This window comes from Narcine bancroftii, chromosome 9 (genome assembly GCF_036971445.1).
Source record: "Narcine bancroftii isolate sNarBan1 chromosome 9, sNarBan1.hap1, whole genome shotgun sequence".
Lineage (NCBI taxonomy): Eukaryota > Metazoa > Chordata > Chondrichthyes > Torpediniformes > Narcinidae > Narcine > Narcine bancroftii.
Genome location: NC_091477.1, coordinates 83,870,344 through 84,014,522, shown reverse-complemented (window position 1 = coordinate 84,014,522; position 144,179 = coordinate 83,870,344). Strand labels below are relative to the sequence as shown.

Below are 144,179 nucleotides of genomic sequence, written 5' to 3'. Positions count from 1 at the left end.
TTCTTGTGCTCCAATTCAGTTAAGTGTGTTTCTTGGACAAATGCTATATCTATTTTTTCCTTTTTCAGTAAATTTAGTAGTTTCTTCCTTTTAATTTGGTTATGTATTCCATTAATATTTAGAGTCATATAGTTCAGCGTAGCCATTTTATATTTTGTTTATCTTCTCTTTCCGTTTTTCCATCATTACCTTTCCTCCTTTTCCATTTCTGTTTTCTTATTTTCAACTCTTTACCAGACAACATTCCTACAACATCCAACATTTTCCTTATTCTCCTATTTCTATCTTCTTTATCCCCAATCTCCCCTTCCCCTCCTGAGTTGCCCTTTATCCCTTGTCGGACAACCACATCTCCCCTCTCCATTTGGATTTGCGAATCCACTCGCAAGCGTCAACTGATTTTGCAGTGACCGCTATTTCCCCCCACCCAGCCCCCCCCAGAAAAGATTTCGCTTTTTATATGTCACAAAGGTCACTCTTTTAATTCCCTCTTTATTCTCTCTATTCCATTACCTTCCCTTATTAATTCTTGTCTATACTCTCTATGTTTTCCTCTAATTACAGATACTTTCACATATGCCCATTGTCTCTATTCACTCTTATACCTCTTTACCCGCATACATATCAATCGTGGTCATTTTTACCCTCCTTACCCGTCTTCATCCCTCAGTCTATTTTTGTCTTTACCCACATACATATCAATCGTGATGATTTTTGCTCTCATTACCCGTCTTCATCCCTCAGTCTATTTTTGTAATTGTTCTGCAAATTTTCGTGCTTCTTCTGGATCCGAGAATAGTCTGTTTTGTTGTCCTGGAATAAATATTTTCAATACCGCAGGATGCTTCAGTGTAAATTTATATCCTTTCTTCCATAAAATCGCTTTTGCTGCATTGAACTCTTTTCTCTTCTTTAGGAGTTCAAAGCTTATATCTGGATAAATGAAGATTTTTTGCCCTTTATACTCCAGTGGTTTGTTGCCCTCTCTTACTTTTTCCATTGTCTTCTCCAGTACCTTTTCTCTTGTAGTATATCTTAGGAATTTTACTACAATAGATCTTGGTTTTTGTTGTGGTTGTGGTTTAGGGGCCAATGCTCTATGTGCCCTTTCTATTTCCATTTCTTGCTGTAGTTCTGGACATCCTAGGGCCTTAGGGATCCATTCTTTTATAAACTCCCTCATATTCTTGCCTTCTACATCCTCCTTAAGGCCCACTATCTTTATGTTATTTCTTCTGTTATAATTTTCCATTATATCTATTTTTTGGGCTAGTAATTCTTGTGTCTCTTTAGTTTTTTTATTAGATTCCTCCAATTTCTTTTTTAAGTCTTCTACCTCCATTTCTGCTGCTATTGCCCGTTCTTCCATCTTGTCCATTTTTTTCCCCATTTCTGTTAAGGTCATATCCATTTTATTTATTTTCTTTTCTGTGTTGTTTATTCTTCTTCTTAAATCATTGAATTCCTGTGTTTGCCATTCTTTAAATGACTCCATGTATCCTCTAACAAGAGCAAGTATATCCTTTACCTTGCCTTTCCCTTTATCTATTTCACTGTATTCTTCCTCTTCTTCTTCCTCTAGGTTGACCATCTGTTGTTTCTTTGCTGCCCTTTCCTCCTCTTCTTTCTTGTTTCCATTGTCTTCTGTGGTCTCTTCTTGCTGCAGGTGTTCTGCAGCTGTCGTTGCCGGCTGTGGAGATCGACTCCCCAGCTGGTCCCCCCTCCCGCCGGTGTGTTTTTTTTCATGCGCATCGCGCATGCGCGAGGAGTCGCGCATGCGCGGTTGCGCACTTTTACTCGGCTCTGTGAGCCATTGTTGTAGTTCTCTTTCTACCGACCTGAGGTAGTGGGGTCCTCTCTCCACAGCGGGCCTCTTCGGACAGGTAAGGCCTTCACCTTTTTCCTCCGTTGTCTTCTCTTCCTCTCTTCTTTCCGTTGATTTTGATTTTTCTCCTTTTGTCTCCATCTTCTTTCCACCTTTATACTCACTTTTCTTTAACTTGTATTTCTGTGCCTTTGTATTTTCTCTTGTTTTTCCCGACTTTTCTGGAGAGGGCTGGAGTTCACCGTCCGGCCACTACTCCATCACGTGACTCCCCTAATCGTTTGATGTATATGCACAAAGGTCTTTAGTGAATCATGTACTCAAGCACCAAGTTCTGCCTGCACTTCAGCACTCCGTAATCTCTCACTATTTATAGATAACATGATCATTGTCTATTTTTCTTGCTAAATGGAAAACTGACCATTTCATCTATTTTACACATCTTTGTTCATTCCCTTCTCTTTGTAACTACTTGTATCTTCTTCACAACTGACCTTTATGTCATTAGTAAATATTGCATCCATACTTTAATCCTCCATCCAATTTATATGTACTGTAAAATGTTTCTTTTTGTTTTTTTTAATTTTTTTTATTTTTCACACCATAAACCACATTAACCATGATACATACTTTTTCCTTTTCAAATATATACAGTGCCATTTTCTCCCCCCCCCTCCCTCCTCCCATCCCACCCTCCCTACCTCCCCCCTCCCGTCCATTTAAAGTACAAAATCTAGGATACATTAAACCAGTTAAACAATGTTGTCATACAATAAAAATAAACAAGAAATTCCACTGAGTCAATTCTTTTCATTTCCTCCTCCTTTCGTTAATTTAGGTAGTGAATGTCATGTACTGTAAAATGTTGATGTACAAGCACTGATCTCTATGGCATACCACTTGTAATCTTGCCAATCAGTAAAGGCTCATTCTGCCTACCCTGTTTCCTAGGTAATCTTACAAGCAAACCAATCTGTTGCCTTCTCACCATGAGCTTTGATATGGCACCTTTTCAAATACTTACTGCTTTCAAGGATCCCCAAATGATGCTAATTCTACATGATGGAAGAATAAATTGTGACTTTTTATATTAATGACCTTATTGCATTCAGCTGAGTCACATCCACCTGTTCCCCTTCATCCACATTTATTAAGTTTTTAAACAACTCAAATAAATCATATGAACACAAGAACATGAACACAAGAAATAGAAGCAAGAGTAGACCATTTGGCCCATTGAGCCATAATTTCCATGCTGATTTCGCAGCAGAATTTATTGTAGTAGTAGTGGAAGGAAAGAATTCTGCCTGGAGACCAGTGACCATTGGAGTGCCACATGGGTCTGTTCTGAGACCCCTGCTCTTTGTGAATTTTAAAAATGACCTGAATGAAGGATGAGTGAGTAAGTTTGCAGATGACATGAATGTTAGAGAGCTGTGAATGGAGGTGAAGATTGTCAAAGGTTAGAAGAGGATGTAGACAGGTGGGAGAGTTGAGCAGAAAAGTGGCAGGTGGAGTTCAATCCGGGTAAATGTGAGGTGATGTATTTTGGAAGAACAAAGCAAAAGGATGAGAACAGGGTTAATGGTCAGTTACTTAAGAATGTGAATAGAAGGACCTTGGGGTTCAAATCCATACATCCCTCAAGATCGTCACACAGGTTGATAGGATAGTAAAGAAGGCCTATGGGATGCTGGGTTTCATTAATAGGGGAATTGACTTCATGACTAGAGAGATCATGTTGCAACTCTACAAATCGCTGGTAAGACATTGTATTGTGTTCAGTTCTGCTCACCTCATTATAGGAAGGATGTGGAAGCTATAGAGAGGATGCAAAGGAGATTGATGATGATGTTGCCTGGATTGGAAAACAAGTCTCATGAGGCAAGGTTAGCAGAGCATAGAAGGATTAGAAGAGACTTGATAGAGGTCTACAAGATTATGAGAGGCATAGATAGGATGGACAGCCAGCATATGTTTCCCAGAAGTCGATGGTAATTCCATCTTCCAGGAGAGGCAATATTAGTTATCGCTTCTCCAATTTACAGGTGGGCTCAGCTTGGCAGTGCATGAGGCCATGGACTCAGTGTAGCAGTGGGGCAAGGTATTGAAATAGTTGGCTACGACTGCAGGAGACAGAATGAAGATGATGAACCTCACAATTTGCCACACTGCGTAAAGAGACTTCCCTAAAGCTTGAGAGCAGGAAGGATTGCAGATAATAATATGCCAACATAAGGCTTATTACAGGAAAAGGGATGGAAGAAATTCAGGCCAATGCATCAAAAGCAATTTAAAGGTCAGCATGAGAAGATGCAGTGGAATAATTCAAATGCTTCATATGAGATTTCTGTAAAGAGATAACAATGAATGGGTCTACACAGGAAAGTCTGCAGACTTTTTTTGGAGAGGGAATGGGAAAGGGAGCTGAAGGAAAGCAGAAAGAGGTGTAGAGGAAGAGGGGGAGACAAAGAGAGGGGAGAGAGAGAGGTTTTCATTTTAGAGAGGAAGAGAGTGAGGAGCTGGAAAGGAACGTGTGAGGTTATGAGGTCAGTAATGATCTAGAAAAATAAGCTCTACAGGGCACACCAATGGCCAAAATTGGGATTTTTTTTTTGGCAAGACAGAATCTTATTTTCAAAAATGATGGGGAGCCACTGGTTGACAAGTCCAAGATAAATTACTAACTAATGAGTGGTCATAATCCACAGAATAAGGAAGATATTGAAAAATGCAGCATACAAACATTGTAACTATTATCAGGTTAGTTCTATGAATTAAAGCCATAGAAGGATAGAACATTACAGCACAGAAACGGGTCCTTGGCCATTCTTGCCTAATTATTTTTCACCTTAGGCCCACTGACCTGCACCCAGGCCATAGCCCTCTATAGCCCTCCCATCCATGTACCTGTCAAAATTCTTCTTAAATGTTAACATTGAGCCTGCATTTACCACTTCAGCTGGAAGCTCATTCCAAACTCCCAACATTCTCCCTAATGTTCCCCTTTCACCCTTAACCCATGTCCTCTGGTTTATATCTCACATACCCTCAGTGGGGAAAAAAAAGCCTACCTACATTTACTGTCTATGCCTTTCATAATCTTAATTCTTCCATGGTCCAGGGAAAATATCCTAACCTGTTTAATCTTTCCCTGTAACTCAGTTCCTGAACTCCATGCAACATCCTTATAAATCTTCTCTGCACTCTTTCAATCTTATTGATATCTTTCCTGTAGTTAGGTGTCCAAAATTACACACAATACTCCAAATTTGGCCTCACCATTGTGTTATAGAATTTTACTATAATATCCCAGCTCCTGTACTCAATACTTTGATTTATGAAGGCCAATATGCCAAAAATCTCTCTTTACAACCCTATCCAACTGTGATGCCATTTTCAGGGAATTATGCATCTATATTCCCAGATCCTTCTGTCCACTACTTTCTTCAATGCCCTATCATTTACTTGATGATATGTTCTTTCTTGAGTTCTCCCTCCAAAATGCAATGCCTCACATTTGCCTGAATTAAATTCCATCTGCCATTTTTCAGCCCATTTTGCCAGGTTTGAAAACCTTACTCACTGTCTACAACACCTCCAATCTCCATGATGCTCTAAGTGTCATCTGAAAACTTGCTGATCCGTTATTATCTAGAGGCTTGATATAGAATGGAGGACCATCGCCTTCCCAAGATCGTGTTATATGGCGAGCTCTCCACTGGCCACCATGACAGAGGTGCACCAAAGAAAAGGTACAAGGACTGCCTAAAGAAATCTCTTGGTGCCTGCCACATTGACCACCGCCAGTGGGCTGATATCGCCTCAAACCGTGCATCTTGGCGCCTCACAGTTTGGCGGGCAGCAACCTCCTTTGAAGAAGACCGCAGAGCCCACCTCACTGACAAAAGGCAAAGGAAGAAAAACCCAACACCCAACCCCAACCAACCAATTTTCCCCTGCAGCCGCTGCAACCGTGTCTGCCTGTCCCGCATCGGACTTGTCAGCCACAAACGAGCCTGCAGCTGACGTGGACTTTTACCCCCTCCATAAATCTTCGTCCGCGAAGCCAAGCCAAAGATATAGATGACAAACAACAATGCTCCCAGCACCAGTCCCTGAGGCATACTAGTCAAAGACCTTCAGTTTGTGAAGTAATAATCCACCACCACTCTCTGGCTTCTCCCATACAGCCAATGTCAAATCTAGTTCACTACCTTACCATGTACACCAAGCATCTGAACCTTCCTGACTAGCCTCCCATGTGGCACCTTGTCAAAGGCCTTACTGAAGTCCATGCAAACAACATCCACAGCCTTTCCTTCATCAACTTTCCTGATAATTTTCTTGAAAATCTATCAAAATGGTTAAAAATGACCTACCATACATAAAACCATATTGACTATTCTTAATCACTTAATGGCTATCTAAATAATTGTACATCCGATCTCTTAGACCACCTTCCAATAATTTATCTACTACTGATGTCACTGGCCTATACTTCCCAGGGTTACTTTTGGAGCCTTTTTTTAAATAATGGAACAACATGACCTACCCTCCACTCTGCAACAAACCCATGTTAAGGACATGTTAAATAATTTGGCCAGAGCTCCTGCAATTTCTACACTAGCCTCTATTGTCAGGCCTTGGAGATTTATCGATTCTTATATTCCTTAAAACAGCAAGCACCTTCTTTTCTTTAATCTGTATCACTACCATTACCTCACTGCTTGTTTTCCTTACTTCTCTAGACTCTCTACCAGTTTCCTGAGTAAATACTGATGCAAACAACCCATTTAAGATCTCCCCCATCTCTTTTGGCTCCATACATAGCTGACCATGCTGATCTTCAAGGGATCAATTTTATCCCTTTTGCTCTTAATACACAGTATAACTCCAATTATCTGAAATGGTCAGAACTGGGCCTAATTCAGGTGAACATTTTTTTTTCCGAGAATTGGTCATTTTTTTTAAAAACAGCCCAGTAGTAACAGCAAATCACTTGTAACAGTATTTGAACAACAACAAACAACAAGGCAAGGGTTTTTAAGCATTAAAATAATGTTTAATTCTCACCCAAAAAAATGCTGGCCTCCACTGATCATTGTCACTTGTCACAACATATTGTGACTGGCCCCACCCATATTGGGAGCCATAAGGGTCCCGCTCCTGTCTGGGTGTTTGAGGTCTGCTGTTGCTGCCAGGAGCCCGAGGTCCCCAGTCAGTTCGGATCTGAAAGAAATTACAGATAAATAAGGATTTCTGATTTGTTTCGGATATCCTCGTTTATGAAATTTTTTAAAAAAATTGGACAGCTGAGGATTTCAGAGAATCCAATCTCGGATAATTGGCATTGTACTGTGCCTTTAGAAACACTTAGGACTTTCCTTCACATGGTCTGCTAAAGAAACCTCATGTCTTCTTTTGCCTTCCTGATTTCTTTTTTGAGTTTCTTCTTCATTTTTTCTACTACTCAAGCTCCTCAGTTTTTTTCCACTTTGCCTACACTTGCTATACACCTCTCCCAAACCAGATCCCCGATATCCCTCAAAAACCATGGTTCCCTATGCCTGTTAACTTTGCTTTTAATCCTGACAGGAACATACAAACTCTCTACTCTCAAAATTTCACCTTTAAAGGTCTTCCACTTACTTCACTTACTTACAAGTTATCTGAATCCAAGCATTCTGGATCCTTTCTCATTTCCTCAAAATTGGCCTTTCTCCAATTAAGAACCTCAAGTTGAGGACCACACTTATGCAATTGCTGGAAAATTTTGTGTTTATTCAACTTTTTTAACTTGAACAGTCTCTCTAATGTACATTGTAACAGGACCAGAGTAAACATGCTGTCTGGGAACCTCATCACTGTTGTGTGAGTTACTTTTCAATATTTCATTTTGTTCTGAGCCATAATTCAAAGGGAAATTGGTCCCCACATGAAAGCCAGAACTTTAGTGCAGGTAAACATTTAAAATCCTTCCAACAGTTACCCTGAAATTAAGACGGATCAAGGAAAAGAAGAAAAAGAATTCAGTGCATTTGAATTGAATTGAATTGTTTATTTTCATGTGTACCAAGATATAGTGAAATGCTTTGTTTTGCATGGTATTCAAGCAAGTCAACCCATAATGAAGTATAGTAGACAAGATAATAATAAAACAAAAATACAGGGTATTGAATTATAGAAGGAGTGCAGATATAGTGTTACTGGGACAAAGTGTAGATTACAAAGTAAACTATAATTACGACAGTGGAAGGGCATAATCTTTTGACAATGAGAGGTCCATTATAGACCTGATAACAGTAAAAAATAAACTATCCATGAATCTGGAGGATGGTGCTTTCATGTTATATGCGTTCAGCCGGACAGAAGGCAGGTAAAGAGAATATGACCAGGATGGGATGTTCTTCCTGGAAATTAATTGAGTCTGCAAAAGGAACAACAAATATTTGATACATCTGCTGCTGATGGTTAGATAAATGAAAAGATATTAGGCTGGGAAATAAAAGAAGTTCAAAACGTTAAAGGCTCCCACTGTTTTCAGTATTATAGTCCATCGGCAGCAATGCTTCCATTGGACAATAAGTAAGATCTCTTCTTCACACACAATATTTCTACAGTAGGATTTGAACTGCAAGTTGTTTCTCTTGCTCTGAAACTTCAAGGCAAGAAAAATCTAAATGTCTCTTGGACTGTGAAATTTGGGACCAGGAGATTTTATGCCATTCTTTTCAATCATTTAACTGTCAGACTTTGAAAGAAAAAAAAAACATTGAAGGATTTAAAAGCGAGGCTGCTGATCGGTGGAATGAAAAGTAACATCTTTTTTACACATCATATTTCCAATCTAAATGACGGAATGTTTTACATTTTGAATTACTCCCCTTTCTTTGTGCTGTGACAGATTATAGATATGATTTTGGGAGATAAATTGGGGAAGATTTTTTTTAGTGTAGGTCACATACAAACATTTCAAAACAGATCTCATTTAAAATGCTGGAGCAAAGCTAGACAGGCTGGCTCCAAGAGCCTTTGCAAAAACTTTGAGGAGTGCCCAAGAGACTTCACTAATGGATTATTGTTTTGAAAAGCAACAGAAGAAAGAACTGAGGAGTAGGTTCAGAGCTGCAAGCTGTCTGGGAGTGCTGTTTGCTATTCTAAGAGGGTCATGTGGTTTTGCAAGCAGAGAGAGAAAGCAGGCTTTTCTCTGAGAGAGAGAGAGAGAGGGAGAGAGAGAGAGAAACATCAGTTCTGCAGTTTTACAGTTAGCAGCAACAGCTGGGACTGAAACAGGACAAGCTGGCAAGCTTGTGGGAAAACCCCATTTGGAAGACGAGTTGTGAGTGCTTAGTTCAGCCTGGTCAAAGCCCTTGTGGTTCATACAACAGGAGAGGAATGACTGCCTAATATTTCACTTGAAATAAGGGAAACCAAAAGGAACTCTGTGGTGACCTGAAAGAAAGAGGTTATCATCTGGAAAACCCTGGTGGGGCAAGTTTCTTCAGCAAGACACTGAAGTGGCTGGTTACAATGAATCAGTTGTGAGTGTCCAGCAAACAACTAATCTCTCTCTGAAAACTGACAAGGAACTTAGTGAGTGGTAACCATTTACCTTACTAGCACCAAAGCCTGGCAAACTTCATAAATGTTAAATTCCATGCACAGAATAAGAATTGCCAGCAACCAGTGAACTTGGAGGAAGGGAAGTGAGATTGGACTGTGAACCAAAGAACTTTTCTGAACTTGCATACACATTACATACACATGCGCTTAGAATTAGAAGGGGGTTAAGTTAGGTTAGTTACGTTAATAGTGATAAGATAAAGTTTGATCCTGTTTTCATGTTTAAAAATAATTAAAAGCAACTTTTGTTTAAGTAACCATTTGTCTTGGTGACTATCTATTGCTGCTGGGTTTTGGGGTCCTCTGGGCTCATAACAATGGAAGTTTTCAAGAATTTCAAATGCATTAATTCACTGACACTAATGCTATACAATAGTAGAATAAATCATGACTGTATAAAAGTTATTTTTTATGCATTCAGGGGAGTCACAGGCATTTTAAGATGTGCTATAGCAGCAATGATATTTAATTATTTGATCCCCCTGACTATTTACTTTAATTGCACCTTGATTCTGTTATTGTTCTTTAATATAATAAAGGGTGAATTCAACCTCTTACTTTTCACCTTAAATCTATACCCTCTCATCCTGTATACCTCCATGATGAGAAAAGTATTTCTTACTATGTCTCCATTCATGCTTCTTATAATTAAAAAAAGATTCTTTCAGGACCCCCTCAGCATTCTATGTTCCATGTAAAACAAAGCTGGTTTCTCCAGTGTCTCTTTATCTCTAATATTTTCCTCCTGGTGAATTTTTTCTGGACCCTCTCCAATCCAGTCAATTTCTTTCTATTGTGTGACAACCAGAATTGCACACTTTATTTTGGCTGTGGCCTAATCCTTGGTACCCTAAGGATGCCTGCTTAGCCCACTGCTCATTATACACCCATGACTGTGTGGCCAAGCACAATTCCAATGTCATTTACAACTTTGCTGATGACACCACTGTTGTCGGTAGAATAACAAATGGCAATGAGGAACCGTATAGGAGGGACGTAGATCAGCTCGTTGAATGGTGTAATGACAACAACCTTGTGCTCAACATCAGAAAAACCAAGGAGATGACTGTGGACATCAGAAAAAAGTCAGGGGAACATGGCCTAGACCTCATCAAGTGCTCAGTAGTGGAGAAGGTCAAGAACTTCAAATCTCTGATGTCCTAGAGCATCCATGTTGAGCAATTATAAAGAAGGCTCACCAGCAGCTATGCTTTATGAGGTGTCTGAGGAGATCCAGTATGTCATCGAAGACTCTCATAAACTTCTACAGCTGTACCGTGGAGAGCATTCTGGCTGGTTGCATCACTGCCTGGTGTAGAGGCATCAACTCAGGATAAGAATAAACTCCAGAGGGTTGTTAACTCTGCCTGTGACATCACAGGCACCAGACTTCACTCCATCAAGGAAATCTACACGAGGCTGTGTCTTAAGAAAAGCAGCTTCTCTCCTCAAGGACCCCCCACCACCCAGGCCGTGCCCTCTTCATTCTGCTGCCATCAGGAAAAAGGTATAGGAGCTAAACATCAGCACTCAACGGCACAAGGACAGCTTCTTCCCCGCTGCCATCAAATTCCTGAATAATTAATGAACAAAAGGCATTGCCTTACTTTTTGTGCGCTATTAATTTTATATTTTTATAGTAATATTATAAGATGGTTAAAATATGAATGTTTGCACTAAGATGACAATAAAGTCTGATACTGGTTCAATATTTTATGAAACGGAACCAAGACTTCTCTGTTCTTATTTTCCACTCTTGGCTTGCTACTTATCTATCTGTTCTTTCATCTGCAAAGATATTTGGACATACACCTATTATTCTTCAATACTCCCTTGGGCTCTACCATTTATGGAATACGTCTTATCATTACTTTTTTGAAAAATCACACTTGTCAGGATAAAAAGTGGCTCAGGTGCCAAAGGCTCTTTTTGAATGACAGAAGTTTAAAGGAAATTTAAAATGTCTTAAATATCCCTTATCATTTTTTTTTTAAATTTAAACAGCTGCACCATAGTAAGTATCCTGTCCAAATACATTACAGTTTGGTTCAGGGGCTGTCAATTGAATTCAGCAAAAAATTGCAGAGAGTTGTGAATGCAGGTAAGCTCCTCATGCAAACCAACCTCTCCTTCATTGACTGTCTATATTTCCTAGTCTCTCAAGAAAGTTGCCAACATATTAAGGGTCTCATCCCACCCCAATCATGCTTCTTGCCTCCCTATACTCAGGCACAAAACATTCATCTCTAGATTCAACAACAATTTCAACAACTGTGATGAGATTTTTAAACAAACCTCTGATTGGTTAAAAAGTGATGAGGTTGCACTATTTCAATTGTACTTTATCGAAACCCTCCAGTTTGTCTTGTAACACAAACCCTGCAATCTTGACATTGCAACACCACATCCCCTGTATTTTTGCTTTATTGTACATACGTATGAATTGTCTGACTTGTCTAGCAGTACGATCCCCAGCGTCTGCAGATGCTGGCGTTGCAATCAGGCAAGTGTGAAACAGGTAATTGCATTGTGGGATTGAAATGACCCAAGTTTTTGCGTGATCATGAGGGAAGAAAAGATCAAAATGAAAGTATAAACTTTGCCATGGGAAAGTCGCAGTGGGGGGAGAGAAAGAGAGGAAATAAATAGCAATAGTGGGAAAAAGTAATGGCAGACCTGACTTCCCAGAATGCTGTGCGACAGAGAAGCCCCTCTATGAATGCTCCATGCATGCAGCTAGACATACAGCCCTTTCTCTGCTGCATAGAATTCGGGGAGGGCAGGTATGCCATTGCTTTTTTCCACACTATGTATAAATTGTATGTGATGGTGTTACTAACTTTACGACGCTGTATAAATTGTGCACGATAATGCTACCAACTTTCCCACCCTGTTTAAAAATTGTCCTCTATTGCTGTTTATTGCTAGCACTTTCCCAAGGTCCCTTATAAAGATTTATATAGGTCGGCACAACAACAACGTGTTGAAGGGCTCATACAGTGCTGTACATATTATATTATAATTAGGCATGATTAACTTCGTTCAAATATAAGATCTTAATACATTGATCAGAATTTAGGGCAGGTCCACCTTTGCTCGATGTGTCATGACATCACCAGTTGAAGGTGGAACAGTCCTAACCCGGCGATGGCTCCTTGAAAGTACGAAGTGTTCAGTGTCCCAGTTAGGAATGGTCAAGTGTGAAAAGCCAAACCCCCATTCCTATCCCAGGACACTGAACAGTGTATTTAATGGGATGCAAGAGTGAAATGGGCTCATGTCTAGTCAGTCTACACCTCCATCCACCACAAGAAAGGCTCAAAGCTGTATCGTTCCTCCAGAAACCACGTTCTTATCAGTTTCCCTCCCCTAACACTGGCAGAATCTGTTCTCACCCTGAATAGGTTCCCTTTCATTGCCTCTCATTTCCTTCTAATCAAAGGTGCTGCCCACGTGCACTTGCATGCGTCCCAGCTATTCATGTCTTTTCCTTGGCTATGTGGAACTGCCCTTTATCTATAATTATTTCTGCACCACCTCCCACCCCTCCCTGCCCCCAACTCTACCTCTGTTGCATCAATTGAGACTGTGCAGAACTCATTAATTAATCAACTTTGTTACTAATCTCCTCTCTGAAATTTACTTAAATCTTTTCTGGCACTCTTCTCCCCTTTCTAGATTTCATGAGGCAAACTTAATGCTAACATTTACTACAAACACATCGACTTTAACAGTTACAACTACACCTCCTCCCACCTGGTTTCTCCACCTTTGACACATTAAAACTTTAAAATTAAGTGTTTTTTTTACTAAAAAATGGATAAATCAACTTAAAAATGAAGGCAGCCGAGGAAAAAAAAAGTGAAGAAGTTTCTACATCATGAAGAAAGCCTCTACTTTCTCAGGAGTTTGCGGAGGAGCTAGTGGAGTTGTTCAAGTGAACCGGTACGGACTTGAAGGGCCGACATGGCCTGTTTCCATGCTGTAAACGGTTATATGGTTATATGGAAAATGAAGCTATTCACTGTATCCTGATCCACGTGAATATAATCAACCAACTTTAAACTGAATACCTTACTCCTCCCAATCCCAATACCTTAGGTTATTACCAGTCTCCTCCCCATCTTGCTCTACACTTAACATTTCTTGTACTTGAAAACTGTTTTGGCCTCAGTGAAGTGCCTGGGGATATTTTGATATATTAAAGGCAGTGTATGGCTCATCTACTGAATGCAAACGTGGTACTTTGAAAGGTATCAACCGCTCCATATTATTGCCTTGAAAATTGATAAATAGCTTTATGGATTTATATTAAAGTACTTCTTGGAATCTTTTAATGGAATATGTTAAATCAGTTCCATGTGAAGAAGCATACTGCTGATCAACTGTCAATATCCTTACCTGGAACAGTAGCTAGATATTTTAAGAGAAGAGTTTGCAAAGGTGTGATAAAAAAAAAATGTACAGCCTTTCACAGTAATGTTGACACTGAAAGCCTAATGATTACAGAAACAGGCACTTCAGGTGTTGAAAAGGGTTCATTTGGTGTAAGCTTCAGTGATCCCTACAGGTTTCCAGTTAACAAATAAGTTATTTATTAGTGCTCTTCCCTTGATGGTTGCCCTCGATCACAATCAAAACAGAGATGTTTTATAACATTCAAATAATATTATAAAATATCAACATTTTATCATTGTGCATTTTAATAAAAAATAAATAATGATTAATATACCCATCAATTTTCCACAAGTGCAAAGGAGAATTTTATGTTCACTTGAAGCTAATTAAAGTGGGTATGTGCTGGAATATCCACTTTTGGTGGCTATAAGCAGAATGTTGCACTGCATTGAACAACAGAGAGATTAATCACTGTATATTTTTAAAGAACATCTACAAATCTCAATGACAAGCCTCATATGTTTCAACCTTCTCATTTACCACATCTCTATTGTGTTCTATTTGCTGACAAAAGCCCAGAATTCTAGTGGATATATAAAGTGCAAATTCTGTGATTCTATTGGGAGATTCTGAACTTAGGAATCATGGAAAATGTATGCTTTGTGTCTTGCTTGAGCTCTGATCTTGGTAGATAAATCTGTTCATGAAAGAAGGAGCAATGAGTTAAAGAGAGGTTTGCTTCATGTCACCAATTCATCAGAGTGGTAGCCTTGGATCTGTTTATCTCAGATATGACCCTATGAACATCGAGTATCTTAAAATATTAGGTAATATTTACCATTATGTAACAAAATGATTAAGGTGATGTAATTATATTTCTGTTGCTTCTATCTTTCTTTGGATGCCTTCTGGTCTCTCTCCCACCTGCTCCTCAGTTAGGAAGCTCACTATATTTATTCTCCTATTGATGTAGTTATTAGAATAGAAAAGTAAACAGGAAGAGTGAAGAACCTGAGAAGCTAGAATCATATGGCAGCAATCTTGATCCTTTTTATCAATATCTAACCATCAAATGCTTCAATATAGCAATGGCATTTAGTCCTGTCACCAACCCTGCTGCCTGTTGATCATCGCGAGAGAGATTTTACAATGACTTCATATGATTCAACTCCTGTGCAATCATTTCTCTTTACTTGACAGGAGCCTTGAAATCTTTGTCCCAGTGCTAACAATCTATCTTCATGTACTCTTTATAGTTGAGTTATTCTTCAACCCCAGTAAAAATCTCTTGCACTGTAACCTTTTGCACAAGACTTTGTACTCCTTGCTTTGCACAGCTAAAACAGATATGAAGATTGTAATCGGATGCTAATTTCATGAACTCTGACAAGTTATTGAGAATGGCATGAAGCAAGCATTAAATAGTTTATTTAAGATAACAGGCAGTATGACAGATTTCCTGTGAACATGTCTGTATTATAAAACAGGAAATTCAATAAACGTCAAAAATTTTATCACTTTATCACTAAACACTAAAATGAGAGAAGTTAATTATCTGAAATGCCCTCATTGAATACTACGAGTGCTTTGGTCTCCATCTTTCAATAAAACTATCGAGGCACTCGAGAAGATAAAGTAAGGATTTAAAATGGTGATACCAGAACTGAGAGAATACAACTATCAGCAAAGATGGAGAATTCTAGGACTATTTATTTAAAGGGACAGAAAGTTGAAAGGTGACATTAATGACGCAGTAAGATGGGATATTTCCAGGGAAAATGTTTCTGTTTGATAAATTCTTGAAATCTAAGACTAATAATATATCTAATGAAGAATTTTTAAAAATATTTAATCCAGAAAGTGATCAGAATTCTCTCTTTATTGATTCATTTTTCAGAATCTGGGTGTCTCTAGGAAAACCGCCATTACTGCACAACCTGATTATCCTTGAGAAAAAGATGATGAGACACCTTCTTGAACTGCTGCAAAATCTGAAATCTGAATCCAGATCAGTGGTACTGTTTATTGACAGTGCAAAATGACTGGATCACCATTAGATTTGACTGAAATCAAGCAGTAACAAATGTGGGACTAAACAGAATGTATTTGATTGTAGAAAGCATTGCAAAAGAAAAAAAAAGAACTGCTGCAATAATTCCAATATATGTGATAGGGGGCTATTCTGGGTAAGGAGCATATGTGACTTAGATGGGAATCTGCAGTGGGATGATATTCCCACATGCCTGCCGCCTTTGTCCTCCTTGAGCAGAGGTCACAGTTTTTGAAAGTACTATCTAAATAGAATGGGTGTTGAACTCCAGAGGATTTTGTAGATGATACACATTGCAATCTCTAAAGAATTAAATTTTAATTTAGTGGAGTTAGTTCAATCAAGGAACTGCTTTGTTCTGGATAGAGTTGAGTTTTTTGAATGTTGTTGGATTGTAGACGATGGAAAGATTATGGAGTGTGAAAGTGAAATGCTGTTCCACGTGAAAAAAAATATTCATACAAGGTAAAAATTAAATCAGTACATTTGGGTTAAGAAGGAAATGTTCAGGAGTGAAAATAAATGGATTGGAAGAAGGTTCATGCGGAACTCATTATTAATCAGCTAGCTTGGATAAATTAAGTCAAATGTCCTGTTTCCGTGTGATAACTATTTTATCATTCAGGATGAGATTCAGCAATGCCTCCTTCCTCAATGAGCTGAAATGTACTAGTTGAGATAGTTCTACGAAGAACTCTTCCCAAATTCTTCCCCTTTATGTTTATTGGCCCAACAATACCTTTATCAACACTGGTGTAATCGAAGTTCCAGCTTTCTGATTTTAAGAAATGACTATCAATATATTGAAATATATATTGAAATAAAACTGGTCAAAGGAGCAAATTCTCCTTTGGTTGAGAATGTGTTTCGCAGGGAAGGGAACATTTTCACTCTTGCCCCTGCCACTATTCACCACATTACTATGTCACCTACTCTCATGCAAAGTAAATGAACCCTTAGTGCATTTATGAACAATGTATATCAATTCTAATCAAATCACCGTCAATCATGATTGGATTGGCCTGCTCCTCAGATTAAAATAGCACAAGGTTGTGAACCTGATGATGCAACTCTACACATACACTTTATTGATGGGAAGCATTCAGAATTTATCAGCTTCAGGATAGGCTTGAGGTGAAGCTATTTCATTGCTCTGAATTTATGAAGGTTTTTGATTAAATTCCTCAGATGAAATTTTCAGTTAAAATTGTTCATAAAACTGAAGAGAAATTACTGACACCATCAGAAAGTTGACTGTGTGGGGGGAAAATAAGTTAATTGGCATTTACTTTATTATCAGAATACTCCCAATGAAACCTGTGATGTGGTCAAGCCCCCAATCATCATGTTCATTAATGACTTAGAAGACAAATTTCTTAACTGGAGAAGGTCCAGCTTTAAAAAAAAAGCATAAGCAAGTTCTCTAATATATGATAGATATGCCAATTAAAACACAAATATACAGAGAAATATAATGAGATAATGAGTGAGGAAACAGGTATGGTAGGTCTCAAAGGCAAGGGCAGTTTTGATGGGGAAGCACTTTATTTAGAGAAGACAATTGTGGGAAATGGTAACAGACTCAGTACACACACACACTTTACAGCAGCCATGGGAAAGATATAGCAGATAATTAATAATGAACATGAAGAAAACAGCATGGGAACAATATATATATATATATATATATATATATATATATACACACACACACACACACACACACACACACACACACACACAATGAACTGGTACATACAATGATCAAGGAAAAATCACTACAAATGCCCTACCACCCCTTGATTCAGTGCAGACACAGCTCATTTGCTACAAGGGACACTAATTAAACACCCCAACTCTGTTAAACACTGCACATCTTACCAACAGTTTCTTCAGCACCCTTCCATGTTTCTAGGCCTGGATTGAAGCAGGGTTGTCCCAAGCTGGCAAAGAGAGAAAACAAAGAACACATAGTACCTTTATTGTGCTGGAGGGTAAGTGGCTCAGTGCTAGGAGGGTTAATCCAATTTCAACAGCCAATGGCTCAAGGCCAAGAATAGGCAGGCTGGAGAGTCCAGACCAGGTAATTTACATGGTACCAACAGCAAAGTATACACTAATGGATGGGGTGAAACCAAACCTTGATTGGCAGCTGGTATGTCCTCCAATTAGATATGGGGCAGTGCTGTCATGTGACAGCCACAACCCTTCCCAATACACTCCTCCTTAATTTTTTCTCATTTGTTTGTTGTCTCTCCTATGCTGTTTTCTTCTGAGATATTGAGAGGATCCTCTTTGTTGGTAAAGACTGATACAGAGTACCAAAAATATTTCAGCCTTTGGCTCCATGCAGAGATTATTTTGTTGGTTCCATTTTAACTTCTCCATTGCACTATCCACTTAATATTTACATGGCCATAGAATGCTTTTGGGTCCTGTGTTTATGTTAACCTTGCTTCTTTTCACACATTCACTCTTCAACCACCAATTTCTCTGTCTCCCTTTGCTTCCAGCTTACCATTCTTTTCCGAATTATTTGTGTGACATACATTGAACACATTCATTTCTTTGTTTCATCATATTTTCTCTCTCCTTTATCATTCATGGAACCTTGGTTTTGGTTTCCAAGTTTACCCCAGGCTTATGCACTCTCAGCTCATCGAAGCTGGACCTTCTCCAATTAAGAAATTCATCTTCAGATTGTTTCACTCTTTTCTATTAGAATCTGAGCCTTTCTCTACGAAGATCTTTGTTCCTCAAACGTTCCCCAACTGACATTTGGTCAGTTGGGCAACCTCAGTTTTCAGGATGAGATTCAGCAATGCCTCCTTCCTCAATGAGCTGAAATGTACTAGTTGAGATAGTTCTACGAAGAACTCTTCCCAAATTCTTCCCCTTTATGTTTATTGGCCCAACAATACCTTTATCAACACTGGTGTAATCGAAGTTCCAGCTTTCTGATTTCCCAGCAGATATGTCTCGTGTTCTGATCGGCTTCAGAATACACTTAGTCATGTGCTTTCAACTGTTTGCTTCTTAATCTCAATAAAGTTTATTCTGTTCTTTTCCTTTATGGAGTTACTTATTACTAATTTTATAGGTGCCATACCTCTTCACCTTTATGCTCTCCCGGTCTTTTCTGAACAACACACATCCGGTATTATCAGTGGTTATTCCTTGCAGTTTTTTAACCATGTTCCAGTTACATTCCAGTCGAATTTGTAGGGTACCTTGAGGTGTAGATGTTCAGTCACATATTCCACAGATTCCCATGCGTAAGTTCCTGGCCACATTAACTGAATGGAAAGTTGCTGAAGATCAAAAGGGGAGAACTCACTGGGTGCAATTCTTTTTGAAATTTTCCTGTTCTGTTTACTATGCGAATCAGTAATCCTCCCAATCCGGGGTGAGTGCAGTGTTGGTGAATGAATCGCTTTCAATGTCTGTGAGCAGTCAATAGATATAGGTAAGCTGTGAGATTCATTCACTGAAGTGAATGGCTGAATGAACAAGATCATTTCAATTTAGATTGAGAGAAATCTAATTATTAGTCATTAACTTAACATATTGCACATTTTGTAAATTTTACATTATCAAGTGGACATGGACGTCTCATTATAATCCCTTCCGTTATTGACAGAAAAAAATAACTCAATCATTGTCCATGATATAAATTTTCAGCATTATTACTCCTTTTCCTCTTCTTTAACAAGATGTACTACTGAATCTTACTTGCATCCATTATGCTGCATTGGGAACAAATTACTGCCTTTCATTATTTCATCCACATCATTTAAGGTAAAAGAATCATTCATTCACATGAGGACACATTACCAATGAAATTCTCTTTGTAGGTAGGGCTTTAAATCTGTGTTTCCAGATAAATTATAAACTATTCCTCTGCTATCATTGTGAACTTAAATCAATATGAGCCAACTCACAACCATCTTGTCCCATTATCGTCCTTATATTCTGCTGTTGTAATTTGCTATGTTTTCCTCTTGATGGTTGACTTAATGTAAAAGGAACCAGTGATACACAGTATGAACTGCTAAGCAAATAAATCAAAACTTCTGATTTTTTTTATCAGTTTCCAATATTTGAATAAAATCCATCCACCATTAGATTATGAATGACAGGTTGTGCTATGAGCAAGAAGAAGTGAACAATTCACCCCATTAAGCAACTCTATTCATATTTGTTCAATGTGGCAGGCCCATATACTATCCTGTAGAATGGTTTGGAGGATTTATTGAATCACATAATTTTTTGAAGGCAGGAGGCTTTCATTTTGTAAGAGATATCCTGTGAAATTAAGCTCCAATAATTGTTTTCTTCTGAACTCTGATTGTGTCAGACCAGAAAAACTTCCAGACCATTTGATATGACTCTATTAATACTTAATTAACACATTTTTAGTTTACCTATTTTAGATTTTGTTCAGTAAATTTATTTTACTTTACATTTAAAGTTTTGAAATTTAAATATACAGCAAAGTAACAAGTACTTCCAGCCCACAAGTCCGTTCCACCACAAATGCCCAATTAACCTACAACCCTCATAGGGTAGGAGGAAACCCACGCAAACACGGGGAGAAAGTGCGAACCCCTTACAGACAGCACCAGACTTGAACCTGTGTCACTGGCGCAGTGATAGCATTGCACTAAGTGCTATGCTAACCATGCCACCCAAAATAATATAAAGCATTTTCTGGTGAACCTGGTTAATTTAAATGTAGGCCAGGAAACAAGGCCCTACTTAAAGCAATGGGAACAAAGCCCTGATGAACCACAAGCCAAATCATTGTAATTTCTAAACAAATAATGGATTATTGTAGTTGCTACGGATTCATTCTCTGGCTTTTTCCCCATTCCCCTGCACATTTTCTTCAGGTATTAATAATGTTAAATATTAGAGGTGCTTGGAGCCATGTCCATATCCCAAAACAGCCATCCCACCTCTACACCTTCACCCCAAGGCCCCAGTGCTCAAGGAAAATCTTCCACTAGTAGTTTAAGAAAATCTTCTTGATAGGAATTAATGCTGTAGAATTCCTGTGACATGGGAGGTGGCAAAGAAAAGGTTTTAGCTTACTGTATGATTTGTGCACACAATATTCAGCACTTTGCACTGATGGCTCAGAGAAGTCCATTCTGTGCAGTTCTAGTTGCCACATGATGAGATGAATGTGGAGGTTTTGAAGAGAGCGTAGAAGAGGTTCACCAGGATCTTGCTTAGATTAGAGGGTATTGTCTATTAGGAGAGGTTAGACAAACTTGGACTGTTTTTTCCAGATTATCAGGGGCTGGAGTAAATCTGAATCAAGTTTATGAAATAATGAGGGACACAGATAGGGTACACATTTAGAATCTTTTACCCAGGGTAAAAAAAAAATGTCAAATGTTAGAGAAGTGGCTTCAAGTTGAGAGGGGGAAATTTTGAAGGGGATATGAGAGGCAATCTTTTTACACAGAGGGTGGTAGGAGCCTGGACTGCACTGATGGGGATGTGAGAAGGCGGTGTGGGTGATAGTGGGGGAGGGGTGAGCTTTGGTGGAAACAGAAGCAGATATAACTGAGACATGTAAGAGGCATTTAGCCAGGCCCATGAACATGCAGGGAATGGAATGGCACAGATCAAGTGCTGTCAGGTGGGATTACCAATAGTTTAATTTGGTGTAATGGTTGGCACAGACGTCATGGGTTGGAGGATATGTTCCAGTTCTCTACTTCTTTATGATCTATGCTCTAATTGTGCAGTAAATTCAGCATGGACTGCTATTTCAATGCATATTTTCACATGTTGAAAAAAAACCGAAGCCTGATTTTGGCAGAAATAAGATACATAATAATTTAGAGATTTATTTGCACAAATGTTAACATTCCTAAATTTGGAAATATTATTAATTCATGGAGGCAATAGTAATCAAATATTTTATTTTGTGCGGTAAAGATGTGATATATGCATATATACAGTATATGAGCTTTAACACAGATGTACATCATTTACTCAATATTCTCAATTATGCTATCAGTATAAAGTTAAGGTATCGACTAAATTAATTTAATATTTTCGCAACTCCAGACTATTCCAGCTAATTGTTATCTTCTGGTCTTTCAAAGTTTTGCCCACAAATTTGGTTTTGAACTAAACTGAGCACAACAGATTGAGGAAGTATTTAAATAGGATTCCTGTAAAAAAGAGGCATAAGGAGAATGCAGGGAAGTTAAGTTAAAATTCTAAAAACCCTGAAGTTAAGAACTGAGAATTTCTTGAAATACTGTGCAGTGAGAAAAAGCAAGTTACAGATTGCTGGGTATTTCAAGTACAGTAAAATCCAGGGTATCTGGAATTCAAGCAACTGGCAAAAACCTAAATGAAAATAAATAAAAACAATTAAAACAAATAAGAATAAAAAAATAAGTAAAAATACATTTAAAATTTGAGGTAACATATAAACCTTTAGTGCAGATGAGAGCAAATATTCAGCCAGCTGAACACCTTGGCCATGCGTTGCTCCTAGAAGCTGTTTGAATGAAGTTGTGTGAAACAGCAATGGTGTCTCTCAGGCTAAAGAGATGGTTGATGTTGCTCACTGTTGGGTGACTCTTTAAGTGTCTCCTTATCAACAAAAGTGACATGATTTTTTAAAAAAAATGACTTTATATATTCTTCTTCTTCTTTGGCTTGGCTTCGCGGACGAAGATTTATGGAGGGGGTAAAAAGTCCACGTCAGCTGCAGGCTCGTTTGTGGCTGACCAGTCCGATGCGGGACAGGCAGACACGATTGCAGCGGTTGCAAGGGAAAATTGGTTGGTTGGGGTTGGGTGTTGGGTTTTTCCTCCTTTGCCTTTTGTCAGTGAGGTGGGCTCTGCGGTCTTCTTCAAAGGAGGCTGCTGCCCGCCAAACTGTGAGGCGCCAAGATGCACGGTTTGAGGCGTTATCAGCCCACTGGCGGTGGTCAATGTGGCAGGCACCAAGAGATTTCTTTAGGCAGTCCTTGTACCTTTTCTTTGGTGCACCTCTGTCACGGTGGCCAGTGGAGAGCTCGCCATATAATACGATCTTGGGAAGGCGATGGTCCTCCATTCTGGAGACGTGACCCATCCAGCGCAGCTGGATCTTCAGCAGCGTGGACTCGATGCTGTCGACCTCTGCCATCTCGAGTACCTCGACGTTAGGGGTGTGAGCGCTCCAATGGATGTTGAGGATGGAGCGGAGACAACGCTGGTGGAAGCGTTCTAGGAGCCGTAGGTGGTGCCGGTAGAGGACCCATGATTCGGAGCCGAACAGGAGTGTGGGTATGACAACGGCTCTGTATACGCTTATCTTTGTGAGGTTTTTCAGTTGGTTGTTTTTCCAGACTCTTTTGTGTAGTCTTCCAAAGGCGCTATTTGCCTTGGCGAGTCTGTCCTGTCCAGAGAAGAAACAAGCCTTCCGTCGCGCATGCAGCCATCTTCAGCGCAAACTCCGGGAGATCCAAAATGAGTGGTGGACTAGCCTCGCCAAACGAACACAGCTCAGCGCGGACATTGGCGACTTCAGGGGTTTCTACGAGGCTCTAAAGGCTGTGTACGGCCCATCACCCCAAGTCCAAAGCCCGCTGCGCAGCTCAGACGGCAAAGTCCTCCTCAGCGACAAGATCTCCATCCTCAACCGATGGTCAGAACACTTCCAATCTCTTTTCAGTACCAACCGCTCAGTCCAAGATTCCGCCCTGCTCCAGCTCCCTCAACAGCCCCTAAGGCTAGAGCTGGATGAGGTTCCCACCCTGGATGAGACATATAAGGCAATCGAACAACTGAAAAGTGGCAAAGCAGCAGGTATGGATGGAATCCCCCCAGAAGTCTGGAAGGCTGGCGGCAAAACTCTGCATGCCAAACTGCATGAGTTTTTCAAGCTTTGTTGGGACCAAGGTAAACTGCCTCAGGATCTTCGTGATGCCACCATCAACAGACTTTATATATTAATTAGTAGCTATCAACTAACTTTGGCAGAGGCTTGAGTAAGTGACAGAAATTTTGTTTATTTTAGAGACACAGCATGGTAACAGGCCCTTCCGGCCCAATGAGCCCAAATATACCCATGTGTACAATTAACTTACTAGCCCATACATCTTTGGAACATGAGAGGAAGTTGAAGCACCTGGAGGAAACCCACATGGTCACAAGGAGAACACGCACGTTCCTTCCCTGCAGGAGTCACCAAGAACCCTCACATCAGGGGCGGATTCAAACCCAGGGCACTTGCGCTGCAATAGTGTTGCACTAGCTGTGCCGCACTAACCTGGTTGAGTACACAGGCTTTCGTGATTAGGATTAAATTCATTAAAAAGTGCAAAGATGGTTGAAAGCAAGATCCAATCTGTTTATTTCTGATAAATTTGAACATATTTTAAACTATCCTCAAATCTTCCTATTTCGTCTCTTTTTTCTCTTTAAGGTGCTTATTGTAATCTATCCCTTTGAGCATAAACATTTTGGTCATTAATCCCTCAATTTAAGCTGCTCAATATAAAATTTTGCTGGACAATAATTCATATAAAGTTACTCAGGATGCTTTACTGGAGTATGAATGAAAAATAATGTTGTTCTTTTACTATATAAATATGATTGCTACAATTGTTCAACTCTGGCATAATAATATTATATATCCTTGAGGAGAAGTGATTTGTTCATCCTTCCGAATTCCAAAATGAACAATCTTTTTTGGAAGATTTTGATCTAAAGTACAGTATGAGCTATTCTTTAACATTTTCCAGGAACGTGCTGAGTTCATACAATGACGCGATATATTGCTTAGCAAATATAATGCTGGCTGAAGTCTAAGATCAATGATGAACAACCTCTCACAGTCACGTTTAGGGTTTGACTCCATCAGCAGAAATAGAATATGTGACGATGATGCTTCTGGTGATACATTGAGTGAGATATGACCGAGTAGTAAATTGTTTGGATTCCCGTTGAGGGCAGTATTTCACGCAACGTTCAACAGGTGCTGTGGTGATCTAAGAGCACTCAATGACATCGTGTATTGCAATTTTAGCAAATCCATGCACTTTCTGGCAAGAGAAAAGATGTTCACTTTTTTTGAGTGGTGACTGACTTAATGCAGCAAGAGATGACAAACTCTAGAATGTGGTAAATAGTTTGCGACTGAAGTTAGAAAAAACTTTGTGAAACTGAAATATTAACCATGCGTTTTTTTTCTGTCTCCATATATGTTGTTTGACCTGTTGAATATCTTTTGGACTTTCTGGTTACATTTCCAATATTAAGCATCTACATTTATTGTTTATTCTTCACTGATAGAGCCTATGACTTTAAGCGTGTTGCCTTTGTGACAAATTATGTTATATTTTATCTTGTAAGTAGATATGTTTTAAGGGAAATAAATTGTGGTAGGTTTTAGTGTAGGTCACATACAAACATTTCAGAACAAATCTCCTTTAAAATACTGGAGCTCTGCTCAAGCCAGACAGGCCCGGCTCCGGATGCCTTTGCAAAATCTTTGGAGAGTGCCCAAGGGACTTCACTAATAGATTGTTGCTTTGAAAAGCAACAAATGAAAGAACTCAGAGGATTAGGTCCAGAGCCGCAGGCTGTCTGAGTGCAGTTTGCTGTTCTAAGAGGGTCATGTGGTTTTGCAAGCAGAGGGAGTGAAACAGGCTTTTCTCTGAAAGAGAGAGAGAGAAAATTGAGTTCTACAGTGCTTTGGTTCAGCAGTGGCAGCTGGGACTGGAACAGGACAACCTGGCAAGCTTGTGGAAAAACCCCATTTTAAAGATGGATTGTGAGTGCTTAGTTCAGCCTGGTCAAAGCCTTTGTGGTCCAAATAAGAGGAGAAGATTGGCTGCCTAATATTTCACTTGAAATAAGTGAAACAAAAAGGAACTCTGTGGTGACCTGAAAGAAAGAGGCTATCATTTGGAAAACCCTAATAGAGCAAGTTTCTTCGGCAAGACACTGACGTAGCTGATTAGAAGAAATCAGTTTGTGTCCAGAAAACAACAAATCTCTCTCTGAAAACTGACAAAAACCTTCCTGAGTGGTAACCATTTACCTTTCAAGCATCAAAGCCTGGTGAATTCATAAATGTTAAATTCTGTGCACAGTATAAGAATTGACTGCAACCAATGAACTTGCAGGAATGTGAAGTGAGATTGGACTGTGAATCAAAGAACTTTTCTAAACTTACACATACATTACATACACGGGCACTTATAATTAGAAGAGGGTTAAGTTAGGTTAAGTAAATTAATAGTAATAAGTTAGAGTTTGATCCTGTTTTCATGGTTAAAGATAATTAAAAGCAACTTTTGTTTAAGTAACCATTTGTCTTGGTGAATTTCTGTTGCTGTTGAGTTTTGAGGTCCTCTGGGCTCATAACACCCTGATGTGAGGTTCATTGGTGGCTCCTGAAGTGAGGGTGTTATTAATAAAGTGCACATATTGAGCTTCATCAAGGTTAATGAAGGATAATCATTCAGAGATAACCTGTTCAGAAACTGGGCTCACACTTTGAGCCATTTTCACTCTCCACCCTCCTTTCAGCTATTCATCCAGTCATTTTCCCAGTTGTCCAAAGAAAAGACTTTGTATTTCATATAGGACTGAGACAATTTGTTTGTATAGAAGACTTGAGGTTGGCACAATTTCCTTCAGAATTTGATGTGCAACCTGAAACACTGTAGCAAGTTGTGTAAAATTTCAACCACAGAAATAACAAAACAACCAGTATCTGAGAATTATATAACATCAATGCCTTGAAATAGTGCTGGTGAGAGGATCCTTTCTGTTTCTGAATGCCATTAGACAGTTCATCAGCTGAATTATTGAGTTCCACAATGGCAGTGACGGTGCCAGATCAGCATTGCACTCTAATTAACATTCTCTGTGCTGCATATATCCATTGCCAGTGTTCATGTTAACATGTTTACATTTACATAATGTGGTTTCTGGTGCTATTCCATCACAAACCGGTTCACATATCAGGCAGTAGTGTTGCTAATTTCTTACCAATAAAGGTCCTTTGCTTTCTAAACTGAAGAGATATAAAATCCTGAGCCATCAATAAAAAAACATTACCACAATCTTCATGTGTGTGGAAACTCCAATGTACATTCAGATTTAATCCATTCTGTCAGAATATTTCATCAAGGCATTCAGAATGCTTTATTGCTTTCCAAAATGCTTTGTCAATTGCAATATAATTGACTGCAGGTACATTCTTGATCCAATTCCAAGCTACAAAATTTATTCAGTGAAATGATATTGAATTCCCAATTTCCTGTTCAAACATTCCACCTATAGGTATAAATACAAGCTAGTTATAACATCTTGTGGTGTCAGGAGAAGATCTCAGAGATTAAGGAGAGAAGCAGGAAAGTTGTTTGCACTGGCAGTGGAAGAGCAGAACTAGAAGACATAGCCTCCAGAATTGGGCAAGTAGATTAATGAAGGATTTGAGGAGGGGCTGCATTTCTCAGATGCAGAGAATTTGTTGAATTATCTGCCCAAAGAAGCCATGGTGGTTGCCTCATTAAATATATTTAAGACATAGGTTGATAGATTTTTGCATAGTACAAGAATAATGAGTTATGGGGAAAAAGCAGGTAGGTGGAGCTTACACTATGACCAGATCTGCTATGATCCTGTTGAATGGCGGAGCAAACTTGATGGACCAGATGGCTTATTCCTGTTCAAATCCCCTTCATGGATAAAAACAAAATTGAAATAATGACCCAGTGCCTTTGTTTAATTTCTATGTTTGAAGTCATGACTGGGAGTTCACCCTTTCGGGTCTGTAATTAGATAGCATCAAAGGCAAAATGTTGCAACATCTAGTGATGTGAAAAGTAAATAGATCATGTCAAAAATACTCACCAAGTCAACCAAATATCTGTAGAAAGAGTAAAAGAATTATCCAGCTGCCCTTGCCATTACATGACGTTGGTTCTGCAGAGAAGTGTATATCAGTACATTCTAACAAGTTCAAAATGTGCATGCAAATGCAGTGCTCCTCTACATGTTGACACATTTCAGTTGGTGAACCCGTCAGCACACCCTCTTACAATTTTCCACATGGAGGTCCTCATCAGAAGACAAACTCACTGACATCCCTCAAGCATTTAGTCCAGAGAATCAAGTTAAAAATTTAAAGATATTGTTAGTTTAAACCAAGAGCAGCATCCCAGTCCATTCATTTCAATGAAGATTTTACATTGTGCAGAGGAAAGGCAGGGATAAAGTAAGTTATATTTTAATTATTCACATGTATCAGAGTTTTTAAAAATATTTGGATCTTTATAAATGATTTTATTTTGGGTTTTTTTGGAAAATTGGTGTTCAATTTTAATTGTTTTGCTTGCCTTTAGTATTCCAAACAATTCTGACAGATGGCAGAGGTAATGGTGTTGGGAAGGAGGAGATGAGAGCAATATTTGCCATCTGTCTTAGACTTTCTCAGCTGTTTTGTGACCATGAATTGTTCTGAAGAGTGGATCCTTAAAAGGCCCTATATTTTCCCTGGCTCACCTCTTCCACATGACATATTTTAAAATAGTTTATTGTTCTTTTCTAGTAATCTTTGGCTATTTTTCAATTCCCTCTTGTACTGTCTATGAGTTTTCTGGTTATTAACAAAATCTTGCTCCTTACATTTGCCATACTGTTCTCTTTTTTACTTAACATTTGTATTGTCTTTGTCATTCAGGATGCACCAACTTTGGAACATTTGCCTTTATGCAGAATCCTAATAGACTGAATACATAAGAGATTGTCTGATCTCGGAAGCCAAGCAGACTCAGGACTGGTCAATACTTTGAGGGGCAACCGCCTAGGAGCACCGCCTAGGTGCTGTAAGTTTCTGTGAGGGGTGCCGGACAAAAGTCAAAGAATTTCATGTATTTATATTCTAAATGTAGTATTACGTGAAATTAATGGAACCTTTACTTTCACCTTTCAAAAAACAATTACGTGGTTCACACCTAAAACATCTCATCGCGAAAGTCTTCTATTGGATTGTTACCATTTTATCTCCAGTTTACCCTTGCTTTGTCCTTTTATAAAACACTGAAATAAGGTTTGCTTTCAACATCTTACTTTACCTTTAATATTTCATGTTTGCAAAGGAAAAGACAAATTATAAGCAGGAGAAGGCCTCTTGGTGGAAGGTGAGGATGAGAGAAGCAATTCTTGCTCTAACTAGGAGGAAGGGAAGATAGAACAGAGACCAAGAAAGAGATGAGATGGAATTGGAGGTTCCATTTAACAGACTGAGAGATGTCGGACTCTGGCTTTACCCTACCCTCTATTTAGTCTATGTGTCGTCTGAGTCCAGCGTACTCGTTGAATGAAGTGATAGGAGAAGGTATTCTGTTTCACAATCAGTTTATTACATAGCACAAGAATAAAGCTTAACAGAGCTCTGGTTCAGTCGTTAGTTCATAGGTCACCTGCTCAGTGAGCTATTCCCTAAGACTGACCCCTATTGTCCAGTCTCTTCTGTTTATATAGATCAACCTTATTACATTGACCAAGAGTTGGCTTTCTTTGCTAGATTCCTTGCATAAGATTTATCGCAAGCAATGTCCTGCTCTGCAGTTATCTAGGGTGTAGACCTCCTATCTTAATCCTCAAGGCCAGAACATCCTGTTTCTTGATCAGAAATCAATTCATACCCCAGATATTTCTAATTATTTCTTTGTTCTCGGCTGGCCATAGTCTTCTGTTCTACTCAACACCTCCTTAAGCCTTAGCATTCGCATTCCTACTAAATTTTGGTTTATCCATTTTCTTTGTCTCTGACATTCTCAGTCATGGTACTCTTTGTTCTCATCTGGCCATAGTCTTCTGTTCTACTCAACACCTCCTTATGACTTAGCATTCCTACTAAATTGGTTTTTACATTTTCTCTCTTTTGTATTTTGAGGCAGCAAATTCTACACGCACGATCATCAGCCAACTTTGCTACATACTGTGTCTGTTACTTAATTGCATTACTATTTCCCTTAAACTGTATAATTGAAGTAAATAGTAAATTGTTACATAGTAATGGATTAATGAATACATAATGAATATTACATAGGCATATTTTCTATGATTACTTAACCCCTTGGTTCCAACAGAGACAATCAGAAAATGCTGGAAACACAGTAGGTCTGGCAGAGGAGATAAATCAATAGATAATCAATCACTGATTATCAACACAGGCTCACTCCAAGGGTGTGTCCTTAGCCCACTGCTCTACTTATTATACACCAATGACTGTGTGGCCAGGCACAATTCCAATGCTATCTACAAATTTGCCAATGACACCACAGTAGTCGACTGAATCAGCACAGCAGTGACAAAATGTACAGGAGGGAGATAGATCAGTTCTTTGAGTGGTGTCACACCAACAACCTTATGCTCAACATTAGCAAAATCGAGATGATTGTGGACTTCAGGAAGATGTCAGGGGAACACAACCCAGTCCTCATTGAGGGCTCAGTAGTGGAAATGATCAAAATCTCCAAGGATCTATCCTGGAGCCTCCATGTTGGTGCAATCATGAAGAAGGCCTGCCACTGTCTATACCTTGTGAGGTGTTTGAGGAGATTCGGTATGTCACAAAGCTTCTACAGGTGTACCATAGAGAGCATTCTGGTTGGTTGGATCACTCTCTGTTATGGAGGTGCCAAATCTCAAGACAAGAAAAAAACTCCAGAGGTTGCTAACTCGGCCTGCGACATCACAGGCATCCGACTTCACTCCATCGAGGACATCTACATGAGCAGCCTCTATCCTCAAAGACCGCCACCACACAGGCTATGCCCTCTTCACTCTGTAACCATCAGGAAAAATGTACAGGAGCCTAAAGATGAGCACTCAACAGCACAAGGGCAGCTTCTTCCCTGCTGCCATCAGATTCCTGAATAATCAATGAACCAAAGGCACTGCCTTACTTTTTGTGCAGTATTATTTTTTTAATGTATTTATTGTCGTAAGATAGTTTATAATATGAACATTTGTACTATGATGCAAATACAGAATTTCATGACAATAAATTCTGAAAGTTAGAGTTTGGAAAAAAAAATAGTTGATCAGCCAAATTTAAAGGCATTATCTAAACATATTCTCCATGTGCAACTATACAATGGAAAAAAAATGACAGTCATATGAGTATGATATAATTTTCTTTTGAGAAATCTGGCTGCAAGGAAACCAAAGTTGGGAAATAATTATAAGAACCATAAAATGCTGCAGCACAGAAACAGGCTCCATCTAGACTGTGCCAAACCATTATCTTGTCTAGTCCCTTTGATCAATACCTGAACCATAGACCTCCATACCCCTCCCATCCATGTACCTATTCAAATTTTGATTTTGAATAAATCAAGCCTGCATTCTCCATTTCAGTTGGCAGATCATTCCACCCTCTTTTGCATGAATAAATTCTCCCTGATATTCCTTTTAAACAATTTAGTTTTCACCCTTAACCTGGTCTTCAAGTTCTTGTCTTAGTAGAAAAAGCCTGCTTGCAGTTACCCTATATCTATCATAATTTCATATACTTCTATCAAATCTCCCCTCATACTTCGACATAAAGTGCTGACCTATTTCATGATTCTCTCTAAATCAATGCCTCAAGTCCCAGCAACATTCTTATAAATCTGCTCTGCTCTCTTTCGATCTTATTGATACCTTTCATGTAGGTAGGTGGCCAAAAATGCACACAATGCTCTAAATCTAGCCTCACCAATGTCAAATACAATGTCACCATAACATCCCAACTCCAATACTCAAAACTTTGATTTATGATGCCCAAAGTGCCAAAAGCTCTCTTTATGACCCTGTCTACCTGTGATGCCACTTTCAAGGGATTATGTATCTGCATTCCTAGATCCCCCTGTCCTTAGTGCCCTACCATTGACTGTGTTTGCCTGATCTTGATTGGTCCTCGTAATTTTAAAGGCATTCAGGCAAGATAAGAATAGAGTGGTGAGGTAGCATTGTTAACAAGGAATGAGATCAGTACAATAGTTAGAAAGGATCTTGGCTTGGCAGATAATGATTATAAAGAGAAAAAATTATTGGAGCTGAGAAGCAGCAGGAAGCAGTATACATTTGGATGAGTTGTTTATAGGGTTGTTAATGATGAAGGCCAAAGTATAAATTATCATGTAACAGGATAAAGCTGTAATCATGGAGGATTTGAACAAGATAAATATACTTTGTTCCAATAATGCATTCTTAGAATGTACATGAGATGGAATTCTAGATCATTCAAGACCATTCAGCACTCAAGTCTTCTCCATTAATCAATAGGATTACAACTGGTATGACATTCCTTTGATCATTTTCCTGCCTAAATAACCTAACCCTTGATTGCTTTTCGAATTGGAAACATATCTATCTCAGACTTAAATATACTCAATAACTCTGCCTTCATAGCTCTCCAAGACAAACCATTCTGGAGACTCATGTCTCTCTGAGAGAAAAAAAATCCTCTACCTTGGGAATTTCAATAAAAATCAATGAACTGCAGAGGTTTGAAATCTGAAATGAAAACAAAAAGTGCTGGAGTCACATCTACAGTCTCTGAAGTGCTACCTGTTCCCTGAATTATTGAATCACGATCATTCCGGCTCTCACTCTTGTTTCCCTTCGACAGCTGACTTAGCTTTGTGTCATTTTCTGGAGTCTGGCTATAATTCTCTGAGAAACCATTTCCCTTATCAGTATCCAAAACCTTTAAAAAAATCTATTAATGAGCAATATAGACTCAGCTGCATGCCTGCTCCTTCAAACCATCGTTCCCCTCTCTACCTGCGCTCCTTTAACCTGCAGTGCACATATCTTCCTAAACATGCAATCCACAAAGTACTCAGCCTTGTCAGTGCATCACAGTGACCCCAGAGAGTCAGTAAGCTGAACAATACTACACAAAGCTAAACCATGTGTAATGGAGGATTTAGACCAGCTTATGCAAGAATGTATACATGTGTATCAGTAGACATAATCTAAATTCCACCATGGGGCCCAGGGATGCAGTTGACAGAAGACATAATCTAATTTATACCATGAGGCCCAGAGATGCAGTTGTCTTTTGTTGGTCGTAGACTGTCAGGAGACCTTGAAGATAATTAAATCATTTATTCTAAGAGATAAGCTATGAGTAAACAATTTTTGGGTAATATAAGCCATGGTCCCACTGCTGAAGTATGAGACTCTCCGAGAGGTGGCAACATCTCTCAGCAAGAAGAAGAACTTATAGACTCCAACCAACGTCCCGGTCGGGGGAGGTGGAAAAGCTGCTACTGGCGCCCAGACAACCTACTACAAGTGTGCGTTCGTTGCCTCGCTTCGGCAGATGTGACCAGTCCAGGCGTTGATAAGTATAATTGGGAAGAGCTTGCATATTGTAGTTTAAATTCAGCTTTAGATTTAGTAATAAAGATTTGTATAAACTGAAGTGCTCTCGGTGTGTGTGTCTGTTTTCTTTCGGTAGCTTCAATCACTGTGACCAATCTAAAACGAACAAAGTGAGAGGTACAAGTTTACCCAGGACACCATGGAATAAAGATGCACACGTAAGTGGATTGCCTGCCAAGTAACCTATTTGGTCAGAGAGACAATTAAAAATTTTCCATTGTATTGAGCTGACAATGCAAGAAAAAATCACAGATGGACAGAGTGATAGCTCATTGGCCCCAAGGGCAAAGAGTTGTAAATGCACCATTGTCAAGCTCATCAAAAGAACCAAAGGCTTGTTGATCCAAACCAAGGCTTTTATTAACTAGAAGACTGGAGCATATCACCTGTAGGTCGACCAGTCCAGAATGACCTGGTCTGGCTAGGAGCAATCCTTTAAGACCTGCCAGTAGGTGTGGCCACGCTCTCAGCCAATCACAGTCATCCTACACTACGATCTGTACATATACACATTGGTGATAGAATCTGTACCATAAAGCTCTCAAATCAGGCCCTGAAGGATGCATTCGATTCATTGCAAGCACAGCAACCTGCTCAGGAATGAAAGTTGACTGTTGCTTTTTAAAAAAAATCTTATCCAGGCATCAAGGAGAATTTGTTGATTCTCCCTTAAAGGAGCCAAGACTGTTATTAAAGAACTACAGGACTTGTTTATTTTTTATAGCAGATTCCCTTTATTCTCTCCATTCTTGCCACTTCTTTCCAACTTACGATAGAAGAGTACAGCACAGGAGCAGGCTTTCAGCACAAGTCTGTTCCGAACATGGAGTCCAAATCAAACTAAAACTCTACAGTTTGCCCTGATAATTATCCCTCCATCCACTTCATACATTGACCCAAAAGCCTCTTAAATGCTACCTTTGTGTCTACTTCCAATATATTTTTGACTTCTCGCTTTTCCCAGTTTTGATGAAAGGTCGTTGACCTAAAATGTCAACTTCATTTCTTGTTGGATTGTGTATTTCCAATTTTATTTCAGAATCTGAGGGAGTCTGATTTTAGAACGGACCTCAGCTCTACTTGTCTTTCCACACAAGTGCTGACCTCTCACATTTTCTGTTTTAAAGATATTTGATGCGGACTTTTATTTTCAATTAAAAGTACAGATGATCTTCATGAAATAATATTGGTGAAAATTGACAGGTTGGCATGACTTTCTGAGGCTCAAATATAAAATGAGATAATATCTTGGTTTAGTAAATGTGTTCCTCACTAAATTTTCCCGTCACATTCCTGTTGATAAAAAAGTTTGTTCAGTTTATTGCTTTTACTAATTTCACTACAATTTATTATACATCACACGTCATTACCTGGTATTCAGTATTTAACAATAATGACATGTAAAAATAAAAATAGAAATCAAGAATTCTTAAAATATCTTCTCTTTCATGAGTTCTCTTTTAATCTTTCTTGCTTAAAACCACTCGAATAAAATAGTATTTTTTGAGAGCTCTGATAAAGCTTTTCTCTGAGGAAAAGCCAAAGAGACAAGTGTTAGCCAAAGGCAAATAGGATGAATCTGTCTTGGTGATGCATTATTGATAGCAAAACATTAAAGATAATATGCTGTTTCTTTGGAAACGATCACTGGGATTGTTAATGATTGAAGGTTCCTAATGCAATGCTTTTATTCTACATAATGAACAATTCAAATAAATTTTATGCAATTTAAGTCACTCTTCATACAGAATGGGGAAAAAAAACCTTTTATTTTGATAGCACAACACACATTCAGCTATACTGGGCTTGGAAATACTGCATACAAGTAGCATAAAAGTGAACATTTATACTGACTGACAGACATCTGTTTTTTTTTATTGCTTCTTCTTGAAAACTTGATGGCAGACTTGTTTATCACATGTTAATTCCTGAAAGTAAAGAACAATAAATCAAAATACATTTCACATGTATAACTGAAATAGCCAATTCAAAGGGCCAGGCTTAGTTCTGATGACACCACAAATAGGCTCTAATATGATGCAAAAGACTTTCACCTGAGCAAAATATTGCAAGACCTCAGAGGAGAGCTGGCCTTAGTGGTCACTATGCTGTATTTGGCTTCGGCCTCTTAATAAGTAAAAAGGACTGACGTAGTGGAGAAGGATATTGGTGTCCAATGCCGCCAAACCCCCCCCATCGCCAGTCTGGTGCCACCACGACCCCTCACCCCCTGCACAACACCACTGCCATTCCCCCTCCTTTCCAACCCTATCCCCCATCTGGCGTTGCTACCTCCCCTCCCTCCCCCCCCCCCCCCACCCATGGTCCAGCAGCACCACCTCCCCAAGGATCCAACGCCTGGGGTCAATGAGGTATGAAGGAGTCGATGGACTAAAAATTTTGGGGACCCCTGTTCTAGAACTAGAGGACAGGTTTAAAGGTGAAAGGGGAAAGTTTAGGGAGAGGCCTGGGAGGCAATTGTGATTCGGAAGCTGCTCCGTGTCTGGAATGAGCTACACGAGAAATTGTAGAAGGAGTCACAATAACAAGATTCAAAAGACATTTGGACAGATATCTGGAGAGGAAGGGCTTAGGGAAATATTGTCCTACTGCAGGCAAATGGGATGAGGCTGGAATGCAAAATTGTTCAGCGTGGACGAGTTGGGCCAAAGGCCCTGTTCTATGCTGTATAACTCTGTGACTCTAGGTGAGATACAAAGCCTGGATACTTGAGTTGAAGCAAGGAAGCAGAGCAGTGACATTGCAGTATTTACATTTTCTACAGGTAGTCACAGTTAGTTGATTTATAAGCAACTATTCATACAGATGTCACAGAATACAATCATATTAGCAGTTTTGATGGGCAAGGCATCAGACCCCAGGGTACACAAATAATATTCCGTTACGTTACTGGCACAGATTAAAAAAATGTTGGTGCTGCCAGAGCTGCTGTGGATCCTGGAGAGCAAGGACAGCACTGCTCATTCCTGATGCCGACTGGTCCATTCAGGCTTTAAACGGCCTGTTAAAGGAGCCAACGGTGGTATTTTAAAAAAAAAATCCTGCAACCACAGAGATCTGTGCCCAAGATGGCAGTGCCTGTGCTGAGCTACGTACCATGAAGGGGCAGAGCACCAGAAATGCAAAGACCCCCTCCCTTGTTGAGAAGGAGAAACATGGGAGACAACCTCCAGGAAAGTGGTAGCATCCAGGAAAGTGGTAGTAGACCAGGGAGGGGCTCAGTGGCTGAAGCACCCATACAGACTGGGGCAGTTACTGACTTGCAATTGTAGGACTCACACAGACTGATGACTTGCTGTCAAAGGGTGCTCACAGACTGCAGGAGACTGGGTCATTGGAATCAGGTCAGCGTCAGCATCAGAACAAAAGTTAAAGGGGAGCATTAGCATGTTAGAGGGGGGCACGGTGCAAAGATCATAAGCTCACTCAGCAGGGGGTTGAAGGGTGCTGTTACCATCATCCGACCCGCTGATGCAGGTGCTGAGAGCTTTGTTTTTGTGGTGTCAAGTGTCATTAGCCACTTGTGAAGCTTGACACATGCTAGTGACCCAAATGGGGCCGGGTCTGATGGTGAGCAATAGCCTCAACCATATGGGGGGAACAGCACTTTTCTTGGGGAGCAATGGCCGCAGATGCCCCCCCTTGGCGCCGACTCTGAATTGGGTATCAGAACTGGGATTTAAGGGGGTGCTGAGGACAAGAAGGCCCTTGGGCACTGAAGGATTCCTTATCCTTTCTGAGTTTCTGACCTGGAGCTTGGGTTGCCAAAGAATTGAACAAGAGTTTGTGTGGCTGCAAAGACTGCAGGAGTTCTGGAGGTAAATCTCCAGGCACTCAGTGTCTCTGAAGAGATTCTCTTTTGCTTCTCATTCTCTTATTGTTGGGGTGCTGGGCAATTTTCACGATGACTCTTTGTTCACGTTATAGCAGGCAAAGTGTTGAGAATGTCATGTAAATTTCATTTTTTATGTGACAATAAAAAAACCTCGAAACCTTGAGCTTTAAGGGGGACATAATGTCACCCCTGCAGAAAACCATTTCCTACCAGGTGCAGTTTATCACCCTCAATCCAGTGTTTCCAGCCTCTGTTGGGCTTCTCCCCCTTCTGAACGCAGATCAGCTTGTCACCATCCCACTGCACCAGGGTCTACAGATAAATAAACAAACACTTTAATTACTGATGATTTACCATTGAGCTTCATTTCTTTGTGTAGCTGACCAATTCAACCCATTTAGACCAAGGTGAACTTAGGCGATCTCAGGTAGATTTGTGCGGTTGACACCCTTCTCCCTGGGTACCTGCAAAAGTTCTTGTAACCACAAGGTGCAAGCAAACACCTGATCATTGGCGGGGATTTGATCAGAAACAATTCAAATGCTTCTACATTCATTAGTCCTTGCACACTCACGTGGCTCCCGCCTGTATTTTGGTTTCTTGGGATGGAGACTCTGAGGTTATGTGGCACTCTTCAGACCTCTCCAGAAACTCCAACATACAGGAAGTTGGACAGATAAGAAAGGCTTCATGTCCAAATTCAGGCAAATGGGACCAGCCCAGAATGCCACCTTGATCAGCAGGGTCAAGTTGGGTTGAAGGGCCTGATCCATGCTCTATGACTTTATCATTCTTTGACTCCAAACTACTTTCCCAAATATTCTGATTTTTGAGTGACCACAAAACTAATCTATTTCATTCAATTGCTAACTTTGCCCAGGATGTCAATTTTCTGCAATACTGTTAAAAAATCATGCCAATCTGTATTCAACATAGCATAATTTGACCAACAAAACCTATTGATGTTTCTAGTTATCAACATCAAAAATTATTGTTTATGATGCATTAAATTATTGAATATGTTGGGACCGTATCAGAATCCTTTCTAAAAAGTTATTTAGTTTGTTTGAATCGATGGAGCACCTGCTCATTTGGTTTAATCAATCACAATATATTTAACACATGTTCCTTCTTTTATACACATGACTTTACTTTAATCGGGAAGCTTTAGGCAATTTTGAGGCACAGAAAAGGAATGCCAGTATTTTGTGTTTTTAAAAAAAATCACATTACTCTGTGGAGTTTGGATGTTTTTTGCAAAAAATACGGTCCCAACATATTCAATAATTTAATGCATCATAAACAATAATTTTTGATGTCATTTTATACATCCTAAGGAGAAATGAATGAAACGACATACATTTATAGCAGGAAAAATTAAAGGGTTAAAGAGATATGGTGTTCTAGGAGTCTGGAATGCAGTAATTAATGGACATTTGCAGAATTTGGGCATTCTGGGGTTCAGTGGGTAGATGGCAAACAGCAACATTAACAAAATCAAATGTTCCCTCAATGCCACTGAGATCCCGAGTCAGCATCATGTCCCAAAATGTCATGGGACACAAGGAAACTTGGGAATATCTGGGAAAATTCACACACAAGTGATCAAACTGCTAACCTCTCTTGGATAAGAATCTTTCCTTCAATGGAAAGGTATCTTTGAGTTCTCCGTTGACATATTTTGCTTTCAATAATTAACCATTTGGGGAGGGAATAAAGATCAAGGACAACTCAAAAAGAAAAATACAGTTGCGAATCTTCTTACCTGTATATACGTGTGGAATAGTCAAATTTCGTGGACCAATTTTTTATGGTAAAATTTAGGGGGTCGACTATATTTTAAAAAATTTTTTTATTTAAGTTTTAAGAAAATACAGAATATAGGACTCAGTTAACATAATGACAATAATACATTGAATTCAAAATCATAGAAAAACAGTGATAAGTTCTGAAAGAACTTGCCCAGAACTTGCCCAGTTGCCCCCTCCCCAGATTTGAAAGAAAAGAGGATGGGCAGCAGGGAAAAGAGGGAGATAAAAAGAAAGAAAATAGGTTCGACATCTCACAGTCACATCATTTTAAAAGTATGGCATTTCTAATAAGGAGTATACTAATTGACAAATATCAAAATAAATTATCTGGGCATTTTAGGAGGTTGACTATTAACTTTTGACAATGGTAAGTTCCTACATCAGTCGGGATATTGGGAGTTACGCTGGCTGGGACTGGGTGACAAGACCGTGTTCAGGGCATTGGGAGCTCGGATAAACTAATATGGCCAGGGCCTCGGCAAGAGTCTGCAGTCAGAGTGTCCTGAACTCAGATGGGTGAGCAGCTGGGGCATCAGAAGCTTGGATGTGCTGGCGGGCAGGCGGGGCATAGGCGACAGTCTGCGGTTGTAGGGTCAAGAGATCGCAATGGCAGGAAACCAGGGTGTCAGGAGCTCTGCTGGGTGGGTAGCCGGGGCCTGGGTGAAAGCCTGCAGACAGGGTGTCGGGAGCTTGGATGGGAGTTCAGCCGGGGCATCGGGAGCTCCGCTGGGCAGGCAGCCAGGACCAAAGGTACGGGGATTAACTTTTATAAGCCATATTTTTGGGCCAGAAATAAAGGATTGACTTTTACATGGTATCAACTATTACATGCGTATAAACAGTAATCTGACAATTTCTGGTCCTCTGAGCAGCCAACAGGATGACTTTCTGGCAGGATTATCATTAGAGCTAAAAGAGTTTTTAAAATCAATCTTGGTTCCTCTAAATTGTATTGCTTAAAGTGCAACATTAAAGCTGCACAAACTTTGACTTCAGATCGGTGGCATCCTCAAATACAGGTGATAGGACTGCTTCACCTGTGTCGGCCAAAATCGCGATTATTTTTAGCTTTTTAGCCTTAAGATCACTCCAGGTTGCTGTTGTTCTCCGTCACATTTGACCAGTCTCATTACTGCATTAGCGATGCCATCCTCACTCAATTCTCAAACAGGAAAGAATACATCTCACATTCCTTCATCCCAGTGAAACAGGTAGAGCAGCCTCAGGGATTTCCCACGATTGCAATCTTCTCCAACTACAAGAATTCATTGATTGCATTAATACAGTATGACTTCTTTACTCAAAGATCCCTGTCAGCCTCTTCCTTAAAACACAGTAATCCCGAAGATCACCGACATTCCCTTCACAAAACACTAGGTCTCAGGTTGGGTCTCAGTGTTTTCTCACTGGAAACCCAAGTTCCAGTAATACTTTGCAGGTCAGGCAGGAAATAAAAGAATTAGAGCTAAAATGTTATATTGAAAATGTTTTGAAACATAACTGACCCAACATGTTAATTCTGTATCTCTTTCCATAATACTTGGCGATCTGCTGAACAGGTCTCAGTACTTTTGTTGTTTCACATTTCCAGCATTTTCTAAATTTTCAGTGTTCTTCCCCAGCCAAAGTGTCCTTTGGCATCCTGGGACTGCACTCCCTTCCTGCTTCCATAACAGCAGAATCCTCTCGTGAGGCAATATCATTTGTCAAGAATTAGAGCGTTGTGGGGGGGGTTTCTTCGCAAAGGATGGCTGCTAGAGATGCAACTGCAAGGTTAAATGTTGTCCTCAACAAGATCTGCCAACGGATCAGTTCGCTGTTATATGCTGAATTCAATATGGTAAGGTGTTAAACAAGGATCCTTTTCTGGAAAACAGCAAGCTAAAGATTGCAATGCTCATGGGACATTGAAAACAAATTTCTAAGGATTAATGTGGACATTCCACAGAACAACAGCCGATTGAAAGTGACAGACTTTGAACATTAGACTCAACCTGGAAACAGGCTGCATAGCTTGCCTTTCAGTTTCAAGAAGGCAGGGCCAAGTAAATTAAATGTAAATACAAAGGAAGAGAAATAGCCAGAGAAATGTCTTAGTGGGGGGGAAAAAAATCTATCTCCACTTACCTTCACTATTCTATCATCCAAACCTTTGGTATGTTCCTCAAATTCTTCTCCAATTGTGTAATCCAGGTTGTAGTTTCTGAAGGTACTTAGAGTTTTAGTGAAAAACTTCTCTCCTTCCTGCTTGAATTCTTTGGTTTGAGTGAGGTGATTTGCAATCTTTCTGGTGGCAAAATCTATGTCTGAAATATGGAGAAAAAGGGTCACTTCAGCATCAAAGGAGTTTCATTTACACTCATTGACTGCTTGAAATGTTGCTTTGTTATCAGGATGAAGCATTTACGATGTGAGCTTCACACCCTGTGGACATTATACCTGTATATATATAAAAAAAATGACACTTTAGAACTGTAGAGCTAAGCTTTTACCCTAAGGGAAATGATTGTATTTGGAGAGAACATTATTACATAGTTGAGGTCTCTTCAGTATAATATGGGCAGTTACAGTTGGAAAATTGCCGTCAATATTTGTTCCATTTTGTCTGCAAGTGGGCTGAATTACTTTTCAAAGGGAAACATTTTTGCCCAGTCTGCCACTGTGATCTGTTCCATGAACCATAATGCTATGCAAGTTCCAATGTAGCATCTGTAGCTGCTGTTACTTTAGAGATTATCATTGAGCAATTGAGGATGTGACCAAGTGCAGTGTTTTAGTCTGTAGCTGATATCATTTTGGTGATTGTCACTGAACAATTGAGGATGTGACCAAGCACATTGATAGAGTTAGACTATGTCAGACAATTAGCAATAACAAAACTGCTGCCTTAAATGGTGAGGGCAATTATTCAATCATACTTAGTAGTTTAATTTATGTATAATAAAAGGAAGTTTTGTACCCTGTATAATGATTGTGAGCAACCATCTGGTAATTAACCTACTGCTGTTGGTGTAACAGAACTGTTACATTTGAGCTACAATAAACTGGACAAAATAAAATTTGTGGTTACCCTGATTCTATTCTCAGTGAACAGGACAGTTCAACAGAATTTTCCTCAAAACAGAATTGCTGCTGAACCCCATTTTCAAGCCACTAGGTTGTAAAGAAATAAAAACAAAAAATATACACAAAATAAATAATGGCAATAAATTATTGTCAGGCAAAAATTCAATGAAGATGCAATAGATGTTAAGATGGCACGGCAGCTATAATTTACCTGGTCAGCACACAAAAGAATACCCTCACTCGTTCTTCAGTACAAAATCGAGTTGACCCTCTTTATTCTTCCCAGTCAAAACAATAACTTCTTCATCCCACAAAACACCAGCCGGTCCAAACCCCTTTGACCTTTTCATCAACTCTCTGTCATGTGGGTGATAGAACCATAGAATGCTACAGCACAGAAAACAGGCCATTTCGCCCCCCTAGTCTGTGCTGACCATCATCTCCCTAGTCCCACTGACCTGCTTCCATTCCATCACCCTCCAGGCCTCTCCTATCCATATTCCTATCCAATTCATTCTTAAAATACACTATCAAGCCTATATTCACATCATCAGATGGCAGCTCATTCCACACTTGCACCACTCTCTGAGTGAACTTACCCCTAAACCTTTCCCTCTACATCTTAAAATTATGACCTCATATTTATCTCTCCCAATCTAAGTGGAAAAAGCCAATTCACATCCACTCTGTCTATACCACTCATAATCTTGTAATCCTCAATCAAATCTCTCCTCATTCTTCTTTGCTCCAAGGAATAAAGTCCTAACCTGTTTAATCTTTCCCTGTAACTCAACTCCTGAAGACCCAGCAACATCCTAGTAAATCTTTGCACTCTTTCAATTTTATTGATATCCTTCCTGTGGTTAGGCAACCAGAACTGCATACAATATTCCAAAGTTGGCCTAACCATTGTCTTAAACAACTTCAACATGACATCCCTACTCCTATACTCAATACTTTGATTTGGAAAGGTTTAGATACCAAAAGCTCTTTTTACAACCCTGTCCACATGTAAAACCACCTTCAGGGAATAATGTATTTGTATTCCCAAATCTCTCTGCTCCTCCACACTGCTCAGTGTCCCATCATTTACTATGTATCTCCTAGCTTGGTTTGCCCTTCCAAAATGCATCACCTCTTAATCTCCTCCTCCTGCATCCAAGGTCCATCACAGGGTACGCAGCCCACACTCTGACCCGTGCATACACGCTACTACTCATGCGTGTCGCCACGATACATCAGCAGCATCAAATGGCACTGCTCCCAATGCAGGTAAGTACACGACTGTGACAGCCCCCACTCCCTCTCAGCCTCCGAGTCATGCAAGGGAGTGACTGATTGGATCTATCTCGCTATGTAATGGTTTCGAGGGTTGACAGTCTGACATGACCTCGCCTGAAACTGCAAGATGGACGGTGTGTGCTCTGACTGGCAGGGGTGCGACTGTTTCTTCGATGTCGGCAGCAGTGCAGAACCTGGACCCCTGATATACGCCGGCTTCAATCTGTCAATGGAGTCCACGTCAGCGTTCCCATTTCTTGCCAGGGGAGTGATCGGTTGAGTAAGCAGTTGTTCCTGCTCCATTCACTTCTGCTGACTGGGATTGGAGGGTGGGGGAGGGGGGGGAGTGGTCAATGCTTCTAGTTTTACTGCAGAGGTCATGGACATAAAGAGTTCACATGTCTTGCCAACTTGTCAAGGGCGGACGCACGAAAGACACTCACTAGGTGTCCCTGAACTCAGGTAAACTCTGCTTCCATACATCCATTTCAATAGGGTCCACCCCACCTAGCCTGCACCACCTTCTCAGCATATGCGATGGCTTCGTATGCCTAGGCTGTTATCAGCTAGCAATTCTGAGCCTCCTGAGTACACACCAGAATAGCAGCTTTAAGGATGTTGTATGGGAGGATATTGTCTGGATTAACTGGAATATCTTCCACATTACAGGCAATCTGCTCAGGAATCCGAACCACAAGTAAACTGAATTTCATCTTCTGACGTCACACTGAGGGCAGAGAATGTCCCTTGAACCATACCGGCGCATTGGGGAGAAAAGGGGTGGTGGGATCTCCAGCTTGACCTCCCTGACTGCTCCCTGTAAGGGGTTTATCCTCATTTCTTTTCACTCACAAGTGGTGGATCCTTTGGGTCACCACTTGTGGCAGCTGTAATTTATCTGGCATTAACATAATCATAATACACTCACTCGGTCTTCACAAAATGGAGTTGGCCTTCTTTCTTCTTCTCAACCACAACAATAACTTCTTCATCCCACAAAATACCACCCAGCCCAGCTCCCCTGAACTTTTCATTGGCTCTCCGTCACACGGATGATCTCAGTGCTCTCAATCTCCTCCTCCTGCGGCTAAGATCCATTAAAGGGTACGCAGCCCCCTGTCGGCCTGGTTACGTCATCAGTGGCGACCGGCACTGCTCCCGTTGCAGGTAAGTATGCGACCACGACAATGGAAGCGTGAGCTACATATATTTGGAAATAGAATTTCAACATTTCAAGGACTGAGCCATTCTTGTCCATAAATTATTTTAAGTTTAGTTTTATTTTACATTGAATTTTTATTATGATTTAAATGAAATTTTTTTGCCATTTGATTACATTTTGATAATACACGAAGCTTTCAATAATCAACAATATGGTAGGAATAAAGATTTCTACCTCAACATGTTATTCCTCATCAGGGAAGGCTATATCACAGCTAAACTTCTGGTTCAATTGTCATTAAAATAAAATATACAGATATCCTTTGCCCTAATTACAGAGCAAAGCCTCTCAAGACATCGCAAGTTACCTCAATGATAATATTGAGTGTTTTAAAAGCACAGAAAAAAATGGTTGTATCATGGTTTTTGCTCATGCAAAATTGGTTGATTCCTTCACTTTGTAGATTTAACCTAATCATGGATATATTTACTCAGTGAATTAATGCACAGAAATAAATTTCCTGGTTAGATGCAGGAAGTCACATTAGATGCAAAATGTCCTTTAATGAGATTTCGATCTCCTGCAGTATCTCTTCTTCATACAATTGTGGTTCGATGAGGATATGCTCCGTCTGTGTTTTTACCTATTGTGGTCCTTCTGAAGTCATCAGCATTTCTGCATAATTGTGTAAGGTCTGAAACTGAACAGGTTCCACAAATCTTGCAAAAACCTATTTCCAAAAATTCCAAAGAGAAAGCAACAGAGCACTTGAAAGCATTTCATATTACTCAGTGAAGCAGTTATGAGGCTGCAATCTACATTGATAGATTTGTTTGTCTGCTCTTCAGTACCTTGTTCAATGTCATTTTAATGTTTTCATAGTGATTTCCCAAAAACTACAGAGACCTGTTTGCCCTGAAAGAAATTCCAAATCACTTTTTAAGATTATTCTTTAATTAGCAATTAATACAATGAAATTGTCAAACTGCCTCATCTGAGGGATTTTCTTAACCATAGTTCGAGGTCACATCAGGAACTTAGCAGGTTATTTTAGGATTTCAACATGGTTTTATGGATACAAACACCACCTGTTCCCCCCAAAATAGGCGCTTGAACGCATCTGAGACAATTCTTCCCAAGCAAATATGCCAGAGTGACCTTCAGCAAAGATAATTTAGCACTGCTTTCACAGTCTTTTCATTTTTAAGCTTCTCACCACTAGTGACCACTTCTGTACATCAATAAATTTACTTCTGACCTTATGGTTTGGGACAATTCCTTAAATTGGTGAAGGAATGGAGATGATTCAGCACAGCGACGTCCCAATACAGTCACAGTACTGATTAAAGATTGAAAGGAAAGAAAATAGAATCAAAGGCATTTCATGATTTAATCTTTTCCTCCCTGCTCCTTGAAGGTCAAATGAATCCTTGTTGCTGTGGGGTTCTTATACAGATACCAAGGCTTTCCTTATTTTGTCTACACAGCTTCCCCCCCACCCCCCCATCAAGAACATTTCATAAAAACGTGAGAAATAAAAAAATAGGATCAGGCGATAATGCTCTTGGTGTTTGCCTTGCCGTTCAGTGCTCAGTGTTACTTAGTTCCACTAACCCCCTTTCCCCATGAATAATAATATTTATAATCAACCAACCCAATCCAGATATTTTGGCCAGGAGATAATAATGATGCCAGGTCAACCAGTAGAAATAAATTGCTACTGAGTACAATTATCCTATTCTTCTTTTATGTAACCTAGAACCTACATTTGGTCTATACTAAAGCTGGTGCAGCACTTTACTGGTCTGTAAAACACATTATCGTAATGCTGTGCGACTCAGCAAAAGTTTCACATCCCATCAGTAAGAAACTTAGCATGAAATACTTATTGTTTTTCAAAACAATCTTCATTAAAAAATAACATCCAAAAGCTAATAATGGAAAGCATTTGATATTTAAGACAGCAAGGACTTCTGAAATCTGGTGAGGTTTGTTGAGCTCTGCTGAGAATTGGCTGCAAACATGAGAATTGATTCGTATGCAGCTTCTTGCTGTTGTTAAATGTTTTATTCGACCCACATTCATACAAGGAATTGCTCACATAAAAATCTAACCTATTCAAGAAAGGCAGAGGAGAGCAAAGCAAAACAGAGGGGAAAAAAATGAAGGAAAATTGCTGGCATAAAAAATTTCCAGTCTGTGAATCAATCTTCTTGTACTTTGCAAACAATCCATCAATATTATACACAATGTGAATTTTCTCTGTGAGGATTCAGAGATGCTGAATAAAATTGAAGAGCAATTATCCATGATGTCTGGAATTCTTCAACTTCTACAGAGAACACAATAACACATTTAGTTAAAATAGAAAGATCCCAGATTTATCATATACATAACAATTTTAGCATTTTATTTACTTTCCCTTTATTGTTTCAATTTCCAGAAGAGAATTGGCTAAAAAGATGAGGTTATCCAGCATTCTGTAACAGAACAAAAATTTGATTGGCCAAAGTAAGTCTCAGAGTTTGTACTTCTTCCATACACTCTGCTCAGATTGTCTCAGACATCAACTTCTACAGGACCGACGCTGAATGGCATCCAATCCATCACCCTACACATTATTTTCCTCCACCACTGCTGCACAGTGGTTCAACGTGTAACATCTATAAAATCCACTGCATTGCTTTTCTTTGGAACCTACCACAGGAGGTTCCAAACCTGTCATCTGCACGACCAGAACACTATCATTTGCAAATTCCTCTCCAAAGCACACACCTTCAATAAAGTGTGAGACTTCTACTCCTGTGAGCTTTTGCACTCCTACATCCAGGTCCAAAGGGTCGGCTCCTTCCATGAGCTGCTGATGTCTTATCCTCCCATTACTTACCTGGAATGGATTTCAGTTTTCTGCAGCTAAAGAACAATTTGGCTTCTCTTTTACCAATGCATCAATATAAAACCATCAACTCCTCTCCCCCCCACCACTCCCCAACCATGCTCTGAATTTCTTCAATATCTTCCAAGGTCAGAATGAATTCCATAATTACCTCCTCTCACATGTTGTGGATATTCTGAATTCAGCTCTACACTCTGGCTTTAGTGTTACTACCCACTCAGGACCAGGATGATACAAAGAAACTTCGTTCAACACATGTTAATGCAAATAAGCAATCAGCACAAAGCTCTGATACTGCCCTCTTTGCATTCAACCAGCATTACATCACCATGTCAATTTTCGGGGGAAGAACCTTATACACTTTATTATGATATGTAATTGACCCAAATGATCTGTCTGGCAGTTGACATTCTAAGATGGTCCTCAGTGATCTGGTCTGGAGATACCAAATAGAATCACATTTTCTACTTCAAAGACTTACGTTAAGTAAACTCGTGATAAAAGACTTCAGATTGACAGAGGATGAGAAGTGATTTAATAGAAATGTATGGTATTATGAGGGACATCGGTAGAGTGGACAACCTTCACTTTTATTTTCCAGGGTGTAATTGGCCAATACCATAAAACATTAGTTTAAGGTGAATAGAGGAAAATTTAAGGGCGATGTAGGGTTTTTTAATATACACAGAGAATGCTGGGTACCTGGAGTGTACTGCTGGAGGTAGTGGTTTGGAATTATATAATAGGGACATATAAGATACTCTTACATAGGAACATGGATGTGAAAAAAGGGGGGCGGGTTTATGTATCGTGGAGTAGGTTTATATATTTGGGGCTGAAGGGCCTGTACTGTGCTATAGTATTCTAGGTTCTCTGTTTTCATAATTAAATAATTCATACTGTTTATAATATTGAGGCAGAGAAGTAGCTGGTACACTCAGAATGAAGATTCATGAGAGTTCATTCTAGTTATCCTGAAGGGAATAAATTGATTTGAAGACAAATCATTATCTTTGAAGGCTTAAACAGATTAAAATTTAAAAAAAAAGATTTAATTAATACATTTTCTCAAGCATGAGTAAATATCTAATAATCCAGTGAATACACTAGTGAGAGAATCAATAATAGCACTTATTCTATTGTTTTAATTTTCCTGGCACAGAGGAGGTGGGCTAACTTCAATATAAGTTGCATTTGGATATCTGAAATGAAGTACATCACAGTCAGACTAAATATGCCAATTTCAAGCGCAAATGCCTCATGGAATAGATTTGTAACAGCACTAATTCAGTGGATTTCATTCCCTTTTGATGGTAAATGATGCCAAATTCTCTGAAAAAAAATTGCATCCATGTTTTTCCAGGTCAATTCCCATGGGTTCAATTAAAAAAAGTTAAGTTACAGTATTTAAAATTCATGGAAATCAAGGATGTACAAATATTTCAGCTCCCCTGCAGCTGAAACCTTGACTCATCATATTATTTAGCATTGAAAAAATACATTGCCTTGAAGATGGGCTCAGGGACAAAACGTCAGTAATATATCTTTACCTCCTCTGGATGCTGTGGGACCTGCTGAGTTTCTCCAACTTTGTGTGTTTTACTACAATCTCAGCATCTGCAGACTTTCGAGTTTCATTCTCATACTTTGCCCACCCTCCCACGTGACACCTTCGATAAATTCAAAATCTCCACTGACCTATTCCAAACTTGCACCAAATTTCCTAACTTCGTACATGTCCCAAGTTTTTTTATGTTCCCCTCAGTATATAATCTTGTTCTATATGGCAACTGCAACCGTGTCTGCCTGTCTCGCATCGGACTTGTCAGCCACAAACGAGCCTGCAGCCGACGTGGACATTTACCCCTCCATAAATCTTCGTCTGTGAAGCCAACCCAAAGAGATATGGCAAGTGCTATTGTATAATGAGCTGAGCACTATGGTATCAGGCTGAACTGCAAATCACATTTTCTTACTCTGCGTCATGTAACCGTGTTATCATTGCTATTCCTTTCTTTCTCTGCACCTATTCAGATGTGCAAGGGGTGATTACACTTTGTCCATCTTGATGTTTCAACATTTAAAAGGCTTTCATCTAATTAAAAAAAATGAAGACAATCCCTCAGATCAAGTATGTCGGCCAGTAAGAATGTACAAACTATGGTATTGCTCAGTGTATGCCATCAATGAGATCTAAGAATATGTAATACCTGTAGTATATATGGATAATTTTTAAGGGCTAACTATTAAACTGCCTCAAATTATCAGCCAATGCCACAACATCAATGCACTTCCATCACATTTCTTTGTAATGCACAACTTCAGTTATTTGTACAATTGCTATTTGAAATGCACAATTATCCAGGGGGAGCAAAACTCGCAAGCATTATTAAATGACTAAATTGCTTGGTTTGCTATATTAGTCTTGAAAAAAAAGCAGCTTTATGAAAACCGTAGAGAACTATTGGGCAGAATTGTGTTGACTTACTCAGTTGGAGACGTACAAAGGAAGAATCAGAAAAAGATGACAGATTATAAATTCTGATTTAAATTAACATTGCCCTGCTTTGAAGTTTGACATTCTTTTCTGGAGCACATACTTCAGAGCAGTGGGAATCATTCACAGCCAGCAGCAACTCCAGAATAATTTATCAGACTTGCTAACACTGTCTGCTGGGGAGACATTTATTCTATTTAATAGGCATGCTGGCCAGCTTTAGGAAATCCAATAATTTATTCATCGCTTAAAGTACAATAGCCCAAATAACTCAACAAAGGATAATGTCTTAAGTCTCATCTGTCCTCATTTCTGAGGTCTTCCATGACTAAAGTGACTCTCCTATACAAGAAGGATAGCAAAAGCTCATCAGGCCAAATGCTGTTCATTCTTTTACTGAAATCATAGGTACTGATGGGTTTAAGAACTTTCTGTCACTGGGATGGAATTGAGTTATGTTCAGAAAATTTCCCCAGACATTAAGGTTTTAAATAGATCCTTCACCTAGAAGCTATGGTAATTCTTTGTCAAAATATCATTGTAAATATATTCAATGATTGGATGACAACAGTGGAAGGCCAGAGTTAATATTCTTCTTGTTGTTGCTTGATTTGCTGAGTTTCTGGCATTTTTATTTTTGCTTTGTGTTTCCGACATCAGTAATTTATCAAGAATTGTCATTTTTGAGTTTGGTGATCATTTAGAAAGCAGGTAAAGTGTAGTTTCAGAAACGGACTTAGATGGAGTGGTGGAATAAGGGGAAATTGGTGGGGGTAGAGAAGTCTTGATGTGGAGGTTGGTGGCAAAATTGGGATCAAATGGGGTCAATTTTGGGCCCAATATTGGGGTCTGTGTGGTTCAATGGCTGACAGGTTTTGTGATGAAGGAAATTAGGTTATAGTTAACTTTCAGGGCAGATTATTAAAGCAAATTTTAGGACCACTGAAACCACCATGTTGAGACCATGCCACAAATACAAATTCCATCATTCTCGCTGGCAACCCAACATGACTCAAAAACAAACGTTGAGTCATGCTACAGAGTGATAGCATAGGCCTTTCAGCCAAATGCATCCAAGCAGGCCAACATGCCTATCTATACAAATCCCACTTGCTTACATTCAATCCATATCCCTCTATGCCCTCACACATGCCTCTTAAATGTTGTCCTCTTCCTACCTTCACTACCTTCTCCTTTCTGGATCATTACTAAGAAATGTTATTTCTTCCTCTATTCATTTGCCCAAGTTTTCCTCCATCTTTATTGTTTTTGTACTTTTGCTCCTTCTCAACTTGACTACATCAATCCACTGCTCATCAGCCACCCTTGTCTTGCCTTCTATAAACTCAAGTTCATAGAAAGCTTGCAACACCACCAATTTACCTCAGCTTACAAACAAATAAAGAATACACTCACTTATTTCTTTCAGCACACCATGAAGTCGACTTTCTTTTATTATTCACCAGACACGACATTGTATTCTTCAACTCCCCAAACACCATCCACCTAAACTCCTCTGACCTTCTCATTGACTTACTGCCACATGGGTGATCCTGACACTCTCGCTCTCCTCCTTCTACGTCTGAGACTCGTCACCTGACACAACACACTCACGCATGCTCGTCACGTTGCTTACATCATCAGCGGTTGCCGGCACCACTCCTGACGAAGGTAAGTACGCGTCCGAGTCATGCAAGGAGGAGACTGAATGTAACTGTACCTCTACGTAACGGTCTGGAGAGTTAACAGTTTGGCCTGAGCTCGTACGAAAGTGCAAGACGGGCAAAGCACAGTCCGACTGACAAGGATGCGACTGGTCCTTTGGCTCCAACAAAGAACGTGGACCTTTGATATATGCCAGCTTCAACCTGTCAACGGAAACTGTATCAGCTTTTCCATTCCTGTCGATCACAAAAGTCTTTGGGTGGCGTTGTAAGACCTGAAAAGGACCATCATAAGTGGTTTGCGAATAGCATCATGCCAGAGGAACACATGAGTACAGCATTGTAAATCATTCAGCAAGCTCTGCTGCCCATGAATGGACAAATGTTGACTTATTCATACTTAACTGAATATTATTTACAATTAAGAAATGCCTGAACTTTAAAACCTTTGTATCCAAATCCTTCCTTGGTCTCTTCCATGCTTAGCTTTTTAACACGCCCAAGCCTACAACTCTCAAAAGTATTTGCACATCACCTGTTCTGACACCCAAGTTCATTTGTTCTCACATGTACTGTGACACAGTAAGAAAGTTTGTTTTCCAAACAGTCCAGTCGTACAACCCATATATAAAAGCACAATATGGAGTGTGAGTAACAGAGAGAGACAAGTCAGAACAGAGAAAAGACAACACTGTGAGTATGCCAATGGCAGAAAAGAACAGCCTTGAATCTGAGGTGCATGATCCCACATTCATGACCCTTCTTCCCGATAGGAGAAGAGAGTGCTGCTGGGGTGGGATGTGTTTTTTTTTATATGGTCATTGCTTTTCCAAGGCAACGGGAAGTGTAGATGAAGTTGACAGAGGGGAGAGGATTTGCCTGAAGGTCTGAGCAGCATTCACAACTCTTCCTGCCAGGCTCAATCCATTTCAATTCACCTGCTGCTACAACAGTGCACTACAGACACCATCTCCCTGCACTCAACCCTGAAACAAGGATACACATGTCATACTTCAGCTCAGCCTTCAACACTATAGCGCCAAATAAACACACACAAATTCTGAGACCTTAGCCTCAGCTCCTTCCTCTGCAACGGAATTCCCAACTTCTTGGCCTGCAGACCACAATAAGTGCAGATTGGTGACAAGATCTCCTCCACAATTGCCCTTAACATTGATTAATGGTGATCATGTAGTTTCTTGTGATATTTGGCAGAGCTATTCCTGTAGCCCACAGGGATGGACCCTGACAGGATATTTTTGATGGTGTGTAAAGATGGACACAGATCCAAAACCTTGGTTATGTCTCTTTACCTCCGATGGACGCTGCACGACCTGCTGAGCTCCTTCAGCATTTTTGTGTTTTTACTTGTATTTCTTTTTTAGATGTTTTTGAGGGATACAGGTGACATGTTGAATTTCTTCAGGCTTCTGAAGTACTGGCACTGGTGTACTTTCTTGGTCATTGCATCCAGATGGTTGGAGCATGAATGTAATGCTATCAACTATCTCCACTTCAGCACTGTTGAGTGAGTTCTGCCCATCCTTTGCAAGTCTATGACCATCCTTCTCCCTCCCTTCTCTATTCCAACTCATCACTGTGTAGGATCAGGCCATTGGTGGTGGTGGCATCTCAGAAATTACAGGTGGTTGGAAGGGTATTTGGCCATGCAGGTCACGGCAGTCTAGGTAGTATAGCAAGGGGCTGAGTACACAGCCTTGCAGTACTTCAGCATTGAGGGCAATTGTGGTGGAGTGCTGTGACCACTCCTCACTGGTCCTATTCAAATTGCACAAATACCAGGAAGTGGTTCCTTCTTCAGAATGTATTCCTGCCACATACGTGTGGGATTTCTCTGTGTTAGCAATGGATAGGACCCACAAAGTGATAATATGATAGAAACAACAGGAGTTAATAGTTGTGCCCAATCCAGAAACCAGGGTGGAAGTGACTGAAAGATATGTTACCTCCAGTGCATTTCCTTCTTACCGTGCCCTCATGCTCCATGCAATGGTCTCATAAATTTTTCACACTACGATGATTTTGTTTTCCACCCTTTATTGGGATGATTATTATTAAAGCTGTTTGCTAAGTCATTCCATTTTCACTCTCAAATCAACCATTTGGGCACAGTTTATTTTAGCCAGTATCTGTCTTCCCTAGATGGAAGGATTCTCATTAACCAAGCTTCTCATTTAACTTTTGATCAGATTCCATGGACTACTGTTCATTATGATACATTTCAATATGAGCTTATATAATATTAATTTCCATATTAATGGATCTTATACAAGGATAATTTGCATATTAATGAGAAGGCAGTATAATTATTTTATAAAAGGGAATGGCATCAGTGGGAAAAATTAAATATGTTCATAATATGTGCTCCCATAAGGCTCATTCAACCTTGCAGCCACACAATGAACATCAAGGTAATGTGGCCTCTGCACTGATGACTATGGAAAAGGATTAAGGCTTGAAGGCCATAATTTATATCAGCAACTCTGCACTTGCATGCTCAACTTGTGGTCATTATAGAAATTGAAATAGGAATTGGAAAACATCATCTGCATTTTATTCCCTTCACTTTAATAGGCCTGAGCCAACAATGCCTCCGGTGTCTCTACAATTGTTTACTGATATTTACCATACCATCTTACAATCAATGAACCATATACCAAATGAATAGAATTAAGTATTTTATTAAATTCATATTTTGAATTAAGTTCTGCATGCAACTCAACTCCAAAAAACTGTTGGTAACACTGGGATAACTTCAAGCATTTTTAACCTCTCGCTGTAGTGATCGGAGGTCCACACCTGCTTCAAAAGGGCACCCATTATTCTGGTGCTCCATAAAAGCAAAGTGACCTGTCTCATTGACTATGAACTGGTGGCACTGATGTCAACAGTGATGGAGTCCTTTGAGAGGTTAGTAATGGAGGTTATCAACTCCTGTCTCAGGAAGAAGCTGGACACACTTCAGTTCAAATATAATCACATTAAGTGAATGACAGATGTCACCTCACTAGACCTCCACTTACATCAAGCTGTTTTTCATTGACTTCAAGACCATCCTATCAATAAAAATCTTGTCCAAAACAAAGAATTGTGGACTTTGCAACTGGATCCTCACTTCCTCAACAGCAGATCAAATTATTGTGGATCAGCAACATCACCTTCTTCTGTCTGACCATCAAAACTGTGCCTTAACCCCCTGCTCTATTCATTGTACATCCGTGACTGCGTAGACAAGTTCAGCTCCAGCTCAATCTATATATTTACCAATGATACCACTGTTGTTTGCCAAATAACTGGAAATAATGAGTCAGGATACAGGATGGAGATCAAGAAACTGGCTGGGTGGTGCTAGAACCATCAATCTTGCTCTGAACATCAAAACAAAGAAGCTTATTGTTGATTTTAGGAAGGAGAAGACAAGGAATCACACACCAGTCTGCATTGATTGGAAGGCAGTGAAGAGAGTCAAAATTTTTCAAAGTTCCATTTTTCAGAAGAACTTTCCTGGAACCAGCACATAGAGGCAATTGTGGAGAAGCCACACTAATGCTTCTAATTTCCCAGGAGTCTGAGGAGATCTGATATGTCATTTGGTATGCTGTCAAACTCATACAGGTGCACTGAGAGAAATAAACAGTCTGGTTGTGTCACATCATGATTTGGTAAGTCAAATGCCCAGGGATGTAGATGGTAGCAAACAGAGCCAAGTCAATCACAGGCTCTAACCTCTCCTTCCTTGCAGATGCGCTGCCTCAAGAAAGCAGCCAAACATAATGAATGACTCCTATCATCCTAGTCAACTTCTTCTCACTGCTACGTTCAGGCAGAAACTACCGAAGCCTGAAAACCAGCACTTGTCGTTTAAAAAAAACCCCATCTATTTCCAACAGCTATTAGACCCTTGAACCTCCCCTTGGTAGTCTAATCATAGACTACTCCGAAGGCACTAAAGGATTGTCTGCACTGTTGTAAGTCAAAATTGTTTGAATTAGGATTACTGTGAATATTTATTATTTATCTTGTGTCTTTTAACTTAATTTAATTAGTTTATTATTATGGCCTTTCTTTACAAGTATCTGGTTGGCTGCAGCAAGTTAGAAATTTGGTGCATATGTAAATTATATGACATGACAATACATTTATTATCATTATCATTGAGCAATGAAAGTTAAAAAAAAGATTCAAATGTTGGAAAGCTGAAATAAAAATAAACAGAAAATGCAGGCCACACTCAGTAGAATGGGCAGGATTGGTGAAAAAAGAGAGTTGATGTTTCATGTCAAAGACAGTTCATCAGAAGTCATGGAAGATCTTCATTGGATCTCACATCCGACAAGTGGTCTTCAACCTGAAATGCCAATTCTATTTTTTTCAACCTGTGATTGCCTGGCCTGTTGAATGGCTCAAACTGGGCAAATCCTTCAGAATGTTTACAAAACAATCTCTAAACCATTGAGATAGTTTGTAACTTCATTACATGATGGAAATGGGATTACAAACTTTTCAGTGGTTACAAACCTCAGCATTAAATATTGTCAACAGTACATTGAGATAATGAATCTATTTAGCAAATGAGAAAATGCCAAAGAGTTGTGAAATGACGAAAATGGGATTAATCAAGCTAGATCTTGACAATTATGGGTTCGTCTGTCAACGTGCATTGAACTGGATTAAACCAAAATAGATTTGTCGTCATATTATCTTGTCAATAGGCTGTCAGAAGGAGGACATTTAATTGATCAAGCATTTGACTGAACACTTTATCCTCTTCGAACTCAAAACATTTCCAGCCTTCACAATCCACTTGTCCTGTGAAAGTGGTTTTCTATGACTAAAGCTAAAATGCTTAACCTGCTCAACACATCCACATAATGTGCTTTGCAGCAGTGCAGAAATGAGGATGAAGAAAATAAAGTCAATATATCCCTTTCCAAAAGGTGATCTGAATGCCATGTTGACACCACTTCTAATCACTGTGTTGACAAAATGAAAACAAACTGCAATGATTTATTTGTAAATATAAATGTAATTAAGCAGTTTTATTATTAGAGATCATTTATGAAAGATAGCATTAGTTTATGAATGCCTTTTGAATTGTAATTGTTACCTCAGATGTACAATACAGCTCTATTACCTGTTTGAAATCAACTATTCTGGATAAAAGATCAATGCAAAAACTGGACGTTTGAAAAGAGTATTTTTCTCAATTTAGTACAGGCCACCACTTACTTTTTTACATCAAAAGTTCTAAAACAGAACAGAATTAAAGGTAGTTTGCTGTTCTGCTTAAAAAGAAGTATAGAATTCTTTGAGTTTGTATTTTGATTAGTTATAATGGACTGGTGGATTTGGACAGGCTGCAAGATTGACATGAAACTGAATGGTTAGCTCAAAAACAAATATAAAGCCACAAAGTTAACAAAAAGTTAACAATGATTCAGCTAAATTAAAAAAGGCTCTGAACTGTTGACAGTTCAGGGTTAGCACTTTATCATGCAAAACAATAGAGTTACAGGAGTTTAGTAGCAGCCAACACGTAATATCACCCTGATGAAGAAGAGAAACATGTATTACTTAAAAAATATCCAAATACTGGACGTCAACTTCCTGTCCGTTGTTTTGCCCCACACTGAGAGCTCCAAAGTATGTCTCTGACTGTGGACTTGACCGCGACTGCTGGCACCGGTTTGCCTGCTGTGTGGCTGAGCTGCCACATGACCCCACCCACCTCAGAACTGGCGATAGGAGGCACTGAAACCATACTCTATACACTGTCTGCTTTACGTGGCCGCCTTCCCTTCTTGACTGGTGGGACCACAATTGGGTGGTCAATGTCCAGGTGTGCTGGCTTGAGCAGTCTCCTCCTATCCACCCACATCCAAAACACTTTGCCCCGTTATGACATACCACTTTGAAGGGTCCTTCATACGATGGCTGCAGGGGTGGTCTCATCGGACAAGCATGTACTCACTCTGCTGCAGGTCCTTGGGTTCGAAGGAGGGCCTTGCTCTGTGGGGCGTCAGCACCGGAGTCAGTGTTCTGAGTCTCTCCTGGTCTGGTCAGGACCTCTGCTGTTATGTCCTCTTGGCCATGGGGTGTGGGCACGAATTCACCAGGTTCTGTGAGCGGAGCACCATAAACTAGTTCAGCATAGGATGCTGTCAGGTCTTCCTTGGAGGCAGTGTGATTTGTCTAGTAGCACCCAGGGAATTTCATCTACCCAGTTGGGACCTTGGAGGCATGCCATCAGGGCTGACTTCAGATGCCTGTGAAAACATTTCACTAGCCCTTTCATTGAGGTTGGTATGCAGTTGTCTGGTGGAGCTGGATTCCTAGTTGCTGCTCTACTGCTGACCATAGAGCCAAGGTGAACTGTGCCTCTCTCCACTCAGGTTGTGATCAGCATCCTGGTCATGTCTCTGCCAGCATATCGGTGAGTGAAACAGCTTTCAGCCACCTCGTGAACCTGTCCTCCATTATAAATAGGTAACTTTCTCATGAGTAGTGGGCAGACGATGTCCATGTGTACATGCTCAAACCTCTTCTGTGTTGGCTGAAAAGGTTGCAGCAGTGTCTTTATGTGCCTCTGGACCTTGGAGGTCTGGCAATGAGTGCACATCCTGGCCCAGTGGCCGACTTACTTGCACAGGCCATGTCACATGAAGCAATCTACGATTAGCTGGGTGGTTTCCCGTATAGAAGGGTACGAAGTGTCAAAGATCCAGCACCTCCAAGCGGTCGCTACAATAGGCTGAGGTTGCCAGATGGAAGTGTCGCACAGGAGTTTGGTACCTCTAGTCCCAATTGGTACATCTTCGAGGAGGAGTCCAGTGACTACGGTTCAGTATGCCAATAGTTCATTGTCCCCTTGTTGTGCCTCTGCTAATGCCATGTAATCTACTCCTGGAGCCAAAGTGTGCACTGACTGGATGTATATCTGGGACAGTATGTCGGCCACCACGTTGCTCTTCCCCAAGATATGCTTGATCATGTTTGTGAATTCAGATGGGAATGACAGGTGTCACTGCTGGGGGGCTGACCACGGGTCAGACACCTTGGTGAACATGAAAGTGAGGGATTTGTGATCAGTGAAGATCATGAACTCCCTCCCTTCCAGGCAATACATGTGTCAAATGGCTAGATATATGGCCAGCAGCTTTCTGTCAAATGTGCTGTACTTGATCTCTGGGGACTGCAGGTGTTGGCTGAAGAAGGCAAGTGGCTTCCATTGCCTTTTGATTAACTGTTCAAGTACATCTCCAACTGTCGTTTCGGAGGAGTCTACGGTGAAGGCCGTGGAAACGTCTACTCGGGGTGGACTAGGCACGTGGTGTTTGCTAAATCATCCTTGGTCTGATCATCATTTCTTCTGTCCAAGCTACCTCTTTGGCTTTGCCAGACATCAAGATAAACAGGAGGGGCATGATCCAGGCCACTGAGGGGATGAAACCGTGGTAAAAATTAACCATCCCAACAAATTCCTGCAGGTCCTTGACTGTGTTGGGCCTGGCGAATTTGCAAATGGTCTCCACTTTGCCTGGCAAGGGAACAGCTCCACGACGGTCGATCTAGTGCCCCAAGAAGTCAATGGTGGGTCAGCCAAACGAGCACTTGGTGAAATTGACAGCCAGGGCGTAGTCATTAGGCAGCAGCAGAGTAGGTGCAGGTGTGCTAGGTGTTCCTGGTGGGAGCAGCTGGCTACCAGGATGTCATCAAGGTAGATGAACAGGAAGTCCAGGTCCCACACTACTGTATCCTTAAGGCATTGGCAGGCTTGAGCTGCATTCTTGAGACTGAATAGCATTCTAAGGAATTCAAAAAGGCTGAATGGGGTTATGATGGCTGTCTTTGGGATATCATCTGGGTGGACAGGGACTCGATGAGACCCTCGCACCTGGCCTATCTTTGAAAAGATACATGCCCCGTGGTTGGCCATGAATTCCTGGATGAGTGGGACTGGGTACCTATCAGAGATAGTTGCTTCCTTCAGCCTCCTGTAGTCCCCACATGGTCTCCATCATTCTGCAGACTTAGACACCGTGTGGAGTGAAGAGACCCACAGGCTGTCTGAAGGCCACATGATGCCCATCACCTCCATCTTGTTAAATTCCTCCCTCACTAGTTGGAGCTTATCTGGTGGTAGCCTGCTGCTCAGCAAGCAGGGGGTGCCCTGGAGTGGGAATGTGGTGCATCATGCCATGTTTGGGGGCTGTCATAAAAAACTGCAGTGTGATAATGAATGGGAACTCCGACTACACACTAGCAAATTCATTGTCCAAACATGTGACTGAGTTCAGGTGCGGAGCCGACAATCTGGCCTCACCGAGAGGAAAGGTTTGAAATGTCTTTGCGTCGACTAGCCATCGTCTCTTCAGGTCCACCAGCAAACAGTGTGTGCGGAGAAAGTCTGCACAACTATTAACATGGCATCTGTACCTTCAGCTGATTAAACAGCCCATCATTTGCACAATATTTAGCTCAGCATTATTTTTCCCCTTATCCACCACTCCCTGAAGTTGTTTTATACTTCAGACCCAATTTTGAAAGATAATGTGCCTTATCCAACATTCTACCTTGACATTCATTTCTAAAAGATAATACATATCATCCAACTCCCTATCTTTATTGTGGGTATGCTAATAGCTTATTTAACCATCAAGCCTTTCAATTCAAATGAATCGTCTGCGCTCTTTTCACCAGTCTGAACTGGTTCGCTTTCTTCTCCATCAAGCAGAAATTTCAACTCAAACAACAGTGTAAAGGGAAGAATATGACAGCTTTCTACAAAGGATTTGTGTGGATGCAGTGTTCAAAGAGTTGACAGATTAATTTAGAGCTTTTCATGGTGATGTGCACTTAAAACACCCCTTTGTGAAGATCTGTTACTATGTGGAGAAAGCTGGAATGTAATGTACACAAGTACATTTCCGCAAGCATCAAATAAACAAATCACATAATTTATCATCTTAAAAATGTATTGATTTATAAGTATATTACAAAAACTGCTCATGACACTCTCCCACATTATGTACCTGATAAAGGTAACCTCATTTGTTACCTTACAAAAATAGTCTTTATTGAACTGAGGCCATTCACAAATAGCTTATTCCATTATTAGACATTTTTTCTTTAGGTGTATCAAGTAGCAAGGCAGCTTTTATTGCAGACTTCAGTGAAGTTTGCCTCAGTCATCATTTACAGCCACACGCAGGTCCTGAGTGGTCCTGCTCCTACGTCATAATGGATTATAGCTTCCAGTCACCATTACTCGGTGCATATTTCTTATGAAAAAAAAGAAGTGAATACTAGTAAATTATTATTGAGCAGTTAAAACTTACCCAAAGCTTTCATGTAACCATCAAAATTCTCATTTTCTATCATCTCCCAGGTACCGCTGTAATCTACAGGCATTTTGTCAGCTGCCCAAGAAAGAGACTCAAGGAAAAAAAAAGTTCTTCTCAGAGAATCTGTTAGTGCAGTGAATTTTGTGTGCTTGCTTTTATATTATTTCTACATCTATCGGGAAGTTCCATAGGTCAACAGATTAGATAATACTATCACACAAAAAAAAGCTGCAGGACTTTTACCTATTGCATAAGCTCGTTGTATTTGCTTAAATGTCTAATTAACCAACACAACCTAACCTATGAAGACTAACCTGTTAATGCAATCTGCAGAATTGTTTTGCTTTCAGCATTTGCAAACCCCAGTTATATAGTTTCATTCACAAATTGTAATCACAATACTGAAGTGAAACATGAGAAATCTTAGCATTATATTGTGCAGTTCTGTGGTTATAAGACTCTTCCAAAATATGCAACAGAACAAGGGATATTGCCGATCTTCCTCACAGCAAGCTTTACACATGTGCTGCTACATTTGACTGTCAACCAGTTGCTCGGCACCCGCTGCCATTGCAGCCCTACAGAGGTTTTTCAGTATGGTTAACTATCTGGGCAAGTTCATCTCGAACTCAAGTGAACTCACAGCTACATTGAGACAGCTTACGCATAAGAACATAGAGTGGACTTGGCATGAGCAGCAACGGAATGACAGTTTAAAGAAGCATATGTCATGCCCACCAGTTTTGTAATATTATGATGTCTGAAAGCCAGTAATGCTGTCCTGTGACACCTCGCAGTCTGGGCTCAGTGCGGCATGCTTGCAAGATGGAAGCCCAGTGGCCTATTCCTCGAGGTCACTCACTGATACAGAGACCAAATCAAAAAAGAATTGTTGCCGGTGGTTTTTTCCTGTTCCAATTTTAATGACTACATCTCTGGTAAGACAGTGACCATAGAGACCGATCACCAAATCCTAGTCATAATATTGAAGAAGCCCATACATTCAGCACCAGCGAGGTTACAAAGGATGATTGTCATGGTACAGAAATTCAATATCACCCAGGTATACAAGTGCGGAAAAGAGATGCACCTAGCTGACATGTTGTCTCATGCCCCTAGAGATCCACTGTCCAACATTTCAATGCGATGACAGTCACTCACATATCCTCCTCTCACCTGGAGGAGTTAAGGAGACACACAGCAGAGGACACTACTTTAAAGACCCTTGGCACTTTCATCAAGAGTGGTTGGCCAAGCAAGCAGCGCAGTCTGCCCCCAGCAGTGCGCCCCTACTTCCTGTTCTGTGATGAACCACTCATTGAGGAAGGGATCGTAATGAAAGGCCAGGGAGCTGTGATTCCCAAATCGTTGCAGAAGACATATGTCAACATCCTGCACAGAAGGCATCCAGGTGCAGAGGCAACAAAACGGAGGACGAGGGACATAGTTTTTTGGCCTGGGATGACCGAGAGCATCGACCAAGAGGTGTAAGCTTGCTCGGGGTGTAACAGCACTAAGCCACACTAGCAGAAGGAACCATTACAGCTTCATCTGGTTCCAGATTTACTGTGGCAACTGACAGTTTTGAGTGGTGATGTCAGCAATACCTAGCATTGGTTAATTCGTATTCGGGGTGGTTCAAAATAGACCTGTTATGTGATGCTACTTCCACAACAGTCATCACCAAGTTGAAAAGGCACTTCTCAGTGCATGAAGGACCACATACCCTGTTATCAGTCAATGGCAGACAGTTTATGAGTCAAAAGTTTAAGGACTTTACAGCAGAGTGAGACTTCATTCACATCACCAGCAGCTCAGAATAAGAGAACTGCAGTAAGTCTGAAACAGCTCATGGAAAAGTCCTACTACAGGGAGAAAATGGACATGGTCCTCAATCTGCTTTACCTGAGAAACTTCCCTCGAGACAGATGCTCACAACCTTACCTGTAGCAAGGAAGCTTCTGGAGCTCCAAATGAGAAATCCACAGATCAAGGCCCAGCTGTTGAGCAAAAGACTGTCACAGAAAGAGTGTTATGACAAGGGCAAGATGACCGCTCGAGCCTTTGACAGAGGGACATCATCAAACTCCACAGGGCATGGTGGTCAAAAACTGCCAGGAGCTGAGGTCATACCTGTTCTGATTGGAAGGGAAAGTATACAGGAAAGGCTGACAACACATCCTTCCCGTAAGGAAGCTGGTCCCAGTTCAACACAATCCTGACGAGACTGTGCTCAGTCGTCACACCTGAGATAATGGACAGCGCACGTTCTCAGGTTGAGATACCACAGGCCTCTACCTCCACAGAGGGCTGTTACAGTACGTTCTCCGTGCACATCTGTAAACTGAACCCTGAGAAGAAAGACTGATCCACGTCGGTTGTGTTCATTGTGCAATGTTAACTGGCAAAATGTGTTATGTTGGAGTTACTAAAGAAAGGAGATGTAGATCAGTTGCTTGGCACCCACTGCAATCGCATTGCAACCTCCTTACTGGTGATAATGGTTTGTGTATGGGTGAGATCCAGATTGGCAGGTGAGAGTTCAGTGGAGTCCAGACACAGTACAGCCACCATGTACAGAGTTATAGACAGTAGTAAAGAGTTATTGTTATAGCCTCTCCTCTCGAGTCGTGATGTTATGACCAATCAACAAGCACCTACCATCGAGTGTGATTTGTGCACTGGAAGCCATTTTTGCACTATAGGGAAAGGTCCTACCCTCATTCTATTTAAAAGGTATGATAAACTAACAGATATTTTGGAAAAGAGTTGGAAGAGACTCCTTTGTACTTTGCAGAACTGAAGAGTAAAATTGCAAGACTTTGTTGTTTTAAAAGTAGCAAGTTTGCACCTCCTGCATGACAAAAATTAGCCAAAGGCAACAAAATAAGTGATCTGTGAGCTGCTTAATAAGAATATTCTCTCCATTTGCACTCTTGTATGAGTTGAGACTGCAAGTAATTTCTGCTCAAGGGAGAAGAACGAGAACCAGGTACAACCCTGCTCGAACCTCTCTGACTGTAATAGTTCTGAACATCTTGGACTCCAGATCATTTCCAATATTGACAGTTGTTACATCTCGTAATTTACATCAAGTGCAGGGAGTTCTCCACAATTGAATGCTATTGGTTACATGCTGAAATGAGTAGGCAAGGTGGGTGCAGTTTCTTCACAGTCTCTAGGAAAAGGGCTGCAGGTTAAGGTACTCCTACCATTGCACTTTGAGGAGCAGGAACCAGTATTAAAAACTCAGATACTGATCACAGGTAGTAGATGAAAGAAAGATTATCAACTAGGCATGTATAAATCTTGTAAGCAAACAGAAAAACTCTGTCTTTTGCTGTGGACAGTGACACATACATTTATAATGTACAATTGTAAATTTTATAAGGTTATGGGGTATATATATAGCACACTGCTGCATTGACAACTTGGCTGAGCACTCCCACCCCCCCCCTCCCCCACCCCTACTTGATGTCAAGAAAATTAATCCCCTTTTCCATGAGCAGCAGATGATTGACATATATTGGTCCAGAAAACAAACATCCCATAAGCTTAGAGAACTACTGTAGGTTCAACACATCAATCAAGATGAATTCCAAGTGAAAAGGGAGTTACATCAGAAATTTTATGCACATGGAAACCAATAATACCCTTTCCATTTGAGGCAGGCTGATGTATTTGCCATATTTCAGCTGCTGCTCTGGCCCAAAGGGTGGCACTTGCAGGACGTGATTATTCCACTGAATCTTGGGCTTCTCATTCGTCCATCTGCTGGAGAGATTGTAATTCCAGTAAACGGCCAGGATACTCTGATCATAGTGGAGACCACCTTCAGGTTCGAGAGATTTGGATGCTCAGTCAAGTCGTGGAACATCCTCAGTCTACGTGAGGGATTTTATTGCCTTCTGCATCCTCCATGCTTTCATAATAATGGGACCCAGTTCTTTTTTAAATTATATTTTAATTTTGTGGACAGCATGCATCCAAAATAATCATTTCAAATATATAGATTGAAATGAAAAAAAAATAATGGTACAAGTTGTCCATGTCTCCAAACAATTCCATCTCATCCCCCAAAAAATCCCAGAAATAAAGAAAAAAGAAGATAGATAATAAAAAAGAAAATAGAGAAGTAAGAAATCTCTAATACGGGTAAGAACCAGGGTGTAGAATTCAGGAAAAGAGTAAGTGCCCCTCAATATTCAACCCTGCATTCTGCAAATATGGCTGCCATACCTGCAAAAACATGTTCTACTTCTTCCTTACGTTACAAGTCATTTTCTCCAGGGGAACACAACTATGCATTTCTGCATTCCACTGGGCAATGTCCAGAGGGGAATTAGACTTCCAAGTAACTGCAAGGAGACTCTGGCTCACTTACGTTTCCAAAGAAATTTCTATACTAACTTATTCAAATTTTGAAAAAAAAATCTTCTGTGGTAATGGTATTGGAAGCATCTGAAAGAGATATTATATATGCGGGGCTATATTCATTTTAATATCATTAACCCTTCCAATTAAAGTTATCAGAAGAGTTATTCATTTATTTAAAACTTCAAACTTTTGAAGCAAGGGGAGGTAGTTCATTTTATCCATTTTTGATCCCCAAATACTTAATCCCATTCTTTGGCCATCTAAATTGTGTACTTATTTTTCAATTTGTATAATCCTCATCAATTAATAACATAATCTCACTCTTATCCCAATTAATTTTATACCCAGATACCCTCCTATAATCTTCCAATTGTCAGATATATTAATACATCGTCTGCAACCCTGAACCCCGGAGATAATGGACATCCTTGTCTGGTAGATCTGGGCAGTGGGAATGTTGAAGATAATCAGTCATTTGTCACAACTCTGGCCTTAGGTTCATTATATAGGGCTCAAATCCAATTTATAAAGTTTTGATCTAATCCAGATTTCCTCAGTTCTTTAAATAAAATGTCCCACTCCAGTCTATCAAAGCATTTTCTGCATCCAAGCCAACTGCCACACTTAAAGCACCTCGTTTCTGGGCTAAATAAATTATATTAAGCAATCTGGTTACATTGTCTGATGATTGCCTTTTCTTAACAAATCCTGTTTGGTCCCTTATTTATCAATTTTGGCAAAAGATTTGTCATACGTTTTGCCAAAACGTTGCCTAGTATTTTATAATCCATATTGACCAAAAAGATCAGCCTATATGATGATTGTTTCAATAGGTGTCTATCTTTTTGGGGAATTACCATTATTATTGCTGTTGAGAAAGAATCTGGCAAGGTATGTGTTCCAACCACTAATACCTCCATAAAAAGAGGCATTAACAAATCTTTAAATTCTTTATAAAATTCTGATGGAAAACTATTCTCACCAAGAGATCTATTAACATGCAAGGAATTCAATGCCTCTTCTATCTCCAATTGAGAAAAAGATGCATTGAGATCCATCTGCTCAACCAAATCTAAATTTGGGGAAGTCAATTTTGACAAATAATCATTTATTTCATTAATATCTCTTTGAGATTCCGATTTGTATAATTTGCAATAGAATGATTTGAAAGACTCAGTAATTTCCTGTGGCTTATAATTCTATTGGCTTCTGTTTCAATTGTGTTAATTGTTCTCAAGACCTGTTTTCAGCTGCGAAGATAGGACCTTATGAGCTCTTTCCCCCAGGACATTGTACCTTTGTTTTGTTCTCATTATTGCTTTCTCTATCTTATAAGTTTGTAACGTGTTATACTTGAGTTTTTTTTTTATTAGTAAGTACTCTTCATTTCTGTTCTGAGCTCCTCAACTGCAGATCCTTCTCCAAATGATGTATCTCTTGTTCCAATTTATCTACCTCTCTTGTGTATTCTTTTAAAATTCTCAATGTATAACAAACTATTTGACCCTTTAAATAAGCTTTTAAAATGTCTCATATAGTAAATTTATTGCAGTAGAATGACAGTTAGTCTCACAGAAGATTCCAATATGTCTTCTAATAAAGTCACAACATTCAAATCTTCTCAACAACAATGGATTGAAATGCAATCTATACATTATGTCCTGTTTATCAGGCATAATAATTTATAATAAAAGAGATGAATGGTCTGACAGGACTCTCACCTTATACTCAATTTCCATGATTCTATCCTGTAAATGCACTGATAGCAAAAATAAATCTATCCTTGAGTACAAATGATATCTATTAGAGTAAAAGGAGTAATCTCTTTGTCTTGGATATAATTTCCTCCAGATGTCCATTAAATTCGGCTCTCTCATTGAAACTAAGGAAGCTTTAGCTATTTTTGTCCTGGCCACTGCTTTTGTTGATTTGTCAAAAATGGGACCAGTCAAGAATTAAAATCACCCTCCCCCACCCAACTATTATATTTTGATGTGCATCTGCCAATTGAAAAAGAGTTTATTTTAAAACTTTCATCATCTGCATTTAGGGCATATAGATTTAAAAAGGTCCAAGATTCAGAATATATCTGACAATTTATCTTCACATATTTACCTGTCAGGACAGTTACAACATTTTGTATCACAACTGGAAGATTCTTCTTTATTAAGATCACTATTGCCCTTGCTTTAGAATTAAAGGACAATGTTATAGCCTGGCTCACCTAGACTCTTTTCAATTTTTGATGATTCTTAGAAATTAAATGTGTTTCCTGGAAGAAGGCCAGGTCCGCTCACATTTTATTAATATACGAAAGTACTCTCTTCCTTTTCACAGGGTTGTTTAAACCATTAAGATTAATGCTAACAGACTTTATTACATTTATCATAATCACAGATTATCGTTAATGACGATTTCTGTTATCCTTCGTATGAGACCCAGTCCTTGACTGCTCCACAGCAGCAATTGAGAAAATAAAGGAAGAAGAGTAAGGCAGGTGGTGATATTAAAGACACTCACTGCTCAGCATGCAGTCAAGATGTGTTTGTGACATACCTGGTTAACCATTCCACTGTACAAGGGCTCAAAGAGATAGTCACTCCCCTACTCTGATAAGACTTTTCTAACATTCAGACTTGACATCTGTTTTAGGTGCCTGAAGCAAATCCTTTGTATCCAGGATGGGCTAACAATTTCTTCTTGAAAATGAACAGAATTACTTTTGCCCAGCCTCCACCTTTACTCTCCTGGGTGCCGGCAAAAGCTTGAAACTTGCCTGAATCTGATGGCAAATTTATTTGCCCGCTGTGCTGATGAATGCTCTCTGCTTGCTCCTGTTGGTGCTATTGAAAGTCCTGGGGTAAATATGGCTGACAATGGCATCCTCCACTCTCTGCACTCACTTCTTTCCAATGGGCTCGGAATGTGACGACAGTTTGACATCCTCTAAACTGTTGGCAGTGTTGGAACAACTTCCACTTCTGCTCAAAATAAGGGCAGCCACCATTCAGTATTTGACAACGTCAAGGTGGTCTCTAAGCAACGTACTGGCTTGGTTTAGGAATACAAATCTCCATTATTCTGTCACAATGGTGGAGAATATCACCATGGCAACCCAGGTCTCAGTCCAAATGGGTGTCAGAGGCATCCCTCATCCACCATTTTTGTAATTTCAAACTACTTGGTTTCACTTCTTCCCAGGTCAGACGAAGGGTCTTGGACCCAAACTATTCATGCTGTTCCTCTTTCCACAGATGCTGCCTAACCTGCTGAGTATTTCTGACACTTTCTGTTTTTATTTCCAATTTCCAGCATCTGTGGCACAAAACAGCAACAGATTTCTGTGCAACTGATGCCTTCAAGAGGGTAGCTAAATAGAAACCCAAAATGCTACAATAACACAATTTTCTTTTAACCATCCAACTGCTGCAGGTCGCCTCTGTCTGCTCGAGCAAAAAAAAAAAATCAGACAAGAGACAGGAAGATCATAATACAAATTTATGTATTATGTGGCCTATTCTGACCAAAATCATTGACTGATCACCCCGTTCAGATCCTTGGTGCCTGTTCTTGGTGAATTTGTCTCGCTAGTTTCATATACTGCCCCTCACCCCTTTCTTTTCTTCTTTCTTCTTTTCTTTGGCTTGGCTTCGCAGACGAAGATTTATGGAGGGGTAATGTCCATGTCAGCTGCAGGCTCGTTCGTGGCTAACAAGTCCGATGCGGGACAGGCAGGCTCAGCTGCAGCGGTTGCAGGGGGAAATTGGTGGGTTGGGGTTGGGTGTTGGGTTTTTCCTCCTTTGACTTTTGTCAGTGAGGTGGGCTTTGCGGTCTTCTTCAAAGGAGGTTGCTGTCCGCCGAACTGTGAGGCACCAAGATGCACGGTTGGAGGCGATATCAGCCCACTGGCGGTGGTCAATGGGGCAGGCAACAAGAGATTTCTTTAAGCAGTCCTTGTACCTCTTCTTTGGTGCACCTCTGTCTCGGTGGGCAGTGGAGAGCTCGCCATATAACACCTCTCACCCCTAGATTACTGACAAATGGCTACTGCGTTCTTGAAGTGCAGAAGGCCCTAAGTAGCTGTGAATAATGATCTCAAACAGTTCTAGGTCCAGCTGATCCAGTTTCAGACAGCACACCTCATCATGAGTTGCAGCAGCAGGACAAGCTGGCTGACGGACACCAGAAGAGCACTGCCAGAGTAAATGCGGTGTGAAGCAAAGGAGCATGATTGCTGTGTGGACATTGTTAGTAACTGTGGCTTCAACTGTTGTGCCAAGTCTTGATATTCTCTCCCTAAGCTTTGCCATCACTATATTCTGTTTCTCCACTTTTTTTTTAAACTTTATTTAAGATTTTATAACATGAATAACATATAGGATTACATTTAAAAAAAAATTAAGAATAAAATAATAAAATTATAATACAGTATCAGTAATCTAAATAAACTATACCCTCCCCAATAATTATTACACATTAATAACCCAACTCAAATTAGTCCAACTCCCCCTTTCCCCCCCAAAAATAAAGAGTGAAGAATTAATAAAGTTAATAATATATGTGAGAAAAAAAACCCACTTACAAAAAAAAACAAAAACATAACCGATTAAAGTACTAACAAAAAGAAAAGTAATTAATACTAAGATATCAGGCTTAAAAAACATATTTAAATCAAACTTAAATGCATATATTTAACAAACGGAGTTAAGATGAAACACATATTTAACTCAAACAATATAAAAAATTAGTAAAGTTAGTAACATTATCTATCAAAAATTCTTAAACAATAATCAATTCTTAAAAAAAAAATTGTAGCATGAAAAAAAGATGAAAAAAAAACTTTCTCTATAGAGATAAACCTTCACCAAATATCAACCAACTTCACATCTATCATCATATTAGTCACATAAACCACCATCTTAAAACAAAATTCAAACCTCATTAAGCATTGTACAATTCAATTTTAGTACTCTTCCACCATTTTTCCCTTTTACTCTTAAATAGTTATCCCATAAAAGCTCCAATACCATATTTAAATATCCCCAATCATTACGTTAAAATTCAGATATCCAAATAATAAAAACACATCTACAACGAAATCTATATCTTCAACAAATGGAGCATAAACCACAAACAAAATTCAAGCCTCATTAAGAATTGTACAATTCAATTTATAACTTTCACCATTATTCCCTTCGTTCTATAACTAAAATAGCAAAATAATATACACCAGAATTACCACTCCTTTCACCTTAAAGTTAAAGAAAAAATATTAAAAAACGTATCCATCCCATTCACATTTAAATTTCAGATATTCCTTATCTACTGAATAAACTTTACGAAAAAAACCCACATCAATTTTTAGTTTTTTAAACAATCAAATACTTTCTTATGCTTTTTTTTAATATTTAAACAAAAAAAACCCTTCACTCTTTAATCTAATAATTCAAAAAAAAGGAAAAAAAACGGGTAGGAGGTTAAAAATACCCCCTCCCGTCTAAACCGTGCAATGCGGTAACTCCCAAAAAAAATGGGTGTGAGATAACTCACACGTAGCAGATGACTTTCAGGAAATAGTGCCTATCCAGTTCTCTCCCCCAACTCTCACTTCATCTTAAACTAACATCATCATTATTTAATATACCTTTTTTAAAAAAAAGATTAGAAAAAAAAAGGACAACTCTTCTTTTAATCAGCTCCAACTGCCGAGTCACCATTACAACCATTCCTTCTTGGAGCACGGCTCTTTTCTTCCATCTCTTGTCTCCTTAGAGATCGCGGCGGACTATGTCTCTGTTGAAACTGAGTAATTGGCAGCTCTTGAGCAAATGCTATAGCTTCCTTTGGAGAATCAAAGAACTTTGGTTGGCAAAGTTGAAAAACCTTCAAAACAGCTGGATATCTAAAGGTTGTCTTGTAACCTTTCTTCCACAACAATTCTTTAGCAGGATTGAATTCCCGTCGTTGGAACATAACTTCTTGACTCAAATCCGCATAGAAGAAAACTCGATTATTTTGAATCATCAAGGGTGATTTTCTCTGTTGTGCATTTCTAATAGCCACTCGTAAAATTATTTCTCTGTCATAATAATTCAAGAAACGAACCAAAACAGGTCTTGGACTTTGACCTGAAATAGGTCTTCTATGCAAGGCTCTGTGAGCACGTTCCAGTATTATACCTTCCGGGAAATGTTCTTGACCCAATACCGGCGGAATGTATTCAGTAAAAAATTTTCTTGGGTCTGGTCCCTCCATACCTTCCGGCAAACCAATAATCTTTATATTGTTCCGTCTGGATTGGTTTTCCAAATAATCGATCTTTTTCACCAAATTTTAATTTTGTGTTTGTAAGTCTTCGACCATTTTGGTCACATCAAAAACTTGATCCCGTATTTCGTCTATATCTTCTTCACACGAATTAAATTTATCTCTCACTTCAAGCTTAAAGGCTCCAAACTCAGCCATCTGTTGAGAATGTATTTTCACCAAAGTATTAAACCTAGTACCAAGTTCAGTCATAATCTTGAATAATACCTGCATTGTATAAAGATCATTTAGATTCAAGATTCACAAAAATCTTTTCAATTGGAAGAGATTTTGGCTCAACAGATTACTGCTTCTTCTCCAAAGGATCTTCTATTCCTTCATTCTGGTTGCCTTCCTTGTAGTATGACTGCATGTGGAAACCCCAGCCACAGCCTCTCCAGCAATGACTGGAGGACGCTGGCTGGGGTTTTCCCCAGTCCATAATGTATTAAATTCTCCCAGTACATCAAGTTGTATAGGTTCTTGTATCTCAAGAGATGCAGTTTGCAGCGCCACCTCTACAGTTGACAAATGCCTTTGAGTAACTCTTTGTTCTAAAGGCTGTTTGGCGCCCTCTTTAGGGGGCTCTACTGATGTAACATAGAGCTCTACATCCGAACACTGTACGTCTCTCCTGGGATCCATTTCACGGTGAGTCCCGGTGTCTTTCCTGTAGGTAGGCTCCAAAACTTGAACTTTTGGAAAATGTAGTTTTTTGATGATCTGTTGTCTTTTTTTTGTGCGCTTTTCCACCAATTGTACCATCATAAGTTAAATTAACAGCACTGAAGTTATCTAAACTTTTAAAGAATTTTAACGGGCATTTCTAGACAAAACAATAAGATAGAGTCAGGAGAGGACTGGAAGGCACGTCTGATCCTTACGCCATCTTGCCACGCCCCCTGTTTCTCCAGTTTGACAGTTATTGAAATATACATTTTTGACCAAGTTTAAGATCATTTGCCTGAATGTTTCTAGACATTATTCATTGTTAAACTTTGTTTAGTAATATTCCTGTGAATATCGTTAGTTTCTTTTAGTGATTGTGATGCTGGACCAAATGCAAGTGGATCTAGCACAAGAATATATGGAAGTTTCTTTTCTCCAATCTCTTGGCAACACAGTGGTGAAGGGAGCCTGTTACCTTCCCAACACCAGAGATCTTAAGTGAACAGGGGAAGTGATCTCCTGAATTATTTTGGTGAAGACAGTGGTCGACTTGATGCAATATCAGACCGATCAACTGCAGGCAGTCTTTGTGGAACCTGCAGGAAGTGTTAAAGATATTGTCAATAACTGGGCCAACAGGTCATATTGCAGAAAGTTGCAAAAGACTGCATTATCCTGGCTGGAAATAAATTGACTCCTGGTTCTCCTTGGATAAATCTCATTTAGGCCCCCAAAGGTTGAGAACTGCTTCCCACAGCAGCACCCACAATTCCATCCCCTCCCTTCATAACTCCTATCCTTCCCAGATGCAAAGGCTGGTGCTGTTCCACTTGCTTCACACTCTCACTATCCAAATCAAAGTGGCTATAATGGCACCTGCAGCAAGTTGACCGTGTGGTGATACACCTCTGGCCTACTGCAGGGGGCGATCTCTGTTCCTGCAGAAAGATCACCGGAGGCCAGACCACACCATGCCAGCTGTCAATCAGCCGACCTGAATAGATCTAACTCCACCCGGCTAGCTGTCAATCAACCACCTGAGTCTAATATAATCCTGAGTCAACCCCTCCCGAGCCAGTCACTCGGGAGCCACCAGTACAGCTACCACTGTTGCAGAGACTTTTCACTGACTAAAGCCTGATGGACAGTCTTTCTCGAATTTTGTGTCTGCTCACTGCTGCAGCAGGGTATCACAGACAGTGCTTAGTCATGGTACATAAAGCAACACCAGGAGGAGCAATCTAAAAGCTGGAACCTCTCCCAGCTAACCAAACAGCAGAATTGTATACATGTCCCTCTGTTTCACGAAACTGCAGCTTGAGAGGCAGTTTAATTAATCTTTCCAGTATCTGTGAAACCAACATCGGCTCAGTGTTACCAGCACCAGGTGGACTAATTATGATTTTGAATTCCAATCACAATTCACGCAGCATTGCACTCTGATGTACATGTATTCCTGAGTGTTGATCTTAGTTCGGTTGGCATCCTGGTTGATTAAACAAAGTTCCAAGCATAAAATGGAAATCATCAACAAAGCTGTGGGAACAAATCTAATGTGTTCTGAAGCAATTTTAACAAAAGACCAGCTCATTATCTCTCACTTGGGCTGAGTGAACCTCACAGCTTTAGAAATGTTTGCTTCGATATAAAAGGCAATCAATTCATTTTTCTTGACCAAGTTGTGATGGTGAGAACAAGATTGAAGGATTCAAGAAGTAACACACCCTGTACATGTGTTAGTAGTAAATTACAGCCTTTATTTACACACAGGGGAATTCACAACAGGGAACACACTTGCTAACACATACAAAGCGATAATGCAAAAATTATATGCATTGAATGCTGGTTAATCACTAATAATTGCATCTCCTGATAAATCACTGACAATCACAACTCCTGATTGTGATGCGAGGGTTAAATAAATGATACCTGCCACCCCTTTTGCACCAAGCAGCCCTGGCACACCGATTAGCATAGGAACACAAATAAATCACAAAATTCTGTAGACACTGAGGTTGAAGTTAAAGAAAAACACCAAACTGCTGGAGAAGCTCCACAGGACAAACAGTGTCCTTTATGTAGCAAAGGTAACGATATAAATCTGACATTTCAGACTTGAGCCCTTCATCAAATTATGAGAGAAAGCCGCAGGCATCCGAACAAAAGAGTGGGGAGGGGAAGGTGGGTTGGCAAAGACAGGAGATGATAGGTGGAGGAAAAAGGGAGGGAAGATCAGCAACAATGAGGAGGAGGAGCGATGGCTGGGTGGGTGAACTGGAAAGACAGGAAAAGGGGAGATGGAAAAAAGGAAAGCAGGTTAATGGAAAGCAGTAAAGTCAATGTTAATGGAGTGGGTCTGTTGGTCAGGAATTAAATTCAGTCACTTGCAAGGGGGGTGACATAAAATCAGGAAATGTAGTGTCATTATAGATAGAACTGAGGAATTGTAAGGGCAAAAAGACCTGAATGGGAGTTATCTACAGGCCCCCAAGTAGTAGCCTGAATATAGGGTGCAAGTTGAATTGAGTTAAAATTGGCATGTCACAAAGGTAATGCTACAGTTGTTATGGGGATTTCAACATGCAGGTAGGCTGGGAAAGTCAGGTTGGTACTGGACCCCAAGAAAGGGAGTTTGTGGAGTGCTTCAGAGATGGATTCTTACAGCAGCCAACCAGGAAGAAGGCAATTCTGGATTTAGTGTTGTGTAATGAACTGGATTTGACTGGGGAATGCCAAGACGGAAAATAAGGCGTTGTTCCTCTAATCAGGATGGGATAGTACACAAGGCCATAGATAGGATGTGAGCACCGAAGTGTGAATCAGAATTGAAATGGTCAGCCAGTAGGAGGTCGATGTCGCTGTGAACAGAGCAGAGGCGCTGAATGAAGTGATCTCCCAGTCTGCGACTAGTCTCTCTGATGTAGAGAATACCACAACAGGTGCACCGGATACAGTAAATAAGTCCTCTCGATGTACCAGCATTCGGGCAGGCAGGTTTGCCATACCTACATGGGTGTGCTTAAACTAAGTAGTGGGGGAAAGGAAATGAATTGGAAATATGAGGATGAAGTTAAAGGGTAAGAGAGAATAAGAAAGACAACAGAATTAATGGGGCAGAAAGCTCAGGAAGGGATCAGAGAGTGTGGCCAAGTGCAATAGGAATCGATGTGAAAGAGGAAAGAAGTAATGGATTAAAAGTATTATATATAAATGCACAAAGTATAAGAAATAAAGTGGATGAGCTCAATTGGAACTTGGCAAGTAGGATGTTGTAGGAATAACAGAGACATGGCCGCAAGAGGACCAGGGCTGGGATAATGAATATTCAAGTGTATACGAACAGATGGGCAGAGGGGGTGGAGTGGGTCTGTTGGTCAGGAATTAAATTCAGTCACTTGCAAGGGGGGTGACATAAAATCAGGAAATGTAGTGTCATTATAGATAGAACTGAGGAATTGTAAGGGCAAAAAGACCTGAATGGGAGTTATCTACAGGCCCCCAAGTAGTAGCCTGAATATAGGGTGCAAGTTGAATTGAGTTAAAATTGGCATGTCACAAAGGTAATGCTACAGTTGTTATGGGGATTTCAACATGCAGGTAGGCTGGGAAAGTCAGGTTGGTACTGGACTCCAAGAAAGGGAGTTTGTGGAGTGCTTCAGAGATGGATTCTTACAGCAGCCAACCAGGAAGAAGGCAATTCTGGATTTAGTGTTTTGTAATGAACTGGATTTGATAAGGGGATTCAAGGTTAAGGAGCCATTGGGAGATAGTGACCATAATATGATGTTTTAATCTACAATTTGAGAAGGAGAAGGGAAAATCAGAAGTGTCGCCAGTTTCTCCTTCCACAGGACTTGGTGCTGGTGCCTCAGGACAGCTGCCAGTGGCCAGAAGGCATCTCTCTGACTCTCCTTATTCTCTGGGAACCCCAGTCCTCTGAGTAGTGATACAAGATGGTGCCACAATCCCTCCCCTTGAGGCTCTAGGTTATCTGACCAGTCGACAAGCTGGCCAGGCTGTCAATATCATCAGTCAACCCCAGGATCCTATATCCTCTACCTGTGGAGTCCTTCCTGTTAGCTGTGTTCAAGAATGAGCCACAGGACACACACACACACACACACACACACACACACACACACACACACACACACACACACACACACACACACACACACACACACACACACACATTAACAATGACATTCAAATCATTGAAACCACATTAAATAAGTTTGAAGGGTTGAAAAAGCAACATGTCCTGACATGTATTGTTAGTAAGCTAAAGCCTTCATTTACATACAGAGTCATTCACAACAGAGAAGACATTCATACACACATACAAAGCAATGACAAATCATGTACAATAGATACTGATAATAGCAACTCCTAATAAATCACCACTCATTGCAACTCCCAATTGTGATGTGAGGGTTAAACAAGTAGGTACAGTACACCAATTAGGAAAGGAACACAAATTAGCTATTATCTGCAACAACTGAGTCATGACATTGTCCCCCACATACACGTCACAATAGAGGCCCTATCCCCCACCTTTTCCAACATAATTTGTTCTCCAGCATTGCCCTCAGCCTACAACCTGGGCGTGACTCCTTAGAATTGGTCTTCCACCTTCGGCCATGGCACGTGATCTGGAGAAGAGTCCAGGGATTGTCTCAAGGGGAGGAGAGTGGACTAGCCAATGTGCTGGGTTTTAAACTTGCAGCCAGATAGGGAGGCAGACCAATTCTAAGGTGTTTCTACTTAAGGGTGGATTAGACATTGAATGACATGGGGAAATTAATTTGGTCCTGCCTCTTTCCTGGCTGGTCAGATGAACTTCTTGGAGGATGCATATGGAAATTCCTTTGTTTCCTCTCGGACCTTTGGATAATCTTCTGGATAACACAGGTGAATTTATTTTTGTGTTTCACTCGGCACTCTTGTAATACTCTCTTTGATTGGATTTTCATGTGAACGATTGCTTGAAACATCAGTGTACGATCTTCTATGTTCTTCAAATTGTTGTACTGAAGTGTTTAATTCCTCTGAGAATCAATACCTCTTCTATAGATCTTGTTTAAATGCCTTGGAAGATTTTAAACAATTAAATTTATCTCAGAAGCTCTTGGGAAAGATTGCAAATCATCCGACTGGAGATCAAAATTGAGGTTCCATTTGCAATGCAATAACAAAAACTTAGTTTATCAATTCCATAGAGAGAATGAAACTATAAAAGAATTTGGTTACTTTATCTTCAGTTTTTACTCATGAAATACCTTGGACATTTTGCCTCACTACAGGTACTACACATGTGGAAGCTGTATGTTTTATCATCTTTTGCTGATTTCATAAATCTGAGCAAAAATGGGCCATGTAATTTATTGAGCCTGTTCCACCATTAAATGTCATGGCTACTTTTCAAAGACAATCCATTTTTCTGCCAGATTCCCACATCCTTTGACTCTTACCAGTGCTCAAAATGAATTAATCTCACTCCTCAATGTATTCAATAGCAAAACATCACCAAGCCTCACAGCAAAAGCTTTCACAAGACCCACGAGTGAATAAATTTCTCCCCACTTCAGTCCTGGTTTTAACTTAGCTGGCTTTTGGAGGGGTGCACGCAGAGATCTTTACTATTATTGGTTGAATGTGTGCTTAGCCTCACTCAGACCTTCCCCACAAATCTAAACATTTAGAGCAAAGAACAAACAAGTGGAAGAACTCAGTTTGAGCAGCCTCTGTGGATGGAAAGTAATCGTCAGCACTTCAGGTTGAGATTGAACCAGGGTCTCAATCTGAAACATCATTTATTCCATTCTCTCCACAGATGATATTCAGCATGCCAAATTACTTGTGGTGCGCTGTTAGCCAGAATCAGACACACACAAAGTAAAGACCGTACAACAGGCTTTAATCCACAAAGACTTCCACAGAGCCAGGTTGGGTGTACCTGCAGCAACTCTGAGTGAGACCTCAGGAGGTCGGCACAGGCTTATATTCCAGAGGGTGATTGACACCCGACCGAGTGGGGCTTGATCCATTCAGGCCAACTGATTGACAGCCAGCCAGGTGTTGTCCTGTCCCCTTACACTCCTGCAGGTACAGAGGTTGTCCTCTTCAGTGTACCATCACAATCACCCACTTCTTTAAAATTGTCCCGGGGTGGGGGGGGGGGGGGTGGGATTGCAGTAACAAGGAATCGTACCCACTATACAAAGTACAATATTTACAGATTGAGACGATCCGGCGGCCGCCAGGGTCTCTGTGACTGTCGTAGGACTGGCTCCTGGTCACTGGTCAGAGGGGAAATGGGGGGGCTTGCGGCAGGGGTCTGTGTGACTGGTGTGGTGCTGCACGGGGGGTGGCCAAGGGGGCCAGGGTCAAGTCATATTGGATGGGTGGGGGGAGGGGGTGAAGGTTCGTCCCCCAGGGCTGAAGCGGGCCCCTGGTGATCAAGAAGGTCCTGCGCACCCCATAGCTGCCTGGGGACAGGGGTGTGTGCCCAGTTGGCATCATCCTGGCCTGAAGGATGCCGTGGAGTGGTGGGTGCGCCTATTGGTGCCAGGTCTCTGGTTGAGACTGTGTACTCCCTGCCACTGCCGAACCCAACATAGGAGTAGTTGTGGTTCGCGTGTAGGAGGAAGATTTGCTCGACCAAGTGTTCGGCCTTGTGTGTCCATACGTATTTATGCAGAAGCATCGGTCCCGGGGACATGAGCCATACTGGGAGGGACATTCTAGTCGCTGACTTCCTGTGGAATGTGAACAGACGTTCATGAGGGGTCTTGTTGGTAACTGTGCACTGCAGCGACTGAATGGCATGGAGTGCCTCGGGCAGGGCATCCTACCAGTACTCAATGGTCCACCCTTTCAATCTGAGATCCAGGAGGACTGCCTTCCAGACCACCCTGTTTTCGCTTTCCACTTGCCCATTGCCTCTAGGGTTATAACTCGTCGTGTGGCTAGTCACAATGCCCCTCTCTGTCAGGTACTGGCGCAGCTCGTCACTCATGAAACTATACCCGCGTTCACTGTGGACGAAAGCGGGGTACCCAAACATGGTGAAGATCTGCCCCAGGGCCCCGATGATGATGGCCGTGGAGGTGTCCGGGCAAGAGATTGAGAAAGGGAAACGTGAGTACTCGTCCATTATCATGAGGAAGTAGACGTTTAAGTTCGTGGAAGGCAGGGGCTCTTTGAAGTCCATGCCAAGACACTCAAAGGGCCAAGTGGCCTTTACAACATGGGCCTGGGGCGGGCAGAAAAAAACAGGGTTTACACTCCGTGCAGACCCATCAGGCCTCAGTCATGTCCCTGACATCTCTGATGATATACAGCAGATTCTGGGACTTAATGAAGTGGTACAACCTGGTGACACCCGAATGGCAGAGGGACTCGTGCAATGCCTGCAGCCTGTCGTCGTGCATAGACGCGCAGGTGCGAGAGAGGGCATCGGGGAGTCGTTGAACTTCCTGGGTGGTACTGGATGTCATAGCTGTAGGTTGCCAGCTCGACTCTCCAGCGCAGGATCTTGTCGTTCTTGATCTTGCTCTTGTGGGTAGTGTTAAACATGGATGCCACGGCCTGCTGGTCCATGAGGAGGGTGAATCTCCTGCTGGCCAGGTAGTGGCGCCAGTGGCGAGCCGCTTCCACAATCGCCTGGGCCTCCTTTTCAATGATGGAATGTCCTGGAGAAGAAAGCGACGGGGCGACCCCCTTGGTTGGGGTTATCAGCGAGGGCCACCTCGGAGGCATCGCTCTCCACCTGGACGGGGGAGTCCACATCCACAGCCTGCATCGTGGCATCTGTGATGTCTTTCCTGATGCAGATGAAGGCTGCCTGTGCCTTGGGTGGGAGGGGAAAAGTTGTAGCTTAGGCCAGTGGTCGGATCTTGTCTGAGAAGTGAGGGACCCACTGTGAGTAATAAGAGAACAGGCCAAGGCACCTCCGGAGGGCTTTTAGCATGGGGGGGGAGGCGTAACTCCATTAATGGGCACATCTGATGACTCCATGGGCCATGATGTACCCCAGAATGGCAAGGTGGGTGCTGCTAAACACACACTTCTCCTTGTTACAAGTGAGGTTCAGCTCCCCGGTTGTCCAGAGGAATTTTTGCAGGTTAACATCATGGTCCTGCTGGTCACGGCCACAGTTAGTGATGTTATCCAGATATGGGAACGTCGCCTTTAGCTTGTGCCAGTCTACCATGCTACCATGCGAACCATCTCCCGCTGGAAAATGGAGACACCATTCGTGACCCCAAAAGGAACTCGGCGGATCTGGTACAGGTGCCAACCAGCTCAAAGGCGGTGTAAGGCTTGTCCTTCGGGTGGATGGGGATTTGGTGATACGCCGACTTCAGGTCAATTGTGGAGAAAACCTGATAGCCGGCTATCTTGTTGACCATGTCGGCGATCCTCGGCAGGGGATAGGCATCCAGCTGGTTGTACCGGCTAATGGTCTGGCTGTAATCCATGACCATCCTCTGCTTACTTCCCCCTTTGACGACCAGGACTTGAGCTCTCCAAGGGCTGTTATTGGGCTCTATGGTGACACCTTTCGCCAGGAGTCACTGCACCTCCGCCTTGATGAAGTCTCTGTCTGCGGCGCAATAGTGCCTATTTCTGGTGGCGATCGGCTTGCAGCCTAACGCAAGATGTGGGAAGAGCGTCGGTGGGGTGATGCGTAGTGTGGAGAGGCCGCAGGTTGGCCAGGGCTGGTAGGTTGGCATGCTTTGTAATGTGAGTGGAGTTTGGGGCCCCCCGAAGGCAAGGGTGACACTCTGCAGGTGGCACTGGAAATCTAGGCCCAGGAGGATTGGGGCACAGAGTTTGGGCATGACCAGGAGCGTGAGCCCTGTGTAAGTCTCCCCTCCGACAGTTATATCGGCCGAGCAGCTTCCAAGGGTACCAACAGTCTTATCCTTGGCGGTGAGGGCGATCGAGCAGGTGGTGGGGTGGACTTTTAATCTCAGGGAGTGGGCCACGGTTGGGTGAATACTCTCAGTGCTACCACTGTTGAACAGGCACTTTGTTACCTGCTTGTTGACTTGCACGTCCATCATCGAACACCCAAGGTCGTGAGGGATGTCCTTGGTCAGTGTGGTGGTGGCCACGACCATCTCAGAGTCAGAGTTATTGCTCTCCAGTTGTGCACAGTGATTTATGGCTTCGGGAGACATGGGGAGCGTCGGTAGGGTGGCCTGGTTATCGCCTGTGTTGACCACATCATTCTCAACATCATCGGGGGTCCTCTGTGTCGGCTCCTGCCTGGCCCAAGATGACAGTGGCACGTAGGGGCCCATTGCATGGCTGGCCTCCTTCCCCAGCCATGCTCGTTGCCCCAGGGGAAGTGACATCACAATTTGAGCCAGAAGTGACATCGCTGTAGTTCTTGGCAAGCAGACCTGGCGAGGGCGGAGGCTGGTACAGGTGCTCGGGGCACATGCTGCGACAGTCGCTGGCATGGCCAGATGTTGCACTATCGAAGTTTGGGAAGGCGGAAGTCATCGTGGGGACAATGGCAGCACCCGGCATGCGCACGTGGAGGGGTCCGCGGGGAGGTTGGGAGGTCATAGAGGGCTGCTAAGCTGCTGGCTGGTTTTGAGAGGCACACTTCTGCAAAGTGGCCTTTCTTGCCGCATCAGGAACAATACTGATTCCTAGCTGGGCAGTTTTTGTGCGATTGTCAATCTGACTCAGTACTTACAGGGGCGCCTGGCACCTGCCACAGCATCGTTCTCCTCCGCAGCTCGGTCTGGGGCTGCATCTGCAGTGTGAGAGGGCCATGAGGGAGCCTGGGGGAACCTGAAATCAAAGGCTTCGATGTGCAGGGCTGCTGCTTCCAGGGTTTGGACCACTTCCACAGACTTGGTTAGGCCGTAGATATTGTCTTCCAGAAGTTTCTCATCCCTGTTCGAGGATGGACCTCGAACGAAGGCGTCCCGGATCAGCCTCTCGACCTCCTCTGCACCTACCCCAAGTTCAGCCAGATGTGGTCGGTCCAAATCTCTCAGGTGTCCCAGGAAAGACTCAGCCATCTCCTCGGTTTGCTGGGCTGAGGAGGTACCTTGCACAGACCGCATTCATGGGGGGCTTCTACAGTTCTCGAGAGTGTCCATTGCGCTCTTATATATGGAGCAGCCTTTGGTTGCCTGGAAGATGACTGGAGTAGGACCAGCCTCTTCTGATCTGAGTCCAGGATGTCACCTGCATGCACCTCGATGATTGCCTCGACCGCATGCTGCCAGATCTCAAAGCATGTCTAGGCTTCCAGGTGGCGTGGGTTGACTTCGAGGTTCCCTGCGCTCAGGAGTTTTTCCATGGCAACCATGGGAAAATATTGTGGATTAAATTGTGGTGTGCTGTTAGCCAGAATCAGACACACACAAGGTAAAGACCGTACAACAGGCTTTAATCCACAAAGACTTCCACAGAGCCAGGCTGTCTGTAGCTGCAGCAACTCTGAGTGAGGTCTCGGGAGGCCGGCACAGGCTTATATCCCAGAGGGTGATTGACACCTGACTGGATGGGGCTTAATCCATTCAGGCCGAATGATTGACAGCTGTCCAGGTGTTGTCCTGTTCCCTTAAACTCCTGCAGATACAGAGGTTTCCCCCTGCAGTAGGCCGGTGGTGTACCACCATATTCCTCTAGCAAATTAGAGCATCTATGGTCTCTTTTGTCTCCATCTCAGCTTGTCAAACTCTCTAAAAAGTAAAGTATTCTTATTCTTCTACATTAAATGCATGTGAACATATAAATTAGGAGCAGGAGCAGAGTCTTTAAGCATGTTCCACTGTGGTAAACTACCATTTTACTACGATTGGCCACTGCCAGTTAGACAATGCCTCCAGAGACCGATCCTTCCCATTACCTGTTTGCAATGCTCCCCACTCTTTCTGCCATGATCACTCACTGAGGTTGATTGCTGTTCCAGTTTATAGTCAATAAAAGCCTATCAGTTTCACAGCCTTAGTCTTTTGTGGTAATTGATGGTGCATCATCCATCATGTAACAATATCGTGATCGATTTAATTTCAACCTTAAATTTACCATCAATCTTTTGCTTTCTTCCCAAGAATCTATGTACTGCTCAAGAGTTTCAAAGACTCAAGATTCTGAGAGCAAAAAGTTCGCTGCATTCCTGTTTTTAAACAGTGACCTCGATTCTCCCACAAGAAGAAACATTCTCTCCCTGTCCACCATATTTAGTCCTGCAAAACCTTGTACATTTCAATCTAGTTAAAAAGGAAAGTCTGCAGGCACTGTGATTGAGGTGCATAAAAGTGTTGTGACCTGCTGAGTTTCTCCAGCACTTTTGCGCATTACATTTCTGTCCAGTGACCTTACATTCCAGTAAACTCCAAAGGACATAAGATTAGCCTGTTCAGTCTTTCTTCATATCCCGACTTACAACTGTAATTGGGACCGAAGGATTGATCGTATCTCTAAATGGATGCAAGTCAAAATTTTGCCCATGCACATGGAGGACCAAAGTCTTAAAGTAAACTTTTTAATCAAATCTTTTTTTTTAATCATAGATTTGATGATAACTTAAATCTTCCTGAATTTGTCGATCAACCTTAGCGAATCTTTCCACATTCTGGACCAAACTTACATTGTTAATCAGTGTCCGGGGTTCCCAGGGTTCATCGGCTTGGCACGGCCATCTTACCTGTATTGTAAACCATCAATTCCAGTAATCTAATAATCCTTCTCTGAACATCTTCAGCATATTTATATTTTTGATTAAATGTCAGGATTAAGAGAAAATACAATATTCCAGCTGAGGCATAATCTTCCAATTTATTATATAATTTGCCTCGTAATAAAAAATATTATTCTATTATCTTTGTAAATTAGTTGTCACTGAAAATGCCCCTTTTCATTACCATTTCAAAAGGAGGTGACCGTAAAAATCTATTTTGCAGATTTCTGTAGGTGGGATCACTTAATATTCTATGCACAAAATTGAAAAAAATACAATATTTGCAAAATGGAACATAATATCTGGTTACTGGAGCAACCTCAGGTATTCTTAAAGAAACTGAGGCTGTTTCCATTGCCAATTATCTATGTCATTTGGAGTCAGTGAAAATATAGGAAGTATAAAAACATGGTGGAAATGCAGTTTCCCTTTGATCATTGATAGCCAAAAGTGCAAAATATTGACATAGCCACATTACAAGCAGAAGCAGGCTTCATATTTACTTGCCGTATCTAACTTTATAAATGATAGGACAAAGAATGCCACAGTTCAGTTATACAAAATTCACTGCATTTTATATTACATTTCCAAGGAGTATTCATTTCTGCCTTAATCCCTGCATAATAAATTATTTGCTATAATTCTGAACAGGCTATTGAAGTAAATTAAAATTTCACAAAGAAATTATTTGCCAGATGTGGACTTCCAAACCTGTCAAATTTGACAAAATCCATCAAAACACTTAATCAAGTCATTTAATATGGATTATTGGTTTCCAAATGCAATTGTCAAGTGGGAATGATAATTGACTACAGATAAATATAGATATCTCTTTTAAGAATGGAATGTCAATGTTCTAGTTATTATCATTATATAAAATTCCCAATGGAGACAGAATACTTCAATATGTAATTTCAGCCAAGCAATAAAGTGTTCCCCAACAATTCACACTTTTAGATTCTAATTAGTCTGCACTTGGTCTATCATTCATGTACATCAGGGAAGATTTAGTTTTCTTCCTCTTGTCAACAATGGGACACCTGCATTCCATCAAAAGGTTCAATGTTGGATTTTAATGGTTGGCAAGAATAGTTTCATTCATATTTAACCAGTTTGCTTCATTGCATTACTGAATATTTGCATATCAATTGTGAATCCAATAAAATAAAAGCCATCTCATGTTTCTGCCCTAGTTTTACTTTATTGGAATATAACAATTTAGAATGTTGATATGTTGAATGATTGTTACTGTCATTTATCTAACAATGACTGGGTCACTTTCTTCTCTTCTCAGTCCCTTTCATGACTGTTCATAATACAATAAAATAACGTGGAGACACAAGGAGATGGCTGATTCTGGAATCTGAAGGAGAACAAAATCTATTGGAGGATCTCATCAGGTCTTGTGGCATCAGGGGGAAAAAAAAAGAATAGTTGATGTTTCAAGCCAAAACCAATTCTGATGAAGAGTTTCGGCTTGAAACATCAACCATTCTTCCTCTCCCACTGACGCTGCATCATCCACTGAGTTGCTTCAATAGACTGTGTTTGGCAATTCATAATCTTGCTATATTTTCTTTGAGAGAACAATTAACATAATGTTTTCTGATGAATTATTTGCATAAGTGAGATGACACATAGTTAGCACTGGTCACAACAAAATATATAATAAAGGACTTGGAAGAGGTATTTCTAGAAGGATGAAATTATCCAATTCAATTGAAATCAAGTGGATCAAGGTTCAATCCTAGAAATTACAAAAAAAAATAGAAATTTTGAACAATTATTTTATTATCTTAAAATGGCGTAACAACTTTCAATAAATTCAACATTTAAAGCACTGGTCATGAAATATCCAGACTAATTATATATATAAATATATAGATATCATGAGTTCAACTCAGAAACTGGGGAAGGTACAGCTCTCAGGATAAAGTCCACTATATTGGAGCAAGAGAGTGAAGATCATCTATCCCAATAAAGCAGTCGAGTCAATGATTTCAAGATCTACATTTACTGGGGATGAGTAACGAAAATCTTTCTGTGACAGAGGATAGAAGAAGTGATCCACATATAGAAAGAAGATAAAATACATTTAAAAAAACCACACAACACCGTGATAGAGCTGCAACTTCAGGTTGAGCTGAATGCTATTTGGTCAACCATTAGTTAGAGACAAATGTATAAGATGATATGTCATCAATCAGAGAAATACAATAGGATAAGACACTATAAAATAAAATAAATCATTTAAATGAGTTGTACTCAATGTCTCATTTATTGTAACATTTGTAAAGGTGACAAGATTATTGTTTCAATTGAAATGATTTAGAAACTGCTGAAATTCTCAGGCTTTGTCAATATCTTTCATTTTGCCTCTGATCCTGTTCTTCACTCCACTTTCTTGAAGACTTGTTTACTCTTCACATCTTCAACCCGCAATTCCTGCAATGGAATGAAAGAATGCAACAGAGAAAATAAAACAGTTACAGTAATTGATTTCTTTGAGAATTTATGAAGTATATTTGGAAGATCTTTCCATTTAGAATATTACTAAAGCAGCGCTCCCGATGGTGTGGACCCTGGAGTGGAGACAAAGTGCTGCTCCAAAGGGTTCAACCAACTGGTTCTAATCCAGATGGCTCTGTAAAGGCATTAAAAGTCATTTTAGAGGAGCCGATGGACTTTTTCTTTAAAACCATGCTACTATAGGATCTGTGCCTGTGTTCGACAGCAGCCACAAGGGGTTGCAGACTCCAAGGCACAGCAGACTAGTGCAGGGCCCCAGAAACTGGGAGAATGCCCCCTTCTGAGAAGGAGAAGTAGAGGAGACAACCCTATAGGTGGTGAACCAGTGAGGGACTCAGTGGCTGAGGAACCCAGTGGGCAACTTGCAATTGGGGAACCTACACAGGCTGCTGGAGACTTACTCATGGGAACCAGGTATCTGAACTAGGACCTGAGGGGACTGAGGGCAAGAAGGCCTCCTGAACAGCCAGAAGTGTTGAAGGCTTCCTGATCATATCGGAGATTTTGATTTGGAGCTTGGGTTGCCAAAGAAAAGCGAGTCCAATTGTAATTGATTTATTAACCAGAGAACTGGGAACAAAGCTATGACCAGTTGGACTGTCTGATCAAAATCAGAGTCTGCCACCCAGGCCTGCATTAACCATTAAGCAAAATAAGCACGTGCGAGTTCACCAAGGGAAGGGGAACCACAGAGTTTTTTTCCAGTGCCGGATTTACCATGGTGCAGCTGTACTAGGGCCCCACAGAAAGGCCCACCCCCCACAATAAATGAAAAAAAACACTCATATATATTACTTCAGAATCAGCGCTTAATATCTTGTCAGTTAGCCAATGGAAGGGTCGAGGAGGAATCATTGTTGGGCTGTACTTAGGGAATCACTTGGCCTTAATCTGGCCCTATTGCCACCATCAATGGCTTTTAATTCTCGCATAATCCTGGATCCTGAATTCTCCTCATATAGACATCATGCAGAGAATTTGTTTTCTTCTTCAATCATAATAATTCAAAATAATTCAAGATTCATTTATTGTCATGTAATAGTACAGAACATGAAATATTACATGAAAAATATCAGGCCATGATGCAGCCAATCAGCACATTTTCCACTACACAGCTCTAGAAATTTGCAAATGTTTCCGATGTCCTACCAAATCTCCGTGAACTCCTGAGGAAGCAGAGGGCTGATGTGCTTTCATCACGATAACATTAGTGTGTTGCAACTGGAAAAGGTCCTCTGAGATAACCTGCAGATGGTGGTGTTTCCATTCTCTTGTGGCATTTCATATTCTTTGTGCTACTGGCTGCAGGTTTGAGAGGTACCGTTCATGGCAAATAACTACTGTGCATTTTGAAAATAGTGCACATGGCATCAACAGTTCAACTTTGTTTATTATGACATGCATCAACAATGCAGTGATAGATTGTTTTGCGGGTGAAACAGTGGTCATCTCATGCATAGTATAATGAGCAGTAGGACACAGTACAAAAAATCAGTGTTACAGAGAGAGATCAGTTGGAATGTAGTAAAGGCCAGTTATGGAGGGAATTAATACTTCAGGTGGTTGATGGAGGGCCACCCAAGTGATGTTCTATCTCCTACTTTATGTTGAGCTTCCTAGTTTTAAGTTCAAGTTCATGCCTATTGTACATGTGCCTGTGCAGTAAAAAGATTTGTTTTGTGTGCAATCCAACCAGTCTATCCATACAGAAACACAACAGAGTAAAACACAATACAGAGAGTAGGGTTTTAATGAGAGATCAGTTTGAATGGAGTAATATTATTTTACCAGTGTGAGGTTTATTTAGCCTGTTAGTAGTGGGAAAGAAACTGCCTTTGAATTTAGTAGTAGGTGATTACACAACCTTGAAACTTCTTCTGACAGGAGGAGGGAGAAGAGTGAATGGATGGATTGGGATGAGTCCTTTTGTATATTGGCTGTTTTTTTTGAGGCATCGAGAGGTGGAGATGAGGGAGAGAAGGAAGGTTTGTGCAATGATCTATGCTGCATTCTCAATTCTCTGCCATTTCATGCAGTCTTGGGTGAAGCAGCTCCCATGCCATGTAGTAATGCTTTCTGATAGGATATTCTTGATGGTGCATCTACCTAAGTTGTTGATTGGAGCTAGGGTCATGTCAAATTTCCTTAGTCCCCTGAGGAAGTAGAGGCATTGATTCTCCATCTTGGTCATCGCATAGATGTGGTTGGTCCAGATCAAGTCATTGAAGAGGTTTACTCCATGGTTGCTTGCACTGCCAGAATAATACCACATGCAAATTGGAGCATCAAGACTCATCTTCTGTCTGGGCATCATCAACATCTCCGGTTTCCATTGAAACCATTCCCCCCCCACCCCGTCTCCTTTTCTCTCGCGCTTGCACTCACTCTCTCCTGTTCCCTCTGTGTCCTTTCACAGAGCCAAAATTAATTCTCTTCTTTCCTCTTACCATTTCCAATCAACACCTTTTGTTTGTTGGACTTGACTCCTCCACCCCATGCTTCCCCCTTTATTCCCCCATCCTTTAATTCAGACACGTCTATTCTCACTCACACCTTGGGGAAGGGCTCAGGCCTGAATCTTTAATAATCTAGTATATATTTACCTCCTATGGACACTGCAAGACTGGCTGAGTTCCTCCAATGTTTCTGTGTTTTGTTTACAAATGACATTGGGTTAACTACTGTCAGGCCTAATTCATTTTCCTTTGGATTTATTAAATATGAAGATAGAAATGCATTACTATTACAGCACAAACTGCCATGATGACTAGCGGATGGGTTTATAATTTTGCATTCATCTTAAATTCTGGTCTTTGCATAGCCAACTGAGAGATTAGAAAAAATATGCCTTTACTTATCACATGTAGTGCTTGCAGACAAGATACTCTTTCGCCCTTACGGTCAGCAATTGAGAATGCCGGTGAATTAATCTCTGAACATAAAAGGCAAGATTAACAATCCACGTGAATAAAGAGGAAACAACCCATTACTTTGTGAACTAGTTTAATTTAAAGAAATAATTACTCATTTTTAAAAATGTTTCTGATCAATTTTACAAGATATCCGTTAGACTATTTTTCTACAACCTGGATTAGCAGAAATTGTGCGCTTTGGTCAAGCAAAAATGATAACATGAGTTTTGAATCCTAAATAAAACCTTATCAGAATCATATATCACCATTTTACACAAATGGAAAGAGAGTAGTGATTTATCCATAACTGATATACCATTAGTTCAGAAAAAGGTTAATGCATACTAGCAATTGCTGTTTTAGGTGAACTGCTCTTGGCTGGTTAATCACAAAATATTGCACTAACTAGTTGCATTGTGCTTCTTTGAATCAGTGAATACCTTAAGTCTTCAGTTACTCCATTTAATTTGTTTTTTTCTTCTGCATTTACATGCATTCAATGTGAGGAAATAACTAAAACTCCTCATAATAATAACTGCAAGAGCTTTATTGAGAATATTTTCACCTCAAAACATTTTACTGAACCTCTGAATATTAATAAGGTCATTTTAAATCCTATATGTTAAATTTAAAATTGTGAAATTGCAATCACTTTGAAAATACAATGTCTGCCAATATCAATAAATTGCATACCAGGTGTAGCTCATCACCCACTATCCAGTGAGTCCAGCCGCGACCTCGTTTCTCCCCTTTTTGTACGCACACAAGTCTATCGCCATCCCAAGTCACCGTAGTCTATGTCAGAAAAAACATGGAATAAAAATAAAACTCAGGTTTCACATTGAGATGATTTAATGGCTGACCATAATAAAATCAGTTTTTTCATGATTAATTTGTTCCAAGAACACCAATAATAGATCTGCAATCACTTATATCACTTATTATAGAATCATGAACTTCTCTTTCATAATCAGCTAAAATACCCACTCATTTACTTCAGCTAATAATCAAGCAACGTTTTCACAATGCCAAGTAAGTTATCATGGAGCTCCAATGAAAGAAACACAAGTTGCAAATTGCATGGATCCTGAAAAATTAATGAGCTACTTTACACTCTTTCTCTTGCCAGTAGTCATTTTTAAATAGTTTCAGTATTTTCTTAATTTTCTCTGAAATTTTGTCAAATACTTTACAAAAAAAGATTAAAGCTATCAGGCTCTAACTGTAAATAACTCCAGGATGACCTAAGATCTGTCTGTATAATTGAAACAATTTTTTTGGCATGACCTGCGAATGTATTTTTATCTTCCCTTTTACACTTTTTTTTTGCAAGCTATTGCAAGTAAGGATTTTGTTGCATCTGTACATTGTAAAATGTATTTGAAAATATTGTGTCATAGAGCAGTAATTGTCAAGAAAAGTAAATATTGAAGTTTCTGTTGATAATAAATGTTTTACAATGAATTATTCCAGATTTGCACACAATTAACTCAAATGTTTGCTTACAATTGAAAGATATCATGACGAATTCAAGGATTGAATATAATCTTAGAATGCTTTAACTTTAACATGTAAGAAGTAATCTATCAAGTCATTTCAAAAAATGCATTTGGTTGATGCAATGAACAAAGGTAAGCTCTTTATAAACTGGTGGTTGCAGATAATCTGTCAGAGGGTCATCATTCTGATAGGTTAACTTTGTTTCTCTCATTACAGATACTGCCAAGAATCTGGTTATTTTAGTGAGAGTCTGCCTTTAATAATTCTATATCCCTTGATATTTGGCTTCTACCTAGACTTTCAAGTCCTTTTTGATTGTTTTAAGAGTTCCTGAGGTGGGGGGGAGGGGGATTTTTGTTTTCTTAGCAATATTCAAAGGAAAAGCTGGAGCAACTCAGCATTAGGGAAGCAATAGACAATCCGTGTTTCAGGCTGAAAACTCGTCATCAGGAAAGGCAAGAACTGAGCAAGTGCCCCAAAGTATGGTAGGGTCGGGGGTGGGGAGGAACACAGGCTGGCAGATATAGGAGGAAGGGTGAAGTATAGAAAGGACTAAATAGGGGAGGTGGAGGCCAGAGGGCTGAGAAAGATGAATGAAGGAAAGGAGAGCTGGAGGAAAGAAGGTAGAGGTGGCAGGCAGGTAAGAGGGTGCGGTAGGGGTAAGAGAGTAAAAGAGAAGGAATATGTCCAGAAAGATAAGGGAAAGTGGGGGGAGGTAGTGGGCTATTAGAAATTGGAGGTTATGTGGATTTGTTCCAGTGAACCGTTGCAGACTCGAAAGGCTGACATGGCCTCTTTCCGCTCTAAAATGGTTATATGGTTATATGGTTATATTGATACCACTTGGTTGAAGACTACCAAAATGAAATACAAGGTGTTCTACCTCCAGTTTACATGTGGCCTCAAACTGGCAGTATATTAGGCCATGGACAGACATGTCAGTGCATGAGTGGGAATTAGAAATTAAGTGGCTGGCCACTGGGAGATCCTTTTTTTTTTTAAATTTTTTTATTTTTCACACCATAAATCACATTAGCCATGATATACACTATTTCTTTTTCACACATATACAGTGACTTTTTCTCCCCCCCCTTTCCTCCCAAACCACCCCCCCACCCCCCCCTCTCATCCATTTTAGGTATACAATCTAGGTTGCATTAAGCCAGTCAGACAATGTTGTCATTCAACAAAATTACACCAGAAATTCTACTGAGTCTTTTCTTTCCTTCTCCTTCCATCAACTTAGGTAATGTTTGTCCCCGGTAGGTTTTCGCTATTGTATTTAATGTAAGGCTCCTATACTTGTTCGAATATTTCAATATTATTTCTTAACCAATATGTTATTTTTTCTAATGGAATACATTTATTCATTTAAATTTGGTAGTTTCTTCCTTTTAATTTGGTTATGTATTCCATTAATATTTAAAGACATATAGTTCAGCGTAGCCCTTTTATATTTTGTTTATCTTCTCTTTCCGTTTTTCCATCATTACCTTTCCTCCTTTTCCATCATTACCTTTCCTCCTTTTCCATTTCTGTTTTCTTATTTTCAACTCTTTATAAGACAACATTCCTACAACATCCAACATTTTCCTTATTCTCCTATTTCTATCTTATTTATCCCCAATCTCCCCTTCACCTCCTGAGTTGTCCTTTATCCCTTGTCGGACAACCACATCTCCCCTCTCCATTTGGATTTGCGAATCCACTCGCAAGCGTCAACTGATTTTGCAATGACCGCTATTTCCCCCCACCCCGCCTCCCCCAGAAAAGATTTCACTTTTCATATGTCACAAAGGTCACTCTTTTAATTCCCTCCTTATTCTCTCTATTCCATTACCTTCCCTTATTAATTCTTGTCTATACTATCTATATTTTCCTCTAAGTACAGATACATTCATGTATGCTCATTGTCTCTATTCCCTCTTATACCTCTTTACCCGCATACATATCAATCGTGATCATTTTTACTCTCATTACCCGTCTTCATCCCTCAGTCTATTTTTGTCTTTACCCACGTACATATCAATCGTGATCATTTTAACTCTCATTACCCCTCTTCCTCCCTCAGTCTATTTTTGTAATTGTTCTGCAAATTTTCGTGCTTCTTCTGGATCCGAGAATAGTCTGTTTTGTTGTCCTGGAATAAATATTTTCAATACCGCTGGATGCTTTAGTATAAATTTATACCCTTTCTTCCATAAAATCGCCTTTGCTGTATTGAACTCTTTTCTCTTCTTTAGGAGTTCAAAACTTATATCTGGATAAATGAAGATTTTTTGCCCTTTATACTCCAGTGGTTTGTTGCCCTCTCTTACTTTTTCCATTGTCTTCTCCAGTACCTTTTCTCTTGTAGTATATCTTAGGAATTTTACTACAATAGATCTTGGTTTTTGTTGTGGTTGTGGTTTAGAGGCCAATACTCTATGTGCCCTTTCTATTTCCAATTCTTGCTGTAGTTCTGGACATCCTAGGGTCTTAGGGATCCACTCTTTTATAAACTCCCTCATATTCTTGCCTTCTTCATCTTCCTTAAGGCCCACTATCTTTATGTTATTTCTTCTGTTATGGTTTTCCATTGTATCTATTTTTTGAGCTAGTAGTTCTTGTGTCTCTTTAGTTTTTTTATTAGATTTCTCCAATTTCTTTTTTAAGTCTTCTACCTCCATTTCTGCTGCTACTGCCCGCTCTTCCATCTTGTCCATTTTCTTTCCCATTTCTGTTAAGGTCATCTCCATTTTATTTATTTTCTATTCTGTGTTGTTTATTCTTTTTCTTAAATCCTTAAATTCCTGTGTTTGCCATTCTTTAAATGACTCCATGTATCCTTTAATAAGAGCAAGTATATCCTTTACCTTGCCTTTCTTTTCTTCTTCTATTTCACCATACTCTTCCTCTTCTTCTTCCTCTGGGTTGGCCATCTGTTGTTTCTTTGGTGCCCTTTCCTTCTCTTCTTTCTTGTTTCTATTGTCTTCTGTGGTCTCTTCTTGCTGCAGGTGTTCTGCAGCTGTCGTTGCCCCCCTCCCGTCGGTGTGTTTTTTTTCATTCGCATCGCGCATGCGCGAAGTATCGCGCATGCGCGGTTGCGCACTTTTACTCGGCTCTGCGAGCCATTTTTGTAGTCCATTATTTACCGACCTGAGGGAGCGGGTTTCTCTCTCCACAGCGGGCCTCTTCGGACAGGTAAGGCCTTCACCTTTTTCCTCCTTTGTCTTCTCTTCCTCTCTTCTTACCGTTGCTTTCGATTTTTCTTTTTTTGTCGCCATCTTCTTTCCACCTTTATACTCACTTTTCTGTAACTTTTATTTCTGTGCCTTTGTGTTTTCTCTTGTTTTTCCCGACTTTTCTGGAGAGGGCTGGAGTTCACCGTCCGGCCACTACTCCATCACGTGACTCCCCCCGCCACTGGGAGATCCTTGATGACTTTTCCAGCAGCCTTAGACTTCTTGTTTATATCCTTTCTTAGAGAAAGTTTAGATCTTAAAATAGTTCAAAATTTGTAAATTAAATGGATTATCTGATAATACGAAAGGAAAAGCAATGTAAATAGTAATTAATGCAGGTGGAGTAAAGGGATGGGATATTCTGTGATGGAGTCATGGTTATTTAGGGGATGTCTTCTGTGCACAATGTGTCACTGGCATCTCTAGGGGGGGGATGTGGTCTGCACCGGGTGACATCATCAGAGGGGGTGACACCAAAATGAATCCCGTGGTTTCGTCCGCACATGCTACAAACTCATGGTTTCAGATACTAAAGACACCACCTCTGAACTGCACCGGAATGCCAGAAAGATATTATGTGCTGATAGAGATTCTCCACCCTTCAGCTCAAAATAACTTTGTATTCAACATTTCTGAAAGTTTTTCGATTAACAGGACAATGCAAGAAATGTAACATCGAAGACCAAAATCTGCAGGGCAAAAATCTGGATGAGGATAGCTGAAAAATTTGAGGGGATAAATTCAATTTTAAATTAGTTATCAACAAAAAATAAAGATGAAGAAATAATTTTATATCAAGAAAATGGTATGCAAATTCCTCATTAAACTTTGAGAGTTCCAATGTTTCTTGAAACAGTTTGCAAATGGAATGACTGAAACTCAATACTCAAATTCCAGTCCCAAAGCATGAGATTGGCATGCATTAATACATATCCTGGTGTTAAAAGAGTACATAAAGATGAAAATCTAAATTAATATTTTGGATTGAGCAAATAAAATATTGACAGCATTCCAAGCACTTTGCTAGTGAAGTAGTCAGCAACATGCAACTAGTTCACTGGCCCACAGACTTTGCTGGATTCCTACTGAGAAAATACTTTAAAAAAAAACTTTAAATTTGATTTCCCTGTTGTTAATGTTAAAGTGATACGCTGCCTTTGTTAAAATTAACCTTGCTACCGTTAACTGTGAATTTTAGTTTGTGCATCCAGACTGGCGCTAGTGCCAGGCAACTTTCTGCGAGCTGCCAGTGATTTCTCACTGTATCTCTGTAAGCAATTCAGTTCAATCCAAATAATAGTGGACTGACCCACATGCAGATTTATTTTGGATATAAGCGCATAACTGGGCACATGCCCTTGTCTGAAATCACAGTGCCATTTGTATGTTATGAAAAGTCCCAGAAATCTGAAACAAAAAGAGAAAAGAAAATACAGAAAAATGCTGAAAACACTCAACAAACCAAGAAACTGTTGTGGAAGGATAAACAGTTAATGTTCTGGATCCAGGAATCTTTGTCAGGACTCTCTCTATCCCATAAATTTCCCTTAATACATTGCATACTTTGATCTCAACCTTCTAAATTTCAAGGAATAAATCACTGCTTGATGTAACCTCATACTTTAACTCCAGGAGTCTAGGTACCAGTGTAGTAAATCAAGGTTCAAGGTTCCTTTCATTGTCACATAATACAACAAAAATGAAATATACATGGTATACTTCAACTTTTGCCTTCTGTATGGCAAACAAAGAATCGCAATAAGCATGCCCAGTGACCCTATCAATAAGGGGAAGAGAAGCAAAAGGGAGTCTCTTCAGAGACAAGTGTCTGTGGATTTGGCTCCAAAGCAAATGCAGTCTCTACAGTCTTGATTCCTGTTCGATCCATTGGCAACCTGAGCTCCAGAACCAAATCTCTGAATCAATCAGGAATCTTTCAGCACCGAGACCCTTCTGGAGCACTTCTTGCCCTCAGCACACTCTCAAATCCCAGTTCCGATACCTAATTCCCACGAGCTAGTCTCCAACACTCCGCAGATTGGTGTTGGTTCAGAGACTGTGTGAGTCGCTCGACCGCAAGTCACAAGGAGTATGCTGCCTTTGTGGGTCTTTCAGCCACTGAGCCCCTCACTGATCTGCTGCCGTGGTCACCTTCATCTTCATCGCCCAAGCTTCCCCTTCACAATGGGGGATGTTCTCCCTATTTCTGGTGCCCCATGCCAGTCCACTGCTTCTCTGGAGTCTGCAATCCATCGTGGTACACTGCCCAGTGCATCTTGGGCACAGAGGTTGCACGGTTAAAAGAAACTGTTGGCGCCTCCAATAGTCCAATTAAAGCCTATACAGAGGTGTCAGCATCAGGTTTGAGCAGTAGGACCCTGTAGAGTAACTCTGAGTCTCCATTCTCTCTCGGATCTGCACCTGTAGCAGCACTGCCGTTACAGCTCCCAAACTTTCTTTCTCTCTTCTCCCTTCATTGTTTCCTTTCTATGACACAATGCCTTATATTGTAATTTCCTATTCATTTGTCTTTTTTTGAGTTATTAGCATATTTTTTCATGATATTTTTCATAACTTTGTGGCTTGTTCCCCATCTTTCTTTGGGTGGGTACTGATTTAATTTTTCACAGGTTAGATTGTAATCTGATCTATATTTTTATGTGGGTGAGTGAACCTAAAAGTTAAAATCCATTCTCTAAAGTTTTGTCCATTCATTTCTTATACCTTTACATTATTATGCTTCCAGCTTCTTTCAATAATTTCTAACTTTGCATCTTCAGCAAACTTTGTCCTTTAATCTGTAATCTGAATTATTACTAAGGGGAGGTGGGGGGGGGGGTAATAACTCAGTTCCAACCTGAGTAACATCTCTTTTCGTCTATTTTCTACTTCCTGAGCTTAGCCAATTTCCTAATAAGGTCAATAATTTGCCCTTAATTCTGAATGCTTCCAATTTATTTGAGTCTTTATTCACGTCATTGAATTCCTTCTAGAAGTCCATGAAAACAAAACCATTACATATACCCTTGTCATGACCTTGGTTACATCTTCAAAAAATTCTCTGTAAATTTGACTTACGCTTCATGAATCCATAATGTATTTATGATCAGATGATATTTATCCTTAATTATACACTCCCTTATTTTTCCAACAACAGATGTTATGCTAGCAGATCTATAATTCCTTTGTTACCCTCTCTCATCTTTTTAAATAGCATAGAGACTTAAGCAATTTTCCACTCCAAAGGCATGTTTACTGAATTGTGAAAACATTAAGTGGATTAAAGTTAGACATCTGCAACGTTCAACCCTACTTCCTTTAAAATTCTGGGAGGGTGGGTAACTGGCCTTGGGAACTCATTATCCTTTGACTCCAGATCCCTCATTACTCTGACTTGATTACATTAGTCAGTTCTGTTCCTATCACTGATTCAACATCAGCTTTTTTGAGGTCCAGTATGATATCCCATTCTTAATTTGTAAATGCTAATGCCAATTTATTCAACATGTCTCACATCTGTTTATTTTCATATTTTCATTACAATATTATAATCAGTTTTTCCCTCATGTTTATATGCTTTTAAATTTAGATTTAAGCTATCTGTGAGTACTCCTGTGCACGGAAAGGTTCTGCTCTTCAAGGTTCTAATTTGAGTCTGTGTACTACATAAACTTTTTTGAACAACCCTTCCATCACATTACTCATCAACAATGTTTTCCACCTTAATCTCATCTGATTCAAGTCAGCTCTGCCTAAAACTCATATTTGCAGCTGTTGCATTTTTCGAATGCAATATAACACCTGATCATGTTGCTCTTAGATAAATGTTTTTGCTTCATTAACAATTTTAAATAGTATTTTACTCAATATTCACTGGTAAATCCAACTTTGCCTTTTGCTTGCATGACCTGATTTTACAAGAAATTATGCTGAACATATGCCACCTCTCTGACATAAACTACTAAGCACATCCCAATCAATGTGAAGATTACAATTACCAATGACTCCAGCCTGTATGCCCCTCTAATTTTGAAAGTTACATAAACCGCCACTTCGTACCTCTGCCAAGGCTTCCAGATTGAATCCTTTCTGATCTTAGATTCTTTACCGAAACAATCATCACTGAATGTTTAGCTCTCCGTATATCTTCTTTTTCCATTGAAGTAAAAGGCATCTTTAATCATCATTTTTTTTTAAATTTGTCCTTTTCTTGTTGCATATAAGCCAGTTCTGACCAAATTTTAATGGCTTCTTGATAAAAGCCACAATATCTCATGTGCTTTGGGCTAAAAATATACTTTTTTTCTTTGCACACATTTATTCTTCCCTCATGTTTTTCTTCCAGATATTTCTCTTTTTTTTCCCCTCAGTGAATCCCCTCATGTGATTATGTACATGGGGATTGACCTGTGAGTAGACAGCTCCCGAGAGTGGTGTAGAATTTGCACAATCTCTCTATGACCGCTTTGGATTATGTCAGGTGCTCTGGTTCCCTCCTGTATACCAAAAAGCATTTCTTGCTGTAAATAACTCTATGCTGCAGGTTTTTGGTAAGAAGAATCAAAGGGTTGTTGAAGTGCATGTGCAAATGACAACAAGTGCTCTGAAATAAGAAGAGAGAATGAGATTAATGGGATTGCTCCTGTGGGAGCTATCATGGATCAGATGGGCCAAAGGGGCTCTCTTATGTTTATATAACTTTTGGATTGCCCTTTATCTCCAGAGATACAAACAAAATGCCATTGACCCACAATACTAATTGGTCTAATTCTGGCAACATTTATCATGTTTATTCACAAAAATAAAATGTAAATCTAATCTGACGAGAGCTTAATGAAATCCTCTTAGACCATGTGACTGAATGAATGCTCACCATACATTTGCGATCATCTATTCCAGACAAGTCCTCAGGAAACTCCTTGCCAATATCGAATTCCATGACATAATTACGGAGGCTACTGATTGTTTTAATGACCATGTGGTCGCCCTTCTGAGTAATGTCTTTGTCTGCTTTCAGCAGGACTGCAATTTTTCTCAAAGCAATGTTTACATCTGTAGCAAAGGAAAACAGAAAACAAAAGGCCATTTGTACTGAACCAGGACAACACTGAGTTTCAACTCTGCAGATTGTGCACGGTGAAAATGAAAATAAGTCATTAATTCTCAATGATTATTCTCACATGCACATGTATTTTTTTTACTTAGACAAGGCAATTGTATCGGGTGACTTTATACTGTATCTAGCTAGCAGTATATGGAAATCACGGACCTGAAAACTACTCAGTCACAAGATAAATACTAGAAGCCAAGTTCTGTATTAAGCTATAAATTTAATTTTATGGAATCCTTAAATTAATTACCATCTTACTTTCACTACTTCTGCATGTTATTTTAAAAGTATTACAAGCAATTAAGTACTTTTTCAGTTATTTAACAAAACTTTTAATAATTATCAACAGCAGTATTCTTTTAAAAAGTAAACTTTAATTAAATTGACATTTGTTTAAAAATACAGGCACACTCTCGAGGGCTGCATAACATTGGAACGCTACAATTATTTTAAAATGAACTATATTATTAATTCTTAAAGGATCAATTTTGACTACTGAGTACAAAACTATTAATTTCTGGCTTACATTGCTCTAAGTTTTACCTAGTGCTTTCAAATACTCTTCAAAGTTCTCATTGGTCACCATTTTCCAGTATCCGCTGTAATCAATTGGCATTCTCAGTCTTCAGAAACAGACCAAACTGAGCTGGACTTCACTCTGCGCGTCTGTTTTCACTGAGTCAAAAAAACTTGCAGTGCCTGTCGTCCACTGACCTTTATTAGCCTGTCAAACAATGTGAGCCGTTTCATCCGATTATTTGTAAAATGCTGCAATGAATGTTCAGGTCAGGCTAAAAGAAAATCTCTTTAGCTGAAATAAATAGTGTTTAATTAAATAACTGCTTATTACAGTCTTCAGTATATTAGAACAGGTTTAGTTTCTGCTTTGATAACCTTTTTTAGTCCCCTTGAAAGTAGAATGTTGACCATGCTATTTAGCCAAAAGTTCCAGATGGCTCCCCAAACCATAGAAATGCAGTGCAACCACACTAAAAAGAGAAGAGGAGAGAGCCAAGTTCAGATGGTTCCTTTGGGGATGGCAGGCTCTCCTATCTCACTATCAACAAGTCTGATTTAAATAAATTTCATTCAATTTACATGTTAATTTTTGACAGTTTTGATTACAAACTGAAGAAACTTGAAATTGAGCCCAGATTGTAAATTAGTAAATTACAAAAATGTGGCCAAATTTTCATACTTTATCTGATGAGCTTTATCTAAGTGAAGTATGCAAATTATGGAAATATTATGGAAACAAGTTTTGCTTTGTTTAATACATAAAAACAATCTTTGTCATTTAAAAATGTAATATATATTTTGATATTGTTGATCTGACAGAATACATTGTCAATATTTCTTGATTCTCATAATGATTCATGGCTCATTCATAATATAATTTCAGTAAATCTTACCTGCATTCTTTATGCATTGTTCCTCTAAAGAACCCCTACTATGGACAGAGCAACACAGAAATAGGAAGCACTCATATTCAACCCCTTGAGCATGTCGTCTTTCACTAGATCACGGCCGGTCTACATAGTAACTTCATCCATCCACGATCCTTAATACCATTAAAATTCTATCAATTCTACATTTAATATTTTCAACAAGACAATTTGCATGAACATAGCAATAATAATTATGAGGTACAGATTGATAATGAGGCAAGAAATTCATCAGAATATTTGGGGACTTTGATTGGGACTTGGATTGTAAAAATCAGTTTTTAAAAATGTGCTCTCTGCATTTATGGATATCTTTTCCTTTCCTATTATCTCATGGCCTCTTTTACTTGGTGATTTGTGGATTGATGCATTCAGTGTTCTGGTAGGATTGTGCATGAATGATAACTAATGCAGGTGAAAGAATGGAAGTGACTTACCTGTTCCGAGTTTTTTTTCAATGAAGTGGATGTCAAGATAGGATTGGTCATATCACATGATCTAATATGAAAACAGAATAGATGCAAACATTGCAAGGGTGGGATTTCTGCTGTGGAGTATTTGTATTTTTAGAGTTTTTATTTATTTGTTGTTAGGCCATTTCAGAAAGTCAACAAGATTCAATGAAACAGTTAAACATTATATTTTCAGACTAATCTGATGTATCTCACTTAAAAACAACAATCAGTGCTAAAGATCTAGATCTATTTTTGGTTAATTAAGTTTTACAAACAGATGGTATTGTTTGAATTTCCATTCAAAACATATGCACTCATGGAAGGTGTTTTAAAAAGACATTTCCAACCATATCCACACACTTTTGGAGACTTCCTTCCTTTCACTGGGACAGAGAGGTCCTACTCATTATATCTACTTTGGTTCTCAACAATTAATTCCTCCAAGCATTTGAATCTGGATTTCAGGATCAATGTCCAAAAGGCACAGATAGTGCCCTCATAGACCTCTTATCTTGCTTGCTGATCTGGATCAAGGAAGATTATGGTATCTCATCCAGTAGTTGTCCATCTAGCTATTGGTCAATTGAAAAACTTTGCACTATTGTCTCCATTGTCTGCCTGGGACTCAGGCCCAGAAATTTCATCACTGTGGGTAAAGCCATACATGTTTTTTTTTTAAATCGGTGATCCTCTCTGCAAAAATATTAATTAATGCAGATCACCCTCTATCATTTGTAGTTTTAAAAATTGGTTTGATCAATAAATACTTTCTGTTGTGCTTATTTAGTGAATCCTAACTTATTACTCTTAACGTTAATATTGTATCTAACCAGCCTAAAACTACAAATGTTGCAATCCTTAAGATATTCAAAGTTATCTATGCTAAATACTTGCAGGAAGTTGGGGGAGTAGAGATTGTTGGAAACAATCACAATTGGACTCGCAACAGTAGCTGAAGAATCGGAGCCAAAGGCCGGTTTTCGTCCATATAGGGGACTGAACAAAGAGGAAAAGTTGTGACTGAAAGTTTGACAAAAGATGTGGGAGTGAGAGATGACACCCACAATGAAGCTCAGAGCTTCATTGTCAATCCACATATCTCTGCTCAACTGAAAAAGATTTCATTTTGTGAACACGTAGAAGGGTCAATGCTATGCACTCGAAAACTCTCATTATTTTCATTCGAAGGCAGTTGGATGTTGTTGATAACTACAAAATGCTACTATAGAGACAGACTAATGTGCCCTAGACATGATAATTAGCATGTAAAAACAAGTTATTAGGAAAGCCAAAGAAATGTTAGCCTTTTTTTAAAGAATTAAATGTGAAAGCAGGGAAAACAAATAAAACTGCAAATGTTGGAACATGAAAGACCAACAGAAAATGTTGAAGGAACTCAGCTAGTAGAGCAGTATCTATGGAAAAAGAGAGATATGCTGGAGGAGCACAGCAGGTCTTGTTGAGTCCACAGGAGGTAAAGATATATAACCGACATTTCAGGCCTGAGCCTTTTTTCAATCTTGAATGCTGTGAGACTGCTAAGTTCCTCTAGCATTTCTGTGTTTTTACTCCAATCATGATGTCTGCAGACTTTTTTCAAAAGAACTAAATGTAAATAATGAAAAAAATAGTTAAGTTTAAACATTTAGCTCTAAAATATATTTACAATTATGCTGGGTTTTTTCCTGAGTAAATGTTAGCAGAAGTTTAATTATTTTTAACCTGCTGTGATCTAGTGCTACAGCCCAGTACTACTGTGACGGAATGCTGAGTGAGGCTGGTCATGGCCAGAATTAACATGTACCTAAGCAAAGATCAGGACCCACAGCAATTCGCCCATCATCACAATTGCTCCACAGCAGACACAATATCGTTGGATCTCCAATCAGCTTTGAATCACCTCAAAAACAGCCATTCATACCTATGGAGAACTAGAAAGGGGAAGGGAAAAGGGGAGGTGGAATAGGAGAACAGGCTAGAGGTGATAGGTGGAGAAGGGTGACAACCTGTGCTCGGTAGGACCCAAGGGGGCAGACAGCTTCTTGTTCATTTCAGACAGAAATGAGGATGTGGAGAATAACAGCAAGACTTGCATTAAATAATATTTTTTTTTAAATAGCTTTAACTTATTTGAAATACTTTTAAATGGCTTACCTCTTTGTAATTAACAAAGTACTATATTTAAAATAGTTTCAAGAATTTACGAACGTAAGAAATATTTGGCAATATTCTATATTATCAACAACTCTGATGAACTGCTCATGCTGAATTAAGAGCTTGAACAATGTAATATAATCAAGAATGTAATCTGAGCAATGTGATAAAGGTTTGACATTTGTTACTGGGAAATCTCTGCCCAGTGAATAAGTTTCCACCAGCCTGGACTTTCCCCCTTCAGCTGACATACAAGAACAATGGCTGAGGAAAGGGGAACATGGTTACATGATTGGTTCACATATGATGCAATTTGCAGATGAATAGTGTGTAGCTTAATGTTGATAGGGTAATGCTTGTCACATGGGAGAAGACTGTTTTTTGGATTGGTCAAATCAGATTGCAGCGAGGTACGCAGACCAATGTAATTGTACGTTCAGAGAGCTCCTGGATCCCTCAAGGGGGTGTTGGATCTCCCATAGGCCCATTTAATGAATAAAAGAAACTGGCTAAAGAAAAGTCTGAGACCTTCATTCCTCAGGAGAGTAAACTGCTGATTCAGATTTCACGCCAGAAGCTGGATTGAGATCAATCCTGCACACTAAGCTACTATTTGTTGCAATTTTCTGGCCAGGGTTTGTGCTGTCCACCTTCCCATGATGACATTGCATCTAGGCTCAGTCACTGTGCATGTATTCTCCTCAAAGGATGGCTGCATTTACTCTTTACAAGGTAACAAGGTTCTTTCTTGAGATATCAAAAGCAAGCACAGGTATGTCACGGGAGACTCGTGCCTGGCTATGGTCTGCTGGAGACTGATTCAAACTGGTAGGAGAGGTACTAGGTATTGGAACTAGGATGCGATGGAGTGCCGAAGGCGCCAGAGAGTTCAGATCATGAGCTTGGGTTTGGACTGGACTCTGTGTGGCTGTGGGGGCTCCAGAAGTGCTGGAGGTGAATCTGCAGACACCTGATGATCCTGGGAGGAATCTCTTGTTTCTCTTTCTCTGACTGCAAGTCTGAATAAGTATTTCTTTTTAAGTTATTTTTATTAAGTTTTTCCAGAAAAGAAAACAATTATATAATAAATCCATTGCATTGAGACTGTTATACATTTAAGATAATAGCATATATTACAGTGACAATATTATTTGGACAATCCCAGTCCAACATGTATTTATACATAGAGTTGTATAACCAGTAAAGCAAGAGAAAAAAAGGAAAAGAATAAAAAAATCTAACCCAATGTCAACCAAGGTTGTAATTCATATTACTGTAAGTAGAGATAACATCAAGCAATGACCTCAGGAGATCCGAACAAAGCACACCCAGTTACAACCGTCATCATACCTAATTAGTACAATTATGCAAGCAAGCCATAAATGGACCACAGGGAAATCTTGATTTTCGTGACATTATGCCTAATTTTCTCCAAATTTAAAATGGATATAATGTCTAATAGTCCTTGTCTATGAATGGGGGAGGGGGGGGGGATCTACTCTTTCCATTTTAACAATATTGCTCTTCTTGCTAGTAAAGTGGAGAACGCTAAAACCAGTCATTGATTAGCAGATGGTTTTATGTTCATGTCTCTGGAAAAACCAATCATTGCAATTGCTGGACATGGATCTAAATTAATCCCAAAAATGGTTGAAAAAGTTCTAAAATATCAGTCCAATATTTTTGCAATTTAGGGCATGACCCAAACATATGTATCAAAGAGGCGTCAAAAATTTTACATTTATCACAGGGTAGGTTGTTATCTGTATAAATTCGAGCAAATTTAACTTCAGAAAAATGTATTTGATGCATTTTGAACTGAATCAGACTGTGTCTAGTTCAAAGCCCAAATGCTTTACTGGACTTCTCTCTGTGGATATAAAATTGGCTTTTGGTTTCTTAATACCTGTTGTTGTATCAGGTGGGTGGAAAGTAAATTAAGTTTAGTTTTTAATTTGGTTTTTCTCCTAAATAACTCCAGATCTCTATATCGGACAAATTGTAGATGTATCCGATTGATCAAGTCCAATCTTTTTTCTCTGGCTTTAAAATTTTTTTTTATTAGCTGTATAATCAATAATTTGGCCATGTAAATAGACTTTCATAGTATCCCAAACCATTAAATTGGAAACATCTGGGGTAGAATTAACCTTAAAGAAGAATTGAATCTGGTTTTCTAAAAAAGTCAAAAATTATTTACTTTTAAATAATACGGTGTTAAACTGCCACTGTTTTTTGATACTCAGAGTATTTGGAAATTCCAAACTTAAAGATACAGGAGCATGATCTGAAATGACTGTACCTGAATATTCACATGCTTTAACCAAATTAATTAATTGATAATCAATTTAAAATAATCTATCCTGGTATAAGCTCTATGGATAGTTGAAGAAAAGAGTAATCCCTCTCTGACACTTCCACATTAGATAAGAAAGACTGTATTGCTAAAGCTGATTTTGAGAGATTTACTTTCCTATTAGAAGAACGGTCTAAGATTGAGTTCAAACAACAATTAAAATCTCCACCTAAAATTAGTGAGCATTGGGATAAGTCCAGTAAAAAATAATATCTTTTCATACAAAATGTTGGTTTATCCACATTTGGAGCGTAGATATTTACAAAAACAACCAGTTTATTCTATAATGTCCCAGTAAGAATGATGTAGTGCCCCATTTTATCCATTAATACTATTATGTAGTATACATGGCACATTTGGTTGGATTAAAATGGAGAAACCCCTGATTTTAGCTTTGAAAGATGAGTGATAATATTGCCCCCTCCATTTAAACATTTATCTGCATTTTTGATATGTGTTTCTTGGAAAAATGTCACGTCTGCCTTTAATTGTCTGACGTGGGCAAAAACCCTCCTTCACTTTATGGGTCCATTAATCTCATTCACATTCCACAAAATTATGTTACTATCTTTCAAATAGTGTTTTAAAGTAAAACAGAAATAGATGAATGCCCTGGGACATGCTTCCTCTTCACCCACAAGGCTGCAGCTTCAAATCTCTACCACATAACAAAACAGAAAAAAAATAGATTATTAATTGCAACCTTGTACCATGCAGACCCAAACAATCCCACCCCTCTAACCCTCCCATACTTCAAGATCAATGAAGAAAAAAGTTAAAACTTATGTCTGGGTAGAAAATTTTTTTTTGACCTTTGTATTCCAATGGTTTTTTTGTCTTCTCTAATTTTATTCATTGTCTTCTCCAATATATTTTCTCTAGTCGTGTATCTCAGAAATTTTACTAAAACGGATCTTGGTTTTTGTTGTGACTGTGGTTTCAGGGCTAATGTTCTGTGTGCCCTTTCTATTTCCATTCCTTCCTGCATTTCTAGCATTCCCAGGACTTTTGGGATCCATTCTTTTATAAATTCTTTCATATTTGTGCCTTCTTCATCTCCCTTAAAGCCCACTATCTTGATATTGTTTTGCCTACTATAGTTTTCCATTATATTCATCTTCTGAGCTAACAACTCCTGTGTTTCTTTAACTTTTTTGTCACTTTCTTCCAATTTTCTTCTTAAGTCATTCATTTCCATTTCTACTGCCATTACACGTTCTTCCACATTTTCTAATCCTTTCCATACATCTGTTATGACCAGCTCTATTCTACTCACTTTTTCTTCTGTACTTTTCATTTTTCTTTTCATTTCACTAAATTCTATTGTCAACCATTCTTTTAATGTTTTCATTTGTTCTTGAATTTTTTAAAAATCTATGTACTGTCCATTCATTTTACCTCCTATTCCTCTGTGCAGAGCTTGGTGTTCTTCTTCTTCTTCTGTGTCTGCTCTTGGGTTTGTGTCTTCTATTTCTCTTCCTTGTATCTGTGTCTCTTCTGACTTTCTTGTTGAGCTGTGTGTCTCAGTTTGTTGGGTTTTTTTTTCATGGTTTTTTGATGTTGGTCCTCTTCTTCTGGGCTGGTTATCTGTTGGGTCTCTTGCTTCCTTTTTTCTTTCTCACCCCTCCTTTTCCCATTGCTTTCTTTATCTTCCAGCTGGGAGCCCTGCTGTCGGGCATCTCTCAGCTCTTCATGCTGTGGAGTGAAACTCCACAGCTGGTTCCCCCTCCCGTTGGTGTTCTCCTTGTCGTGCGCAGTTGCGCACCTCTGTTTGGCTCAGTGAGCCATTTTTGCAGTCCCGCAGTTGGTGGGTCGTGACCCTGCGGGGTCTCCACTAACCTCGGGGAGCGGGCTCCTCTTTCCACGGCAGGTCCCTGCTTTTTCGTGCAGGTAAAGCCTTCACCTTTCTCTTCCAGCATCTTTCCTTCCTCTTTTCTTCCCATTGCTTTTGGTTTTTCTTTCTTAGGTGCCATTTTCTCCTCACCTTTATTTTTTTATTTGTTGTGTTTCGTGTATCTGGGGCTTTGCTTTTTCTTCACTTTTCTTCTTCTTTTCTGGAGAGGGCTAGTATTCTCCTACTGGCTACTACTCCATCATATGACTCCCCCTAGGCAGTAGTCTTCAAGAATTCGAATGGGTGCTCCTTGGTAAGTCTGACTAAGTCTGACTGTAAGAAATGTAAGAGGCGCTTAGACAATTTCTGCTGCCTTGGAACTGGCAAAAAGAAATTTCATGTAAGATAACACTTTTTTAATTACTGTGATAATAAATTGAATTTTTAATCATAAATCATTTTGCATTTGGATGTTCTCATGAATGCAGAGTACTTATATTTGTACACAAATAGAAAATTGTACAATGTAACATATGAAAGACAACATATATCTGAATCTCATGGTCAAATCCTTGTTGCAATTAGTTTTATATTATCCATAGCTGGTGTTAGGTCTGCTTTGTTCATGAATGAGTGAGACAAACACCAGGCTGAGTCGAAATCAGGGTTCTTTGTTCTTTATTACCGGATTGTAACACTTGCGACTAACAAAGTTAGTCGGAGAATGCATTCTGCCGTTATCAGCAAAATGGTGATTTTTTATACCCTTGGATACATGCTTAGAACATCATCATATCATTACTTGTCCAATGACTAAAACTGTTGCTATCCTTTCCCTGCTAGCTTCCTGCCTCTCAATCCATCAATGTCTCTCTTATCTTGTAAGTACAAGGATGCATTCTGTTACTCCTTAGTACTGGGTGACTCCTTCTCCGGTCCCATCTCATGATGTTTTACCTAACAGGAGTACAAGGACACCTCCCCTTCTTGTTACTGCCCTGTACAGGGTAACTCCCTACACATTCCCATCTCATGATGTTTTACCTTACACTGGTCAGAGTTTAGAATTTAGATAAGAACTGGTTAAATTAAAATTTTCTCCATTGCTATTTTTTCTCTTCAGTTGTCTCATCGATGTTAAGAAAAGACCCACTAATTGGACTCAATGAATTTTAATTGGTTCTCCAGGTGAAAATAGAAAAGAAATGAGAATCAAAATGCATCATCATTTTATAAGCAGCTGTTTTTTTAAAATCATGAATTACAATGTATTTGTTGACCTCACAAAATTATTTTATGATAATTATCTTTTTCATCATTTAGCATTGACAGTCACATTGCTCTGGAATTTTAGTAGCTGGAAGAAGCTTTAGTTAATATTCTACTCCCTTAATGTAGTAAAAATACTGTTCAATATAGTCAATAACATTTACCAGGAGTAGATATTTGACATAATTTTCTCTACACAAAGCTCTGTGCATGAGAGTAACACTTCTATCGTCCAGTACCCACTCCCTCACCATGCATTTATGAGGATATCAGATTCTTCAATCAATCTCTATAGATCTACAATCCCATGGCTAATGCAAACCTGACCAAACTTTTCAATAATTTCTTCAAGGTGTTAACCTTTCCACAGATTAAAAATGTAAAACATTCTCAAAACATCTGTTCCACTGAATAATTTTAACTTTGGTACAACTACAGGGAGGTAAACACAAAATTTAACCAACCATGAATGTGTCAAATGTGTGAGATTAAAAAAATGTTTATCTGGAAGCCAACCTGTTTAAGACAGATAAGCAGAAAGTGCTTTGATAGATTCTATTATAAGACGAGATCCAATGCAGTACTGAAAGAAATGAAAACAAAGACCAACATATGTGGTTAATGTATTCACCAAGGTTTTTCGGGAGCTGATATATCATGCTGTTCTCTATGTGTCAGAAAATTTTCTGCTTCCTCAGAGATCAGTTAAAGAAGAATTTAGCAAGATGTTTTAAATTGGTTATTTAATTTATGGGGTGTGCTTGATCTATGGATATCTTTCTCCAGATTTTCAGAAGCATGTTAACTTTTTCAACAAAAACGGCAAAGGAAGAATAATGGATCCACCGATGTTTGTCTTGCGGGTTGTAAATAAAGTGAATAAGCTATTAGAACCTATCTTCCATCATTTATACCAGGAAAGCATTTTGTACATGAAATCACCGATTGCCTTGTGACTAGGGGCAACAGAAAAACCACTTGTATTACATTGAGCCAGGAATCTTTAGAGGACTAATGACTGGATTCACTTGGGAATTTTTTAATTCTCAGTTCTTCTGAAAGAATCTTTGCAAGGCAGTGGAGAGGATTCTGGCCATAATACACTGTGGCAAACTGCACTCTTTCGGATCCCACTCCACAGAAGTCACACTGACCCTGTAATCTTCTGAGTTTAATGGAGTTCCTGCAACTGTTAAGATTCCCACAGAAAATACAAGCAATGCATCACTGAACTAGAAAGGTCAAAAGGTGCCAGGATTAATCTATTCAGTGTTGGATAATTGAGCAAGATGAAGTGGTCCATTCGGACAAGACAGTTTGTGCCATCATCCAAAAAAATGTGGGTAACTTTCTACTTAACTCCACAAGCCTGCCCTGGACCAATAACTCGAAATAGATTAGTGAATGGAAGTCTCAGCAGCAACTAGTTTTTGATGAGTGGAAGGCCTTTTAACCCTACTTTTGGAAGCAAGCAGAAAGTTCAAAGGAAGTCGTTGACTTTTGAAAATCTAGATATGCAACTTCCAATCTAAGAACAACTTCATTCTGGAGAAGTATGATGCATCAAAGCACTCAAGCTTCTTTTCCAAACTGGTAGGAATGATAGACTTTTGTATTAGCCCCAAGATACACTCACAATAGCGTTTGCAATGTGTGCACTTGCCACTTATATCCTCAGAACAACCCTTTTAATTTCATATATCATCTGGCTGATTCTCTCTCCAGTCAGAAATATCTCCTCTGCACCCCTGAAATCATCTTCCTGGTCTCTCACCATGCATTTACATGTCCTCTCAAAGCCCATCATAACTTCCTGTCTGATTTCCAAACTCCAAAATAGCAAACGATTGAAAAACAAATACTTTTATACTCTGTGCAATACATGGGCCTCATGGATGCTAAAATATCAGAACCTGCCCTTCTGGAGTTCACTCCTTCGCCTGCCCAAGTCAAGAGTTGATGTAGGGTAGGCCTTAGTTAGAAAAATTTGTTTTAATCTTTCCTTCTTTGCCACTTCTGTTGTTCCATTTTATTCCCTGTCAATTTTATGGTACTTCATTATCAACATCTTTGCATAAATATTCAACAAAAAATAAATGTCACTGATTTAAGTTTTTAAAAATTAATTGATGTACTTTTCCTTCTTCCTTTTAAAAATCATAGCCAATCCTCCAAATTCTTCAAGGTTTCTCATTTAGATGTGAAACATCTAAAAATCAACACCACTCACCTTACCTCCTTAACAAACTCAAACAGAGACCTATTTAAGGACTCTTACTTTTGCACTTTTTTCCCCCCTCTTTATTGCACAGTCAGTTTGTACATTTCTTTATTTGTTTGCATGTGTACTTTGTGTACAGTTTCTTTCTGCACTATCAGTAAGGGGAAATTCTGCCTCGTCCACAGGAAAAAGGAATCTCAGTGTTATATGTGATGTCATATATGTTGTCTGACAATAAATCTGAAATCTGAAATCTTATCAAGCAAAATATTTTCAGAAACATGAACGCCAGCTAGGAACATCAATGTTTCATGATTCAGTTGTGAGTAAAACATAAAATGATAGTAAAAATAACTGCACAGAAACTGATCTTCAATCCAGTCAGCTCACAATAGTAGTTATGTCCAACTCAACCAAGCCTGCATGGCTGCCATATGCCCTAACCTTCTCGATGAGCCTATCATAATGGACTTTGTGGAAAGCTTTACTAATTTTCACGTGCACAAAATTCACAGCTTTACCCTCATCAATTATCTTCATTACCTCCTAAAAAAACACATTGACTGAATCAAAGATAATAACACTAAAGATAAAGCAAGACTAGTGTTTCAAAATACTTGTTGAACATAAAGAAATTAATGATTAGCGATTGAATTTCTAGGGAAAAAACAAGAAAGAAGTACAAAAGTTTTTGATCATTGTTGAGCTCAGATAAGTCTAGTTGCTATGAAGCATATTTTGGAATGAGCTGAAACAAAATAGGGAAAGTGGTTTCAGACATAAATGAATGGGAAACTGTCATGACTTTCGAGGACTGATAATACTCCATATAGGCTTTAAACAGGATCCAACAGTTTTTTTAATTAAAGTCCTGGGCCGAGCCAACTGAGCTTGCACGGCCATGGGAAAAGGCCAACAGATGCCGGGACACTACCATTGCCACAGGGAAACCACAGGTAAGGAACATCCTTTGGCTCTTTCAAGAGGTGCATACTGGAGGAGCAGTGGACCGGCACAGGGCTCCAAAAACTGGGAGAACACCTACCCACTCCACTCCCCCCTCCCCACCACCACCATTGAGAAGGAGAAACAGAGGAGAATACCCTGTAAGATGCTGTCCGTGGCAGCTGACCAGTGGCTAAAAGACCCACATAGGCTGCAGGCGGTCAGCAACCTGCAGATCTGGGAGTCATGAGGGTTCTGAGAACATGAAGGACTCCTGAAGGGCCTCAGGTGCTGAAGGATTACTGATCATCTTGGAGCTTTGGATCTGGATCTCAGGTTGCTAATGGATCAAACATGCATCTGTGTGGATACAGGAGCTACAGGAGCACTGGAGGCAAAGCCATAGGCACTCAGAGTAGGAAAGAAAGAAAAGCAAAAGCGTGTTCCTTTCGAGGCACTAAGGGCACCAGTCAATAGTAATGATGACTCTTTGACTGCCTTACAGCAGGCAGAAGGAAATTGTGTAATATAACATTTTCTCTATTATTATATGACATTAAAGGGATTTAGAATAGATGAACTTGTCTAACAACCTGCCTTCTAATATTCAAACTAAATACTGTATATCAAAACTACTGCAAAATTCAACATAGCCATACCAATAGTTTTATTCATGTCAAATTACTTTTATGCAACAGTGCATGGATTTTGCAGTAAAAATAATGGTAATGTAATCACCATCTCACTGAGTAAATTAAAGAGCAACATCTGCCTTCTATTCTATGAGCAGCCAATTAAACAGAAATAAGGTTGGTACATGTCTTTGTCTGGACTGTTTCTGTTCACATGTTGAAAAAACTATTTTTATTCACCACTGGAAATCATTTTGTTTTTGCAATAATTACTATTTTCTGGATCATTTTGTGCCACTTTGCAAAAATGACCAGTCACTGGAGGCAAGACATTCTTAGCTGTTCCATACTTTTTTCTGTGAATTACTGCAGGGAGAGAGCTTGAACTACGTTGCAGAAGGTTTGACCATTTTTGGACATACTGGAACAATTTTTCGTCTCCAATATAGCACTGGATGGGAACATTGTGTTGCTAAGTTAACAAACTTACCTTATCATCACATCCCAGCACAGCACTGGAGCCCACCTGCTTCAACAATTCCAAAATTAATTTCTAGTTTGCCTCATCGATCACCCAGATCCCCACCTCTAACTCATGATCTCGTGTCTGTATTAGGCTCAGTCTTGGAGATGCTACAATCTAAAATACTAGTTTGATTCCTCCTCCCTCGCCACCACCAACCAAACGCCTGGCCTGCTTCCCCCCGCTTACGGCACAGGCTGATTTAGTCATTGGGGTTCACCTTCCATCAAAAAGAGTGCCAGCACACAATTTGATGCTGAAATTAGCATTGCCTGATCAGTGGTATCTAAAGATTTTGGCTTTGGCTATTATTATACTTTTCAATAAAGGATAAAACACCAAAACAATAATTTGTTTCAACATACACAGTGAACACACTCATTGTGAGTTTCCAATTGTGTAAGTTCGTAAAGTTAATTGATTGAGGAGATAAACTGTTGTTTTTCTTGTTTTCACAGGTTCAAAATACTTCAAAGAGCCAAAGGATGTTCCTTACCTGTGGTTTCACTGTGGCAATGGTAGTGTCCCGGCATCTGTTGGCCTTTTCCCATGGCTGTGCAAGCTCAGTTGGCTCGGCCCAGGACATTAATTAGCTGCCCTGATGATGCCATTGGCAGATATTAGGTCAAATCTAGCTGAGAGATCCATTCTGTTTTCCATTCTGTCCTGTGTTTACTCCCCTCAGAATTGTTGCGATCGCAACCATCTGCAACAAGTAGGTTAATGAATACAATGTGAAGTGGCTCCGGCTCATAACAATTCACTCTAATCCAGTCTGATAGTTTTGTCATTCATGTTCAGGGAGATAGGTCACTTCTAAGGGTCACATTTGATGAAAGACTTTTGAGTATGGCAGCTTAATTATTGAATCAGTGAACAAGCATGTAGAGGCATGGATAATTCAGCTGAAGGATGAGTTTGAATTCCATCAATAGTAATAATATAAGCAACAATCCATTTTGATATTCTCTCATTAACATCAGCTATTTGATCATGGTCACATCTCTCAAATTTTGTGCTACTCCTGCTCCTGTAATAACCTCCATTTGTACCATCCCCCCCCCCCCCCGCCCCCCCAAGTTCTTCATTCCTTGCACAAAAGGCTCTTTGCATCTGACATTTCCTTTACTTCACAAAAGACAGCCATTCGTTTGGACCTCTATCCCTAAGCTCCAAAATGTATCCATAAACAGCTTCATTCCTCTCCTTCAAGGCAGACATTAAAATCTATTTTTTATGACCTGGCCATTGGGTATCTAACTGCTCTTTCCTATAATAGCATAATATCAATGTACATCTGTGAAACACTTTGGAGATAGCTTTGTTAAAATGTACCCAGATTGATCCCGTCATCACTCATCCAGCAAGATAGCTGAGATACCAGGGACAAGGAAGAGTGTAGTGACCTGCCTTAATGACTATTGACCAGTAGTACTCACATCAACAGTGATGAAGTGTTTAGAAATGCTGATGTTGAAGCATATCAGCTCCTGTCTGAGCGGTGACATGGATTAATTCTAGTTCACCTATCATAGCAACAGGTCTGTGGCGGATGCCATCTCACTGGCTCTGGAATACCTTGACAGTACAGATGCATTCATCAGGATGCTTTTTATCAACTACAGTTCAACATTTAACACCATCATCCCATCAAAACTGATCAGCAAACTCCAAGACCTGGGACTCCACACCCCACTATAATTGGATCATGGATCTCTTCACCTCCAGACCACAATCAGTGAGGATTGGTAAGAACATCTGCTCCACAATCTCCATCAGTACTGGAGCTCCACGGGCCTGTGTTATTAGCCTCCTGCTCCACTCACTTTACATCTACTACTGTGTGGCTTGGTACGACAATAACACCTCCACAAATTTACCGATGATACCGCGGTAGTGGGTTGTATAAAGAAAGATGATGAGCCAACATACAGAAGAGAGATAGAAAACTTGGCTGAATGACGTACCCACAACAACTTTGCCCTCATTGTCATGAAAACTAAGGGACTGATTGTTGACTTCAGGAAGGGAAAGCCAGAGATATACAATCCAATGATCATTGTGGGATCAGAGGTTGAGAAGGTGAGCAAATTTAAGTTCATGGAGCCACTATCTTAGAGGATCATTCCTGGACCCAACACACTGATGGCATCATGAAGAACGCATGACATCGCCTCTACTTCCTTAGGAGTTTGCAGAGGTTTGGTATGGCACCAGAAACTCTGGAAAATTTCTATAGATGTGTGGTGAAAAGAGCTGACAGGCTGCATCACAATCTGGTATGGGGACACTGAGTGTAAAGCCTTCCTAAAGATAATGGATGCCGCCCAGGACATCACAGGCAAAATCCTCCCCACTATTAAGAATATTTACAGCAGTGGTTCTCAACATTTTTCTTTCCACACACATACCACTTTAATTATTCCCTGTGCCATAGGTGCTCTGTGATTAGCAAGGGAATGCTTAAGGTGATATGAGGGTGGAACGAAAAAGTTTGAAAACCACTGTTTTAATATCTAATTGACTTGTTATGTGCATGGTTTCATAACTCCAAAGGAAATAGGACAATAACAATTTTTTAAGCAACAGAGCAGTGATTCTTAACCTTCCCTTCCCACTTACATACCACCTCAAGTAATCCCTTAGTAATCACAAAGCATCGATGGTATAGGGATTACATAAAGCGGTATGTGAGTGGAAAGAAAAAGGTTGAGAACCACTGCTCTGCAGGAAATGCTGCCGTCGGAGAGCAGCAGAAATCATCAAGGATCCACACCATCCAGCACATGCTCTGTTCTCACTGCTGCCATCAGGAAAGAGGTATAGGTGCCACAAGGCTCACACCACTAGGTTCAGGAACAGCTGTTACTCCTCTACCATCAGACTCCTCAACAATAAACTCAATCATTTAAGGACTCTTACTTATGCACTTTTAATGATTTTTTAAAATTTTCACTATATTGCACAGTTTGTTTATATTCATTATCTTTTTACAGTTCTTTATTTGTTTAAATGTATACACATGTACAGTTTTTTTTAGAACTACTAGTAAGTGGTGATTCTGCCTTCTCTGCAGGAAAAAAGAATCTAAGGGTTGTATGTGATGTAATGAATGTACTCTGACAATAAATGAGGGTGGCACAGTTGGTGTAGCAGTTAGCACAATGCCTTGACAGCACCAAGGACCAGTGTTCGAATCCCACCATATAAAACTTACCGGGGTGGGGGGGATGTATGTTAATGGGTGTAAATTCGGCAGCACAGACTCATGGGCCGAAATGGGTTGTTATCATGCTGTATTTCTAAATTAAAAAAAATATATGAAATCTGAATCCGAGTACTGTGGATATGCTTGCTTTGATGTTTGCCACAGGCAAATTTCTTCAGTTGCATCCTCACTTGCCCAGGAATTGGATTTGGCTTTTCAATTCTCCTTCTGCTGATTACCAAGCCCAAGGCACAACTAATCCTCTTCAGCAACTTATGGACCAGCAGCATTCACAAAAATAAATATTGTCTTCAATTGGAGCTCAGTTTTTAAAATATTCGTAATTTCTTATGCCCATTGTGTGATAAATACTGAAAAGTATTGATTAGCTTTTTCAAAAGTGAAGTTATGATTCCTTGAGCAATTAATACAAAATAGACTCATTTAATATACGTGCTATATGGAATGTCAAATGTTCCCGACTAATTTTTGAGTATAATGTATGGTATGTTTATACACAGTAAAATAGTTGTGACTAAAATAGTAGAAAGATTAGAATGTTTTAAATTATTTATTATTCATCATTATTTATTGAAAACTTTATTCCATAGTGAAAAGTCATTTTGTATATGGGCTACATATGTTGCTGGCATTGGGTTTGAAGACAGGATCAAGACTGCTGGATATTTGAGTGGACATTGTAAGTCAAGATCACTGGAAAGTAAGTCATATTATAGCAGCTAGGATTATCAGGAAATGGAGAAAATTGAGATAGAAGTGGAATTAATTTAAGTTATTAGTAACTTTTAAAATTTAACTGACTCTTAGAACACCACAATGCATCTTACATTATTGACGAAGTCTGGGTGGAGAACACTAAAATATAGATGAAAATGTAAAAATAAGCTGCAAAATTGAACAGGCAGCAAAACTAAAACAGAAGTTAAATAATTAAAATCAGAGCAGTGTTTGGTTGCTTGCTGAATCTTGTCATATTGGAATTAGATTTAAATGTGAACATACAGCACCTTCAGGTCCATGAGCCCGTGCCCCCTAAATGCACCAATTAACCAACACCCCCATATTTTGAAAGGTGTGAGGAAACCACATCATCTGGAAGAAACCCACGCAAACATGGGGTGGGGGGGATGGGGGGGGGAGTACAAACTTTACAGTCAGCGCTGGATTCGAACCCAGGTCATTGGTACTGTAGTAGTGTTGCGCTAATGGCTACACTAATCATATGGCCCTCAAGACATTCAACTGAGCAGCGCTCAATTCGCTCAAGACATCAAACGTTTCAGCACAAATTAAGCAAAGACAAAAACTGCTAAACTTGTCTCCGATAATATCCATTACTTGGTAACACTAGGCACCAAATTGTTGCACAGTGGTATATGTGTAGTGGGATTCAGGAGCACTGAATTCGAAAACACAGACACTCAGTGTCTTTGAAGGGACTCTCTTTTTGATTCTCTTTTTATTGTGGACAGCAAGCAATGTTTTTTTTCAATGATTTAAATTGTATTAAGTTCTTTAAAAAAAATTCCCCAAACCCTTGAGTCAGTGTTAAAGTTACGCACATCATACATTACAAAACATAAACATTCATAAAATAAAAAGAAACATGGCAGCAAAAAAATATCAATATTATAAACATATGCATCCATTTAGACCTCAAATAACAGAAAAAAGCTGCCATTCATTAATATGTGTCACAACATCCACCACTATTTCTCCCCCTCCCTCCCAGGGAAACCAAGATATTTGCCTCATTTTTGTGTATGGATGACCAATTTGTCAAAGTGTTTGTAAGACATGCTTTGAAACACTGCCACTTCGCAATTTCTGAGGCCCCACTGGCAACTCTCTGTTTGCCTTTACGGCAAAACATAAGTTGATGTATATTGTGCATTTAACATTTTTTTGTATTATTACATGAAAATAAAAGGAAACTTGTCAAGATAATGCAACAATGATTCAGCTACAACACTAAAATTTGACCACATAGTTCATTCCATCTATTCCATTGGGTCAAAGAACCCATTATTTAGCAGCAACCAAGACCACTCCACTATTCTTCTTCTTCTTCTTTGGCTTGGCTTCGCAGACGAAGATTTATGGGGGGGGATATGTCCACGTCTGCTGCAGGCTCGTTGGTGACTGACAAGTCCGATGCGGGACAGGCAGGCACAGTTGCAAGGGAAAATTGGTGGGTTGGGATTGGGTGTTGGGTTTTTCCTCCTTTGTCTTTTGTCAGTGAAGTGGCCTTTGCGGTCTTCTTCAAAGGAGGTTGTTGCCCGCTGAACTGTGAAGCGCAAAGATGCATGGTTGGAGGTGAGATCATCCCACTGGCGGTGGTCAATGTGGCAGGCACTATTACATGCTAACTTATCTGGGTAATTTACAGAGGTCAGTCAGAGAAGTGCATGAGTGAGATTTTATCTGCACTGTTTGGCTGTTTAGGTGGTCCAAAAAGCTAAATATTACAGAAAGAAGAATACGTACACAAGTATTGATCCTGACCCAGGTACTGTCTGTGTGGAGTTTGCACATGATCGCATCTGCACTTCTGTCTTCCATTTAATTCAACATGGTGCCATGGATCAGGAGATTATAGTTCATGAAGGAAAGGCTGATGGGGCTACATCAAATGGTACCGCCACAAACATAGCAACAAAGGAGGGCTAGAAGTGCATTGCCAGTGACTGTGGAATTATTAATTTCCATCAGGATGGTGTACGAATGTCCTTAATTTTTTCTGGGTTTCAGTACATGTCACATAGGATAATGCGGTTGGAATTGGTGACAAATATTTGGCATGGTGGGAGTGAAGAATTAATCAATTTCTGCCTTGGACTCCACAAGTGATTTGTTGATGAGATGAGAATGCACATATGAAAACAGATCTTAAGCAGATCTCCTGAACCTGGAGATAATCTACCACAGATCCAAAATATCAAGATAGTCACTGTCCGATACCCTGCAGAATCAAGATTGTTGTACTTTGCACCAATCTAACATGACAGCTCAGCCACTGCACCAGGCCAAGAAGATGGTTACTGACTGACGAGGGCTTTCATCTAACCATCTACCCTCCTCACCAGTGAAAAGCCCACATACAAGAGAAGTCTGTGACTACAACAAAATCAATTGTAGCACCAGCATCAACACGGAGAAGAGCACTCCACCTGTCATTTCTAATCAAAGTTTCAACTTCCCAGGTGGCTGAAGAGGCACCTTTGCAGCCGAGTGTGTTTTCAAATTTCATAGTCTCCCTTTGCAACCTGAGGGATGAGTAGGGGATTCCCTCTGTGGAGGATCATCAGCTACAGAAGGAGAGTAAAGAATAACTTGATGGGGTAACAGATGAAGGGACAGGAATCATGGCAAAGGAAAGAAGGAAGAGAGGAAGCAATGCTTCCAGTGCACGCTCTGTTCTCACTAAAACCATCTGGAAAGAAGTATAGATGCCACAAGATTCGCACCACCAGGTTCAATAAAAGCTGCTCCCTCTCTACCATCAGACTCTTCAACAGCAAACTCAATCAGGGACTCATTTACTTTTGCATTTAATTAAACTTTTTTCTCTCTGTATTGCACAGTCAGTTTGTTTACATTTCTTATTTGTTTCCATGAACATGTATCTTCTTGAATACAGTTTTTTGCACTACTAATAAGTCGCAATTTTGCCTCGCCTACAGGAAAAAAAACCCCCTCAGGTTTGTATCTGATATTATTTATGTACTCTGACAATAAATCAGAAAAATAAATCTGAATTTTGAACTGTTCTCCTCTTCTGACCAGGCTGTCACTATCTAACTCATTGGACTGCAGTTTCAGGGTTCGTTTTGTTGCCATTGTATTTTTCTCTACAGCTGACCATTCAGCATCCACAACTACAGAGGCAGAGTAAACCAAATCTATCTTCTGATTCCTGCAATAAAAACAAACTTATAAACATCAGTTCAATACCTACCACCCAACCAGCTTCCGCATCCAACATGTAATCCTCTGCAATTTCTGCCACCTGCAACATGATCCCACCACCCGACACATCTTACCCTCTCTGCCTTCCATAGGGACTGCTCCATCCGTGCCTCGCTCATCCACTCATCCCTTCCCATTACTTCCACCCCTTCCCCCCACCCCGGTCACCTTCCCCTGCTGCTGCAGTAAGTGCTACACTTGCACCCACACCGCCTCCTTCACCACAATTCAGGGGCCACAAACAGTCCTTCCAAGTGAAGCAACATGTGTATCTGTAGCAGTCATCTACTGTATCTGGTGTTCCCATTGCAGCCTTCTCTGCTTTGGAGAGACTGGACGTAGACTGGGAGATCACTTTGCTGAGCATCTTTTCTCTGTCCGCATCAGTGACAGGGATCTCCCAGTGGGCAACCATTTCAATTCCCCACTCCCATGCTGACATGCCTGTCCATGGCTTTGTGCAACCAAGACCTCCTGTAAACTGGAAGAGCAACACTTAATTTTTCCATCTGTGTTCTCTCCAATTGAATTCTCTGGTTTCTGCCGCCCTCTTCATTCTCCCTCCCTTCCCATTCCCTTTGTCATCTTTCCTCCAGATCTCCACCCTCTTCCCTCTCCATTCACAGAGCCACCCTCTTCCCTGTTTTCTGCTGTGCCCTTCCTCCCTTATCCATCTATTACCTCCTGCCTTTGGGACTGTGGTCCTCCCTCTGCCCCTGCCCCCCACCATTTTGTTCAGGCACCTGCCTACATTTTGTCACACCTTGATGAAGGGCTCAATCCCAAAAATATTAGTTATGTATCTTTATCTTTTGCTATATAAAGTACACTCTTTGACCTGCTGAGTTTCTCCAGCATTGTGTTTTCTCTTCAACCACAGTGTATGCAGGATTTTGTCTTTTGCTTCTGGTTGTGACTATCTGTTCCAGAACTTCTTTGCAGTGGTTCCATTGTAACTGTCGCTTGGCTTTTGGAGGGCAGCTGACTTTTTGTGGCAATTTCACAAAGCTTTGGAAAAAGAACCTTGAACGCTACAGGGCCCACACAAACTGTTTTGTCATAAGTGTGCAGTCGACAAACAACAGTGAAGGATAAGTCACAGTGGTAATAATTATCTTGAGAGATGAGGTCTAAGTGGTCTTCCATGGAACAATTGCCATTCCCTTGGAGAGCAACTTAACAATCCTACAAATTTTCAGAACACAGACTGCTAGATTGAAAGCCATTTGGCATTCAGAGGTGCAATGACAGCAGTTTGTGCGGCTATGAACTGACCTTGAATCAGAGATTTTGGAAAGCTGATAAATACATTAGGATGTGGTAGACCATAGACTGGGGTAAATCCTGATTGATCAAGATTATTGATAGGCAAATTATGAGACTGTGTCAACACAGTGTATGAGGTTGTGGGAGAGTTGATAGAAGATGGCTTTGAATAAACATTTATTGACCGTGTACAAGGTCATTGAATTTTTTCAGAAATGCATCAACATTTTGGGATTTGGCTGTGTGAACTGATCTTAATCGTTTCTGTCATAACTGCTTGCCTGAGAACTTTCCTGGTCCCTAGGGGTGAAGGAACTCTCTCCTCCTCACTGCATTGACCATGAGTGTGTTTAAAAAAGCAGGACTCAAAAGAATTGTTCCTTCGTTTAACCCCTCATCTTTGCTTAACCAGGTAATGGAATTAGAGAACAATATTCAGCAACACATATTGCTAGTGCTGTTAAATCCTTTAGAGTTAGAAAAGAAATGTTGAACAGACTTTTCATTCCTTTACTTCATGCAATGAACTCTGGAGCCCAGGCTTGTTGAATGGGAGAGCAATGATCTTGGCTGCAACACCTGAGCAGGGCATGGAGGTCATCAGCAACACCTTTACAGTGTTACTATGCATTTCAATGAAATTATCAAGGGAGATGAATGGTTGAAGACCGATTGTTTCAATAGGATCTTACTATTAAAAAGCAAAATGGGATTAGAACTGCATGGAATTCAAGAACACTGAAAAAAAATCTCTGGAAATCAAAAGTTCCAAATGCATGTAGCTGACTGGGCTTTGGACAAATCTTCCAGATACTGTTGCTTCATTTTTTGTATCTTCCTGACATGTTCCATTCATAATTTGATGTTGCCGAAACAATGTATTTTTATGGTGCCTGCAAAAAGTAATGGGTTCTTGTAAGACCTCTGATTAGGATAATCATCTTAAAGATGCATAAGAAGATTTATGCCTTTTTTAATTAATATCAGACATATTCTAGCCAAGAACACAAGATCATTTAGGGATTAACTTGTCTTTCCCGAGCTTCAGTGCATGTTCGCTGAGTACATGAGAAATTTTACAGAACTGTGTCAACAAACTTCCTCTACACTTTCTGCACACAGAATGTGATTTCATTCTCAAAGTATAGTGAACAGTTCCAAAGCAAACATCCTTGTGAGAAGCACTTTCTATGGCAGCATGCAGAACATAAGAACATAAGAAATAGGAGCAGGAGTAGGCCATCTAATCTTTCAAGCTTGCTCCTCCACTCAATGAGATTGATGGACCATCAATAATTCACAAAAGGCTGAGTAGTGAAACAATCAGGCTTCTAAAAGCTAAAGACCATCAAACAACCATCCACCTCCTTGACTGATCAGATTAAAACTAAAAGGGTGGCATGCAAGTGACTACGGATAGGATTGGTCTTGGGAGGCATATCCAGTCAGTAGCAGCCAATCACAGTATAACAGTGGTTTACCACAGAAAGCATGATTGATCTTATGATAGACACATCTCCACCTACCTGTCTTTTCCTCTTATCTCTTAATTCCCTCTGTACCATCTCCAAAGCCAGTACATCCTTCCTCAAATAAGAAGGCCAAAACTGTCTGCAATAGTCCAGATTCAGCCTCGCTAGTACTTTGTACAGTTGCAGCATAACCTCCCTGTTCTTAAATTCCATCCCTTTAGCATTGAAGGCCAATGTTGCATTTGCCTTCTTGATAGCCTGCTGCACCTGCAAACCAACTTTTTGTGCACAGTCCTTAGGCACAGCAGCATGCTGCCATCACTTTTCATTTAAATAATAAGCGGATCTTCCATTTTCTGACCAAAGTGGATAATCTCACATTTACCAACATTGCACTCTATCTGCCAGACCCTTGCCCACTCACTTAACCTCTCTCTACAAACTCTCCGTTTACTCTCCACAATTTGCTTTTCCACTTAATTTTAGTGAAATCAGCAAACTTAGATACTTTAAACTCTGTCTCCTCTTCCAGATCATTTATACATATTATGAACAGTTGCAGGCCCAGCACCAACTCCTGCGGAACGCCACTCACCACCAATTGGTAATCAAAAAAAAAAATTCCTGTTCCCCAACTCTCTGCTTTCTACTAGTTAATTAATCTTTTATCCATGCTAATGCATCACTCGCAGTTCCATGCATCCTTATCTTCTGTATAAGTCTTATATACAGCACCTTATCAAATGCCTTCTGGATATCTAAGTAAACAATGCCCATCTGCTCACCTCCATCTACCGTGCTCATTATATCCTCAAAGAACTCTAGTAAATTTGTCAAACAGGTCTTGCCTTTGCTAAATCTATGCTGTGTCTGCCTGATGGATCCATTTTCCTCCAGATGGCTCACTATTTCTTCTTTAATGTTAGGAAGCATTTTCCCAACTACAGATATTAAACTAACTGATCTATAATTCCCTGCCTTTTGCCTACATCCTTTTTTGAATAGAGATGTGACATTCATTGTCTTTCAATCCACTGGGACCTGCCCAGATTCCAGAGAATTTTGGTAAATTATCACCAAAGCCTCAACTATAACTTCTACCATTTATTTCATTGCATCAGGACCAGGGGGACTTCTCTATCTTTAGACCCTCAAGTTTTCTGAGTACTACTCCTTCAGTGATAGCTATTACATCTAGGTCCTTACCTCCCATCACATCCATAACATCCGTCTTTGGCACGTTCGATGCGTCTTTCACCATGAAAACTGGCACACAATAGTCATTCAAACCTTCAGCCATTTCGTCATAACTCACTATCAATTCTCCCTTCTCATCTTCAAAGGGACCAACCTTCATTTTAGCCATTCTTTTGCATTTAATATAATTATAAAAACTTCGATTGTCTGTTTTTAAATCTTATGCCAATCTTTTCTCATAGTTTACCTTCCCATTCCTTATTTCTTGCTTTGTGGTTTTTTGTTGCTTCCTTTATTTCTTTAGTTAACCAGGGCTGATCTTACTGTCCTTGCTTTTAACTAGAATATACTTTTGTTGAACACTGTGAAAAATCTCTTTGAAAATCCTACTATTTCTCAACCATCCTCCATGTAGCTTGCTTTCCCAGTCTACCCTGGCTAATTCCTACTTCATCCTTTGTAGTTTCCTCTGTTTGGCATATCACACTGGTCTTAGACCAAACAATTGTGCCCTCCATTCATACGAAAAACTCAATCATAATGCGATCACTCTTTCCAAGAGGATCCCTAACTACAAGATCACTAATTTTACCTGTCTCATTACACAGGACTAGATCCAGGATAGTATTTTCCCTTGTAGGTTCAGTAACATGCTGTTCAAGAAAGCTATCACGTATGCATTCTGTGAAGACCTCCTCAAGGTTGCCTCAACCAACCTGATTCACCCAGACTATATGCATGATGCCCTCTTATAACTTTACATGCCTCCAATATTTCTTGGTTTATTGTCTGTTCCTCTGTCAAGATATTATTGGGTGGCCCATAGACAACTCCCATCAGTGATATTTTTCCCAATATTTTTCATAATCTCTACCCAACTGGATTCAACTTTTTGCACCTTAAACCTTAAATCATCTCTCACTATTGCCCTGATCTCATCCTTAACTCAAAGTGCTACCCACCTCCCTTACATTCCTGCCTGTCTTTCCTTATTACCTGATATCCTTAGATATTTAATTTCCAACCCTCTCCACCCTATAACCACATTTTTGTAATGGCCCCTTTGCACTTGTTTGTGCCACAAGTTCACTAACCTTGTTTTAAATACTACAGGCAATCAGATAAAGTGCCCTTATACCCATTGTGCTTTTAAAATCAAGTCATCTTTCCCTCTTTTGCACTTGGCTATTATCCCTTCTACTCCTATTTTTTTGGTTTCAAATTTTGCTTTGACTTGATCCACACTCTTCTCTTTTACTCCTCTCCAATCTGTTGAACCCACCCCTTACTATTTAGTTTAAAGCAGTGGTTCTCAACCTTTTTCTTTCCACTCACATACCACTTTAAGTAATCCCTATGCTATCAATAGTCTGTGATTAGTAAGGGATTGCTTAAGGTAGTATGTGAGTGGGAAGGGAAGGTTGAGAATCACTGCTCTAGACCCAATTGTTACTGAAATATTTTGCTTGAGAAAAACTGTTATAGGCCCATTTCCTTTGGAGTTATGAAACCATGCACATAATGAGCCAATTAGGGACAATTAAAACAGTGTTTTTCAAACTTTTTCTTTTCACCCACATATCACCTTAAGCAAACCCTTACTAATCACAGAGCACCTATGGCATAGGGAATACTTAAAGTGGAATGTGAGCGGAAAGAGATATGATTAGTTGAACAGATAAGGAGGATGTGGTGTATTTCAATTTTTAGGTTTTGACAAGATTGCACACCAACAGGGTGTTCAACAAGGGTATAGCATATTCATGTGAGTTGAGAAACAGAATTAGCCAGGAATCAAAGACTGTGAACAACCAGATAGTTCTCAGGTGCCAGGCTAGGAATACTGGGTTCTGCAGGGATGGCTGCATTCTGGAACTCCATATTATTCACAGCCAATATTATTGATTTGGTTGAGGGGACTATTGGTCATTGTTCCAAGTTCAATGATGATACAAGACATGGTAACAGAGTGAATGAGAACATGGCAGATGAAATATATTCACATCAAAAAGGAAAAAATGTGAGGTCATCAAATTCAGTGTTTAAAATGGAAAAGCAATGTAATTTCTAAGTTGTGACAGACAAGGTAACATTGAACTTGTCTCTACACTGATCACTGTCAGTGCAGCAAATGGTTTGGAAGGCAAATGTTATGACGATCTTTAAGAGGTGCTTTTTCTTATTTTCATTTTTGGGATTTGGGTTTTGCCCTCAAGATTAATTACCAATCAATAATTACTGTTGAGAAAGTGATAGTCAGCCAGCTTCTTGAATCACTGCAGACCTTCTATTGAAGGTTCTCCCTGCAGTGTTGCTGGGTATGGAGTTCGAAGAATGCAGACACAGCAACAATGAAGGAATTGGGATGTATTTCCTTGTCAGGACAGTGTGCATCTTGGGAGAGCTTGCAGGTGATGGTGATCTTGTCCTTCTTTGTCAGAGGTCAAAGTTTTAGGATGTATTAAAGCAGATGGAAGGCAAAACTGTCACTGCACAACAAAGGAGGAGATCATTCATATTGCTTTGTCCAAACTGCTTTTTTACATTTGTGGGAGCTGGTCTCATGCAGGCAATTGAAGAATATTTTTTCTACTCCTGACTTAAGTGCAGGAGTAGCTTAGTGATTCTGCATTGTAAACAACCTTGGTTGACTGCACCTGGGATATTGTGTGTAGCTTTGATCTCCTTTCCTGAAAAGGATATACATATCATTGAAGTATAACAACAAAAATTCACTATATGGATTCCTGGGATATATGGTGATGTTAGAAACAGAATTACCTTTAAAGAAATTGCTCGAGACAAAAATTGAGAACAAAGAACATTTATTATACAACAATGCAAAGTTGGGTGCTTCCCCTTACCCTGGGAATACACACATACACTGGGGCTCACCCAACTTTTATACAGTTTATCTCAGTATAGGAATAACCCCTCCTTACATTCTTCTGCCTCCTGCTGGAGAGGTATGGCATTAGGCAATCCTGCCTGCCTACGTGCTGTTTCTGTGCACTTGGAGGACCAGGGGGTATCCTGTCGGTGTCTTCTCATGTCATTATCCCCATTGTCCTTATTCATAACCTTGCCCTTGTCCCCATTCACACCTTTCCAACTCTCGGAAGGGCTACAGTCCCTTCATATGCAGAGTTCGCTAATCCTGTCTAGGGTTTACTAATTAAATATGCATAACTTGATAAATCTGTGTATGGCTTACTAATTATATATGTAGAACTGGCTAATACTGTCTAAGGTTTTCTAATTATTTATGCAAGCTTTGCTAATTCTATCTGGGGCTTGGAGACCCTTATCTCGTTCAGACTAACTCTACTTCTATCATCAATTGTCTGTCCTTATCTCCTTCAGTTAGTGAACTTGCTGATTCTCTAGGAGATTCTTATCTTACTCAGACAGTGTCAGCTTCCTGCCTTCTAATATCCATGTCTCATGTTGTTTGTACTGGCTTCATTCATTTACTTATGTATCAATTTTATTTTCTTCATTTCTTCATGTTCATATTGCAATATCAGTTTTTCTCATCTCTCACAGTGAGGAGGAAGGGATTAGATAGATTCTGCCTTTATTCTCTAGACTTTGGGAAAATGAGAGATCTCAATGGATCAAAAAATTCTTACAAGGCTCAATTGGTGGACAAAGTGGCTGTTCCCTTGGCTGAACCAGGTGTCACTTTCTCAAAATAATGGGTAAAACATTCAGGATGCAAATTAGAGAAATGCTACATGTTGAAACTTTTTTCTGAATTAGCTCCCTGAAGAGGTGTGGAGCCTTTGAGCCTTCTAAATAGACAGTGATCGATTTCTGCATATTAAGAAAATCAAGAAATGTAGGGATATTCCAGGGAGCTAAAGTGGAAGATTAGTCATCATTTTGATGATGAGTGGGGCAGACCTAAAGGTACTGATAGTGACTCTTGCACCATGTTCCTACTGAGACACGTGTGTGGCAAACAGATCAAATTTACAACAGATCCAACATCTCAAATAGCAGGTTCCCAAGTGACCGTCTGGGCAAGCATTCCTGTCTTGGTGACGGAGCAGGCATGAGGAAGAATCGATTACAGACACAGACAGTTTATTAGGGTGAGAGGGGTGTTGGTGGCAAGGAAATGTAAAATGCAGCATTGTAGCTTTGATCTATGTTCAGTTAGCATAGATTGAAGAGTTGGCATTGGTTGCTGACATGAATAATAGCATACTTGTTGTCTGCAAATATTAGCATCTAGGATCACTGACTCAATGATTGGGGGAGGGATCTGTTAAAGCTCAAGCCTCATTCTTCATTATCTGTTGTGTGGCATCCCAGTAGTGTGAACCCCCCCCCATCATGGCCTGTAACCAAACTTTAAACAATGCACAAGCACCGCCTTCGTGTTATTTTTATCTTTAGTGTGTTATTGTTTCCCCTGTGAAGGAGGAAATTGAACCTCTGCTGATCATTTCTCATTCATAGATTGATAAAGTGCTTTTAGATGTTCTGAGATGGTGAAAGGTTTTTCTGAATTCAATCCCTTTGTTTTCCTCTGCACAATCTGGCAGCAGGGAAAACTTGACATGCAAACCCTGCAGAAGGTTGTAATTCTGGAAGGACACCTTCAAACTGAAGGTTCAGTATGAACTCTTGTATAATTGGAATGATCCTGGTTCTACATCAAGATTGTCTGGTGGTAGAACAGAACTGTGCCTGCCATAATAGTGTCACATTTAACCACAATCAATATGGTGTTCTCCCCTTGTAAAATGAACATTTCCAGTATTGCTGCATTACTGTTATCAACTGTTACTCACTATGCACATTGTGGGTTTTTTTCTTTCACTCCAGGCTGTTTCTTCCACTCCTGGCACCATGTGATATTACTTCTATTACAATAAAGAAACTTGGGTTCTTTTTTTAAAATAACTAGATTTATTAACTAAGCAACCAGCACAAAAAAACAGAACACACACATTCCAGACCTCATGGGAAGGCATCCATCAACTAAAGATGCAACAACATTCACCAGATGCTACACACTCTGTCTCCAGCTCCTCCTGGTGGTAGCACTCTATTACTACATTTATTTATTTGTTTTTATTATTTATTTACATATTTCTTGAAGAAACATCACACGGTACCAAGGGTGGAAGAAACAGCTAGGAGTGGAAGAAACAGCAAAGCTCTGAAAAAAAAGTGTGCGTAGTGAGTTACAGTCAATATCAGCAGTGAAAATATGGAGGGTTTGAAAACTCCTAATGCTGTAAATTGGACTGGAAATAATGATCAGAAGTGGAGACTGTTCATGCTTTACCTGCAAGTGATTGGAATTGATAGCCAGCTGGATACACAGAAGATTGCAATGCTACTTAATGCGGCGGGACCTCAAGCTTGAGAGGTTTTCAACACATTTGTTTTAGCTGAGGCAGAAAACCAGAGCAAATTCAACAAGATTATCAAGATGTTTGATAAACACTGTTCAGCAAAGAAAAAAACAAAACTTTCAAGAGGAATGTGTTTCGCATGTGAATGCAGCTGCAGGAAGAAAGCATTGATATTTTTTTAACAGACTTAAAACTAAACACAATAACATGCAACTTTGGACCACTGCAAGATTCAATGATCAGATTGTGTTCGGGATTATTGATAAGAAAGTGAGAGTGAGGTTGCTGCAAAAGATAGTCCTTACCTTAGCTGGAGCTGTGAAGATATGCCATGCCAGTGAATTAGCTCTACAGCATGTGAAAAAGTTTAATGATAGTGTACACACACGCAAACAAAAAAATTATATACAGGATCCAACAAAAAGATGGAGAGACATTCAATTGTAAACAATATAGCACTAAACATGCGCCAAAGCAATGCCCAGCTTTTGGAAAAGTCTGTAACAAGTGCAAAGGGCAGAATCCTCATGCAAAGCAATGTTTTTCCAAAAGAAAACAGAAGTAAAATTGAACACAACACAGAGACACTATAGAAAAATCTGTACGCACCAAAGAAGAAACTGTTTTCAGTGTGGTGGCCCACCACCAGCCTACTGCAGGGGGCAACCTCTGTACATGCAGGAGTGTAAGGGGACAGGACAACACCTGGCCGGCTGCTAATCGTCGGCCTGAAAGGATCAAGCCCCACCCGGTCGGGTGTCAATCATCCTCCGGGATATAAGCCTAAGCCGGCCTCCCGAAGCTCACTACAGCTACAGCCAGCCTGGCTCTGTGGAAGTCTTTGTGGATTAAAGCCTATTGTACAATCTTTACCTTGTATGTGTCTGATTCTGGCTAACAGCGCACCACAATTTAATCCACAAAATTTTCCCATGGCTGTCATGGAAAAACTCCTGAGCACAGGGAACCTCAAAGTCGACCCACTCCACCCGGAAGCCCAGACACGCTTTGAGATCTGGCAGCATGCGATCGAGGCAAACATCGAGGCACACGAAGGTGACATCCTGGACTCAGATCAGAAGAGGTTGGTCCTACTCTGGTCAAAACTGGGTCCCCACACCTTCCAGGCAACCAAAGGTTGCTCCACATACAAGAGCGCAATGGACACTTTCGAGAACTTGTAGAAGCCCCCCATGAATGCGGTCTGTGCAAGGTACTGTTGGAATCTAGGGGTTAAAACAGTATGAAATAAATGATTAATCAATAAGTTTATTTGTACTGCATGAGTCAGGGAAAGAGGAATGTGGCTAAGTGGCTGTCACAGCATGGAGCAAAGTTGGCTGAACAAAATTGGCTGCTCCCAAGATACAGGGAGAGGATATGCATAAAACGATTTAGGAGGAATGCTCAACTGAAGGAGGTGGGAAGTAGCACAGGAGACACAGGCCAGATCAGAACAAAGAATGGCCCGCAAGAATCAAAGGGAATGGAAAACCAGTCTAGGAGGAAGATTAAGGCACGAGGAGGTGTTAAAGAGAACAGCAGAAATTGGCCAGACAGGGACCAAATGGTGATTAGAAATATCTGGGGATGAATTAATTTCAGATCTAAACAACAGGATAGTCTGGCCTGGAGGATTAACATGGGAATGCTACACCCCAGAAATCTGCAAAACAGGAGATGACTTGTGATAACCCTTATGCAAAAAGATCTAGCAAAGGAAGCCAACTTTTGTTCTGTATGATAAGGTTGAGCTATATAAACTGTAGAGACTGGACAGTAGAGGTCAGTCTCGGGGAGTAGCTCACTGGCAGGTGACCTATGAACTAACAGACTGACCCAGAGCTCTGTTAAGTTTTATTCTTGTGCTGTGCTGTGCTGTGTGGTGTAATAAACTGACTGTTGAACCGAATACCTTCTCCTATCACTTCATTCAACGAACGCGCTGGACTCAGTTCACACATAGACTAAATTAAGAGTAAATAAATTAAAGCCAGAGTCCAACAGTACCTCCTCAACACCCGAGCCCAGCAACACTGGGAGATGGCTGAGTCTTATCTGGGACACTTGCGAGAGTTGGCCCGACCGTGTCTGGCTGAACTGGGGACAGGTGCAGAGGAGGTCGAGAGGCTGATTCAGGACACCTTCGTCTGAGGGCTACACTCAAGGGCCATCCGGTAGAAGCAGCTGGAAGACAATATCTACCCCCTAAGTACTGTGGGTTCTGGTGTGGGTCAGATAGACGATTGTGCCAAAATTGCCCAGCTAAGAACCAGTATTGTTCCTGATGCGGCAAGAAAGGCCACTTTGCAAAAGTGTGCCTCTCAAAACCAGCCGGCAGCTTAGCGGCTCTATATGAACTCCCCACCTTCCCCATGGACCCCTCCACGTGCACGTGCCGGGTGGCACTATTGTGCCAGCGATGACTTCCGCCTTCCCCGACTTTGACATTGCAACATCCTGCCTCTCCAGCGAATGTCGCAGCTTGTGCCCCAAGCACCTGCACCAGCCCCCGCCCTCGCGAGCGCCACTCGCCAAAAACTACAGCAACGTCACTTCTGGATCACAGCGTGACATCACTGCCACCGGCTGCGATAATGTCACTGTCCCTGGCATGACGGACATGGCTGGGGAAGGAGGCGAGCCATGCAGTGGGCCCCCAAGTGCTGCCACCATCTTGGGCCAGGCAGCGGCCGACACAGAGGGCCCCCAATGATCTTGAGAGTGACGTGGTCAACATGTGCGATGACCAGGCCGCCCTATTGACGCTCTCCATGCCTCCAGGTGCCATCGGCTGCCTCATACAGCACCCAGCAAATGACGTTGACGTGGTCAACATGGGCGATGACCAGTCCACGTTACTGATGCTCCCCATGCCTCCGGATGTTATCGGCTACCGCACGCCACCCTCCACTACCGATGTCAACATGATCAACATGGGCAATGACCAGGCTGCCCTATCGATGCTCCCAATGTCTCCGGAACCCATAAATCGCTGCACACAGCTGGAGAGTGATGACTCCGACTCCAAGACGGTCCTGGCAGCCACCACGCTGACCAGGGACATCCCTCATGACCTCAGGCGCTCGATGATGGGCGTGCAAGTCAACAGGCAGCTAACGAAGTGCCTCATTCACCCGAGTGTAGCCCACTCCTAAGATTAAAAGTCCACCCCACCACCTGCTCGATCGCCCTTGCTGCAAGGATAAGCCTGTTGGTACCCTCGGGCATTGCTCAGCCGATATAACTGTGGGAGGAGTGACTTACACAGGGTTCAGGCTGCTGGTCATGTCCAAACTCTGCGCCCCAATCCTACTAGGCATAGATTTCCAGTGCCACCTGCAGAGTGTCACCGTTGCCTTCGGGGGGGCCCCAACCTCCACTCACATTACATAGCACACCAACCTACCAGCCCCAGCCAACCTGTGTCCTCTGCCACTGGCGCTCTTCCCACATTCTGAGCTAGGCTGCAAGCCAATCGCTGCCAGAAGTAGGCGCTATTGCTCCGCAGACAGAGAATTCATCGAGGCGGAGGTACGGTGACTCTTGGCGGAAGGCATCATAGAGCCCAGTAACAGTCCTTGGAGAGCCCAAGTCCTGGTGGTCAAAGGGGGAAGTAAGCAGAGGATGGTCGTGGATTACAGCCAGACCATTAATCTGTATACCCAGCTGGATGCCTACGCTTGCCGAGGATTGCCGACATGGTCAACGAGATAGGCCACTACTGGGTTTTCTCCACGATTGACCTGAAGTCGGCATATCACCAAATCCCCATCCACTCAAAGGACAAGCCCTACACCGCCTTTGAGCCGGACGGGCGCCTGTACCAGTTCCACCGAGTTCCCTTTGGGGTCATGAACGGGGTCTCTGTTTTCCAGTGGGAGATGGATCGCATGGTAGACTAGCACAAGCTGAAGACGACATTCTCGTATCTCGATAATGTCACAATCTGTGGCCGTGACCAGCAGGACCATGATGCTAACCTGGAAACATTCCACCAGATGGCCAGGGAGCTGAACCTCACTTACAACAAGGAGAAGTGTGTGTTTAGCACCAACTGCCTCTCCATCCTGGGGTACATCGTGGCCTCATGGAATCATCGGCCCAGATCAAGAAAGGATGTGCCCATTAATGGAGTTACCCCTCCCCCTCACGCTAAAGGCCCTCCTCAGGTGCCTTGGCCTGTTCTCTTATTACTCGCAGTAAGTCTCTCACTTCTCGAACAAGGTCCGCCCACTGTCCCAAGCTACAACTTTTCCCCTCCAACCCGAGGTGCAGTTAGCCTTCATCCACATCAGGCAAGACATCGCGGATGCCACGATGCAGGCTGTGGATGCGGACTCCCCCTTCCAGGTGGAGAGCGATGCCTCCGAAGTGGCCCTCACTGCTACCTTGAACCAAGGGGGGGTGCCCCGATGCTTTCTTCTCCAGGACCCTCCAGGGCTCCGAGCTAGGGCACTCCGCCATTGAAAACGTGGCCCAGGCGATTGTGGAAGTTGTCTGCCACTGGCGCCACTACCTGGCTGTCAGGAGATTCACCCTCCTCACAGACTAGTGGGCTGAGGCATTCATGTTTAACACTACCCACAAGAGCAAGATCAAGAACAACAAGATCCTGCGCTGGAGAATCAAGCTGGCAACCTACAGCTACAAAATCAAGTACCGCGCTGGGATGTTTAATGACACCCCCGATGCCCTCTCTCGCACCTGTGCATCTATACATGATGACGGGCTGCAGGCACTGCATGAATCCCTCTACCATGCGGGTGTCACCAGGTGGTATCATTTCATTAAGTCCCGAAACCTGCCGTATACCATCAGGGACATTGGGGACATGACCGAGGCCTGTCAGGTCTGCGCGGAGTGTAAACCCCGCTTCTTCCGCCCACCCCAGGCCCATGTTATAAAGGCTACTCGGCCTTTCGAGCATCTCGGTATGGACTTCAAAGGGCCCCTGCCTTCCACGAACCAAAACTTCTACTTCCTCACGGTTGTGGACGAGTACTCACACATCCATTTCACTATCCCTTGCCCGGACACCTCCACGGCCACTGTCATCAGGACCCCGGGGCAGATTTTCACCATGTTTGGCTACCCCTCCTTCATCCACAGCAACTGAGGGTCAAGTTTCATGAGTGACGAGCTGCGCCAGTACCTGTCAGCGAGGGGCATCACGACCATTTGCACGATGAGCTATAACCTGAGAGGCAATGGCCAAGTGGAATGCGAGAACGGGGTGGTCTGGAAGGAAGTCCTCCTGGGTCTCAGGTCAAAAGGGTGGGCCGTTGAGTACTGGCAGGATGCCCTGCTCGAGGCGCTCCATGCCATTAGGTCGCTGCTGTGCACGGCTACCAATGAGACCCCTCTCGAATGTCTGTTCTCATTCCCCAGGAGTTCGGCGACTGGAATATCCCTCCCAGCATGGCTCACGTCCCTGGGACCGATGCTTCTGCGTAAGCATGTACGGACACACAAGGCTGAAGCCTTGGTTGAGCAGGTCTTCCTCCTACTCGCGAACCAGTTCATCAGTGGCAGGGAGAACACCGTCTCAACCAGGGACCTGGCACCAGCAGGAGCCCCCACCACACCTCACCACCCTCCAGCCCCGGACAATGCTAACCGGGCATATATCCTGTCCCCAGGCAGCTATGGGGCATGCAGTACCTCCTTGACCACCAGGGGCCCGATTCAGCCTTGGGAGTTGAACGCAACCCCCCACCCATCAAATACGACCCTCATACATCGACCCCGGCCCCTCCTGGCCACCACTCTGTGCAGCACCACACCAGCCACACAGACCCCTGCTGCCAGCCCCCCTACTTCCCCTCCCATCAGTGACCAGGAGCCAGTCCTATGACGGTCACAGAGACCCCAACAGCCGCCGGATCGTCTCAACCTGTAAATATTGTATTTATATAGTGGGAGCGATTCCTTGCTACTGCCCCCACCTCCGGGAGAATTTTAAAGAAGGGGTGAATGTGGTGGTACACCACCGGCCTATTGCAGGGGACAACCTCTGTACCTGCAGGAGTGTAAGGGGACAGGACAACACCTGGCCAGCTTTCCCTTCTGTTGGCCTGAAGGGATCAAGCCCCACCCGTTTGGGTGTCAATCACCCTGCAGGATATAAGCCTGCGCCAGCCTCCCAAAGCTCACTCAGAGTTCTGCAGCTACAGGCAGCCTGGGTCTGTGGAAGTCTTTGTGGATTAAAGCCTATTGTACAGTCTTTACCTTGTGTGGGTCTGATTCTGGCTAACAGCGCACCACACTCAGTGATACACTTTTCATGGGCATGGTGGTGCAGGAAGTGAACAGTATTGAGCAGGATAAATGGCATGTATCATTGTATACAAATAGAACAAATATTCATTTCAAGTTAGACACAGGGGCAAAGGTCAATTTGATCTCTAAGTGTGACTTCAGGGCAATGAAGATAAAGCCATACATCCATAGTGCTCAAAGCATACAATGGACAGAGCATCAACATGAAAGGTACATGTAAACTCAAGGTGAAAGATAAAGATAAAGAGAACCACCTTATGTTCACAGTAGTCCCAGATAGACATGAATCACTGGTGAAAAAGCATGTGAAAACTTGAACTTAGTCAAGAGGGTGTATCTCATTAACAGTGACCATGCACAGAACAGCATAGAGGAAATAGTGTATCAATCTCCCGATATCTTCATGGGGTTTGGAGTTCTACCATTCACCTATGAGATACAGTAATAAGAGGATACACAGCCAATAGTGCTTGCTCCAAGGTGGGTTCCAGCACCACTAAAAAGAAAAGCTCAAGCAGGAACTTGACTGAATAATGGCACTAGGGGTCATAAAGAAAGTGGAGGAGCCCACAGAATGGGTGAATTCTATGGTATGTGTCAAAAATAAGTGTGACCTACACATGTGCATGGACCCAAAAGACCTAAATGCCAATATAAAGAGGGAACATTATCAGAGTCCAACCCGGGATGAAATTACCAGTGAGAATGCTGGTGCAAAGTTTTTCCACTAACTTGGATGCATCCCAGCACTTCAGGCAAATAAAACTGCCTGATGATAGCACAAAATACAGAACATTTAATAACTATTTAGCTGATACTCCTGTCTGAGGATGCCTTTTGAAATCTCCTCAGCTCGGGAAGTGTTCCACAGGACAATGGAGCACAACATAGAAGGCATAAATGGGGTATATGTGTACGTGGATGACATGATCATATGGGAAACTACACAAAAACAACACAAATCTCAAAGTTCTACAATGCATCCAGAAGTATGGATTAAAGTTACACAGATAAAAATTACAGTTTGGTGTGAAGGAAATCACTTTTTTGGGAGATAAACTGTCAGAGGCAGGTGTTAAGCCAGACAAGAGCAAGGTGAAAGCAATTTTAGAAATACACAGATGCACTGACAAAAGAAGGCATATTGAGAATACTGGGAATGACCAAACCTGTCTTCCAAAACAATATACCTGAGGGAGTTGTTACAGGACAAATGTAAATTCAAGTGTGTGGCTTCTGGGGAATGTTGCATCTTGCAAATGTTGTTTGTCTTTAGTGGATTCAGGATGGATGCCTTCCCATGAGGTCTGCATGTGTGTGTTCTGTTTTTAGTACTGGGTCCTTAGTTAATAAATCTAGTTGTTTTAAAAAGAACCCAAGTTTTTTTAAAATTATAATAGGAGAAACATCACACACCTGTTCAGGTTAGAGAGAGACAGAGAGGACAGGCTGAAATTCCTTAGTTTTAGAAGAAAGCAGAGATTTTGCTGCACACTCTTGATCATCAGATCAATATGCTTGACCCATAGCAGTTCATAGGTGCTATTTATACCTGAGGTTGTTAAGCTATCTACTCTTTCTATTTCAGAACCATTAATATGAATAGGGGTGAGGATTATACCCCTCTCCACCTGTCAAGTGTAGGATGCACTGCTCATCATCTGCCCCTATGAGTGAAGATGTAACAACATGAATCTCATCACCATCAACCTCAAGACTTTTCTTAAAACATCGATTCTCTCAAACTCAGGAATGCAGACCGTATCATATTGTAATCACTTTAGCAAATCTCTTCTGCTCTTTTGACAGCACCTCTTCAATCTTTGATTTCTATGGCATGAAACGTCATGCACAGGAGTAGATGAGTTATCTCATCTCCAGATGAAACCAAACTGACTTTAGAAATAAAATAGGTGAGTCAAAATCTAGGAACTCTTAATTTAGCAGGTCTGTGGAATAACCTCCACCACATGAGTTGGAGCGGACCACCCCTACCTTCTGCAGGTCAATTTTGGATGAGCAATAAAAGTTGGCCTCTTCAGAATTCCCCACATCCCATTCACTGGTTTAAAAAAAACACTGCAAAACCTGAAACGATTACAGGAAAAAGTGATTCTTCCAATATTCCAAGCTTGCAGGATAGCATAAAGGCACTGAAGATATAGATCCCATGGTCTAAAATTGCTATATCATATTAAATGTTCAGCTTACTGAAGAGACCCAACAAAAAGACTTGGTCACCCCAGCCCAGTAACCCTCCAAAGAAATTTTGGAATCAGTGTTTAAGATAGTGAGTTTGGAGATATGTCACTGGAATTACTTGTGTCCCCACGACAAACCGCTTGCTGAACTACCTAATGAGAAACAATTCATTAAAGTTTGTTTGAATTGATGGCTGTATTTTGATTTGTTTAGGAGATTGGCTGGGAGACCAGAAGAGAGGAGTCATGTCAGTTTTAAATGACAGATGTGGACTAGTGGGATCAATGGGAACTGATCTCTTCGTCATGTTGATGACTGACAACGGGATAGAAAGCTACGTATCTAAGTATGCCAGCAACTGATAGCCAGTGTTGGAAGCAGGATAGGCAGATTTTTAAAAAAATACAATGCAAGTAATTAAATAGACAGCAAATAGATTTTAATATATGTAAATTGGCCATGAAGCCATCTCTGGTTTTACTCAGTCAAAGTCCAAAGTAATAAGGGGTTTAGGTTCATGAACCCTTAAAATGTCTTGGACAGATAATGAAAGTGTTAATGAAATGTAGATTTTTCATCTGGAGGTCTGGGTATATGAGGATATACATTACAATGCAGCCAGACCAAGCCCAGATTTAAAGCACTCTGAGCTCTATATTCCACTTATAGGAATATTTATTAGAGGGTGGAATGCAAATATATTAGAATGATAAAATATGAAGGGAATCTTAAACCATTATGGTTTATTCCTCTGGAACATAGGAGATTATAGGGCAGTTTTATTGATGAGATGGAGGAAAGCGATTAATCTGGTCAGGAAAATACAGCAGCAGGAAACATAAATGATGTTACAGCCAGGTCTTCTGCCAGTGATTTGTGGAAACAGTTCAATAAGCAAAGGGGTTACATGTTTCTATTTCTCTTCCACTGATGCCAATTATTATGTTTGGAATCTGACGTGGATACCCTTCCTTTAAACAAAATTAATGAATGGTGTAGGGCAGAGTACATCGTTGCAGAATCAGATTCAAGATTCCTTTATTGTCATATAATAAAGCAGGTGTAATATTACATGAATTGCCTTTAGTCTGCTGAAAGGCAGATAAAGATTCACCATCTGCAGGAATTGCCCGACACCCTTTACGTTCTGAGAAAAAGCAGCATGAGTGTTCCCCCAGAGTCACTGAGTATCCGTGGATTTTCCTCCATCACTCCAGCAGCCTCTGCAGCCACCCAGACTGCAGTCCAAACTGCCGGCATCCCGAGCTCCAGATCCAAACCTTCAGCACGATCATGAAGCCTTCAGAGCCTTCAGCACCCTTTCGCATCCTGGTTCCGATACCTAGTACCACTTTAGTCAGTCTCGAGCCAATCTGCAATAGTACCTAGCCTGGTGTGAGTCCTTAGATCGCCAGCAGCTCGCAGAATGCGTGGGTTCCTCGCCTTGAATCACAAAAAGCCCACCGCCTATGAGTTCTTCCGCCTCAAACCCCTTCACTGGTCTGTCGCCGTGGTGCCAGTCAGGTTGTCTTCTCCACTTCTCCCTTTCAAACAAGGGGTGTCCTCCCCGATTTTAGGTGCTTTGCGCTCATCCTCTGCTTCCCTAGAGTCTGCAAAACCTTGAGGCTTCTGCTGAACACAGGCACCATCATCTTGGTCCAAGATCCCATGGTCACAAGATATTAAAATAAGCCCCCGTCAGCCCCTTTGCCATTTGAAGTCTGTACGGAGTCGTCGATCATTGGTCTGGGTGGTAAAACCCTGAAGAGGAACACTGTGTCTCCGCCCTCCGCTTTCCATAGGTCTGAACCAGCGGCAGTACTGCTGTTGCAGCAGTTCTGGCAGTGCCAACATTTTTTTTGAATGACGTTGAATGTTCATGTAAATCTGGTCTGAAAACCATGTAAGCCATGATCATTTTCTCAATGTATGATTGATTTGTGTTACTTTTAACAGCACCAATCATTGATAGATGGTTTACTGGAGGATTTCAGTTATCGGGAGAGACAAATTCCATATAATTCCTACTCAAGAATGATTTTGGTTTCTGGTGAAAGTTTTGTTGTTTTCTCCCTGAATAAGGCTTGCTTCATTTCTCTCACTCCAAATGCTTGATGCCCCCTGGTGGTAATCACATCTCAATGACTTCGCAACACACCAGTTACTTACTAAATGGTTATTTACATTTTTGTTCTTTGGTTCAGCGGGCATGTGCTTTTATGTTTTTTTAAAAACTTGTGATTGGTAAAAATCAGGTACTTTGTTAAAACTTCCCTTTAGAGACTGAAAGTTATCATGCCCTCTTCAAAACTGCAACTAAATAAACATAGCTATAAAGAATCACTGCAGACTAGTTCAAGCCTATTATCCATTATTTCTACAATGTATTTAATTACCTTCATGCAATTGCTTTGGTTTTATAACCCTCATTTCTTATTCATTTTATCAATTATAAATTTGACACTTCCTCACATTACCATTGATTCCATGTGAGCATGTGAGTGGAAACGTCCAATCATTAATAACAACAAAAGCCTGCGTTTTACAGTTGGATGCCCTTTATCCATATTTGTCCACTGCAGTACGACTGACATAAACACATCTCCGCTGAATCCAGAAGGCTTAACTTGCGATAGCAGGCAGACACACTGCTCCACACCAAGGCCTCAGTTGAAGCAGAGCCTGGGATGGAGTAATGGGTGACTGCCCAAAACAACTCCTGCCCACAGAACACCTCTGGAAAGTTGAACTCCAACTCTGACATTCACAAACATTGAAGCACTATTACAAATCACATTTTAAAAAAAAGTTAAAATAACAATTAAAAGCATCAAATGGCTTGAAAATAATAAAAATGGAGCTTATTTTATTCTTTGGTTTCTTTCCCATGGCCCTACAATGGCTTGGAGTTCCTAAACTCATCACAACTTCATAGAGGATAAAAGCATACATTTTCTCAGTATGAATGCTGGGAATCTCTGCAAGATCCAGTGAGGCTGCTGGCTTCCACGGGGACTGAAGAGCAAGTAGTCCATGGACCTACCAAATTATTTGGAACTTTACTTTTGTACAGGAATGGTGAAACGTATTGGCATTAGGTGAAATTCCTTCTAGTAAAATCCAAATATGTCCCATTACACTCCAAAATGGAGTTATTAACTCTTGTTCTATCCAACAGCAATAGCTTATTTCTTTTAAATAAATTTACCTTCTTGTCTCTCATATGTTTTTGCATGGTTAGTTTAAAAAAAACCATTTTTTTCATGATTACTCTAACTGTGGAAAGCTTTTTTGTATATATTATTTCTAAAGAGAAAATATTTGGAGACAAATGCAACATTGACACATATTTATACACTTTCAACATCATAGAGCATATTATGAGCAGGAAATTTGTGCAGATGAACAAAGGCTTGGTCAATGGAGATTTTATGGATTGTTGTAAATGAAGGGAGGGAAATAAAGGGAGAGATTTTCAGAATGTAAGGCATGGACATCACTGATATAGTGATTAAAAGGTTCAGGAGAAATAATGAATTAAATTTGACCCACTCAGTGATCCTGTTTTCTGATGAGAAACTCTTGCACACCAATGTCTATATTTTCTTAGAAAATTAAGAATGTTCAGCATATCGTCCATGTCACTCAACAATTTCTGGAGATGGAACATTGAAACATACCAGCCAGATGCACCACTGCATGATATGGGTACGGTTCTGCCCAAGATAGAAAGAAGCTACAAAAGGCAATGATTGTAGGTCAGAACTTCACATAAACCTCTCTCCCCTCGATCTACACATCCTGCTCGCTCTTTTCTCCCTCCTTCGATCATTGAGAAGGATCAAGAATGTGAACACATGCATCAAAAAAGCTTGAAGACCATCTCTTTGTCACAGCCATCAGGCAACAGGACAACCCCTATAACAGTGCTTTTGTGCTACCCTTGCAATATTCCAATTGATCTTTTTCATTGTAGCTCTACGCTCTGTAACTGGTCTTTTGGCCTGTTATTTTGTACGATGAATATAAGTATTGACTTACTGGTCCATTTACAGTAACCTCTCACTGTACCAGGTCCAATATGAAAATAAACTTGAAATTCAACTTAAACTTAATGATCTCTTTTGTTTGCAAACAGTGCAAAGTGTTGAGCCTTCGGTTAATTAAGGAAGCAACTATATTTCTATTAGGCCCCTAAAGAATTTTCTTTTAAATGGCTTGTTTTCTTGGTGCACTGCAAAGTAATGCATTCAAGGGATAGCTCAAGGCTGCACATTATTGATTTTTCACACCTTCAGTTGCACAGTTCCTGTCACGATATTTTTGAATTGCACCATGTGCCATGGAGAATGGAATAAACCTGTCCCAAAGCTTTCCTGTTCAGCATGAATTCAGCAATCCTTTGAACCCCTAAACCTATAAAACTTTAATTTGCATTTGGATCAAAAATTGGTTCTGCAGCTCCTGTTTGCTCATTCAAATGAAAAATCATCTCATAAAATATAACCATTCAATGCAAGCAAATGTATTTATCAGCTTGTTCAAAGCACAGATTTCCAATCTGTAATCTGAACCAGTGTAATCACAAGGAAACAATGGTTTATTGATGTATTGCCTAATAGTCAGATCAACAAACAAATCTTTAAACATTTGAATTCTAGCTCCAATACTGATCATTATATTTATCCTATATGTGGATTAGATTCATTGCGGCATCACGTGGAAATTTAACTGTCAATGTAAAAATGGTAATGCAGCAATACTAGAAATGTTCATTTTAAATGGGGAAAGCACCACATTGATTGTGGTCAAGTGTGACAATATTATGGCAGCCACAGTTCTGTTCTACGACCAACCAGGATCCTTCCAATTATGCACGAGTTCATACTGAACATAATTAATTGTTCCTCCTGAAGAAAGCACCAACTTCAGTTTAAAGGTATCCTTGTGGAATTGTGTAATTACAGTGAGACATGGAGTTCAAAATCCTTTCAGAATTATAACTTTCTGCAAGGTTTACATGACAAGTTTTTTCCTGCTGCCAGATTGTGCAGAGGAAAACAATCTGAATTCAGAAAGACATTTCACTATCTCAGAACATCCAGAAGCACTTTATCAATCTATGAATGAGAAATGATCAGTAAAGGTTTAATTTCCTCCTTCACAGGGGAAAAAAAAAATTACACACTGAACATAAAAAAAATAACATGAGGGCAGTGTTTAAAGTTTAGTTACAGGGTACGATCGGGGTTTCACACTACTGGGATGCTACACAACAGATAATGAAGAATGAGGCTTGAGCTTTAACAGATCCCTCCCCCAATCATTGAGTCAGTGATCCTAGATGCTAATATTTGCAGACAACAAGTATGCTATTATTCATGTCAGCAACCAATGCCAACTGTTCAATCTATGCTAACTGAACATAGATCAAAGCTACAATGCTGCATTTTACATTTCCTTGCCACCAACACCCCTCTCACCCTAATAAACTGTCTGTGTCTGTAACAGATCCTTCAGAACCTTGGTTTTATATTTTACACACTGATGACAAACCTCATGCCTGCTCCATCACCAAGACAGGAACCCTTCATGATATAACCCATCTTAGTACAGCTGGGAATCCTCATCTGCAAATTTGTCACCCATAGGTTTCTTCCAGTCACCCTCCCATCTTCAAACTTACTTTTTTTCCCTCATTCATTTCAACTTACCCAAAGTTCCCCTTCCCATTGCTCTGTCTCACACTAAATCTCGCACATTCATAATTTCTACCCTTTCTGAACTATAGCGAGACCCTGTATGGCAAGTCAACAATGTTAAATTCAGGAAGCTCTTATACCCAAGATCCTTTGGGAGCCCTGGTTGCCATTGGCTCACTCATGAATCCCATTCCCAATTCCTGGTTCCCATGAGCCAGTCTTCAGTAGCCCGCAATGTGGGGTGACTCTAAGTCCCTCTTTAGTCCGCTACTATGATCTCTGTCGTCCTCCAGGCTTTCTGTTCTGGGGGGAGGGGGGTAGGGAGGGAGGGAGTTCTCCCACTTTGGTGCCCTGAGGTCCCCAAGCCGGCAACAGTCATGAATGGATGCCACCATCA

The 144,179-nt window shown here is 40.5% G+C and overlaps 2 protein-coding genes and 1 long non-coding RNA gene across 3 annotated transcripts; 1 reads left to right on the top strand and 2 right to left on the bottom strand.

Annotated features, from left to right (window-relative positions):
* Nucleotides 1-35,066: 35,066 nt before the first annotated feature.
* LOC138742367 (retinol-binding protein 2-like) lies at nucleotides 35,067-61,105 on the bottom strand. The gene is made up of 4 exons (XM_069896661.1): nucleotides 60,909-61,105; nucleotides 41,111-41,289; nucleotides 37,383-37,484; nucleotides 35,067-35,244 (listed from the first exon to the last, which is right to left on the bottom strand). The coding sequence occupies exons 1-4, from the start codon at nucleotides 60,979-60,981 to the stop codon at nucleotides 35,191-35,193; spliced, it is 408 nt and encodes a 135-aa protein (XP_069752762.1). The 5' UTR covers nucleotides 60,982-61,105; the 3' UTR covers nucleotides 35,067-35,190.
* A 12,952-nt stretch (nucleotides 61,106-74,057) lies between these two features.
* LOC138743010 (uncharacterized) lies at nucleotides 74,058-138,228 on the top strand. The gene is made up of 4 exons (XR_011344590.1): nucleotides 74,058-74,353; nucleotides 77,101-77,177; nucleotides 116,911-117,020; nucleotides 137,467-138,228. It is a non-coding gene; the product is annotated as an uncharacterized lncRNA (long non-coding RNA).
* On the bottom strand, nucleotides 85,752-99,926 carry rbp1.1 (retinol binding protein 1, cellular, tandem duplicate 1). The gene is made up of 4 exons (XM_069896660.1): nucleotides 99,801-99,926; nucleotides 99,021-99,199; nucleotides 90,117-90,218; nucleotides 85,752-86,427 (listed from the first exon to the last, which is right to left on the bottom strand). Exons 1-4 carry the CDS (start codon nucleotides 99,871-99,873, stop codon nucleotides 86,374-86,376), a joined length of 408 nt encoding a protein of 135 aa, XP_069752761.1. The 5' UTR covers nucleotides 99,874-99,926; the 3' UTR covers nucleotides 85,752-86,373.
* Nucleotides 138,229-144,179: the final 5,951 nt, after the last annotated feature.

Coding starts and splice junctions, on each gene's coding strand:
- LOC138742367 (XM_069896661.1), bottom strand. CDS start 60,981: ATGCCTGTAGATTACAGCGGTACCTGGGAGATGATAGAAAATGAGAAT. Junction 41,290..60,908: donor TGGTTACATGAAAGCTTTGG/GTAAGTTTTAAC, acceptor TCCATATTTCAG/ACATAGATTTTGCCACCAGA. Junction 35,245..37,382: donor AGGGTGATAAACTGCACCTG/GTAGGAAATGGT, acceptor CTTTACTTTCAG/GAATTAACATGTGATAAACA.
- rbp1.1 (XM_069896660.1), bottom strand. CDS start 99,873: ATGCCAATTGATTACAGCGGATACTGGAAAATGGTGACCAATGAGAAC. Junction 99,200..99,800: donor AGAGTATTTGAAAGCACTAG/GTAAAACTTAGA, acceptor CCTTTGCTACAG/ATGTAAACATTGCTTTGAGA. Junction 86,428..90,116: donor TGGGTGATGAGCTACACCTG/GTATGCAATTTA, acceptor ATTCCATTGCAG/GAATTGCGGGTTGAAGATGT.